Consider the following 144,179-nt stretch of genomic DNA (forward strand, 5'->3'; position numbering starts at 1 on the left):
GGCCTTTCTAATCGACCTGGCCCGGAAGGATATTGACCTAATCCCGTCAGTAGAGGATGCCTGGTTGCTCTTTAAAAGTGCTTTCCTCACCATCTTAAATAAGCATGCCCCATTCAAAAAATGTAGAACTAAGAACAGATATAGCCCTTGGTTCACCCCAGACCTGACTGCCCTTGACCAGCACAAAAAATCCTGTGGCGTACTGCATTAGCATCGAATAGCACCCCGATATGCAACTTTTCAGGGAAGTTAGGAACCAATATACACAGGCAGTTAGGAAAGAAATTTGCATCCTGTAGCACAAACTCCAAAAAGTTCTGGGACACTGTAAAGTCCATGGAGAATAAGAGCACCTCCTCCCAGCTGCCCACTGCACTGAGGCTAAGAAACACTGTCACCACCAATAAATCTGCGATAATTGAGAATTTCAATGAGCATTTTTCTACGGCTGGCCATGTTTCCACCAGGCTACCATTACCCAGGTCAACAGCCCTGCGTCCCCCCACAGCAACTTGCCCAAGCCTCCCCCATTTCTCCTTCACCCAAATCCAGATGTCTGATGTTCTGAAAGAGCTGCAAAATCTGGATCCCTACAAATCAGCCGGGCTAGACAATCTGGACCCTCTTTTTCTAAAATTATCTGCCGAAATTGTTGCAACCCCTATTACTAGCCTGTTCAACCTCTTTCGTATTGTCTGAGATCCCCAATGATTGGAAAGCTGCCGCAGTCACCCCCCTCTTCAAAGGGGGAGACACTCTGGACCCAAACTGCTACAGACCTATATCTATCCTACCTGGCCTTTCTAAGGTCTTCGAAAGCCAAGTTAACAAACAGATCACCGACCATTTCGAATCCCACCATACCTTCTCCGCTATGCAATCTGGTTTCCAAGCTGGTCATGGGTGCACCTCAGCCACGCTCAAGGTCCTAAACGATATCATAACCGCCATTGATAAGAGACAATACTGTGCAGCTGTATTCATCGACCTGGCCAAGGCTTTCAACTCTGTCAATCACCACATTCTTATCGGCAGACTCAACAGCCTTGGTTTCTCAAATGACTGCCTCGTCTGGTTCACCAACTACTTCTCAGACAGAGTTCAGTGTGTGAAATCGTAGGGCCTGTTGTCCGGACCTCTGGCAGTCTCTGTGGGGATTCCACAGGGTTCAAACCTCGGGCCGACACTTTTCTCTGTATACATCAATGATGTCGCTCTTGCTCTTGCTGCTGGTGATTCTCTGATCCACCTCTACGCAGATGACACCATTCTGTATACTTCTGGCCCTAACCTCCAGACAAGCTTCAATGCCGTACAACTCTCCTTCCGTGGCCTCCAACTGCTCTTAAATGCATGCTCTTCAACCAATCACTGCCCACACCTGCCTGCCCGTCCAGCATCACTACTCTGGACAGTTCTGACTTAGAATATGTGGACAACTACAAATACCTAGGTGTCTGGTTAGACTGTAAACTCTCCCTCCAGACTCACATTAAGAATCTCCAATCCAAAACTAAATCTAGAATCGGCTTCCTATTTCACAACAAAGCATTCTTCACTCATGCTGCCAAACATACCCTCGTAAAACTGACTATCCTACCGATCCTTGACTTCGGCGATGTCATTTTCAAAATAGCCTCCAACACTCTACTCAGCAAATTGGATGCAGTCTATCACAGCGCCATCCGTTTTGTTACCAAAGCCCCATAGACTACCCCCCACTGCGACCTGTATGCTCTCGTTGGCTGGCCCTCGCTTCATATTCGTCGCCAAACCCACTGGCTCCAGGTCATCTATACGTTTTTGCTAAGTAAAGCCCCACCTTATCTCAGCTCACTGGTCACCATAGCAGCACCCACCCGTAGCATGCGCTTCAGCAGGTTCACTGGTCATCCCCAAAGCCAATTCCTCCTTCGGCTGCCTTTCCTTCCAGTTCTCTGCTGCCAATGACTGGAACAAACTGCAAAAATCACTGAAGCTGGAGACTCATATCTCCCTCACTTGCTTTAAGCACAAGCTGTCAGAGCAGGTCACAGATCACTGTACCTGTACATAGCCCATCTATCTACCTCATACTGTTATTTATTTTGCTCCTTTGCACCCCAGTATCTCTACTTTCACACTCATCTTCTGCACATTTTTCACTCCAGTGTTTAATTGCTATTTTGTAATTATCTAGCAACTATGGCCTATTCATTGCCTTACCTCCCCTATCCTACCTCATTTGCACACACTGTATATAGACTTTTTCTATTGCATTATTGACTGTATTTTTGTTATTCCATGTGTAACTCTGTGTTGTTGTTGTTTGTCACACTGCTTTGCTTTATCTTGTTCAGGTCGCAGTTGTAATTGAGAACTTGTTCTCAACTAGCCTAACTGGTTATATAAAGGTGAACAAAAATAATAATAATTGATTTCAGATACGTGAGGGTAGCCTCACAATATTTCTCAATATTGGCCACTCTTAATTGGATATTTGAGTGATATAAAATAAAAGTGAACTATACCTGACAAGTATGAGTGGTTTAGGTTAATTTCCCATCCTTTGTGGGCTCTGCCTGTCAAGCAGCAGAAGGTCACATTTGCCCATGTACTTTCAGCTGATAATGTTTACTTTGCAAGCTACTGGTAGAAAGTCCTCCAGTTGGCTAAACATAGTGGTAAGTAGACCTAGTGTACTTTTTTCTCCAACAAATGTAGGCCTACCTCACGAAGTTACCTGACATCCCCTTTTCAACATTGTTTTTAAGAGTGCTTTATCACGACAGACATGATAGGCTACATTGATTGATAGACCACATCAAATTGGCTAGCTAGCTAATAACAGATCACGTCAATATGGCTAGTTAACAAGCTAACTTTCAGGGGATAAACTAGATGGCTATATCAAAATATTGTTTGATTTTCTTGCCATCTACAGTATAGTGGTGGTGTAACGTCTGCTTCCAACTCACACTCTCAAACATGTAGATCCCTTGAACGCAGCTCACTTTCCAGCTCACATTCTCAAACACATAGATCCCCTGAACGCAGCTCACTCTCCAGATCCTAATCACTTGAATTCTGATCAACTGTTCACACACCTGTATGTCATTATCACACACTATTTAGTTCAGTTCTTTGCACCCCATCATTGTGAGGTATTGTTTGTTTTGTGACACACTTCTATTCAGAGCTCAGTTTTTCCTGTAAATAATCCTCCTGTTTATGATAGTTTTGGCCTGCCTCACTAACGATGCCTTTTGCCTATCCCCTGCCTTTACTTTAGCCTATCGGATTTCCTGTTATCAACCTATTGCCTGATCTCCCGGATTACGTTACTAGCCTTTTCCCGGCCTGTACTGTTGCCTTTTTTGGACCCCTGTGTATGACCTTCTGCCTGCCCCTGGACCCAGCTACCTGCCTCCTCCTGTGGTCCTTTACAATAAACACCTGCTGTGCCCTGCACTTGAAACCAGCTCTCTGTCTCCCCTCGTGTTCATTACAGGTGGTGACAGTAGTCTGACTGACAATTTTATCAGGAAGAGAACTTGCCATGTCAAGCTCTTTCCAAAAGCCTAATTTCTGACGAAGCAAGCTAATAATACATTGTTTGTTTAGCTAGCTAGCTAGATACTACTGCACTGTTGGAGCTAGGAACACAAGCATTTCACTACACCCGCAATAACATCTGCTAAATATGTGTATGTGACCACATTATTTTCAATTTGATTTTATTTGAAGAGATGATGATATTAAAACCAAATAGTTATGACATTGATTTAATAATACCTTGAAAACGGCACGCCGTTGTCAATGGGGAGCTCCTTGCCCCCCAGCAGCCAAATTGAAGGCTCTGCACCTTATTGTCACGTTTTACTGATAATGACCTATATACTTCCATTATGTACATTAATTAAGAGAATGCATTAGTATTTCATAGTCATGAACAAGTCATGTTATTTTATGCTATGGACAACCTGCTTGTCAGTGGCTTTACGGATATGGGTGAAAGCATTGTAACCGAAAAATGCATTTAATATTCTAGGAAGTAATAAACAAACATGCATTGAGTGTGAGACTGTTTCTGTCTGCACATGGCTATGAAATATTGCAGTTTTCCTTTTGCATGCTGATATAGCATGCTATTACTTTAATTGAAAGACTTTTTACGCGGCAATGGGTACTAATAATTCAACATTTCAAAATGTACTGTATTAGTAGTTTTACGGAACGGAACAAGTCTAAAGGGAACCATGGAAAGATTACAACGCAAATTGAAATCTTTGGTCCTTTGTTATTACTGATATGTGAAAACATGATTGGGAATATATGACATTCGTCATCGTACACAATGCTCACACAACAGAGGACAAGGAGGGATGTTAGTTCAACCCTTATCTGGATGATGAACAGGTGATTGATGATGACGTCCTGTTGCATTAGCGGTTTCACCTCTGTTCAAAATGTCAGCGTCCTAAAACATCGACTACAAGGTACTAGCTTCACCATTCAGATGGCGTGTACCACAAAGCTCACAAAATACTATCTACCAGCTCCAATGGACAAAATACTGCATATATCACTGTTACTCCACTAGGTGCTGTATATTCCTACCATTCTATTGCATTGTTCCTGTCCAGTTAAGGTGCTGGCAGTTGTTGCCCTATGATGACAAATTATATAGAACAGTTTATGGTTCATTGAGAGTCTATTTCCATAATGTGGTGGAGGGAGCCAAGGCCACTGGATTTCTTATAGAAATAAAATGAGAGAGGGAATGACAGAGAGAGAGAGAGAAAGAGATATATATATATATATATATTGCCATTCGGAGCTTAAGTGTGGACCCAGCCTAACCCAGAGGTACTCTGGATGCTTCCCTTCGCAGTGAGGAGCTCATTCATAAATATTACACAGCGCATCCAGCCACTCACTCCTCTGCTCCACACCAGCCATAGGTCATCTGTCAGCAGGCCATCATGGACAGAACTTACTGGAAATGTATCAATTATGAGAGCAGTAATGAGCTGAATCAGGTATAATAAACGTGGCATGGACATGTAATTCTCCTCAGGATGTTGTACTGTAGTTGATGGTCTACTGTACACTATGCCTCACTCATGACCGTAAATGTAAACATGTGCATTGTTTGAGAAAAAAAACACATACAGTATGAACTAATCCCACTTACAAACAGAAACACACAGATTCAGACACCCACACACACACACGCACATGCACATACCGAAACACACACTCCTGTGTGTTACAAGTACAGGTAGTATGTCCAGTAGAGGAGGTTGATGAATACAAAGGAGAGGGGGAAGGTCATCCTGGAGTAGTTGTCTATTAAGTGGGGATTCTCCACATGGCAACAGTTTGCAGCTTTGCGCAGGAACTTGCGGAGGAGGACCAGGACAGTGAGGCAGCGATTGGAGGGCTCCTCAGGAGCCTCGGGCTTGGGCTCGCTGCCAGTGGGGCTGGAGGGCACCAGTTCCAGCTCTGCCATGGGCGCTGAGACTGCAGCAGCTTTCTCCTTACGCCTCTTGGCCCTATTGTTTTCAGCGGCGATGGTAGTGACCATGCCGTTCATCTCCTCGTCGAAGCCTCCCATCTGGTGACCGTACTGGAGGGGAGGGAGGGGGAGAGAGGGGCACAGTGAGATGTGTGAAGAGTACACATATTAAAGCACCAAACAACTAATGCTATTGACTGAAATGAAAAAAAAGGACGAGATACTTACATTAATAGTGTATGCGACATCGCAGCAGACAAGAAATTACAAAGTTGATGACGATTCTGATAATGATGAGGATGACGACAACGATGACGATGATAATAATGATGCTGATGATGATCAAGATCATAAAAAATGACGGCAATGACGATGCTAATGATGATTACAGCGACAATAACCATGATGACAAACGTGACAATGATAACCTCACCCCTGTTGATAACAACGCTGAAGGCCTCACCATGACAATGTTGGCGTTGGGGTGGTTGAGGGTGCAGAAGTGGGCCACGGCGTACTCGATCAGGGCTCCGAAGATGAAGCTGAAGCAGATGCCCAGGTACACATCGATGGCCTTGATGAAACAGTTGGCATTGGGCAGGGATGTCCTGGCACCCATCATCAATGTGGTCATGGTCAGAACCGTGGTCACTCCTGTCACAAACCACAGCACAATGGTTGGTCATTCAATATTTGAAAGCATCAAGATCGCCACTTTTCCTTTCAAATCACAAACAACAACAAAACTATAAAGTTTAATAACAAACTACCAATAGGATTCAGCTTGAGTTGAGTTACCTGGCCTTAATACACCAGGCTAGATGTGTACGTTATACTACAGTAATACAAAGGTAGGCTAACAGGAGTATGATATACTTGTGGAACATCCTGCTTTCTCTAACCGCCAGCATTCCACATGTTTTCAGACAGCCAAATAGCTTCTGATCAGCAGGTTTGCATGAAGGAGAGTGTGATAGGGTGGGAAAGGCATGGATTTGATCGGTGGGTGTGCTTCCTGGTTTAAGGAACAGTGGTTTACCGATGCAGACCCTTGCGGGGACGGAAGACTGGCTGATCCAGAAGGACACCCAGGACAGGACCACTAGCAGGCTAGAGGGAACATACGTCTCCAGGATGAAGTACAGGATGCTTCTCTTCAGCTCAAAGTGGAAGATCAGCTTGGGGTAGTGGCCTGTGAGAGAGAGAGAGACAGCAGAGAGACATTAGAATGACTGTGCTAATAGAACCCAAGGGTTCCTTTACTACCAACTATCAATTTAAAGGGATAATTCACCCAATTTACAAAATTACATATTGGTTTTCTTACCCTGTAAGAAGTCTATGGACAAGGTAGGTACAGATATTAGCATTTTTTGCGCCTCATGTTCAAATCATCTATGTGACTTTGTTGAACTTCACAATACATTTCTGATGATTTGGATGATGTGCAACAAATTGTAATATCGGTACCATGACTTGAATGGGATTTGTGCCACAAATGCTAAAACGTTTGCAAATGGAAATACTGTCAGGGAAATGAAACCAAAGCATGGATTACTGTCATACCTTGCCCATAGACTGCTTGCAGGGTGAGGACACCAAATGTATCATTTTGTAACGTGGGTGAACCTTCCCTTTAAAAGATGAACATGGCTAACAACTGTCACAAGAGACTAAATATAAACAGTAGCCCAAAACACTTGTGAAAGGATAATGAAAGGATAATGTTAGAGGTAGAGTAGGAGTTGAAAGTCGAACCTGTTTCATAGATGGCCTCAGACGCAGAGGTGTAGTGGTCCTCTACTGTGTACTGGGCCAGACGCAGCGTGTCCAAACCACTGACCGACTCGTTCCCTCTGGTCCAGTAGAACATCACATCATTGGTGTTGTAGCCCCCTGTAAATATATATATATTGAGAGAGAGATAGTTAATGGGGGTCTATTACACTAAGCGGCTACATGTTTTGCAGTAACACTTTATCACACATACCTGTGTACTACTTACTATACATCTAATAGAAACACAAACGGTCATCCATAAAACAATGAATAAAGGTTAGCTGGCTACTGAGCTGTAAGTGTGTGACAGCCACAGGCAAACTTTTAAACGTAAACGTTTTATTAAATAATAGTAGCAACAGCCCTCCGGTGCTCATTGTGAAGCACTGTGACATCCAGCAGGAGTGAATAGGAAATGCTAATGCAAATGCAAATGCAGCCTTACTTCAAGAGAGGGAGAGAAGGGAAAAAAGAGGGCAAGAAGGAAACAACGGCAATGAGGAGAGCACTGTTTTAACAGTTTCCTTCCTGCCTAATACAACAGCAGCTGATTCATACATATTTCAGGTCTTATTTTATGTCAGTACCTTACATAATCCTACAGACCAGTTTACATTTCATTTAGAAGACCTCACATTGACACTGTATAACAACGTATATTAAACTTATGAGCAAGCTGCTTACTGTATAAACTATAAAGTGAGCAAGCTGCTTACTGTATAAGCTAAAGTATTGACAGTTTTTCTTCCTGATAATCTGGGTACAGCTCCGAAACTGACCTGGGGTTCAAATAATATTTGAAATAATTTACAGTACTTAAAATGTGCTTGATTGAGCTTGCCTGTTGAAATGGAACCAAATGAAAAGTCCCAAAAATAAAGCAAACGCTCAAAGGATTTGAAAGATTTCAAATAGTATTTGAACCCAGGTCTGCTCCGAAACAGTTTTCTAACCTCAAGTAGATCATGCCTTTGGAGATTCATTATGAGACGTAGTTCAGTAATTGACCTGCAGAGGACGATGTAGCATAAGAAGCCCTACGAGGCGACTGACTGGAGGAGGAGAAATCTCCATTATACTGGGACACAGAAGATCCCCATTTCCTGTTGCTTCATTAGATCAAACACTCATTGACTGGCCTTTTATCAATTAGATTTGCTCACTTCCTGCATCTTCTCTCTTCAGTTCTCTCTCGCCTCCTCATGAAAAAGGTCAAAGTTAACCGTGGAGCGTCGGCGAAGAGAGAGAACACGGAAATGCGCTTGCTTGAAAAGCATCCTACACGTTTACAGCGGTGGATCCCAAAGTAAATGTGTAAAGTGCTCAAAACAAATGAAGTTAGTAGTGCAAGACATTTATTGCTAAAACAATAAGGACCATATTGTTTTTAAACGTGTGCATGATGTTCTCCTCTGGCAAAACAAAAGCTGATTGAAAGGGTGTGTGGCAGATTTCAAAACTCTTCCACGGTAGGATGGCTATCGGGACGGGGAGGACACTACTAACGAACTGACACAGTCCTCGACCCCTTATCGGTTCGCGAGTCGGGGGGAGAGAGGACTGAGGAGAGAGACAGAGGATGGTCTTTTGCCCAAATGAGAATGATCTCCCATGATCTCATGGCTCTTACACTGCCGTCTCACCATCTCCCCTGACATGTATGAAAATCCAGGAAGGCATACATTATTGAGGAAAGTGTGTTTAACGTAGTATGCAGAGCACCCTGACGAAAAGCAACAGAGACTTTGAAGCTGCTGAGGCTCAGGATCTCTTGTTGTAACTTCTTCAGTGCTGTTACGTTTGCCCCTTTTACCGACTGAACTCGTTATTTTCATGACTGCCGGGTCAGGGCAATGTGCAAATAAGGGTTTGAAGCATGCGCCGGCGCCGAAGTCCTGTGCAGCAGAGCGTGAACGGTTACATTAGGACATAAGGATCTTGAGGTGCTCTGAAGCCTGAAAAGTGCACTACCCTGCAGCCTGGTGAAGTGAAAGCTTTTGCCTCTTAAAATATCCTACTCACTGAGACAATGAGATGGGGGCATCTTTAAAATGGCTGCATAGAGACTTTTTAAAATCTTCAAAACCAAATCAATACAGCATCCTCCACTGTGGTGAGTGTGGTCTCATCATTAAGCAACAATCAAACATGGCTGGGAACATCTTCTGACTCCAGGCTTTTTCTGCTGTCAGTAGCCACTACAGTTGTCACCTTCATCTCTATCTAAACAGTGTCATCTTTTGTCTTTAAACTTCCCTGTTGGAAGTGAAGTGCAGCCTGGGGAATGAAGAGGAGCGGGGAGCGATGTTCCATTTTTGGCAGCACATTAAAAATAATGAAAGCTCACAGTCTGGCACTTTTCAGTGTGCTGTGGGAGTCTGGGATGCACAGAATATGTTTAGCCTGGCAGTAATGTAAAGAGGAAAACAATTTACTTGACTTGAGTTAACCTCTACATGTATTGAGTGGGATCAGTGGAACAGTAGCTCCCTCTGACTGAGTTCGTTGTTGGCATGTGATATAGCTATAGCTTAGCTTAGCTTAGCACGACTTGCACTGGCGTAACACAGTTATGTAACACAGAATGTGTTTGCCAGACAGCCACACACAAAACGATCGCTGTCCATGGTGCTGAAATTTAGTCACGTCTATGTGGCTGCATGCCTGATGAATCGATGAATCGTTCTTGACATAAACAGGTGCACTTGGCACCTACTACCATGCCCCGTTCCAAGGCAATTCTATATTTTATCTTGCTCTTTCACCCTCTGAATGGCACACACACAGTCCATGTCTCAATCGTCTCAAGGCTTAAAAATCTTTCTTTAATCTGTCTCCTCCTCTTCATCTACACTGATTGAAGTGACATTAATAAGGTATCATGGAAAGAGCAGTTCTTAATTTGTTTTCTCATGTGAAGCCTAACATTTCATAAAGCTATACATGGTGTTGCAATGCTGCCATTTTCAGACTGCTGGCATGTGGCAATAATGTAATTACCTTTTCAGTAATTCAAGTTGGAAATTCAAACATCGCAGATTGTAAAATAAATGTTTGATGCAATAGGATACTAATCAGCTAATAAACATCTGTCCTGTATAGGCTAGCTGAACCTGCATGACATGAGCCGTCCTCGTGCACTCTCCCAGCTTGGAAAGAAAGTTGCTGTGCATAAAACCAGTCTAAATAATAAAGTCAGTCCACCCTCAAAGCGCACGCAGTGTACTATCTATAGCTATATACCGTATTTAGCTGCTACTTAGCTGCTAGTTAGAAACTTTTTCAAAAAATTACACATCAAATAACCTAACAATGAGGAAAAAGTAGTCGGCTTGAGGATAAATTCTGACACTATTTTGTCTGGCTAAAAGCCTACACAAATGGGCTGCAATATTCAAGGTAAATTAAACTAAATCAAATTAAATCCAACTTGAGGAACTCCCCTGGTCTCCTGAAGTCCTCTTTTTTTTGTGTGCAAATGTTTTCACCACTGCCTGTAGTTTTAGGTATGCTGGCCCTACTGTTTTCTATAGGCTACTGAGTATTGCCAACCCAGACAGTCTTTCCTGAGACATTGTGCCGCACACAATTTAAACTTAGTCGTGAAGGATGCGTGCAAAGATATACCAGAGATAAGGGTCTGTTGATATTGCAACCACATAACTTGAACACCGGTTCTCCAGTATGAACGAAATCGCAAAACGTTTTTTTTGTTCAAGCCCTCAAGAACTGTTGTCCGCTAAATATGATAATCTGTTTGCATCTGCCAACAATTCCTTCCTGTATTCCCTGCATACCCACGACTGCTGGGTCTCACAGTTCCAACTCCATCATCAAGTTTGCCGACAACACAACAGTTGTGGGCCTGATTACCAACAACGACGAGACAGCCTACAGGGAGGAGGTAGGCACTCTGACGGCGTGGTGCCAGGTAAACAACCTCTCCCTCAACGTTAGCAAAACAAAGGAGCTGATTGTGGACTTCAGGAGGAACCAGGCTGGAGACGCCCCCATCCTCATCAACGGGGCCACCACTGAAATGGTCAATAACTTCAAATTCCTCAGCGAACCTCTCAGAGAACCTCTCAGAGAAGCTGAAATGGTCTAACCACACTGACACCGTGGTGAAGAAGGCACGACAGCGATTCTACAACCTCAGGATGCTGAAGAAATTGAGCCTGTCCCCAAGGGCCCTCACAGCGTTCTACATGAGCACCATCGAGAGTCCATGGCCAGGAAACTCCTCAGACCTTAATCCCATTGAGAACTTGTGGTCAATCCTCAAGAGGCGGGTGGACAAACAAAAACCCACAAATTCTGACAAACTCCAAGCATTGATTATGCAAGAATGGGCTGCCATCAGTCAAGATGTGGCCCAGAAGTTAATTGACAGCATGCCAGGGCGGATTGCAGAGGTCTTGATAAAGAAGGGTCAACACTGCAAATATTGACTCTTTGCATCAACTTCAAGTAACTGTCAATAAAAGCCTTTGACACGTATGAAATGCTTGTAATTGTCAAGCGGTGGGTGTAGCTGGTGCATGGAAGTCAGGTGCAGGAGAGCAGAGATGAGTGAACAAAGCACTTTACTGAGGCAATTATTTGAACAGAACGCAACTGTGTCACAAAAACAAATGCCCAAAGAACAAGTGAGGCAGCACAAAGTACACACAACCAAGTACAAAGTACCGGCTGCCACAAAGCACAGGTACAAAACAAAACCCGGCGCACACCAGCCGGTAGCGTGCCAACCTTGACAATAAACAATTTCACACACAGACATGGGGGGAACAGAGGGTTATATACACGACAAGTAATGAGGGAATGTAAACCAGGTGTGTGGGAAAAAGAGACAAAACAAATGGAAAATGAAAGGTGCATCGGCGATGGCTAGAAGACCGGTGACGTCGACCGCCGAACGCCGCCCAAACAAGGAGAGGAACCGACTTCAGTATTCCATAGTAACATCTGACAAAAATATCTAAAGACACTGAGGCAGCTGACTTTGTGAAAATGTATATTTGTGTCATTCTCAAAACTTTTGGCCACGACTGTAGTAACCAAAAAAATGTTAAACAAATCAAAATATATGTTATATTTGAGATTCTTCAAAGTAACCACCCTTTGCCTTGATGACAGCTTTGCACACTCTTGGCATTCTCTCAACCAGCTTCATGATGTAGTCATCTGGAATGCATTTAAATTAACAGGTGTGCCTTGTTAAAAGTTAAACTTAACTCTTACACACTTTCTCTCTTTCTCATTCTTGCTGTCTCTTTCTCTCAAAGATAAAGTGTATTCAAAAGGTATTCAGACCCCTTGATTTTTCCCCACATTTTGTTATGTTACAGCCTTATTCTAAAATGGATTAAATTAAATCTACACACAATTCTCCATAATGACGAAGCAAAAACAGGTTTTTAGAAATTTTAGCAATTGTATTTAAAACAAAACTGAAATATCACATCTACATAAGTATTCAGACCCTTTACTCACTACTTTGTTGAAGCACCTTTGGCAGTGATTACAGCCTCGAGTCTACTTGTGTATGATGCTACAAACTTGGCACACCTATATTTGGGGAGTTTCTCCCATTCTTCTCTGCAGATCCTCTCAAGCTGTCAGGTTGGATGGGGAGTGTTGCTGCATAGCTATTTCCAAACTCTGGCTGGACCACTCATGGACATTCAGAGACTTATCCCAAAGCCACTCCTGCATTGTCTTGGCTGTGTGCTTAGGGTCGTTGTCCTGTTGGAAGATGAACCTTCGCCCCCAGTCTGAGGTCCTGAGCTCTCTGTAGCAGGTTTTCATCAAGGATCTCTCTGTACTTTGCTCCGTTCATCATTGCCTCGATACTGACTAGTCTCCCAGCCCATGCCGCTGAAAAACATCCCATGCTGCCAACACCATGCTTCACCTTAGGGATAGTGCCAGGTTTCCTCCAGGCGTAACGCTTGACATTCAGACCAAAGAGTTCAATCTTGCTTTCACCAGACCAGAGAATCTTGTTTCTCATGGTCTGAGAGTCTTTAGGTGCCTTTTGGCAAACTCCAAAAGGGCTGTCACGTGCATTTTACTGAGGAGTGGATTCCGTCTGGCCACTCTACCATAAAGGCATGATTGGTGGAGTGCTGCAGAGATGGTTGTCCTTCTGGAAGGTTATCCTAACTCCACAGAGGAACTCCGGAACTCTGTCAGAGTGACCATCGGGTTCTTGGTCACCTCCCTGACCAAGGCCCCTTTCCCCAATTGCTCAGTTTGGCCAGGCGGCCAGCTCTTGGAAGAGACTTGGTGATTCCAAACTTCCTCCATTTAAGAATGATGGAGGCCACTGTGTTCTTGGGGACCTTCAATGCTTGGTTTTTGCTCTGACATGCGCCGTCAACTTTGGAACCTTATATAGACAGGTGTGTGCCTTTCCAAATCATGTCCAATCAATTGAATTTACCACAGGTGGAGTCCAATCAAGTTGTAGAAACATCTCAAGGATGCTTAATGGAAACAGGATGCACCTGAGCTCAATTTCGAGTATCATAACAAAGGGTCTGAATACTTATGGAAGTAAGATATTTCTGTTTTACATTTTACATACCGTAAATTCCGGACTATAAGCCGCAACTTTTTTCCCAGGCTTTGAACCTCGCGGCTTAAACAATGACGCGGCTAATATATGGATTTTTCCCGCTTTCAATTTAACATTTTTTTTTAAACACATTCTGTGACATGCTCAGTTTTTTGGCGGCATGAAGCTTTCATTAGATCAATGAAATTGCCGAACGGGTTAAGGTGAAACAACTTTTTTGTTTACTGTTTAGATTAAATCGAGCGCTCTCAAACTTCCCATCATTCTGATTACGGTAGTCATTTTGTCACCCTCATCATGGCAAAGACACGGAGAAATGCATATGATGCAGCTTTCAAGTTGAAGGCGATTGATCTGGCTGTTGGAAAAGGAAATAGAGCTGCTGCACGGGAGCTTGGTCTTAATGAGTCGATGATAAGACGTTGGAAACAGCAGCGTGAGGAATTGACTCAGTGCAAAAAGACAACTAAAGCTTACTGCAAATATTTATTTTTTGTTACAAGCCGTGTTTCGTTAAAGCCTATTTATTTTTGTTACAAGCCGTGTTTCGTTAAAGCCTATTTATTTTTGTTACAAGCTGTGTTCCATTAAAGCCTGTGTAAAGTTCATTTGTTTCAATGTTTCGGTAGGCACCTGCGGCTTATAGACATGTGCGGCTTATTTATGTTCAAAATAATATATTTTTTTAAATTCAGTGGGTGCGGCTTATATTCAGGTGCGCTTAATAGTCCGGAAATTACGGTATTTCTGTTTTACATACTTTCCTTAGTTCTACAGTTGCCATGGCACCCACGTATCAGCCTATGCAGAGAGCTATGTACATTTTGTACAAATGTAATCATTTAAAGTGTTTAAAAAAAAAAATCTTTTAACTTTATTTTTGGTTTTAAATAGCTAAATGTTTATATAATACATTTGTAATATGTATTATATATTATAATATGTATTATATTATATAATACATTTAACTTATTTGTTTCCTCCCCATGAATTCGTGGCAAATCAGCTTTCTCAAAATAGCTAGCTAGCGATGCAAGACTACAATGCAAGATGAGCTGGCAGTGACGATTTCAAGCTCAGGAGGGTTCCTCCGAAGTTATGAGCAGGCTGTCATTTTTATCTTAAGTGAATGGAGAGCTCAAAAATAAACATCTATTTTTACAAGACCAGACAGAGTCAACGACAACAGAGAAGTCGCAGTCAGACGGCGGGGGCGGAGACGGTGCCGGTGAGATGGCTTGAATAGAAGATGAACCGTGCTGCCTGCCTTGCTCATCTTTCCCTGTTGACTTCCTCACTCTGCTCAAGCCGTGTGGTTCCCTCTTGACTGTTGCTCCTTCTTTTGGAGGCTTGAAATAATCAAAATGTTCAACTCCAGCTGAAACTCACAGTCCAGGCCTACTCTATCATATAGCTGTTTTATTTGATTGTTAGATAGTTTTACTTTTCAAGCTCTTTGCGATTCTTTCTGTAGTGAAAAACACTATAGGAGTTGAATAAATTAGAATTATTATTAAACAGCCACGTTGCTGCCTAGATGTAGAAATTAATTGGAAATCTTACAGCTCTCCAGTTGCAGAGTGCAGGTTTGCTTGTCCATGGGATATTTGGTCAGATCCATGTTGCAGGCCACAGTGGTGGTGATCCTGGAGATATGAGAGAAAACGGTTAATAGAGGTTTGTTTACCCCTAGCAGAACCATCTCAGTGTTTTCCCATGTATTCCCTCTGGCGTACCTCTGAAGGCACTAATGCTGTTTGTGTCCCTCTCCTCAATCCTAAAATAAACCCTTTGCACTGTTCAATCACTGCTTTAGATAATCCAATTACTAATTCTAATTGAGCACACTGAGCAATATTTGATTTAGTGATCCTGCAGGGACTTATAGTATCTACACTGAATAAAAATATAAACACAGCATGTAACGTGTTGGTCCCATGTTTCATGAGCTGAAATAAACGATCCCAAAGTTTTCCATACGCACAAAAAGGCTTGTTATGCACAGATTTGTTTACATCCCTGTTAGTGAGCATTTCTCTTTTACCAATATAGTCCATCCACCTGACAGGTGTGGCATATGAAGAAGCTGATTAAACAGCATAATCATTACACAGGTGCACCTTGTGCTGGGGACAATAAAAACCCACTCTAAAATATGCAGTTTTGCACAACGCAACAGATGTCTCATGTTTTGAGGGAGCGTGCAATTGGCATGCTGACTGCAGGAATGTCCACCAGAGCTGTTGCCAGAGAATGTAATGTTAATTTATCTACCATAAGCAACCTCCAACATAATTTTAGAGAATTTGGTAGTACGTCCAACCGGCCTCACAACCTCTGACCACGTGTAACCACGCCGGCGGCCCAGGACCTCCACATCAGGCTTCTTCACCTGGGGGATCGTCTGCACAACTGAATAATTTCTGCACAAACTGTCAGAAACCATCTCAGGGAAGCTCATCTGTGTGCTCGTCGTCCTCACTAGAGTCTTGACCTGATTGCAAATCGACGTCATAACCGACTTCAGTGGGAAAATGCTCGCTATACCGGGCAGATGGCCATGTGGGGGAGCGTTTTTTTAATTTAACTAGGCAAGTTAGTTAAGAACAAATTCTCATTTACAATGACAGCCTAGGAACAGTGGGTTAACTGCCTTGTTCAGGGGCAGAACAACAGATTTTTACCTTGTCAGCTCAGGGATTCCTTCTAGCAACCTTTCGGTTACTGGTCCAAATGCTATAACCACTAGGCTACCTGCCTAGGCTACCTGCCGGTTTGCTGATGTCATTGTTGTGAACAGAGTGTCCCATGGTGCCGGTGGCCAGTGGTGTAAAGTACTTAAGTAAAAATACTTTAAAGTACTACTCAACTCTATTGCATTTTATTGATGGTAATTTGAATACACAAAGATACCGTGACGAGATCCTGAGACTGATTGTAGTGCCATCAATCTGCTGCCATCACCTCATGTTCCAGCATGATAATGCACGGCCCCATGTCGCAAGGATCTGTACACAATTCCTGGAAGCTGAAAATGTCCCAGTTCTTCCATGGCCTGCATACCCACCAGACATGTCACCATTGAGCATGTTTGGGATGCTCTGGACCGACGTGTACGACAGCGTGTTCCAGTTCCTGCCAATATCCAACTTTTCACATCCATTGAAGAGGAGTGGGACAACAATCCACAGGCCACAGGCGAAGTAGATGTGTTGCGCTGCATGAGGCAAACGGTGGTCACACCAGATACTGACTGGTTTTCTGATCCACACCTCCACCTTTTTTTTGAAGGTATATGTGACCAAGGGCATCATTTATTTATTTCAATTGACTGATTCCCGTATATGAACTGTAACTGTGTGTGTGGAGGGGGGGGGGATTGAGTGTGTCCATGTGTGTGCTTGCATGGATTTGTGCATTCGTGCATGCCTGTATGTGTGTGTTTCTCCAGATGACTCACCTCAGGGCGTAGAGCACTGTTCCATTGGGGAAGATCCTGATCAGCCTGTTCTCCACAGTGATGTCATGGAGGAAGGACTTCTTGGAGTCTACGATGAAGGTGTCTGGTACCCAGAGCAGCTCCACAAGCCTGCCGTCCAGACTCAGGCTTTTGTTCCCCTCAAACACCAGGCGCTCGTCTGTCCAGCGCTGACGCAGGAAGATGGTGGCCGTGTAGTCCTACAGAGCAATGTCAAAGGTCAGCATTGCGCGGTTGTACTGCAATTACAATGCATCTTCATGTCTAACCGCTGATTCAAGCCTAGAAGCTGATTACATAACATGATATACTGGATATACTGGAATGTAATATGTATTTTACTATCACAAATTCTGGCCTAATGAGAGTCGGCAAATGTCATTAGACTTGTTGGTGTTTTGTGTTAGAGATGTCTCTTTCCATTCACCACTGTTTGGAGGATGAAAATATGTCCTTTTGAAGTGACTATTTGACAATCAGATGACAGCATTATGACTGGTTATGCCACAACAAAAGGAAATACTTTTCAAAAGTTAAATTACAAATCCTATTGAATTAATAGAGATTATATGTAATTCTATGATTAGGCCCATAAAAACAATTCATAGTAAGTCCCGTGCCGGGAAGAAATTAAATCTACTTTCACCCCTTATCACAATGTATCATAAATGACACAGGAAGTTGTCCCACCATGTTGATCTCTGATATGGTGTCAATGCTGGCAACGTCCAAACTCATGCCCACAGTCACTGGCCCATCTACAGAGATGAGACAGACACACAGAGAAAGGGCAGGAGGGGAGAGAGAGAGGGAGAAGCAGACAGAAAAAGAGAGAGAGCAAAATATGTAAGAGCTGTACTTTCATGTCAATAAAGTAGAGAGAGAGATAGAGAGAGAGAGAGAGAGAGAGTGAGAGAGCGAGCGAGAGAGCAAGAGAGAATGTGTGCGAGAGACACTGCGCACGAGAGAGAGCGCGCGCGCAAGAGAGAGAGAGAGAGAGGATTCAGGGCACCATGAGGAATCATGAAGCAGTATAATGAAAGGAGTGTTATTCAAAACGCCTCAAAACAAAAAAAGAGCATGTTTGAGAAACTTAGTGCTGAATACTCAACTTCAGTGGCAACAGCAAGAGTGTTGCGTGCAGCCCCCTACATGTGGGAATTATCCTCTCTTCCCCTCTCTCTTGTATAACAATGTTCTAGTATTTCTGCATTTGCTTGCCAAGAACAAGGTCACCTAATCTTTGTGCATGTGTGTAACTCTGTATGTAGGCATGCGTGGGTACTCCTGGACCCCAGGAACAGAAGCTGGTGCGATTGTATCAGCTAATGGGAATCCAAATAAACAATTAAACGTGTGTGCATACCAAGCTCACCTACAATGGCAACTCTAGAGAGAGAGAGAGAGAGAGAGAGAGAGAGAGAGAGAGAGAGAGAGAGAGAGAGAGAGAGAGAGAGAGAGAGAGAGAGAGAGAGAGAGAGAGAGAGAGAGAGAGAGAGAGAGAGAGAGAGAGAGAGAGAGAGAGAGAGAGCATGCGTGCAGAGCTGCCCTCCTGTGTGGGGATCATGGGGATCAGCGGTGCACTGATCTCTGTGAATGACATTTTCTCTGATTCGGTTCAGTCTCATTGATTATTAATCAAACAGCAGGCAAACAAAACAATCACATTTAGAGGGATTCTCTGAGACGGAGACAATGACAAGGGATTTGTGAGAACTACAAACAGTGCAGAGGATCAAAGGCTACAATACGTCACGTCGCTGTCCTTACAAGGTTATGCTGTGTGGCACTCATATTAGGAAGTCGCACAGAGTGGGCCTACGCATGGAAATGTTGACCACCGTACAGCATCCATATTAGTTACACTGAGCATGCATGAGAATGGTGACTGCTAAGAAAAATGACATCATTTGTCAGCTGCTTACTCTTAATATTAACTGCCTTCCCCTATGACTAAAATCACCAGGTGTGTCCATGTGTTGGTAGCATGTACTTAGTTGTATTTAGAATTAGCAAATGTTCATCATGTACATACTGTGCTATTCATGTGGAATGAGATTGCTTCCATCTGGCAGGTAAAGGACATTTATGCATGGCCTTGTCAAAATATGGTTATCTTGAAATGAATATGGGAATATGGTAAGGCAACAATCACACAGACAGACAAACAAACACACACACACACACACACACACACACACACACACACACACACAGAGCTCCCTTGAGCAGTTTCCCTTACTGTCGAAGAAAGGCCTGAGGTACTTGTTGTATCCTTTCATCAGCTTCTGAATGGTGGGAGGCAGAATCTCTCCCTCCTTTACTTCAGCGCTGAGCAGAGAGTTCTCCAACATCCTGAGAAGAAAAAAATAACAGAGAAAGAAGAAATGAAATAATTTAGCGTCTCTCTCTCCTCAGAGGAGACCTAACGGTTCTTGCCTGATTATCCTGCCTCTGCGGTCTGCCAGATCATCAATACCTCCCGAGTAGCATAAGCTGTGGTAAGCAGAAGTGAAGCACCCGATTAAAAGGCCTCCAAACAACTTGGAATGAAAAGGGAGAAAAAAAACCCCGACATGTTCTTAGTTGGTTTACTTTGATCCCAACAGGGGTCAGAATACATGAAACGTTCCATCATCAGCATTCTTCAACTCCCTCCTCTCCCTCTACACGCTTGACTCTGCTCATCTGAGCTCAGATCAGTTTCCATATGCAGTTCCACTGATTGCTCTTGTTGGGCATTTAGCGGCATAGGGAGATTATTATTTCACCAGGGATTGAGGGTAGAAGAACACTGAAGAACACATTCACGCACCTTCCCCCATGGTAGTACTGCCATTTGTGCATAATAATCTGGAATCCAAATATGCTTCTGAATGGAAGAAGCCCTGGAGCTTTGTTAGTAATGTAAGAAACACTGAAGGAAGGCAGATCAGGGCAAGTGTGGAGATAGATTCATCTCCATACGCTAGTAGGCATGTACGTGTCCTTACGTATGCTCACAGTCAGCAGCTCATTCTCAGTCATTACAACAAAGAGTGGGCAGGATAAAGGGCAAATTATGAAAGAAACGTGTGCAGTGGTACATTTTTTCCTACTGTTTTGTGTCTTCATCTTCAGTTCAGAGCAGGGGGGAATAATTCCCTGTTCAAACCAGGTTAAAGTCTTTTACTAATGTCTCCAGAGAGCATTCCTCACTGTTTTGAAGTAGACATTTCAACACTGCCACAGTTCCAGAAGTTCACATAGAAACTTGATGAATGCATACAGACAGACAACGACTTGTAATGCCAGTAGCATTTGACACTATCTAAGAGACCTGGACTATTTATGAGTTGACAGAGATCTGTACTAGCTCTAAAAGACTCTAGTACATGACTTCTTTAAGGTCCTTTAGCTTATGGTATTCAAAATCCCTTTCCCATTTCTACCAATGGAAAGACATGCTGAATCCAGATGGATTCAACTTTATATGGGAAACCCTTTAAATAACAATGACTTTAGCGTGACTTAAAAAATAATTGGTCAAGAGAGGTGCAGATAATTCACATGAATTCCTAAAACCCAAGACTTGTTTTACCTGACCATGTCAAATTAGCTTACAGAATTAAGTGAGCAGCAAACTGTTGCTATTCTGAGTAGTCTCACATATTTGATTATTGCAAAACCCTTCCAGGAATGCGTATGACTGGCAGGCTTCTCTCCAGCCCTGGGATAGAAAAGCCATGTTCGTGACAGAGCTCTGCCACTGGAACGCTCCATTAGGAATCTGCGTGACCTCGAATGACCCACACGTACACAGGCGCCCACATGCACAGACATAAACACACATACACACACAAACACACACACACAGTTCCCTGTGTAGGTGAGGTTGGCATCTAGGAGCTCGCATCAAAACACTGCCACCACTGCTAATTTTGACAACCAATTTTAAATTAAATTAAACATATGACTTTTGTTTGGCATATTTTATAATTTCAGCCAATGTCATTTAGTAAAGTGATCATGTGGTTTTCATTATCGGACGCCTATATTTTTTGAACACATTCAAAGATGGCTGAAAACCAGGATGTGAACGTGTGCAAGCTGAACCACAAAAATCACACATTTTCAGTATAAATTGTGTATAAAATGGGAAACTACAAGGTTGTAACATGATGTTGACCTATAAAACACAATTGTATATTCATTTATTAAATTACTAAAATGTTGTGGTTGAAAAATATGCTCTACCAGGTGGTTGAGTTGCCAATTAAAGGAATACTATTAAGTCAATGCTAGGCTATTATGGACAATGGAAAGTATTGTTATGACATGTATTTTGTCTGTGCAAATACAAAAATCCTCATATCCATATTATTATTTACTGTCTGCCTGTTATCTTCAATATGTTTTACAATATTATTCAGTACATGTAATTTTACTGGTATTCTAAGCATATAAACTGTCAATGCATTTACATATTTGAATATTCATATTTCGACACACAAATGTATAATAATTGTATTCATATTTGCTATTAGTCTTCATTTAACTAGGCCTATCTTCCATTATAAGTAACTGAAGCAGACAAAATGTAAATTCTGGTATAATAATTTTTTTATCTAATTGGGAAACTCATCAGCCTGGTTGAGATGTTTGCACTGCATTATTTATAACATTTTAAGTCATACAAATAAAAAGTATTCATTTATAGCCTATACTGAGGCTAAATTAACATATTTTTCTGACATTTTTTTACTTGGTGTGCCAGTTAAAGGGTTAAAACCCTTTCAAATTGTTTAAAAGATTAGGTTTATTTTTGTATTGACTGTGGCTAGTGTGGCATTGACCACATTACATGCTTAAAAATGCATGCTAAAAAAATCCAAACTCACCAGAGAAATGACAAACTAGTCTTGGACCCTATCTGAATCAGAGGGCTTGATCTACAGTGGCAGAGATGGTGCTGGCAACATTATTTGAATGGACATATATGGACATAGACACCATGGATCCACACAACACTTCCTAATGTACTAATTGGCCCACTCATTGGCCTTGAGTGAGCAGTCACAACCTATTACTTGTCTTTCTCTGTGTTTAGTGAGGATGGAATGCCTCAGGGAAAGACAACACTGTTGCAAGGAATTGGGGAGATTGGTCGCTTACTCGCTCTCTCTGGCTTTTGGGATCTCTCTCTCTCTCTCTCTCTCTGAGGTGATGCATACAAAAAATGTATTCCCCTGTAAAATAGCACAGACTGGAATATGTTCTGGGATATTCATCCGATGGCATTGAAGAGTTTACCACATCAGCTTCATTAATAAGTGCATTGATAACATCGTCCCCACAGTAACAGTACATACATATCTCAACCAAAAGCAACGTCCGCACTAAACTAAAGGCTAGAGCTGCCGCTTTCAAAGAGTGGAACAATAATCCGAACGCTTAAGAAATCCCGCTATGCCCTCCGACAAACCATCAAACAGGCAAAGCGTCAACATAGAACTAAGATCGAATCCTACTACACCGGCTCTGACACTCGTCGGATGTGGCAGGGCTTTAGCTAAATGAAATCTTATTCAAATCTGTTCACATACACCCCCAGAGAGAATATGACACTTTCTTTTAAAAAATTCTGACAAGCGAGCACTTACAGTACATTATGGAAAGTATTCAGACCCCTTCACTTTTTTTACATTTCTTTTACGTTACAGCCTTATTCTAAAATTGATTCAATAATTGTTTCCATCATCAATTTACAAAATGTGGAAAAAGTGAAGGGGTCCAAATTTGAAGGGGTCCAAATGCACTAATCCATCTATTTTTATACATTTTTGCAAATATATAAAAATGTAAAACTGAAATATCACATTTACATAAGTATTCAGACCCTTTACTCAGTAATTTGTTGAAGCACCTTTGGCAGTGATTACAGACTTGAGTCTTCTTGGGTACAACACTACAAGCTTGGCTCACCTTTTTTGGGGGACATTCTTCTCTGCAGATCCTCTCAAAATCTGTCATGTTGGATGGGGAGCATCGTTGTACAACTATTTTCAGAGATGTTCGATCGGGCTCAATTCCGGGCTCTGGCTGGGCCACTCAAGGACATTCAGAGACTTGTCCCAAAGCAACTCTGGCGTTGTCTTGGCTGTGTGCTTAGGGTTGTTGTCCTGTTGGAAGGTGAACCTTCGCTCCAGTCTGAGGTCCTGAGTGCTCTAGAGCAGGCTTTCCTGAAGCATCTCTCTGTACTTGGCTCCGTTAATTTTTCCCTCGATCCTGACTAGTCTCCCAGTCCCTGCTGCTGAACAAAATACCCACAGCATGATACTGCCACCACCATGCTTCACCGTAGGGATGGTATTGGCCAGGTGATGAGCGGTGCCTGGTTACCACCAGACGTCACGTGACACTTGGCATTCAGGCCAAAGAGTTCAATCTTGGTTGCATCAGACCAGATAATCTTGTTTCTCATGGTCTGAGAGTCCTTTAGGTGCCTTTTGGCAAACTCCAAGCTTCCCTCTGGCTACTCTACCATAAAGGCCTGATTGGTGGAGTGCTGCAGAGATGGTTGTTCTTCTGGAAGGTTCTCCCATCGCCACAGAGGAACTCTAGAGCTCTGTCAGAGTGACCATCGGGCTCTTGGTCACCCTGACTAAAGGCCCTTCTCCCCCGATTGTTCAGTTTGGCCGGGCAGCCAGCTCTACGAAGAGTCTTGGTGGTTCCAAACTTCTTCCATTGAAGAATGATGGAGGCCACTGTGTTCTTGGGGATCTTTAATGTTGCTGACATTTTTTGGTACCCTTCCCCAGATCTGTGCCTCGACACAATCCTGTCTCTGAGCTTTATGGTCAATTCCTTCGACCTCATGGCTTGGTTTTTGCTCTGACATGCACTGTCAACTGTGAGACCTTAAATAGACAGGTGTGTGCCTTTCTGAAAAATGTCCAATCAATTTAATTTACCACAGGTGGACTCAAATCAAAATTTAGAAACATCTCAAGGATGATCAATGGAAACAGGATGCACCTTAGCTCAATTTCGAGTCTCTTAGCAAAGGGTCTGAATACTTATTTAATTAAGGAATTACATTTTTATGATTTTTTTTGCAAAAACATCTAAAAACCTTTGTTTTTAGATCGCTTTGTGATCATGGGGTATTGTGTGAAGATAGTTTAGTATTTTTCTTTAATCCAATTTAGAATAAGGCTGTAACTTGTGAAGGGGTCTGAATAGTTTCCCGAATGCACTGTAGATATGGTCAAATGCACTGATAAATGATGACATAAACAAATAGCCTGCTCATCCTTCTGCAGCTTGCCTACCAATGCATGCATGGTCCCAACCAAGATCCCAAGCGAATGTTAAAGTTGGGTAGCTTGCTACAGTAGCTAGCTAATTCCAGACACAATTTAGAGAACATCTCACTGACCATTTTACTCGCTCAAGCAGAGCTGGTTAGGCTGTTTCCATGTTATATAGAGGGTTCGTGACTAACTATAACTTTTTTTGCCTACGTTTACTGACTTCGGTCATATTCAGCAAGTCTTGCACATTCATAAATTCATCAGTTATTCTGCGCTCCTAGCAGCTAGCTTGCTAACTATCTAGCGAATGTTAGGCTGTGTTTTTTGTCTTTTTACATTACTAGATACGCTAGCATATTAGCCACGTTATGACTGACTTGTGATCATTGCCCTTGCTAGTTTGATTGTATTGACATTCCCAGTCTTATTCTTCCATTTCTGTCCAAAATATTGAATCATTGAAAACTGAAACAGTGTATCCCGAATGAAGGCAGCAAACAATGAACCAGGCCAGCTGCGATTTACAACCTGATAGCAATATTTTTTGGACTACCAAGAAATGTATTGGTGAACCTGTTTTTAAAATCTCTTATAAAATTGGTTTTGTAACATAAACTAGGAATTTGATATTTTTGACTGATATTATGATTGTCTGTTTTGTATCTGCAAAGTAGTTCAAATGCTGTCAATTCCACTTTAAACAGGTTAACATTCACAAGGCTGTAGGGCAAGATGGATTACCAGGACGCATACTCTGAGCATGCGCTGACCAGCTGGCAAGTGTCTTCACATACATTTTCAATCTCTCCCTGGCCGTGTCTGTAATACCGACATGTTTCAAGCAGACCACCATTGTCCCTGTGCCCAAGAACGCCAAGGTAACTTGTCTAAATGACTACTGCCCCATTGCACTCACATCTGCAGCCATGAAATGCTTTGAAAGGCTGCTCATTAATCACATCAACACCATCATTCAAGAAACCATGGATCCACTCCAATTTGCATACAGTCCAAACAGATCCAAAGATGACTCAATCTCTATTGCACTCCACACTGCCCTTTCTGACTTGAACAAAAGGAACACATACACCACCGTTCAAAAGTGTGGGGTTACATAGAAATGTCCTTCTAGAAAGAAAAGTACATTTTTTTGTCCATTAAAATAACATCAAATTGATCAGAAATACAGTGTAGACATTGTTAATGTTGTAAATGACTATTGTTTCTCAAACTAGACACTCTAATGTACTTGTTATCTTGCTCAGTTGTGCACCGGGGCCTCCCACTCCTCTTTCTATTCTGGTTAGAGCCAGTTTGCACTGCCCTGTGAAGTAGTACACAGCATGGTACAAGATCTTCAGTTTCTTGGCAATTTCTCACATGAAATAGCCTTCATTTCTCAGAACAAGAATAGACTGACAGGAGTGATGGTGATAGGAGTGATGGTTGCTGATAATGGGCTTCTGTACGCCTATGTAGATATTCCATTTAAAAAAACTGCCGTTTCCAGCTATAATAGTCATTTACAACATTAACAGTGTCTATACTCTATTTTGGATCAATTTGATGTTATTTTAATGGACCAAAAATGTGCTTTTCTTTCAAAAAGGACATTTCTAAGTGACCCCGACCTTTTGAACGGTAGTGTATGTGAGAATGGTGTTCAAAGACTACAGGTCAGCGTTCATCATCATAGTGCCCTCCAAGCTAATCACTAAGCTAAGGTCCCTGGGACTGAACACCTCCCTCAAAAACTGGATCCTGGACTTCCTGGTGGGCCACCCCTAGGTGGTGAGGGTAGGCAACAAAACATCTGCCATGTTGACCCTCAACACGGGGCCCCTCTTGTACTCCCTGTTCACCCACAACTGCGTGGCCGCGCATGACTCCAACACCATCCTCAAGTTTGCCGATGACACAACGGTGGAGGGCCTGACCACCAATGACGATGAGACAGCCTATAGGGAGGGGTCAGAGACCTGGCAGTGTGGTGCCAGGACAACAACCTCTCCCTCAACGTGGGAAAGACAAAGGAGCTTATCGTGGACTACAGGAAATGGAGGGCCGAACATGCCCCCATTCACATCGACATGGCTGTAGTGGAACGGGTCGAGAGCTTCAAGTTCCTCGATGTCCACATCGCTAAAGACCTATCATGGTCCAAACATATCAACACAGTCGTGAAGAGGGGATGACAGTGCCTCTCCCCCCTCAGGAGGCTAAAAAGATTTGGCATGGGCCCTCAGATCCTCAAAATGTTGTACAGCTGCACAATTGAGATCAACTTGACTGGCTGCATTACCGCTTGACATGGCAACTACTTGGCATCTGACCACAAGGTGTTACGGATGCACACACTCTAGACTCTACTCACACTGACACTCCAACACATACTGTACACACACACACACACACACACTTACAGTCGTGTAAAGTACTGAAGTAAACATATTTTAAAGTACTACTTAAGTCATTTTTCAGGGTATCTGTACTTTACTATTTATATGTTGGACAACTTCTAATTTTACTTCACCACATTCCTAAAGAAAATTATTTTGAATGCTTATCAGGACAGGAAAATGGTCCAATTCACATATTAAGAGAACATCCCTGGTCATCTCTACTGCCTCTGACCTGGTGGACTCACTAAACACAAATGCTTTGTTTGTAAATTGTGTATGAATTGTCAAAGGCCGGCTCATAGCCTGTGGCAAAAATGAGAGGACATCAACAACCGGTATAGGCCAATTCAAAAAGTTCTTTATTATAAAACAAAACTATTAATTCTAAACAAAGAAAAAAGGAATGAGGTGTGGAAATGTCATAATGTAAGGTGTATGTAGGGTGCATGGATGCGTGAATATGTGTGTGTAAACATGACTGAGTGGAAACTAAATAAACCAACAAAGGAACAAACGAAACAGGATCATACCTGGAGGAGCCGGGAGAGAGCGAGAGAGCAAGCCAAGCAAGAAGCCCCGACGAGGTTAGTGGTATTAGTATTAGTATTTATTGTTAAATACCCTGAGCCCAGGTGGCTCCAATCACACCAGCTCAAATCACTAACGACCCTCCTCTGCCTGCAGGAGGAACCGCCCCTGCACTGCAGAGGAGGAGCCGTGACAGAATGTTGTAGTGTGCCCCTGGCTATCCGTAAATAAAAAACAAATAATAAATGGTGCTGTCTGGTTTGCTTAATATAAGGAATTTGAAATGTATGCTTTTACTTTTACTTTTGATACTTCAGTATATTTAAAACCAAATGCTTTAGACTTTAACTTGAGTCATTTTCTGTCAAGGTATCTTTTCTTTGACAATTGGATACTTTTTCCAACACTGCGCACACACACACACACACACACACACACACACACACACACACACACACACACACACACACACACACACACACACACACACACACACACTTAAACACTCACCACATATGCTGTTGCTACTGTCTATTATCTATCCTTTACCCCTACCTACTGTATATGTACATATCTACCTCAATGTCCTCTTACTGGTACCTTACTGGTACCCCACGTATATCGGCAAGCTATCATTTCTCATTGTGTATTTATTCCTCATGTTAAATATTTTTTCATGATAATTTCTGCATTGTTGGGAATGGACTGAAAGTAAGCATTTCACTGTCAGTCTACACCTGTTGTTTACAGATAATTAAATTTTTATTTGAAATACCAAATCACACCTGAGGCCAGTGAAGTGGTTCTCAATGACTAGTGCCACAGTGGGACATATAGCCTTGTGGCTGGTGTAGCTAATGGTGGTTTGATGTTAGATGTGTGGGTGTAGAGAAGGGGTGGGGGTTACGTGGATGGTGATGCAGTGCAGTGGGGAATCTGCCTTTTCAGATCTTGTTTCTGTGCTTCCTGGTGTCCCATCCACCCCATCCCCTTTCCTCCCACCTCTGCTGTTCACACAGAGATGAGGCCTGCGTCAGCTGAGGCAGCGCTCACGCATTTCACAACAGATTAATTCAGCCCACCACAGCCCCTGCAGAGAACTGAGTAACGCTCTCCACGGCCCCTCTCCCTCTTCCCATCCTTCCCATTCCACAGCAGCACACACCCATAAAAAATGCTGTCTCCATCTTTTCAAGGCAATCCCACTCGCCCCTTCTTCCGTCTCCTCTGGTAGGAACAATCCCTGTGGCACATGGCACAACATCCCGATCCCACTCTGCAGCAAGAGGAGAATGGGATACATGTACTGTAGCTTGTACACATGGGGTGGGAGTGGGAATTAGATTTCCCATTCAAGACCATGTTCAAATCACCCGAGCGAAATAGGATTTGATGAGACAGGAGCTTAGTTTCACCACAGATAATTATTCATTTCGGTAACACTTGCCCACTTACTGTCACTGCAGTAAGCACAGTAAGCTTAATTTTTAAGAGTCTAATTAAAATAATACAAAAATCCCCATCAAAATTCGTCAGTTTAAACTAGAGATATCTGTTTTTTTGCTTGGGCTGTGTCTCAGTCCACCATATCCGCCTATGTCGGCCTTCATCTGTGCTGAAAAGTGGCAGAGGTACAGTGCTGTTTGTCAGACCAGGTGACATCCTGAAAATGTTTCTCCTCATGAAAACATCTGTAGCGTCCGAACAGTTTGGCCTACTTACTAATTTGACCACTCTACGGACCCCCGCAAGTGTCATGGGACTCATCTGAAGGTTACCCATACAAATGAATGGAAGTATGGAGGTAGTTTTGTGCCAACAAAAAAAGGGGTTATCTCAGATATAGGACAGACATTTCAAAACCTTATTCTTTATGATTTATTTTTGGACTGTCTTTTCTGCCCAAAGGCTTAGACTTTCTAGACGTTAAACATCATGCCCACGAGATCTATTGGGTATACACTGTTAAAATGTGCTTTGAAACACCAAAACCAGTGGCAACTGAGCTGCCACCAACCCGAAAGAAACAAAACCTTAACTTTGCTGGAGTATTGAAACACATCATCCCAAAATGTTTTGAACATGGTGGTGTAATACCACTTAATCAAGGGTTTTGAAACATTTTACATTTTAGTCATTTTGCAGACGCTCTTATCCAGAGCGACTTACAGTAGTGAATACATACATTTCATACATTTTTTTTTTCCTGTACTGGCCCCCCGTGGGAATCGAACCCACAACCCTGGCGTTGCAAACACCATGCTCTACCAACTGAGCTACAGGGAAGGCATCAGTTCAAAGGATTGAATGCTGAAGGTGCCTGACAAAGTAAGATACTTACACCTTGCCAAGGACCGGGAGCACTACTGGAAAAGGTTAAAAACAATATTTTGGTGTTTCAAACCCTGTCTAGTGCAGAACATTGATTTATGTACTTGAGTTTAACCCATTTTGGCAGGCATTTTTGAACACAGTGCTCAATCCACTTTACAGCAACCATTGCAGAAAAATGTATTTTCCTCTACCATTAAAAGTTAGACATTTGGGAATTGGTTGTTCTTATCATTGAACGTAATTTTGTCTGACGGTTTTGATATCACTTCATCATGATCCATTACACCTCATGGCAAGCTGCAACCTGTTGAACATCAATGTTAAGTGGATGGCCATATAAAACATATATTCATGAGAGGCCCATTAACAGTACCTAATAATACCTTATACTGTTAGAAAGCTCAGATATTCAGCTTTTTTGTAGTTATAATTTTCCTATGATTTGTATGTACCTTTTGCACTAGTATCCACTGCAATAGTAAATCGTATGATTTCGTAGATTTCATTTTCAAATGTAATATGCTATGAACAACCTATTTATGAAAAAATGGGGGAATAGGGCTTGACTTTTTGGTGGGATAATCTACATATACTCACAATCAACTTAAATATCTATTTTTTTTAAATATTAAAACATACAATCTAATAGTAGCAATACATGGATTTAACATCGATAGAAGAGACAGAAATAAATATGGGGGAGGTGTCGCTGTAAATGTTCAGAGACATATCCCTGTGAAACTCAGAGAGGATCTCATGCCAAAAGTTGTTGAAGTGTTGTAGCTACAGGTTCACCTGCCACATCTAAAGCCTATTATTTTGGTCTGCTGCTACAGTGGTTCCTCAATGAAAAGTTTAGAGCTTATGCCGCGACCATTTGTGGTAGATGGTGGCAGATTGTGGTAAATGTGTCATTCTGTCAATCAAGTTGTAGAAACATCTCACAGATGATCAATGGAAACAGGATGCACCTGAGCTCAATTTCAAGTCTCAAAGCAAAGGGTCTGAATAGTTATGTAAATAAGGTATCTGTTTTTATTTTTTATCAATTTGCAATAATTTCTAAAAGCCTGTTTTCGTACTGTCATTTTGGGGTATTGTGTGTAGATTGCTGAGGAATTTTTTTTTTTTTCAACAATTTTATAATAAGGCTGTAACGTAACTAAATGTGGAAAAAGTTCTGAATACTTTCCAAAGGCACTGCATATGTATTGAAGTAGTAAAAAGTATTGTCATGTTTCATGTTTTGTTTGGGCTCCAGGAAAGACAGCTGCTGCTTTCACAACAGCTAATGGGGATCCTAATAAAATAAGAGTATCCAGCAAAATAGAACAAAATAGCCAGCCAGGGCCGATTGAGCTCTGTTATGGTGGCCTCTAGTACATTCTAATGCCTTGATTCCATCTTAAATACAAAGCGAAAGCACTGAATAATATATCGAGTTTATTTCCCAGATTGGAAAAATGTGTTGTGGAATTGTGTACAAAGACGTGACTTAACAATTTAAGTCACTGAAAATGTATGAATTCAGTGCATTGTTAGTTGTTATGGATATTGTCTATGTCTAGGCCCACAGTGGTTCCTCAATTAAAAGTTTTGAGATTACTTAGAGGTCATTTGTGGTTTAGTACGTTACCCTGCGTCACTGTTTCATTGCTCCAGGCCACCGTAAGTGGGAGTTAGAGCACTGATTATGCTTTTGGGTCGCAAGGCCTAATGTGTCTCTACCTGACAATGAATGGGCGATATAAACCAAAAAGAAACTGATAATTGTGCACGACTTCAAAATTTAACTTCAAGGAACTGAATGATAAGGATGAAGAATGTGATTGAATTTAGAACAATAGTGTAAGAATTGCTATTCCTCTGTCCTGCACGCACACCTGAAAAAAGACACGTGTTTTTTGTTTCTACTTGGTCAGAAGAAGCTGTAACTGGACTGTAGCATATTTTTTACTAAAACTGTTGTTACACTAAGGTTTTTATTCTAAGAGAAACTAAAATGTTCAATTGTATTCCATGATATTCTTAAGATATGTGTTGACTGAATATGATCAAGGGATGTCTGCTAAATAATCATGTTGATGGCGCAGTCATATTGCCTCGGCACCTACATAAAGCTGAGTGACTCACTCATTCATGGCTTTGGATCAAAATAAATAAGTACCAACATTCTTTCTGATAGTCTTTAATAAAGAAATGTTTTAGTTATCCTGACCTGGATGCCATGTATTATAGTCTCTAAAAGGAAAAATATTATATCTTGCGCATGTCATTTTCCAGATTTGCCCTAATGAAAAATGCCCCTTAGATATTAATTTAGAATCCTCCAATCCTCTAAATGTAATTATTGGAGGAGGGCCAAATAGATTGCAAAATAGTTGAGAAGAGATTTTCGATGGCACATGGTTTATGAATTGACACGCAATTTTCCGTTCCTCCTGAAAGCGCTAACAGTCAAATGCATTCTTTCCGTCGCCCACACTTTAAACATTTGGATAATAAAGCATTTAAAGACTGACATTGGTTAATTTTATGCATTCATGAATTAAATCGCTTTAGGTTGCATGTTGCGGTTCATCTGATGAAGGTGCACATGAGCCTATTTATATAATGAATATAGATTCGGAGAGGGCAGAAATGATTAAATATTAGGGCATTAGACCTCTCACTAAAGGCGCTAGTCATAGAAATGTTATACTTAAATCCGAACTGGTTTTGCAGCACGCAGATTCCAGATTGCCTTTGCCGATCGCTCAACATCTTCAACCATCAGTGAGTCGATGGCTTGAATAGTCTTGCTGGAAATGGAATACCACAGTAGATGCTGTGTTTTTGGTTGATTGCCAGGCGGAATTGGCGGAGAGTCAGGCAGAGAGCGACCTGTTTAAATTAGACAGCAATTTTATTTGGAATGGCAAGCCAGAAAAAATTAAAAGGGCCTATTGTCTCACCCCATATTCAAGAATGGCCTTTTTCCCTTTATTCAGATTACAACTGCTCACTTTCGGTTATTTGAAAATAAAATAATCTCCAAAATATTGTTATTTTTTAAACAATGACTTGAAAATGAGATCGTGAACTCCGCAAACAACATTTCCAGTCCGAGAATGATAATCGTAAATTACTGTAATTAATTAATCCACCCGTTACGGCCTATTAGCAGGACAATGGACTCTTGCCAAGAAGGAGGGTAGGGGGAGAATTGTATCATTACAGATGAATGTTTTCAGTTGATGCCAAACAAGTTCGATCGGGTTTAAATCAGGAGACCTTCATGTAGAGATGAAAAAGATATTTGTAGGTATACTGTAGGCCTACCGTAGGTGTTGTAGGTCTTTTATTTATTTATTTTTATTTAACCTATATTTTACTACATAAAGGGTTACTTACTCTGCTGACGTCTTGACTCAGTTTATGCCCTCATTTGCAATGCAAACCCGGGCAGCAGTGTGTTAGGACTGTAACCACCAGAGGACTTGAAAATGAGCTGGAACTGAGATCACCAAAACTAAAGATATTTTGGTTTCAGTGCATTGTCTTAATTTTTTTATATATAGCTGTCACGCCCTGACCTGAGAGAGCCTTTTTATGTCTCTATTTAGGTTTGGTCAGGGTGTGATTTGGGTGGGCATTCTATGTCCGTGTTTCTATGTTTGGGATTTCTTTGTTTCGGCCGGGTATGACTCTCAATCAGGAACAGCTGTATATCGTTGTTGCTGATTGGGAGTCATACTTAGGCAACCTGTTTTTCCTTTGGGTTTTGTGGGTAGATGTTTTCCGTATAGCTACTTTGCCTTATGGAACTGTGTAGTCGTTGTTTTGTAAGTGTTCACTTTTCTCAATATTAAAAAAGATGAGCATTCATATTCCCGCTGCGTTTTGGTCCTGTGTTCACGACGACCGTTACAATAGCCTATCAATGTGTAGGCATACTGTGTAATAAAATCGATAATTGTGTACTAAAAACGTGAATCTGTTTTTGCAGAGCATACAACCATGCCGACAACCATCCGTGGAGATCAGTGGACAAAGCGCTGGACGAGGGTCGCACCGAAAAAAACGCATGGTTCCACAGAATACCAACTGGGATGGATCCCGAGGCAAATGTGGCTTCTTCATCAACATCTTTATGCTTTCATTAATAAAATAATGATAAAAATACTCTCGCCAGCTTTGATCCATACCTGGGCCTGCAGGACGCAAAGTTCTTTGTTTGGCAGACAAATCATTGGGTCGAAACTACAGAACAGTACAAAACAAGAGAACATGCATGGTTAATGTTCTGAAAAAAAAACATGTATATATATTGGTCATGGCTCCCGGGAGGCGCAGTGGTCTAAGGCACTGCATCTCAGTGCAAGAGGCATCATTACAGTCCCTGGTTCGAATCCAGGCTGTATCACATCCAGCCGTGATCGGGAGTGCCATAGGGCGGTGCACAATTGGCCCAGCGTCATCTGGGTTTTGCCGGGGTTGAACAGTATGACGCAACTTTTACAGGAAGAACCACTGTACATGATCAGGAATGTTTTCTAAGTAAGAGAACATTAAACCTTTCTAACATTAAAACTGTGTTCTCTTGAGATGAAAGTCTTATACAGTTTTACTGCAATGGTGTTTGTTCTTCAAATTATGTATTTTATTAAAACAGAAATATGAATTAAATAGCCCATATTATCTTTAAAAATAAAATAAAGTGCTTTTCCAGGTTTCAGTTTTTCCATGTTTTTTTGCAGTTTCGCTCTCTAAATCACACTTTTTTTTAATAGTCCACAACAATGCTTAAAGGGATACTTTGGGATTATGGCAATGAGTCAGATAAACTCATGGATACCATTTTTATGTCTCCAGTATGAAGGAAGTTAGTGGAAGTTTCATGAGCCAATGCTAATTAGCGTTAGCGCAATGACTGTAAGTCTATGGTATCTAGTAGCAAGCTAGCAGGTACCATAGACTTACAGTTATTGCACTACCGCTAGATAGCAATTGCGCTAAAGCTAGTTAGCAATTTCCTTCAAACTGCAAGCAGAGACATAAGAATGGTATCCATGAGTTCATCTGACTCTGGGGAAGTAGATAAATGGCTTCGTTAACAAAATCCTGAAGTTTCCCTTTAAACCACATCAAGAGACCACTTTTGAGGTCTGGGAAAAATCTGAGAAATTTAGATTTTAGGTGTAGTTAACCTTTAATTCAAGACCGCGTTTGCAAAACAAAGAGTTTGCAAAACAAATACCCACTGGATTGATGCAAATAATAATTTTATCATTCTGTCAGATAAGCATCGGCTACTTTGAAGTTAACATTTAATTGAGAAGGTTTTTGGGGAAAACTTCCATCTACAACAATACTTTTTTCATTAGCATCATTGCTAACAGCGGGCACACTGCACACACACAGACAGGGGCATTCTAGTTGTCTCTTCAGAAAGTTATAGGAAATATGAATCACTGATGCTTTCTGTTCACATCTTATAATGAACTTTGGCAAATTAATTCATTTTCAAGACATTTAGTTGATTACCTACTAAGGTCAATACATTTTTGAATATTGTTGAATTCTGTTTTAATGCCTGGATTCCGTTAGGAGCGTAATTATCATCTTTGGACTAGAATGAGGCTCTCCACTACCTATTTTTCCTGCAGTGATGATTCACCATCTTCACCAAATGTTTTCATAATTTATCTGCAGATAATCAGCAAAAAGCCTAGGTAGCCTATGCAAATTAGGGAGCCAAATGAACAGCTCTCTCACCGATGTGATTCGGTAGGCTACACTGACTGACGAGACAAGAGTCATTCACTTTTAGAATCACTGTCTGGCAAGCCCCGACGTCTCCGGCCTAACAATGAGAGATTGTTCCAAAGCAGGGAAGGCATGCGATAAGCTTAAATCCAAAATTAGCCTATAGAAACAAATTTACATATTTTGGTCGAGAGTGAAACCTCTCACTGGCCTCTTCCTCTCTGCTGCATTTCCCTGTCATTGCTCACTTTGTGACTGACAGGTGTCTATCCTATCAATAGATCGCTAGAAGATGCATATCGTTCATTCTAGTGGGAGAGAGCTCGACGGAGGAGCAAATTGAAACTATTAAATGAAAAGTAATCTAGATAATATGAAGTGGAAAATGTAGCCCTCTGTAAACAGCTGATTAGCCGACAGCCAGCGCTAAAGGAAAACACTGAGACATGCAACCAGAATTCTCTTCACAATCCCTAAAGCCAAAAACGAATTCAAGGCAACGCACAGCTATATGCTGTATAGAGCATGGAACTCCCTGCCATCTTAAATCACTCATGCAAGCAGCTAAATTTGCTTAAAAAAAACAAACTAATACAACAGCACATTACACAATGCCTCTGACCTAAATACACTACATCACCAAAAGTATGTGGACACCTGCTCATCAAATATCTCATTCCAAAATCATGGGCATTAATATGGAGTTGGTCCCCCCTTTGATGCTATAACAGCCACCACTCTTCTGGGAAGGCTTTCCACTAAATGTTGGAACATTGCGGCGGGGACTTGCCACAAGAGCATTAGTGAGGTTGTGCACTGATGTTGGGCGATTAGGCCTGGCTTGCAGTCGACGTTCCAATTTATCCCAAAGGTGTTCGATGGAGTTGAGGTCAGGGCTCGCAGGCCAGTGAAATTCTTCCCCACCGATCTCGACAAACCATTTCTGTATGGACCTTGCCTTGTGCCCCGGGGGGCATTGTCATGATGAAGCAGGAAAGGACCTTCCCCAAACTGTTGCCACAAAGTTGGAAGCACAGAATTGTCTAGAATGTCATTGTATTCTCTAGCATTATGATTTCCCTTCACTGGAACTAAGGAGCCAAGCCTGAACCATGAAAAACAACCGCAGACCATTATTCCTCCTCCACCAAACTTTACACTTGCCACTATGCATCCACCAAACCTAGATTCGTCCATCAGACTGACAGATGGTGAAGCATAATTCATCACTCAAGAGAACGTGTTTCCACTGCTCCAGAGTCCAATGGCGACAAGCTTTACACCACTCTAGCCGACGCTTGGCATTGTGCATAGTGATCTCAAGCTTGTGTGCGGCTGCTCGGCCATTGAAACCCATTTCATGAAGCTCCTGACGAACAGTTCTAGTGCTGACGTTGCTTCCAGGGGCAGTTTGGAACTCGGTAGTGAGTTTTGTAACCGAGGACAGACGATTTTTACGCAGTACCCACTTCAGCACTCTAGGTTAGCTTGTGCGGCCTACCACTTAGCGGCTGAGCTGTTGTTACTCCTAGATGTTTCCACTTCACAATAACAGCACTTACAGTTTACCGGGGCAGCTCTAGAAGGGCAGAAATCTGATGAACTGACTTGTTGGAAAGGTGGCATCCTATGGCGGTGCCACGTTGAGCCACTGAGCTCTTCAGTAAGACCATTCTACTGTCAATGGTTGGCTATGGAGATTGCATGGCTGTGTGCTCAATTTTATACATCTGTTAGCAATGGGCTGACAGGTGTAAAGTATATATACAGTATATAGTGTATATAGTTCTGTAGTTGAGTAGAGTATGTAGCAGTGGAGGCTGCTGAGGGGAGGACGTCTCATAATAATGTCTGAAACGGAGCGAATGGAATGGCATCAAACCATGTGTTTGATGTATTTGATACCATTTCACTAATTCCACTCCAGCCATTACCAGGAGCCTGTCCTCTCCAATTAAGATGCCACCAACCTCCTGTGGTATGTAGTGATAGGTGTGCATGTGTGTGACTGGTAGACGCTGCTGGGTGTGAATGTTGTGTAGGGGAATGAAGATGGAAATGCAAGAGAAGTTGTTAAGGTGGAAACCATTAAGTTGAAACTTTAGAGGGAGGAAACTCCACACAATTCAAGGTTGCAGCATTCATGTCTGTTAACTGATCATGGTGGCTGAGGTGAAAGACTCAAAGACTAGCACAATAACTCATATAACCCTTCATGGGTGGTAGAGGTATAGTGCAACCCATTAACTATACCTCAGCTAACCCTTCGTGGGTCTTAGATTGTAACACATGACACTATATCTCATCTAACCTGTTAAGGGTGATAGACTGTAACAAGGCTCAATATTCAAGGCCTGTTTTTTGAATGTGTATTCATGAATGTTGCATTTTACCTAGTGAAACGCTTAGCAGGTGGTAACTGTAACAAAAAGCCTACAAGTTTAAGAGATGACAAGTTTACCCAGCAAACCCATTGCGGGTTGTAACTCTAAAAAGTCTATACTTTACCCCAGGATACCCATTACAGGCGGTAACTATAGAAACAAGGTAGCTTTATTACAGTCAGGGGAATTTAGCGAAACAAGGTTGCTATATTCACGTCAGGGGAATTTAGCAAAGTGCCAGCCTATTTGCAATGCACCTCCTTGTTATGGCATTTCACTTTTTGTTTTTGTGTGTTGTACTTGCATTCAGTAGTGTAAGAATATTTGAAGATAAATACACAACGCAGAGGACTGAAGGTCAAGAGGGAATTAATGATCAATGGAAATAGTTGTTTTTCTGTAGTGGGGAACTGAAGAGTAATGGGTCAGGGACACAGGAGGAATTTCAGTCCAGGACTCATGTGGCAAATTCTCATTGGTCCGAATTGTCTATGCACTGAGCCTGAAACGGAATACTTGTAATTTGGCCATTGGCCCAGTTTTATTGCAAGGAATTCTAATTGGTCAACCACAGGCTAGGGTTGGGTTATAAACTACATCCTGTCTCCTTGTTCAGAGGAGAAAACATTGAGGACAGGGAAGAATGAACATCTGCCATCTACTTCCCAGCATAACAACTATGACTTCTTCACTTTGAATAAATATACTTTTCTCCCACTGATTTGCTTTGGGGTCTGTGTTATTGGAAAATAACATTAACTGCTAACACTTTGTACCGTGAACCGGCTGAATTGGTCTTGACCAACAACAAGAAAAAACTCAACCCACTTCAGGGGAGTCAGCTCTTAATCTCCGGACTGCTAACATATTGCTGCTTGAGTCTAAACCGATATCATCTAAAATAACAAATCAGGTTAAAATAAGTGCATTCAATGAGTGATAGGTATATGTAATGTATAACGTGTCCTTTTGTTGAAGGTTAGTCCTTTGTTCTGTTAAAGGTTTTACCTCTTTGTAAAAGCCCTATCAGTTAAAATAAGCCATAGTTGATTAAGGGTGTGAAACCTTCTTGTTGCATAGAGGTGAGTTGCTAGTTTAGGAGCAATTTAGGGTAATGTAAGCCTTGTACAAGCTTTTGAAGTGAACACAAGTTTTTATGGGTAACCAGGCCCTACAGAAACAATATGTATTCTATAAGATAAGAGGTTAGAGTCCTCAATGGGTTTTAAAAATATATATTAAATAAATATATAAACATATAGATATATATACTGCTCAAAAAAATAAAGGGAACACTTAAACAACACAATGTAACTCCAAGTCAATCACACTTCTGTGAAATCACTGTCCACTTAGGAAGCAAAACTGATTGACAATACATTTCACATGCTGTTGTGCAAATGGAATAGACAACAGGTGGAAATTATAGGCAATTAGCAAGACACCCCCAATAAAGGAGTGGTTCTGCAGGTGGAGACCACAGACCACTTCTCAGTTCCTATGCTCCTGGCTGATGTTTTGGTCACTTTTGAATGCTGGCGGTGCTTTCACTCTAGTGGTAGCATGAGACGGAGTCTACAACCCACACAAGTGGCTCAGGTAGTGCAGCTCATTCAGGATGGCACATCAATGCGAGCTGTGGCAAGAAGGTTTGCTGTGTCTGTCAGCGTAGTGTCCAGAGCATGGAGGCGCTACCAGGAGACAGGCCAGTACATCAGGAGACGTGGAGGAGGCCGTAGGAGGGTAACAACCCAGCAGCAGGACCGCTACCTCCGCCTTTGTGCAAGGAGGAGCAGGAGGAGCACTGCTAGAGCCCTGCAAAATGACCTCCAGCAGGCCACAAATGTGCATGTGTCTGTTCAAACGGTCAGAAACAGACTCCATGAGGGTGGTATGAGGGCCCGACGTCCACAGGTGGGGGTTGTGCTTACAACCCAACACCGTGCAGGACGTTTGGCATTTGCCAGAGAACACCAAGATTGGCAAATTTGCCACTGGCGCCCTGTGCTCTTCACAGATGAAAGCAGGTTCACACTGAGCACGTGACAGACGTGACAGAGTCTAGAGACGCCGTGGAGAACGTTCTGCTCTCTGCAACATCCTCCAGCATGACCGGTTTGGCGGTGGGTCAGTCATGGTGTGGGGTGGCATTTCTTTGGGGGGCCGCACAGCCCTCCATGTGCTCGCCAGAGGTAGCCTGACTGCCATTAGGTACCGAGATGAGATCCTCAGACCCCTTGTGAGACCATATGCTGGTGCGGTTGGCCCTGGGTTCCTCCTAATGCAAGACAATGCTAGACCTCATGTGGCTGGAGTGTGTCAGCAGTTCCTGCAGGAGGAAGGCATTGATGCTATGGACTGGCCCGCCCGTTCCCCAGACCTGAATCCAATTGAGCACATCTGGGACATCATGTCTCGCTCCATCCACCAACGCCACGTTGCACCACAGACTGTCCAGGAGTTGGCGGATGCTTTAGTCCAGGTCTGGGAGGAGATCCCTCAGGAGACCATCCGCCACCTCATCAGGAGCATGCCCAGGCGTTGTAGAGAGGTCATACAGGCACGTGGAGGCCACACACACTACTGAGCCTCATTTTGACTTGTTTTAAGGACATTACATCAAAGTTGGATCAGCCTGTAGTGTGGTTTTCCACTTTAATTTTGAGTGTGACTCCAAATCCAGACCTCCAAGGGTTGATAAATTGGATTTCCATTGATTATTTTTGTGTGATTTTGTTGTCAGCACATTCAACTATGTAAAGAAAAAAGTATTTAATAAGATTATTTCTTTCATTCAGATCTAGGATGTGTTGTTTAAGTGTTCCCTTTATTTTTTTGAGCAGTGTATAATACATATTTTGAAGTTAATGTAATGTCATTTTTAAGTGAGAACCACTCTGGAAAAGGATGGGACAGCTGCAGTTCTTCATATCACTATCTATTGATATGAAGAACCATTCCAAAATAGAGAAGTGTATGCAAGAGATAATAAAGAAATATTCTGTCATAGTTGACAAAGACAGAATATGGAATCAGTCTGATATACAAAAAGCTTAGGGAAAAATACAGAGAATGTCTAACTCATTAACAAAGACACGATGGTCTTTAACTGTATTAGCCGATGTATGAAAACGAGATGAGAAATTCTTTCTTGATAATCATGATAGGACACTGCAGAGAGATACAGAGAGTTTTAGGGTTCTTGGTGAACAGATAAAACCTTAAAAGGCGAAATTCAACAATTACAGGAGGCAAGGGCGGCACACTTGGCCCCCACCTTTGTTCCCTCAACCTACCCTCAGGCTGAGTTGCGCAAGGCAGATTGGGTTTCAACCATCTGGGCAGCACTGCCTGGCTTTGAGTCAACAGATACTGACAGCAGTGACGAACAATGTCTTAGACCAACAAGAACACAGGCTGTTAAAGGGAGTAAAGACAAATCCCTGGTGACAGTAATCACACATAAATCAGCATCTCCAAAACAGTTGGATGAATGGTCAAAGACTTTGAAGCATCCACGAGACGTGGTTATGAAGACGTGGGATCATTTAAAGCGATATAAGAAACTCTACAATCTACATCCATATGATGGGTTACAGTTGTTAGCCTTTGTTTTGAACATCAGTGAACATGGTGTACTTGAAGAAAAGGTTTATAGAGCTGTTGGTGGTGAAGAGCAAGATGTGGCTGATGGATGGAGAGCCATACAGGTTTTCCTTAAGGGTCTGACCAAGGCAACCACCAATTGGGGAGAGATAACCAAAAGTGTCCAAAAACTGAAAGAGTCGTTTGTTGAATTCGAAGAAAGGTTTAGAGCAGAGGTGGTTAGATACAGTGGGTTTAAAAAAAAATCAAAATATTTCACCTTTATTTAACCAGGTAGGCTAGTTGAGAACAAGTTCTCATTTGCAACTGCAACCTGGCCAAGATAAAGCAAAGCAGTTCGACACATACAACAACACAGAGTTACACATGGAATAAACAAACACACAATCAATAATACAGTAGGAAAATCTATATACAGCATGTGCAAATGACGTAGGATAAGAGAGGTAAGGCAATAAATAGGCCATGGTGGCAAAGTAATTACAACATAGCAATTAAACACTGGAATGGTAGGATGTGCAGAGGATGAATGTGCAAGTTGAGATACTGGGGTGCAAAGGAGCAAGCTAAATAAATAAATAAATAGAGTATGGGGATGAGGTAGATTGGATGGGCTATTTACAGATGAGCTATGTACAGGTGCAGTGATCTGTGAGCTGCTCTGACAGCTGGTGTTTAAAGCTAGTGAGGGAGGTAAGAGTCTCCAGCTTCAGAATTTTTTCCAGTTCGTTCCAGTCATTGGCAGCAGAGAACTGGAAGGAGAGGCGGCCAAAGGAAGAATTGGCTTTGGGAATGACCAGTGAGACATACCTGCTGGAGAGCGTGCTACCGGTGGGTGCTGCTATGGTGACCAGTGAGCTGAGATAAGGCAGGGCTTTACCTAGTAGAGACTTGTAGATGACCTGGAGCCAGTGGGTTTGGCGACGAGTATGAAGCGAGGGCCAGCCAACGGGAGCATACAGGTCGCAGTGGTGGGTAGTATATGGGGCTTTGGTGACAAAACGGATGGCACTGTGATAGACTGCATCCAATTTGTTGAGTAGAGTGTTGGAGGCTATTTTGTAAATGACATCGCCGAAGTCAAGTATCGGTAGGATGGTCAGTTTTACGAGGGTATGTTTGGCAGCATGAGTAAAGGATGCTTTGTTGCGAAATAGGAAGTTGATTCTAGGTTTAATTTTGGATTTGAGATGTTTAATGTGAGTCTGGAAGGAGAGTTTACAGTCTAACCTGACACCTAGGTATTTGCAGTTGTCCACATATTCTAAGTCAGAACCGTCCAAAGTAGTGATGCTGGACAGGCGGGCAGGTGCGGGCAGCGATCGGTTGAAGAGCATGCATTTAGTTTTACTTGCATTTAAGAGCAGTTGGAGGCCACGGAAGGAGAGTTGTATAGCATTGAAGCTCATCTGGAGGTTAGTTAACACAGTGTCCAATGAAAATCCAGAGGTATACAGAATGGTGTCATCTGCGTAGAGGTGGATCAAAGAATCACCAGCAGCGAGAGCAACGTCATTGATGTATACAGAGAAGAGAGTCGGCCCGAGAATTGAACCTTGTGGCACCACCATAGAGACTGCCAGAGGTCCGGACAACAGGCTCTCCGATTTGACACACTGAACTCTATCGGAGAAGTAGTTGGTGAACCAAGCGAGGCAGTCATTTGAGAAACCAAGGCTGTTGAGTCTGCCGATAAGAATGTTGTGATTGACAGAGTCGAAAGCCTTAGCCAGGTCGATGAATACGGCTGCACAGTAATGTCTCTTATCGATGGCCGTTATGATATCATTTAGGACCTTGAGCATGGCTGAGGTGCACCCATGACCAGCTCTGAAACCAGATTGCATAGCGGAGAAGGTACGGTGAGATTCGAAATGGTCGGTAATCTGTTTGTTAACTTGGTTTTCAAAGACCTTAGAAAGGCAGGGTAGGATAGATATAGGTCTGTAGCAGTTTGGGTCTAGAGTGTCTCCCCCTTTGAAGAGGGGGATGACTGCGGCAGCTTTCCAATCTATGGGAATCTCAGACGATACGAAAGAGAGGTTGAAGAGGCTAGTAATAGGGGTTGCAACAATTTTGGCAGATCATTTTAGAAAGAGAGGGTTCAGATTGTCTATCCCGGCTAATTTGTAGGGGTCCAGATTTTGCAGCTCTTTCAGAACATCAGCTATCTGGATTTGGGTGAAGGAGAAGTGGGGGAGGTTTGGGTTGCTGTGGGGAGCGCAGGGCTGTTGCCTGCAAACAGGCTGAAGGAAAAACAGCTAATATCTACACAGACACAGAAAAATATGGAAAAACAGAGGATTCATGACATCACTGGGAGCTCCTGTGAAGATTGGACCAGAGGTGATGGCAATACTGAATGCTCTCCAGTTACCTGGACAAGTTGCGATTTTGAGAATGAAAGCAAATGGAAAAATATTTACAGACAGAGCTGCCAAGGCGGCTGCCAAGAGAACACCTCTGTCACCTAAACTGATTAGGAAATACACCTTGGATGCATTGCATACGTCTTATGTAGTATGTAGTATACGGGCAACACATAACAAAACCACAGGGTTGAGTCTGTTTGAGGTCATCACAGGTCGACCAATGTCACTACCAGGCATGTTAGATTTGAGAAAAGCAGAAGTACACTTTATGAGTGACACAATGCTTAACTATTGCATACAACTTTCTAATGCAATAGGGGAAGCAGACAAGTAAAAACAAGTAAAAGAGGCATGGGGAATAACTCCCGAGGGGGGACATGACATAGTGCCACAGTGGGTGATGGTAAAAAAATATATGTAACAGACACATTAAGGCCAAAATGGGAAGGTTCTTATCAAGTTTTGCTCATAACTAGGTCAGCAGTCCAGGGAAGTCCAGGGAAAATCACGATGGATATATGTCACTCATTGCAAGGTTGTCCATTTTGATGACAAAGGGGAGCCTGGAGAATAAAGAACTGATTGATTAGCAGTCGGGGGGGCAATCTCGAGTGAAGAAGCATAGTAAGATGATCAGAACCTGATAAGCTTCTATGTTGTACACCGCAGTCATCATATTAGGCATATCTAGGTGAAATATCAACTTTTTCCTGAAAATCAGGACATGCTTACTTAGGGAAATCCATGTGAAATATCAATTTCTCTTGAAACCAGGACATGTTAGTTTTTGTTTCCTTCGTTACAGGTTATGAGAATCTACTGTCTGAAGCTGCATAATTGATCATTTTTGGGGGATTCCTTATATCTTACTCATTGGTAGGAAAAAGTTTGGATGACTGTCGAATGTTAGGGACTATGATTATTGAATGTTCTCAATTCTATACATTTAAATGGCCAATTTGGATACAATCAATTACTTTAATTTCTCAGAGATCAAAATATCTTTCAACAAAATAATGTTTCAGGGATGCTAATCGTATCTGTTAATAACTTCAAAAATGACTTCAGAAGAATCTAAGATGATGGGTGTTGAAATCCTTTTTCTGGTGCTTTTTGAGGTGGAACGACCCTGTACCATTCTGACCTCTTCCCCAGCCCAAGGCTCAGTCAGAAGAGGCATTCATCCCCCAGCGACAGGCAATAAGGGAGTGCAGGTGAAACCATGTGTCATCAGTCATGTCCTCAATGTGCAGTTGTGATAGCTGGCTGCACACTGGATGCTTCACCTGTCTGGTCGGATTAAAACTCATGTTTTTTGTTTCTCCTGGGAGTATTCAATTTCCTACTGTGAAATGGGATTTGAGGAATGTCGTTGTTGCTCTCTTCTCTTACACAGAGATTACTCTCCTCCACTCTGTTGGGACTTTAGCAACGCTCTACATAGTAGAATAATAGTGAAGACATTGAAACTATGAAATAACACATATGGAATCATGAAGTCACCAAAAAAGTGTTCAACAAGTATTTTGGATTCTTCAAAGTAGCCACCCTTGCCTTGATGACATATTTGCACATATGTGGGAACGCCTTCAAGACTGTTGGAAAAGCATTCCAGGTCAAGCTGGTTGAGAGAATGCCAAGAGTATTCAAAGCTGTCATCAAGGCAAATGGTGGCTACTTTGAACAATCTCAAATATAAAATATATTTTGATTTGTTTAACATTTGTTTGGTTACTACATGATTCTCTATGTGTTATTTCAAAGCTTTGATGTCTACACTATTATTCTAGAATGTCGAAAATAGTAAAAATAAAGAAAAACCCTTGAATGAGTAGGCGTGTCCAAACTTCTACCTGGTACTGTATATAAATACAGTGCCTTATGAAAGTATTCAGACCCCTGGACTTTTTCCACATTTTGTTAAGTTACAGCCTTTTTATGAAATGGATTAAATAAACAAAAATACTCAGCAATCTACACACAATACCCCATACTGACAGAGCAAAAACTGTTTTTGAAATATTAGCAAGTTTATAAAAAATGTAAAACAGAAATATCTTATTTCCATAAGTATTCAGACCCTTTGCTATGAGACTCAAAATAGAGATCAGGTGCATCCTGTTTCCATTGATCATCCTTGAGATGTTTCTACAACTTTTGGAAAGGCACACACCTGTCTATATAAGGTCTCACAGTTGACAGTGCATGTCAGAGCAAAAACCAAGCCATGAGGTCGAAGGAATTGTCCGTAGAGCCCAGAGACAGGATTGTGTCGAGGCACAGATCTGGGGAAGGGTACCAAAACATTTCTGCAGCATTGAAGGTCCCCAAGAACACATTGGCCTCCATTATTCTTAAATGGAAGAAGTTTGGAACCACCAAGACTCTTCCTAGAGCTGGCCGCCCGGCCAAACTGAGAAATCGGGGGAGAAGAGCCTTGGTCAGGGAGGTGACCAAGAACCCAATGGTCACTCTGACAGAGCTCTAAGGTTCCTCTGTAGAGATGGAAGAACCTTCCAGAAGGACAACCATCTCTGCAGCACTCCACAAATCAGGCCTTTATGGTAGAGTGGCCATATGGTAGAGTGGCAAGACGGGAGCCACTCCTCAGTAAAAGGCACATGACAGCCTGCTTGGAGTTTGCCAAAAGGCACCTAAATGACTCTCAGACCATGAGAAACAAGATTCTCTGGTCTGGTGAAACCAAGATTGAACTCTTTGGCCTGAATGCCTAGCGTCACGTCTGGAGGAAACCTGGCACCAGTACTACGATAAAGCATGGTGGTGGCAGAATCATGCTGTTTGGATGTTTTTCAGGGGCATGGACTGGGAGACTAGTCACGATCGAGGCAAAGATGAACCAAGCGAAGTACAGAGAAATCCTTGATGAAAACCTGCTCCAGAACGGTCAGGACCTAAGACTGGGGCGAAGGTTCACCTTCCAACTGGACAATGACCCTAAGCACACAGCCAAGACAATGCAGCGGTGGCTTCGGGACAAGTCTCATAATGCCCTTGAGTGGCCCAGCCAGAGCCCGGACTTGAACCCGATCGAACATCTCTGGAGAAACCTGAAAATAGCTGTGCAGCAACGCTCTCCATCCAACCTGACAGAGCTTGAGTGGATCTGCAGAGAAGAATGGGAGAAGCTTCCCAAATATAGGTGTGCCAAGTTTATAGCGTCATACCAAAGAAGACTCAAGGCTGTAATCGCTGCCAAAGGTTCTTCAACAAAGTACTGAGTAAAGGGTCTGAATACTTATGTAAATATCATGTCTCCATTTGACATTTTTTATAAATTAGCCAAAATTGTAAAAAAAACTGTTTTTGCTTCGTCATTATGGAGTATTGCGTGTAGATTGATGCAAATGTTATTTTCTGGTGGATTGAACTGAAAATTGCAACCAACTTTCTATGACTTGTTTTAAAAATAGTCATATTTTAGAGATTATTTCATTTTCAAATAACTGAAAGTGAGCGATTGTAATCTGAATCAACGGAAAAAAGTCCTTTCTTGAACATGGGAGAGATTCGTACTAATTTGCTAGAAAACTAGTTTGGATTTAAGTATAACTTTTGTATGACTGACGCCTTTAATGAGAGGTCTAATGCTTTAATATTTAATCATTTCTGCCCTCCGAATTCATTTTCGGATCTGATTTTAACAACCAACATTTTGATGGAAATAATAAATAGATATGCAGATAGTGGACATCCTTGTTTTACTCCTCTTAACAGTTTAAAACTTTTTCAGAAGTAGCCGTTATTTACTATTTTACACCTAGGTTTACAATATATAACTTTACCCTATTTTATAAGAGATTCTCCAAAATTGAAATATTCCAGGCATTTATATATAAACTGCAGTCATACTTATCAAAAACCTTTTCAATGTCAGCTATGAATACCATGCCTTGTTTCCCAGATTTTTCATAGGGTTCTCTTGTTTCCAGTACTTGTCTTATATTATCTCCAATGTATTGTCCATGTAAAGAACCTGTCTGATTAGGATGAATAATATCCGACAGCACCTTTTTAATTCTATGCGATATACATTTTGCTAAAATCTTTGCATCACAACACTGAAGTGTAAGCGGCCTCCAATTTTTTAAATGGACTGGATCTTTATATTTACCACTTGAATCCCATTTTAGTAATAATGAAATCAGACTTTCTTGTTGAGTGTGATAATCTATCATTTATATAGGAGTGATTAAAACATGCTAATAAAGATCCTCTGAGTATATAAAAAAAAGGTTTGAAATAATGTACCTCCACTGCTATGTCATCCAGCCCTGGAGTCTTTCTTGACTAAGTTCCTCCAAATCTTTTAGTTTTTCCTCTAACTGAGCCTCTATGGTTCAGTTTTTATTGCTACCTATCTGTACTGTTAGTCCTTCTATTTCCTTTGACTATTTTTACCTAAATTGCTTTGTTTTAGTGATGAGTACTGAATTGGATGGCCTCTTTAGGCACATATGAAAGTGTCCCGTACAATAATCAAGATATTAAGTAGGTTCCATAAAATAAAATAATGACTCCAAACATTTTCTTTACATTTGACTTTCACATTAACTGGTTACAATATTGTAACCAAATGGTGGCCATCTCATCAATGAAAACATTTCCAGGCTCTTTAGTATCACATTACTTATGCAGATATCATTTAAGAGTCAGTGCTAGCAGTAAACATACAATCATGAAAAAAAGAAAACATTACCTGGAATGACATTCACTCTCACGGGTGGCCAAAAATAACAACCGGAAAGCCACACCCCAATAGGCCACACCTCAAACTCTTCTGATAGGCTGCCGCGCATGAGGTGTTGAATGCATTCAATGAAAAAAAAATCACATTGATCTGTCAAATTCGTTATTTGATTACAGACAAATGTAATAGAATAAGTTGAATGAACTAAAGCGTAATTTGTTATCATACGAATCAGAAAAAGCTACAGTGCCGTCCCACATTTTACAGTGTACTGTATACCCTGAACTTATTCTCTAAATGTGCACCTTCAGCTGTTTAACCTAACTTAGCAAAAAGTTAAAGTTAATGAAAAGTGGAAGTTCTTGAATAAGATATTAGAAATAACTAACTTTTAATATATTCATATAAGTCAGCATAAAATCAGTACCAGATAATGCATGGGTATTCTTTGGCGGCCATGTATTTCATGTGCAGAGTGTGCAACCTTTACGTAATTGGCATTTATTGGATCAATCTCTGTCTACCTGCACATGAAATACATTGCCAACAAATAATACCATTGGAATCTCCAATGCCAAAACAATTTATAGTATACATATTTCTGATATACCGCCCAGCCAGCAAACACCATGGGGACTTTCTGACTTGATTTTCAGTAAAAGAGACATTCAAGCCTACTGTATGTGTGTGTGCTTGTGTGTGTGCGTGTGTGTGTGTGTGTGTGTGTGGTTGGCTTGTTGATTGTATGGGGAGAGATACAGGGAGTCTTGTCAATGGGATTTTCCAACCCATTAGCCATAGCTAATTAAGCTGAAGTAGTGCTAACTTGGCAGCCAGAACTGTCATAGCCGACAAACTCTACAATGACTTACAATGACACAAGGTACTTATTATTGGAGCCAAAGCACAGAGGGAGAATCTGGCCATTAATTCATGAGCAATAAAGATAAAACACCAGGTGTCAAACCTAGGTGTCATTTTAGTCATTTTATTTTTTTTTATCACACATTAGAAACGTGACAAAAATAGCTTGAGGAACATTGCCAAGGTGTGGCCGTTTCTATCTAAGGCTGAGAGAGAGACTCATCCATGCTTTCCTTACAAGCAGGCTTGACTACTGTAATGCTCTCCTGTCTGGTCTACCCAAGAAAGCTGTTGTTCAACTGCAAAACATACAGAATGCTGCAGCACGGGTACTGACCAAGATCAGACGGAGAGCACACATTACACCGGTTTTAAAGTTTCTGCACTGGATTAATTTTAAGATTATTTTATTGTTTTTTTTAAATCAATCTACGATTGTGCACACCAATACATATCAGACATGCTTTTGAGTTATGTATCCAGTAGGTCCCTCAGTTTGTCTGGCACTGGCCTTTTAACTATCCCAAAGCCTAGGACCAACAGGCATGGAGAGGCAGCCTTTAGTTACCATGCCCACTGCCTCAGGAATAGCCTGCCAGAGAACCTGACTGGGGCTGAAACTGTGGACATATTTAAAAGAGATCTTAAAACACACCTTTTTAGCTTTACTTTTCCTCAGAGTGCTTTTTTAATCTTTCTGTTTTTATTGTTATTAAATATGGTATAGTAAATATTTCCGGTTTTAAATTCATAGTTTTTTAAATGTTTTTTTTCTGTTAAGCACATTGCGTTACATTCATGTATGAAATGTGCTATATAAATAAAGCTTGATTTGATTTGATCCATGCATGAAAGCTGTTATGTTTGTAATGCAATATGTATACATTATAATAGTGCCTCTCCTGAGCAATTGTTCACTGGTCAAGTTAATAAACTACTACATACTGTAAGAGTGAAGTTGTGAAAAGTCAATAAATTGTCGATACTAGCCTTGTGTGCATAAACACAACAAGCTACTGTAGGAGAGACTGCGGTATGTTGAGCCATTTTTTACATTCAGCGTCAGTACTTCAAGGTAAATATAGTATTCCTTCTAACAAATAAATCTATATATATTTCAGGATGTTGTGTATCCCTGGAAATAATAAAAATTCATGTAAACATATGTCACGTTCGTCGTAAGGATGGGACCAAAACGCAGCGGAAATGTGTATGCTCATCTTCTTTATTACGAAGAAAACCAAAACAAACACTTAATACAAAACAATGACAAAAACAGTCCTGTGAGGCACACAGCTACACACGGAACAACTACCCACAAAAACCCATGGAAAAACACCCCAACTAAATAGGACCTTCAATTAGAGGCAATGAGGAACAGCTGCCTCCAATTGAAGGTCAACCCAATAAACTAAACATAGAAATAGAAAAACTAGAACGAACATAGAAATATACTAACATAGAACATTAACCAAAAAAACGAAACACCCCCTGCCACGTCCTGACCAAACTACAATAACAAATAACCCCTTTACCGGTCAGGACGTGACAACATAACAGTTTTGAAAACGTAGCTTGTTCCAAAAAAGCGGTCTCTTGGCACAACTTACGTATGGGGTAATTTGAGCATAGAGACAGGCTAATTTGAGTCGCCTTGAGTAAGTGGGTGATGGTGCTGGTAGGTCAAAGTTGAATTAATGAAATGGGGGGTGTGGTATTGTATGCCTACATTCACATATAGATCCCGTTGTTCAATATCACTTTTCCATTTCTTGACCAGTTGTCTGGGACAGGGATGTTGTTTCGATGTGCCAATTCGTAGGCAAGTTCTCTGTATTTGAGGCTACTAAGCCCATGAAACTGGTCCGTGAGATTCTTGATATGCACTGTACAGCAAGCTCAGACTCCATGTCATCAGATAATACCTTGTGTGCCTCTGCTGCTCTATCATAGCACAGCTACATATTCGTTTTCTTTTTGTCATCCCTTGCTGCTGCTCAAATGGACTTCTTCCCTTCTCTCATTTCTTTGGCTGCTCTCTCAAGAACTTCAAGGGAGGCTAGAACTGCTTGTTGTTACGTTTTACAGCATGATTATGTCGGCTCTGTAACAATAAAAATGTACTATCTTGAGTTCATATGCATGACACAAAAATACTATGAATATTATGCATAAAACTGACTAAATGTAATTATAATTTATAAGGGGTATCGTGGCCCTTAGTGGTGGCTACTGAGGGAAGGACGGCTCATAATAGTGCCTGGAATGGAGTGAATGGAAGCATATTAAACACATAAAAACCATGTGTTTGATACCATTCCATTTAATCCATTCCGGCCATTATTATGAGCCGTCCTCCCCTCAGCAGCCTCCACTGGTGGCTGTTGGCTCAACTTACCCCAAGGCAAACATTTTGAATATATTATCCCACACAGCTACAAGGATCAGCATACTTCCCAGTGGGCACAGACATCATTTCAATGTCTAGTTTTGATTTACATTTGGTTGAGCTGTCAACTAATGTGAATTCAACGTGAAATTGACCAAAAATGTTACCCTGTCATTCGATTTAGTTTTAAAAGTTGGGTGAAAAAAAAGACAAAATTCCCTTATGTTGATTACATTTTGCAAATATTATCAGTTTTGCACGTTGATTCCAACGTCATCACATAGAATTGTTTGGTTGAAATGACGAGGCAACAACGTTGATTCGACCAGTTGATTCCTCCTTCTGAGAATGCGTCATCTAATGCGCAATTACATTGATTCCCACCATTCGTTCATTTTGGTACAGCGCGTCCCCTCAGCTGATTATCAGCTGTTGTCTCAAAAGGACACATGAATCCATTGCTCACATTTATATGGGTGCTCATAGCCTAGCCACAGCTCGGAGATGTGTGCGAAGCCTCCTTAATGTGTTCAGCTGGGGATGACTAGATGCTGTGTAGGCAGGGAGAGAGTAGAGAGCCCCATGCTTCAATCCTCTCCTCTTCCAGACAATGACCAAAATAATGTTAGATGCAATAATGCAATTCCCACAGAGTGCAAACAGTGGTGCCAATTTTAATGCCTCTTGTTCCGAGGAAAGGAAGTAATTGACAGGAAGATTCTCGACACGTCATAGGCCATTCCAGAAGCCATTGAAGGCATGGCAGACACAACTCGACAACCTCAAGAAAAATCTCAAGACAGGACTCGTCCATTAAAGACACAGATATAGGATCTTAATTTGATCACTCTTTTGTTGCTGAGAAGGTTCCTGCATCGCAGGAAATGCAAATGAGCTTCGTGATATAGAAAGATAAAAAATAGGACAGTGCTCTGGTGAATAAACTTAAACTAACATATTTGTATTGTCGTACAAACGTTTTGGGTATGAGCCCTTCTTTAGCGTGCATAGGAGGCAATGGCAATCAATGTCACAACAACAATATAGGCCACACACAGGTGGGCATAATTATAGATTCTCAAAGTCAGTATTGGCCCAATCAAGAGATCCTAGCAGAGGGAGCAGTGGGGGAAATATTACTATTATATTTACATAAATTCACTGAAAATCCACAATAACAAACATATTAACATTATTGCACTTTTCATGTAACCTACTTTTGGCCAGCTAACAGCCTAACCACCGATTGAGTAACACTATGGATTAAACGTTCAAATCCTGTTATTATTTTGCTGTGACAATATAGGTCAAATAAAGATCCTACACCTGTATGCTTTTAATTGTTGTATTATGTCTGCTTTATTCACACAGTACTCCAATTATGCCTAGGAATCTTAGGGACACAAGATATGGAATTCACAGGAAGCCAAGCTTTTAAGTAGGAATGGCTCCTAAGCCACCCTTCGTGCACTGCTTCCTAAATCTGGTCTGGCCAAGTGTGTCTCTTCAAAAAGGTCTGGAATTTAGAATATTGGTTCAGCCACTGTAAGTAAATGGGAAGTGTGTGTTTGTTTTGTTCTTTTTTAGATGGATGCATTTCAGTCCAGATTGGTTCAGTAAATAAACATTTTGTGTTTCCTTGGGAGCAGCAGAGCCTGAGGAGGATATGAGGGGAAGCGAGATGGCCAGTGGCTTTGGCAATATGGGAGGTGGCTCAAGGAAGGAGCAGGATACAGAGGAGGGAAGTGCTTGTTAGAATCTGAGGTTAGAATCTGCATGCCCCTGGTTTTTCCAGGCTGGTCTAATTGCTGATGCATAATTGCTGATGCTTTTCTGAAAATGGGTTTTCTTCAGCAAAATAAACATATTAAAGGGACAATCATTTATTTTTGGATTGTGGCATAGAGCTGGATCTGCAAAATAGATAACCTGCGATGTGAACTTATCTCAACAGAAAACGACTTTAGTGATCTGAAAACATCTGATTTTGGAGTATTAAATGTACCTTAAAATATAAGCAAAAGATCTAAAACAGAATCATCAAATAGAGATTTTTCTGAACACAGCCTATAATTACTCTTTACAGACTTTCCATCCCATTAGTGCATTAATTTACTTGTTGAGGGGAAATGGTTAACCATCTAGATAAAGGCACTCAATATGATAACTACTTTGGTTTCTTCCACAATACTGGATGAGACAGAACTACAGGAATGTTAATGAAAGCCTGTACCAAAATTAAAGATAAACAAACAACGTTGTCTTCCTGGCAATATGGAAACAACTGTGACATGGTAGGCCTGCACACCTGAAATTGGACAAATTAGGGAAGTACCTTTCACTATGTCTAGCAGACAGGGTTATACATAGGTTTATTCGCAAATGGAAACCAAAGCAACACTTCTGAGGGCATTCAATTGGAGTACTTAGTAATGTGTATCAATGTTGTGCTCACAATAAAATAATGGCAGATATTTCTCCTTTTTTGTTATACTTTGCTGTTCAACTCCAGAAGTTAGGATATCTAGGATTGTAAAGGGTTCTATAGTGGGCTACAGTAGTAATAGTTGTATAGTACAATAGAGTGGGCATTTAACATTGTTCATCCTGCAATTGGAAAATAGTGTTTGCTGTTTGTAAAAAAAAAGAAGTACATCAGAGCACAGCCATTAACAATCCTATTTGCAAGTGTCTTAGCCTAGGACAAGTGTTGGGAAGGAGGATCAAGTATCAGTAACCAATGATCTGGGATTACCAATAGCTGTCTCACGGAGATAGGATATCTAAAAACACCCTAATTATGGGTGTAAAATAAGATTAAGATCACTTTATACCACAGCATTGTTGAATACTCATTTCTAATTGGCTTGAAGGGCATTCTAGAATTAAAACCAGATAACAGGACAGTTTTAAAAGATATCGGGACAAACGCAAATGCAGATACTTTGTAGCTAGTTAGCTAGCTAGCAAGCAAGGGACACAGAATATACAACTGGGATGCATTCTTAAAGTGAAACTAACAGCGTTTTAACTACTTTGCGGATATAAAACAAACAGACAATCATAATATCAGTAAAAAATATACAATTCCCAGTTTATGGTTCAAAGTCTTCATAAGAGGTTTTAAAAATAGGTTATATTTGACTCAAAATGACATAATGTACAGTAAGGCATTGTTGGCAGAATAGACGGATGCAGTTCAATGCATGATTCATTTAATTCACCAATAACTTTCTTGGTAGTCCAGAAAAATATTGCTATCAGGTTGTAAATCACAGCCAGCCTTCTACATTGTTTGCTGCCTCCATTCGGGATGCCCTGTTTCAGTTTCAATGACTAAATATTTTGGACAAAAACTGACTAATGTGACTAATTAACTGCTGCCAGGGCAGCAGCTACTCTTCCTGGGGTCCAGCAACATTAAGACAGTTATATATAATAAAAAATATTAAATGACATTACAATTCATAACACTATTCACAACATATTAAGTGTGAGCCCTCAGGCCACTAGCCTACTACCACATATCTACAATACAAAATCCATGTGTATGTGTATTTACGATGAAAAGAAAATCATTAAAGTAATTGGCAATATCTGTGGGTGTAACTAAGGATGGGAATGTTATTCCAATCAAACTAGCAAGGGCAATGATCACAAGTCAGTCATAACATGACTAATAAGCTAAGGTATCTATTTATGTAGCAAGAAATGTGAATCGCTTTGCTAGCTATGCTGAACTTGAACTTGAAGTTGTTATTCAGTTAGCATTTCTCTTGCGTTTGCACATTCACTCTTCCTATCTACTCCAATTTCAGAACACTCTCGTCTGAGTGTACCAGAGCACAGAATAACTGATGAATTTATGAACGCGCAACACCCACTGAATATGACCAGTGTCAGTAAGCGTAGGCAAAGAAAGTAATAGTTAGTCACGAATGCTCCAGATAACATTTAAACAGCCTAACCATCTCTGCTAGGGCGAGTAAAATGGTCATAGTGAGGTGTTCTCTCATTCAGTCTAGAAGCAGCTAACTAGTAAGCTAGACAACTTTAGCCAGTTAGCTTGGGTGCTTGGTTGGGACAAGCGTGCATTGGCAGGCAAGCTGCAGAAGGACGAGTAGGCTACTATTCCCCATCGTTCAGTGCAATTTTGATGGCCAACTAGTTGAAAAAGTTTAAGTGGGTTTATCTAATGTTCCCTCGTTAGATTTTAGCTCACCTCGCTCTGGCTAGCATTCATTTTTGATCTTGTTGTTGATGTGCATAACTGAGGGAGAGAGAGCCAACCTTTTCATGGTTGTTTGATCAATAGGACTGTAAAGTTCCCAAATGTAAGAGGACTCCCATGGTGTTTACATATTTGCAGATATCCATTCAGGTGTATTTTGCGTTCTAATGATCTAAAGTTGCGCTGTTGCTACTGGCTGTAAACACACAGTCCAGTTCAAAGTGAATGATGGCAGGCCCGTTTGGCAAATGGCTTATTTGCATAAAGGCCTACTGAATTGTCCAAATGCACTGCCGATTTCCCACTCTATATTGCTAAATCATTTCCACAAATGCCTTAGTATACGTCATCCCCAAACATTCTAAGAACTTATAAAAACGTAAGAAGGACCATATCTAAGTCCTTGCTTGACAGATAAAAAAAGTTTTATATTCTTCCGGCTGGTGTATATGAACAGATTACAATAAGATGTCATGTTGATAAAATGCCATTAGCTCCATTTTAAATATAGAATTAATCGATCGAATGACTGGGTCGCATCTCTAGCAACCAAAAGATGAGAAGGTATGAACTAGCTTATATTTCTACTGGTAAATCTCTGCTTTAGTATTGTTTTATTTGGTAACAACTCCGCCTCATTCAGCTGCGTTGTCCATTATTTCCAATCGAAATTTGACTTCCGCTTTTAACCCAACCCCTCCAAAAGACACACATACATATACAGGTTTTTGGATAGATGCGGGGTACTGCCACACTGGGCGCCCGGGGAGCAGTTTCTTGTGGAGGGTTGTGCAGGCAATGGCATCTAGAATTTGATGCCATCAACACTCCAGTTGCCAGCTCAGTTCCTGACAGATTTTTCCTGTCGGACCCGGAATTTCAACTGGCAACCCTCCGGTTACTAAGCGCTAGGCTACCTACTGCCCCATGTAGCACATATGCTTCTGTAATGTATCTTCTGAAAGACATTAGTGTTGAAGATTGCAGCTAATTCCAGTTTAGAATGACTTTGAGAGATCTAAAGCGCATTAAAGGAGGCTAAAGTCCCCAAATAAGATGAAAAGATTTGTTCTGGCGTGATATCCCTTAAACCTTTTACTGCAGTGGGCTAAATCAGGGTCACATTGAGTGTTTCTTGGTAGTCTTAAACAAATATACTTTGAAACAAAAGTATACACCTCACACACATGGTTATGGGCTTACAAAAAAGCAGACACCTGTACTATTTCAGATATGGAATTGAAATGTATTTACTTTTGAGTTTGCATCCCAATATTACACTTCATATACATCACAGAAGACTGAAATATACCAAAAACATTTGACATAGAAATAATGTTTATTATTATGAAATCATTACAAAACTTAATAACATTCCACCCATAAGGCCACTAGGTCATTTGACTGCAGGAAAGGGCAAGCATTATACTTCCCACACAATTAACATATTAATGCGAGCCAGATCCATGACTCCCACTGTGCAGAGGATTTGCTGTGGGACTTGGTATGACTTAGTATCACCGCCTCGTATGGCAACTGCTCGGCATCCGACCATAAGGGTAGTGGGTAGTGCATATAGCCCTGTACATCACTGGGGCCAAGCTTCCTGCCATCCAGGACCTATATACTAGACGATGTGAGAGGAAGGCCCAAAAAATGGTCAAAGACTTCAGTCACCCATGTCATAGACTGTTCTCTCTGCCACCGCACGGGGCACCAAGCCTAGGTCCAAAAGGCTCCTTAACAGCTTCTATCCCCAAGCCATAAGACTGATGAACAATTAATCAAATGGCCAACCTGGACTATTTGCATTGTCACCCCCCCCCCCCCCCATTTCATGGTAAGGCCTACACCTGTTGTATTCGGCGCATGTGACAAATACATTTGATTTTATTTTATTTGGTGGAACTCAAAAACTCTGGTACTGTAGTAGTAGAGACTAGGGTGTGCTCAGTGCATGGGCAACCTAACCTTAGCATGGGAATGCTCCAACAACTCAGCGGTGGTTCATTTGACTAATATTTCCATTTCTTACTGCCTCTGTTACATTCAGTCAGAATCAGACCGGGCTAAAGCATCACCAAATCTATTGGGATGTTTATCGCTGCACAACATACTCTGTTGTGGAAAACAAAGTGTTTAAAAATATGGTGAAAGTGCTTGAGCCACGCTACAAAATCTCCACTTCAGTGTGAAAATCATGCCAGATCTTTATAAACAGGAAAATTGTAAAATTGTTGACAAATTTTCCAAGGCATCCTCTGTTGCCCTCACCACAGACGGGTGGACCTCCAGGGCAATGGAAAGCTACGTGACTGTGACTGCTCACTACACTACAGAGGAGTGGACCTCCATAGTAATAGAAAGCTACGTGACTGTGACTGCTCACTACACCACAGAGGAGTGGACCTCCAGGGTAACAGAAAGCTACGTGACTGTGACGGTTCACTACACCACAGAGGAGTGGACCTCCAGGGTAACAGAAAGCTACGTGACTGCTCACTACACCACAGAGGAGTGGACCTCCAGGGTAACAGAAAGCTACGTGACTGCTCACTACACCACAGAGGAGTGGACCTCCAGGGTAACAGAAAGCTACGTGACTGTGACTGCTCACTACACCACAGAGGAGTGGACCTCCAGGGTAACAGAAAGCTACGTGACTGTGACTGTTCACTACACCACAGAGGAGTGGACCTCCAGGGTAACAGAAAGCTACGTGACTGTGACTGCTCACTACACCACAGAGGAGTGGACCTCCAGGGTAACAGAAAGCTACGTGACTGTGACTGCTCACTACACCACAGAGGAGTGGGAGATGTGAAGTCCGGTGCTACAGATGAGAGTCACACAGGCACAAATCTGGCGCAGAGTGGAAGCTACAGAGGCCCAATAGCAATATCCCAATCACCACAGATAATGCCAAGAACCAAGTAAATACAGTGATAGAAGCTGTACTGGGGCCACAGATAGCTTGCTTTGCACATGTGATCAATTTAGCATCCCAAAGGGGAATCTCAGTGAACCAGATAGACCGTCTCCTTAGATCAGGAAGGTGGATTACTTTTTCCACCAAAGCACAACAGCCTCTCATGTGCTTAAGACCAAGCAAGAAATGTTACAGCTACTGACCCACAAGCTCATACACCATGTCACAACAAGATGGAACTCCACTTATGTCATGTTGGAGCGCCATCTTGAGCAGCAGGCAGCTGTATACTCTACACTGACAGACAAGACCCTGGGAAAAAATAAAGACATCATCACCTTGTCTGATGATGATGTGAAAGTGGCAGAGAAGGTCCTCCAGGTGCTCAAACCCCTCAAAACGGTTACAACCCTATTGAGCACTGAAACTGCACTGTCTGTGTCCATGATCCTACCTCTGAAAACAAGGATTCTACAATCCATGACCCCAAGTGAGGAAGACAGCACCATCACTAGAGATGTCAAGGCTGCCATTAGAGAGGACCTGAACCCCAGATACCCCCCTAATGTACAGGACTACCTTCATAGATCTACTGCACTGGATCCAAGGTTCAAGTCCCTGTCTCACCTAGACCCTGCCCTACATCGGAGGACATACAGTAATCTCACCACTGAGATTGTGGCCACTGAAGAGGTAAACAAATAAATAAGAGTGAATTACTTAAACAATAAATATACTGCAGTCTAATCTTAGTCTATGCTATTTCTATTAGAATCATCAATTTTTGATTTGGAATAATAAAGGCTCTTATTAAGTGTTATTGCCACAATCATAGTTCTATGAAATATGAAAATAAATTATGAGTTAGTTTAACAGATCAAGTCATTTTTTCTGCAGGGTCAAGCCACAGAGCCGACAGGAGCAGACTCAGAGGCATCTCCTCCACAAAATAATTTGGAAATGAAGGAGAGACCTTTGGGGAGACCTTTGCGAGCAAGGACACAGGCAAGACGTTTGCCAACACCATCAAAGAAGAGGTGACATCCTACAAGGCAGCAAGCGGCATTCCAGTGGATGGTGGTCCACTGGCATGGTGGAAAAGCAATGAGTGTAAATGCCCTCACATTGCCACGGTGTCAAGATGCTACCTGGCTGTGCCTGGCACTTCAGCTCCTGGCGAGAGGGTGTTCTCCACAGCAGGGGACATAGTGACTGCAAAGAGGTCTACCCTCTCCCCAGACAATGTAGACATCCTCATCTTTTAGAAAAATAATTTGAAGTTATAAGCTCAGGTCTGCTTTGCTTTCTTTCTTTTTTTACTTTTCTTTGAGGATGTGGACACAGGTTATTTTTTCATTCACTATTGTTCAAAGGAAGAAGGTATCATACCTCATATTGCACTTTAATTTAACAATCGAGTATTGCATATATTATTTTAATATTTTATTTAAACATTGAAAAGTTCCTTGCTTTAAGTGTTCTTTAAGTAATAAATGGAAAGCAAAGTTATATTTGATCCGAAAAATGATCCGATCCATGACTCAAAACCGTGATCCTATCCGAACCGTGAGTTTTGTGATCCGTTGCGCCACTAGTTATTTATAATAAAAGTGACTCCAAAATGACCCAATACATTTTATTGGGCACAAAATAATCGGAAACACAACCAAAACTAACTGCATATGCATCCAACAAGTTTGTAGAGTCACAAGCTTGATGTAGTCATTGCATGCTAGGAATATAGGACCAAATACTAAACTTTAGACAATTTTATTTATAAGAATCTTTAGGGGTGTCAATGATTTTGGCCCCTACCTTGTTGAGAAAAAATATTTTGTCTGGTGCATTATTGTTTGAGCGATGGAGAGAGAAAGATAACTGCAGATTTAAGGTGAATTTATTTAAATCCCAGGGCTCATTTGAGTTTCAGGAAAATTCTCAGCGACAACAGAGTGGTCAAATTAAGATATCACATCTGTTAATGGACAAAGACTCCCATGTGGGATGGGACACTGTGGACCAAAGCATCTGTACCCAAAGCAGATAGCACTCGACACCAGGCCTTCCTGCTGTTAATCTCCGAAGGATGGTGGCCGGAGCTACTGTGCCATGGACTTTTTTATGGCAGAATAAGGTACCCGGGGGGTTGGACTTATCTAAGTTGTGCACGGAGAATATTATGCCTGCTAAAAAAATTACTGGCAAGAAGAGGATGAGTTCCTGTCACGGTAAGGGTCAAATATGCACCACAACATCCCATCAATCTCTCTGCGTGACTCCTGAAGGGCACAGTGCTTAGTGCATGTGGTGCTGATTGCTGCATCACTGGTGCCACACAGCAGCACTGTGGCACCAGTGGCAGTGTCCATTTGAATTTCAAAACTTCTGTAGAGAATTCCAATGCTTCTGAGTGATGCATGGGGAGTTGTTATTGAGTATTGATGTGCCTCAACAAAACAACCAATGGAGAATTGCTTTATCTCTCTCGCTCTCTCTCACACATGCAATTGGTCACACACACGCACACACACACAAACACACAGAAAATACGGTAACACTTTACTTGACACTCAGTGTCATAACACGTTATGGTCATAACCATGTCATAATATGTCATAAAAGCTGACATAACTTGTCATAACCTGTCATAATATGATCAGAACACAGTCATTACTCATATTTACACCTGTTGTGACATACAGTATATTGCATTATTTATGGCTGGTTATGACACCTACATAAGAGTGTCACAATCTTTTCAACAACAACAAAACAGGTGCACAGACACAAAACAGGAGACAACTACCCACAAATCCCATTACAAAAACACCCCTATACATAGGACCTTCAATCAGAAGCAACGAGGAGCAGCTGCTTCCAATTGAAGGTCAACCTCATAAACTAAACATAGAAATAGAAAGACTAGAACTAACATAGAAATACACTTACATAGAACATAGACCAAAAAACCCCGGCACACATAAAACAAACACCCCTCTTACATAAGCACATAGCCCAACAAACCCCGAACCACATAATACAAACACCCCCTGCCATGTCCTGACCAAACTACAATAACAAATAACCCCTTTACTGGTCAGGACGTGACAATTATGACCTTCCTGTGTCACTTTACTTGGACTAAGAGAATACACTTTATGACACTGTCCAGAAGCATTATGAGTCATAATTCATATCAAATCAAATTGTATTGTTCACTTACATGTGATTAGCAGATGTTATTGCGGGTGTAGCGAAATGCTTGTGCTTTTAGCTCCGACAGTGCAGTAATATCTAACAAGTAATATCTAACAAATTACACAACATATACCCAATACACACACATCTAAGTAGGAATGAATTAAGACTATATATATATGGACGAGCGATGTCAGAGCAGAACGGACTAAGATACTGTCACACCCTGATCTGTTTCACCTGTCTTTGTGAATGTCTCCACCCCCCTCCAGGTCTTGCCCATCTTCCCCATTATCCCCTGTGTATTTATACCTATGTTCTCTGTTTGTCTGTTGCCAGTTCGTCTTGTTTGTCAAGTTAACCAGTGTTTTTGTGTCTCAGCTCCTGCTTCTCCCAGACTCTCTTTTTCTCGCCCTCCTGGTTTTGACCCTTGCCTGTCCTAACTCTGAGCCCGCCTACCTGACCACTCTGCCTGCCCCTGACCCTGAGCCTGCCGACTGGTACCTTTGCCCCACCTCTGGATTTTTTACCTCTGCCTACCCCGACCTGTCTATTGCCTGCCCCTGTTGGATTATTAAACCATTGTTAATTCGACGTTATCTGCATCTGGGTCTTACCTTCATACCTGATAGATACAGTAGAATAGTATAGAAAAAACAGTGTATACATATGAGATAAGTAATGCAAGATATGTAAGCAATATTAAGTGAATGAGATAACGTAGAAAAGTATAGAAAACAGTATATACACATGAGATGAGTAATGCTAGATATGTAAACATTAAGTGACTAAGATACCGTAGAATAGTATAGAACACAGTATATACATATGAGATGAGTAATGCAAGATATTTAAACATTATTAAGTGACTAAGATACCATTGAATAGTATAGAATACAGTATATACAGTGGCAAGAAAAAGTATGTGAACCCTTTGGAATTACCTGGATTTCTGCATAAATTGGTCATAAAATTTGATCTGATCTTCATCTAAGTCACAACAATAGACAAACATAGTGTGCTTAAACTAATAACACACTAATTATTGTATTTTTATTGTTATTTTGAATACATCATTTAAACATTCAGTGTAGGTTGGAAAAAGTATGTGAACCACTAGGCTAATGACTTTTCCAAAAGCTAATTGGAGTCAGGAGTCAGCTAACCTGGAGTCCAATCAATGAGACGAGATTGGAGATGTTGGTTAGAGCTGCCTTGCCACATAAAAAACACCCACAAAATTTTTGTTTGCTATTCACAAGAATCATTGCCTGATGTGAACTATGCCACGAACAAAAGATATCTCAGAAGAACTAAGATTAAGAATTGTTGACTTGCATAAAGCTGGAAAGGGTTACAAAAGTATCTCTAAAAGCCTTGATGTTCATCAGTCCACGGTAAGACAAATTGTCTGTAAATGGAGAACAGTTCAGCACTGTTGCTACTCTCCCTAGAAGTGGCCGTCCTCCTACAAAGATGACTGCAAGAGCACAGCGCAGAATGCTCAATGAGGTTAAGAAGAATCCTAGTGTCAGCTAAAGACTTACAGAAATCATTGGAACATGCTAGCATCTCTGTCTACGATACGTAAAACACTAAACAAGAATGGTGTTCATGGGAGGACACCACCGAAAATGCCACTGCTCTCCAAAAAAAACACAACTGCACGTCTGAAGTTTGCAAAAGTGCACCTGGATGCTCCACAGCGCTACTGGTAAAATATTCTGTGGACAGATGAAACTACAGTTGAGTTGTTTGGAAGGAACAAACAGCACTATGTGTGGAGAAAAAAAGGCACAGTACACCAACATCAAAACCTCATCCCATCTGCAAAGTATGGTGGCGGGAGCATCGTGGTTTGGTGCTGCTTTGCGGCCTCAGGGCCTGGACAGCTTGCTATCATCGATGGAAAAATGAATTCCCAAGTTTATCAAGACATTTTGCAGGTGAATGTTAGGCTATCTGTCTGCCAACTGAAGCTCAACAGAAGTTGGGTGATACAATAGGTCAATGACCCAAAACACAGAAGTAAATCAACAACAGAATGGCTTCAACAGAAGAAAATACATCTTCTGTGGCCCAGTCAGAGTCCCGATTGACCTCAAGAGAACAGTTCACACCAGACATCCCAAGAATATTGCTGAACTGAAACAGTTTTGTAAGGAGGAATGGTCCAAAATTCCTCCTGACCGTTGTGCAGGTCTGATCCGCAACTACAGAAAACGTTTGGTTGAGGTTATTGCTGCCAAAGGAGGGTCAACCAGTTATTAAATCCAAGGGTTCACATACTTTTTTCATCCTGCACTGTGAATGTTTACACGGTGTGTTCAATAAAGACATGAAAACGTATGATTGTTTGTGTGTTATTAGTTTAGGCAGACTGTGCTTGCCTATTGTTATGACCTAGATGAAGATCAGATCAAATTTTATGACCAATTTATGGAGAAATCAGGTATTTCCAAAGGGTTCACATACTTTTTCTTGACACTGTACATATGAGATGAGTAATGCCAGATATGTAAACATTATTGAAGTGACTAGTGTTCCATTCCTTAAAGTGGCCAGTGATTCCTAGTCTATGTCTATAGGCAGCAGCCTCTAATGTGCTAGTGATGGCTGGTTAACAGTCTGATGGCCTTGAGATAGAAGCTGTTTTTCAGTCTCTGTCCCAGATTTGATGCACCTGTACTGACCTCGCCTTCTGGATGATAAAAGGGTGAACAGGCAATGGCTCGGGTGGTTGATGTCCTTGATGATCTTTTTGGCCTTCCTCTGATATCAGGTGCTGTAGGTGTCCTGGAGGGCCAGTAGTTTGCCCCCAGTAATGTGTTGGGCAGACCGCAACATCCTCTGGAGAGCCTTGCCGTACCAGGCGGTGATACAGCCCGACAGGATGCTTTCAATTGTGCATCTGTAAAAATTTGTGAGGATTTTAGGTGACAAGCCAAATTTCTTTAGCCTCCTGAGGTTTAAGAGGCTCTGTTGCGCCTTCTTCACCACACTGTCTGTGTGGGTGGTCCATTTCAGTTTGTCAGTGATGTGTACACCAAGGAACTTGAATCTTTCCACCTTTTCCACTGCGGTCCCGTTGATGTAGATATGGGGGTGCACCCTCTGCTGTTTCCTGAAGTCCACGATCATCATCATTTATGACCATCATAATTATATAAGCCACATAGGCCTATCACGTACATGCCCTTATATCAGTCATCAGTAAAAAAAAAGGTGTCTTGTCCTGCTCCGGAAATCTGCTCCTGCATTCATCCTAGTCATCAGCAACAGAGCATTGGGGTAGGTGCATGTCTGACATCAATGTGTACGCAATTACAATGATAATTTAATATGGTCAATTTAAAAAATATATATTTAACATAAACATACTGTTGACACGTAGGCTATGGTGTAATGGAATGTTTTGACTTGTGTGGTAGGTTTTGTGGGTTTTCACACTCTTATGTAGGTGTCATAACCAGCCATGAAATAACTACCGCAGTAGCTTTTGTGGGATTTTACACTCTTATGTAGGTGTCATAACCAGCCATACAATAACGCAATACATGTCAAAATAGGTCTAAATATATGTGTCATGACAGTGTAATGACCATATTATAACAGGTTATGACAAATCATGTCAGCTGTTATTGCATGGTTATGACGCTGTGTGTCAAGTAAAGTGTTACCAAAAATCCTTTACACTGGACCCAGCAACACCTCATTTTACCATTGTCTGAAAACAGTTTTAACAATGTCTCATACTGTCATCTGACTGTATATTCAGCATCTGTACATAGTAACCACAGGTCCTACACAGTCACTGTAACTATTCTACTGTAACTTATCTTAATTACCTGCTAATGAGGAGCATGATGAACACTCTTCCTCCAGAGCGGAGAACAGCCATCATTGCTGGAGGTGTGGAGGCGTCTGGTGAAGTCTATCTGAAAAAAGAGAAAACTCAACCCCTAAATATAGGTACACTCAGGCGTTTGTGCATGTTCAATGCCTGCAGTACTTCACATATGGTCATCGACTGAATAATATTTAGTTCAGATCTAGTGAAAAGGACTCTTTTCAGGTGCTTCTGTGCTGTTTTTGTACACTGTACAGTCAGGTTCCAAAATATTGGAACCCTTGATAAAGGAGAAAAAAAGCCTGTATAAAATAAATAACAAATACTGAGGTATATTGTATACTCCCAAAAAATTATATTATTTTATACTAATACAATTGCTCAGAGAAATAGATTTTGTTTAAAACCTCTTAAATGTAACTAAATGTAATCGAAGAAATAAATCATTCCAGAAATAAATCATTTATCATGAGAGGGCCATAAACAATAACTAGTAATGCTACATGCTGCAAAAAAGGCTAAAATCTTACCTTTCAAAAAATTTTACTTTCTGGTAAAATGAATTCTACATTACAGAGGTGAAATCACTTTTGAGGACACAAGCTCAAGTGCACATCCCAAATATGATAAAAAATATACAAATATATGATGCATTTCCTACTCAACAAAACTGAATGAATTAAGCTTGAAATGACTTTGATTTTTTCTAAATCAATTTATAAAACTACTTACTATAACATTTCACCTTCCTTATAACTGTAAAATACATATTTGTATATTTAGTGTTTGAGAAAGTGTCACGGTTGTCGAAAGGAGCGGACCAAAGTGCAGCGTGGTTGTAGTTCCACATTTTATTAAATCCGTGAAACTTTGCAATACACAAATAACTGAATAAACAAAACAACAAACCGTGACGCAGAGAGAAACAAACACTACTCAAAATATAATCACCCACAAAACTCAGGAAGAAAACCCCCTACTAAATATGATCTCCAATTAGAGACAACGAGGACCAGCTGCCTCCAATTGGAGATCACCCCAAACAAGCCAACATAGAAATACAAAAACTAGAACCTAAGAACACATAAATAGAAAACATAGAAAAACACCCCCTGTCACGCCCTGACCTACTCTACCATAGAAAATAACATCTTACTATGGTCAGGACGTGACAGAAAGCATGCATATGCTTCTGTTTTTCGACGCCAAACCCACCACTGGTGTGCGTGGCCAAAGAGCTCTATTTTCATGTAATTTGACCAAAACACTTGTTCCAATCCAAGTGCCATTTATCAAACTCCAGGACGTATTATTGTCAGATGACATGAAAATGAGCTCTTTGGCCATGCATACCTGTTGTGGATTTGGCATAGAAAAATGGAAGTATATGCAGAAAAGTACCTCATACCTACTATAAAATATGGTGGTGGATATTTGATGTTATAGGGCTATTCTGCTTCCACTGATCATGGGGCTGAGGTTAAGGTCAACGGCATCATGAACTTTGCCAAGTACGAGGACATTTTAGCCAAAAACCTGGTTGCCTCTGCAAGAAGGCTGACACTTGGCCACAAGTGGATCTTCCAGCAAGACAATTAACCAAATCCACAAAGAAATTGTTAAATGAGCACAAAATCAAGATTTGCAAAGGCCATCAAATCAAATTTTATTTGTCACATGTGCCGAATACAACAGGTGTAGAACTTACAGTGAAATGCTTACATACAAGCCCTAAACCAACAAAGTTAGAGATAAGAATAACAAATAATTAAAGAGCACCAGTAAATAACAATAGCGGGGCTATATACAGGGGGTACTGTTATAGAGTCAATGTGCGGGGGCACCGGTGTCGAGGTAATTGAGGTAATATGTACATGTAGGTAGAGTTTAAAGAGATTATGTATTGTAGCAGCAGTGTATTGGGGGGTGGGGGGGGGGATAGCCATTTCATTAGCTGTTCAGTAGTCTTATGGCTTGAGGTTAGAAGCTGTTTAGAAGCCTCTTGGAGCTAGACTTGGCACTCCAGTACCGCTTGCCGTGCGGTAGCAGAGAGAACAGTTTAAGTTTAAGGTGGCTGGATTCTTTGACAATTTTTAGGGCCTTCCTCTGACACCAACTGGTATAGAGGTCCTGGGTGGCAGGAAGCTTGGCCCCAGTGATGTACTGGGCTGTACGACTACCCTCTGTAGTGCCTTGTGGTCAGAGGCCGAGCAGTTGCCATACCAGGCAGTGATGCAACCTGTCAGGATGCTCTCGATGGTGCAGCTGTAAAACCTTTTAAGGATCTGAGGACACATGCCAAATCTTTTTAGTCTCCTGAGGGGGAACAGGTTTTGTCGTGCCCTCTTCACGACTGTCTTGGTGTGCTTGGAACATGTTCGTTTGTTGGTGATGTGGACGCTACGGAATTTGAAGTTCTCAACCAGCTCCATTACAGCCCCATCGATGAGAATGGGGGTGTGCTCAGGTCATCCTTTTCCTGTAGTCCACAATAATCTCCTTAGTCTTGATCACGTTGAGGGATAGGTTGTTGTCCTTGCACCACACTGTTAGGTCTCTGACCTCCTCCCTATAGGCTGTCTCATCATTGTCGATGATCAGGCCTACCGCTGTTGTGTCATCAGCAAACTTCATGATGGTGTTGGAGTCGTGCCTGTCCATGCAGTCATGAGTGAACAGGGAGTACAGGAGGGGACTGAGCACACACCCCTGAGGAGCCCCTGTGTTGAGGATCAGCGTGGCAGATGTGTTGTTACCTACCCTTACCACCTGGGGGCGGCCCGTCAGGAAGTCCAGGATCCAGTTGCAGAGGGAGGTGTTTAGTCCCAGGATCCTTAGCTTAATGATTAGTTTTGAGGGCACTATGGTGTTGAACACTGAGCTGTAGTCAATGAATAGCATTCTCACATATGTGTTAATTTTGTCCAGGTGGGAAAGGGCAGTGTGGAGTGCAATAGAGATTACATCATCTGTGGATCTGTTGGTGCGGTATGCAAATTAGAGTGGGTCTAGGATTTCTGGCATAATGATGTTGATGTGAGCCATGACCAGCCTTTCAAAGCACTTCATGGCTACAGACGTGAGTGCTACGAGTCTGTAGTCATTTAGGCAGGTTGCCTCCGTGTTCTTGGGCACAGGGACTATGGTGGTCTGCTTGAAACATGTTGGTATTACAGACTCAATCAGGGACATGTTGAAAATGTCAGTGAAGACACCTGCCAGTTGGTCAGCACATGCCCGGAGCACACGTCCTGGTAATCCGTCTGGCCCCGCAGCTTTGTGAATGTTGACCTGTTTAAAGGTCTTACTCACGTCGGCTACAGAGAGCATGATCACACAGTCATCCGGAACAGCTGATGCTCTCATGCATGCCTCAGTGTTGCTTGCCTCGAAGCGAGCAAGTGATTTAGCTCGTCTGGGATATTGTCCCTAGCGGAAGACGAGGAAAAATGTGACATTTCCAGCTACGTGATCAAGCTGATATCGGGAGAGCTTGTGTGGATGTATCACCGGAGGATCTGGAGTGATGCCATCAGATCGGTGTGAAACAGAAAAACGCTAAATACCCTCGCCAGGTCATCTTTAAGATCTGTGTGAACTATTATCTCAAAGTCAACATTCTGAAAACACAGCATATGGTTCTCGAACACTTAAAGAGATTGTTAGCAGATGTGGTTTTCTTGCAAGTTACATAAAAAAAATAGAAATTGAATATTTAAAGAGGAGCAGAGTTGGAGAGGCCTATGTTGCCACCTATTGTGTTGACAGCAGAGGCGTATGGATCCTGATCAATAAGAATACACAATTTTCCCTTCTATCCAAACAGAAGGCTATTTTCTAATGTTGAATTGTACCTTACATGGTGAGAAATACACATTGATTTCATTGTATATCCCACCAGGGGCAAATCTGGTGATTTTAGATAGAATTTGAGCTATATTGGATCAAATCCAGACTGGAATTATTATTTTCAGCAGGTGACCTAAATCATACATTGAGAGACATAGTAATAGAAAAGACACATTTAGGGACCCTCCAAAGAGGCTGAAAAATGTAATCTCAACAAATAATTTACAGGACACCTAGAGATTACTATTCCTATTACTATTCCTTTATTCTCAAAGTAAGAAAACCTATTCAAGAATTGACTACATCGGATCATTCTATCATGCTTAATCACACACTCTGAAAATAGACGTAGCGACAGAATTTAGAGAATGAACAGAGCACCTCTTCTGTGCCCAAAACGTATTAAATACCTAAACGAAAAAATAAAAACCTTTACCATTAAAAATATAGACATAGAGGTTAGAGAAAAGCCGACCCCAGACATAACTTGGGATACCTTTAAGGCGTACATTAGGGGAATGATAATCTCTTACTCTGCAAAAGTTCAATCTGAATTAGAAATTCAAATGAATAAATACAAATCACTATCTTAGAAAAAGCTAATTAAAAATGTTTACAAGGTGAAGAAGAAATGAATAGGAATACATTATTTTCCTTTTGAAGAGAGACAACTACAGGTTAAACTCAAATAAAGCATGCTACTTAATGGTGTTATGTTCTTATTTTTCAGTAAATAACCCACGGACACTAGAGAAGCTTTAACCAAGTTTAATTCTTCCCAAAGGTTCTGTACAGCTGTAATCAGACAGCAAAACATTTCTCTCCATCACAGTTATATACATCCTACTTAAGACACTCCCTCTCTCCAATCCTTACAGTTTATGCCCAACAGGAAGAAGGTAACCAGATACTAAACCCTGATTACTCCCTTAAGGGGAACTGACCTCACCCCTCACATCCTGACCTCAACCCCTCCTTCACCTAATCCGCAGATATCCATCTGTCTTCCCTATATCAACACGTCGCTCTCTTCTCCTCCGTCAAACGCATTCCAAAGCCTTCTGGCTTCCTACAGAGAACCCTTAACTTCTGACATAAAACCCATTCTCTTCCACTCTTTCTATTCAAGGCTTCTTCTCTTTCATTTATTTAATATCTCAATGTTCAAAGTTTATCAGATTCCAAAATGGCAAATAAACCTGGCAAATATCTCGCAACTCTCACAAAATGAACACATGTTAAACCAGTTTCTACAGTGCCTTCAGAAAGTATTCAGACCCGTTGACTTTTTCCTCATTTTGTTATGTTAAAGCCTTATACTAAAATTTATTAAATTGTTTTGTTTCCTCATCAATCTTCACACAATACCCAATAATGACAAAGCAAAAACAGGTTTTTAGAAATGTTTGCAAATTTTTATTTGAAAAACAACTGAAATATCACATTTAGAGTTGAAGTTGGAAGTTTACATACACTTAGGTTGGAGTCATGAAAACTCGTTTTTCAACCACCACAAATGTCTTGTTAACAAACTATAGTTTTGGCAAGTCGGTTAGGATATCTACTTTGTGCATGATACAAGTAATTTTTCCAACAATTGTTTATAGACAGATTATTTCACTGTATCACAATTCCAGTGGGTCAGTTGACTGTGCCTTGAAACTGTCATGGCTTTAGAAGCTCTGATAGGCCTTCAAACTCAGTTTCTCTTTGCTTGACATCATGGGAAAATCAAAAGAAATCAGCCAAGACCTCAGAAAATAAATTGTAGACCTCCACAAGTCTGGTTCATCCTTGGGAGCAATTTCCAAACGGCAGGAACCACGTTCATCTGTACAAACAATAGTACGCAACTATAAACACCATGGGACCACGCAGCCGTCATACCGCTCAGGAAGGAGACGTGTTCTGTCTCCTAGAGATGAACGTACTTTGGTGCAAAAAGTGCAAATCAATCCCAGAACAACAACAAAAGACCTTGTGAAGATGCTGGACGAAACAGGTACAAAAGTATCTATATCCACAGTAAAACAAGTCCTATATCGACATAACCTGAAAGGCCACTCAGTAAGGAAGAAGCCACTGCTCCAAAAGCGCCATAAAAATGCCGGACTACGGTTTGCAACTGCACATGGGGACAAAGATCGTACTTTTTGGAGAAATATCCTCTGGTCTGATGAAACAAAAATAGAACTGTTTGGTCATAATGACCATCGTTATGTGTGGAGAAAAAAGGGGGAGGCTTGCAAGCCGAAGAACACCATCCCAACCGTGAAGCACAGGGGTGGCAGCATCATGTTGTGGGGGTGCTTTGCTGCAGGAGGGACTGGTGCACTTCACAAAATAGATGGCATCATGAGGCGGGACAATTATGTGGATATATTGAAGCAACATCTCAAGACATCAGTCAGGAAGTTAAAGCCTGGTCGCAAATGGGTCTTCCAAATGGACAATGACCCCAAGCATACTTCCAAAGTTGTGGGAAAATGGCTTAAGGACAACAAAGTCAAGGTATTGGAGTGGCCATCACAAAGCCCTGACCTCAATTCTATAGAAAATTTGTGGGCAGAACTAAAAAGTGTGTGCGAGCAAGGAGGCCTACAAACCTGACTCAGTTACACCAGCTCTGTCAGGAGGAATGGGCCAAAATTCACCCAACTTATTGTGGGAAGCTTGTGGGAGTCTACCCAAAACGTTTGACCCAAGTTAAACAATTTAAAGGCAATGCAACCAAATACTAATTGAGTGTATGTAAACTTCTGACCCACTGGGAATGTGATGAAAGAAATAAAAGCTGAAATAAATCATTCTCTCTACTATTATTCTGACATTTCACATTCTTAAAATAAAGTGGTCATCCTAACTGACCTAAGACAGGGAATTTTTACTAGGATTAATGTCAGGAATTGTGAAAGACTGAGTTTAAATGTATTTGGCTAAGGTGTATGTAAACTTCCGACTTCAACAGTACATAAGTATTCTGAACCTTTACTCAGTACTTTGTTGAAGCACCTTTGGCAGCTTTTTTCAGGTCTCTCCAGAGATGTTCAATTGGATTCCAGTCCGTGCTCTGGCTGGGCCACTCAAGGACATTCAGAGGCTTGTCCCGAAGCCACTCCTGCGTTGTATTTGCTGTGTGCTTAAGGTCATTGTCCTGTTGAAAGGTGAACCTTCACCCCAGTCTGAGGTCCTGAGTGCTCTGGGGGAGGTTTTCATCAAGGATCTCTCTGTACTTTGCTCCATTCATCTTTGCCTCAATCCTGACTAGTCTCCCAGTACCTGCCATTGAAAAAATCCTCACAGCATGATGCTGCCACCACCATGCTTCACCGTAGGGATGGTGCCAGGTTTCCTCCAGATGTGACACTTGGAATTCAGGCCAAGAGTTCAATCTTGGTTTTATCAGACCAGAGAATCTTGTTTCTCATGAGTCTTTAGGTGACTTTTGACAAACTCCAATATGCCTTTTACTTAGGAGTGGCTTTCGTCTGGCCACTCTACCATAGAGGCCTGATTGGTGGAGTGCTGCAGAGATGGTTGCCCTTCTGGAATGTTCTCCCATTTCCACAGAGGAACTTTAGAGCTCGTTCAGAGTGGCCATCGGGTTCTTGGTCACCTCCCTGACAAAGGTCCTTCTTCCCCGATTGGTCAGTTTGGCCGGGTGGTCAGCTCTAGGAAGAGTCTTGGTGGTTCCAAACTTCTTCCATTTAAGAATGATGGAGGCCACTGTGTTCTTGGGGACCTTCAATGCTGCAGAAATGACCGGAAAATAAATAGTAGATACTGTTAAAATATTTGCACAGAGAAAAGCACCAGGAATGGATGGCTTTCCCAAAGAATTCTATTCAACATTTTGGGACAAAGTAGCGCCCCTATTCACACAAAGGACAACACAAGTCACTCAATTCAGTACTTCCTAATTCCATGCATCAAACAGTTACTTCAGTTATAAAATCATAAAAATCTGTAGAGCACTACTGATTATAGACCCATAAGTTTAATAAATTGTGACAATAAAAGAATAACAAAGCTTATAAGAAATAGAATGGAAGAAATCTTACCAGACTTCATACATATCAATCAAACAGGGTTAATTAAATAATGCAATAAAATGCAAATTAATTACTTAAAAATCATACAATGTGATTTTCTGGATTTATTAAATAATGCAATAAAATGCAAATGAATTACTTAAAAATCATACAATGTGATTTTCTGGATTTTTGTTTTAGATTCCGTCTCTCACAGTTGAAGTGTACCTATGATAAAAATTACATAGGTACACCTCTTCATGCTTTGTAAGTAGGAAAACCCGCAAAATCGGCAGTGTATCAAACACTTGTTCTCCCCACTGTAACTCACCGGCTTTACTAGCATTACGACCAGGAATACGACTTTCCCCGAATCGGAACCTTTGTTCTTACCCCACACGGCAATTGAACTGATTCCAGAGGCTGTTCCAAAACACCGCCGGCGGAAAATAAGTACTCGGAGTGGACATTTAGTCTCGCTAATGTTCAGTCTCGGGATATTAAAGTTGAAGAGCTCAGGGCGAGGATTTCCTTCCAGAGAGGTATCAGGGATTGTAGCATACTCTGTTTCACGGAAACATGGCTCTCTCAGGATATACTGAGAGAGCCAAAATAATTGTATTCATATAAAATGATTGTAATTTCTTTTTTTAAATGGACCATACAATATAGCATTGTATTTCTCTTATTTATTTTATACTGTCTTTTTTGCTAATCTTTATCAAGGGAGCCAATAATTTTGGAACATACTGTACATCATCCAGATTTACCCATTTGGCTTGTTCTGTTCAGTTATCTTAACTTTTTCGCATACAGTGAAGTCTAGCATATCTTTGGCTGGAAGTCCTCCCCCCAACAACCAACTCACTAGGCTACTAACATGACCCCAGGGCATCCTTTCAACTGCATATTCACCTCACAATAATTACTTTGATGAAACTTCTACTCCAGCAGAAAGCATTCGGCTTAGATAAACCTTCCCCCTTTTTATATGTCTGTATTGCCTCCCTTGCCTTATCCAAGTACACTCCCTTAAAATGAAAGCAGACAGAAAATCTGTGCAGAGTCCCAAATGGCTTAATCACCAAGTTCCATGTGCTGCAGGCAGCAGGCTAAGCAGACATGCCATTTGAGGTAATACTGAGGGTTAACGACTGCCATCCCCGGCAGGCAGATTTGGAGATGGACACATCCTCCCCTTAGTTTGTTAATTTGGAGTTAAAAGAGTGATTCTAATTTAGGATTTTGAAATTACTTTACATTTATAGCTGTTAGGTGAAAAGGAATGTAGCTGCAATATGACCTGATACCATTGACTGCAGTGTTACCTAGCAATGCTTAGTGACAGGAATTAGCTCTCTCTTTACTGGATGTCATTAATAATCAAATGCATTGTGTTATTATAATCACTGTACAGAAACTGGATTGGATAAACCAACAAGATTACCTAACTGATTTTAATCCCTATTGTTGAAAACCTAATGGGGCGTTGCACGAAATGGGTGCCTTTTGTTTTCCTTTGATATCTTAAGTAGAAATTATGCACCAATATTGCATTTTATATTAAATGAAGTGCACTTTAATATATTACCCCTTTTTCTCTCCAATTTCGTGATATACAATTGGTAGTTACAGTCTTGCTCCATCGCTGCAACTCCCGTATGGACTCGGGAGAAGCGAAGGTTGAGAGCCATGCGTCCTGCGAAACACGACCCTGCCAAGCTGCACTGCTTCTTGCGTCCTTAACCTGTTGGGGACCCTTTTGAGATAGGATCCCGTTAACGGGATTGCTTGACAAGATAGCATGGCGCGAAATTCAAAACAGCAAAAATCGAATAATTTCAATTTCTCAAACATACGACTATTTTACACCATTTTAAAGATACACTTCTCCTTGATGTAACCACATTGTCCGATTTCAAAAAGGCTTTACAGCGAAAGCAAAACATTAGATTATGTTAGGAGAGTACATAGACAAAAATAATCACACAGCCATTTTCCAAGCAAGCATATATGTCAATAAAACCCAAAACACAGCTAAATGAAGCACTAACCTTTGACAATCTTCATCAGATGACACTCCTAGGACATTATGTTACACAATACATGTATGTTTTGTTCGATAAAGTTCATATTTATATCCAAAAACAGCATTTTACATTTGCGCGTGACGCTCAGAAAATGTCAGAAAATGTTTAGCCTCCAGAACTACCGGTGAATGAGCACACATATTACAGAGATACTCATCATAAACGTTGACAAAATACATAACAATTTTTTTTTAAATTATAGATAGACTACTCCTGGATGCAAACGCTGTGTCAGATTTTAAAATAGCTTTTCGGCGAAAGCACATTTTTCTATATTCTGAGTACATAGCTCAGCCATCACGGCTAGCTATTCAGACACCCGCCAAGTTCGGGGCAACATAAACTCAGAATTAGTATTAGAAATATTGTATTACCTTTGCTGATCTTCGTCAGAATGCACTCCCAGGACTGCTACTTCCACAAGAAATGTTGTTTTTGTTCCAAATAATCCGTATTTATGTCCAAATACCTCCGTTTTGTTCGTGCGTTCAGAGCACTATCCAAAGGGTAACGCGCGAGCGCGGAACCAGAGACGAAAAGTCAAAATGTTCCATTACCGTACTTAGAAGCATGTCAAACGCTGTTTAAAACCAATCTTTATGGTATTTTTCTCGTAGAAAAGCAATAATACTCCAACCGGACAATAGCGTATTCATTTCAGAAGTAAAATAAGGAAAGGCGCGCTCACGTGACCACGCATTTCCAATCCCTTTTGTCCACCAGCAGTCCACTCAGTAACTGAGCTCCTATATTCTGCCCGGTTACTGGATACGTATGAAACAACTTTCGGAGGGCTTTTGACAGCCAATGGAAGCCTTAGGAAGTGCAACGTGACCCCTAAGTAGTTGTAGTTTCTCTAGGGATTCAAAAGTAGAACTACAGTTCTCAGACCTTACACTTCCTGGTTGAAATTTTCTCAGGTTTTTGCCTGCTATATGAGTTCTGTTATACTCACAGACACCATTCAAACAGTTTTAGAAACTTCAGAGTGTTTTATATCCACATCTACTAATAATATGCATATTCTATTTCCTGGGCAAGAGTAGTAAACAGTTTAAATTGGGTACGTTTTTCATCCGGCCGTGAAAATACTGTCCCCTAGCCCCAAGAGGGTATTAACCCAGTGTCAGCTGTCAGCGTGCATGCGCCCTGTCCGCCACAGGAGTCGCTAGAGCGAGATGGGACAAGGACATCCCAGTCGGCTAAACCCTCACCCGGATGACACTGGGTCAATTGTAATAAATCAAATTTTTAAGGTTTGCTAAATTGTCAAAAGATTTCAACCCACTTAATGCCCCTCAAAATACATATATTCATGTGATTATTGATGCATTTACATCTGACAGTCTTTTCAAGGCCAACCCTGTTATGCAAACAATTTACCCTGTTAAAATAATATTTAAACGATTCAGAGCATGTGACGTCGTTTGGGTCTTCTCTCTCTTTTTGGTCCATTTACAATTTTTTCATAATTGACTGAGGTGGTCGAGTTCAACACGTCAGCCTGGTTCGCTCAACTCATTTTAGGAAAATATGAATTTGATTGTGTGGAACAGGGTTTCCGTTAGCTGGTAATAGCCGGCTTTCGGACGATTCTTTTCTTTGAAAAGCTGATGAAAAAATTGCCACCGGCCAATTGTCCAGCAGAAGAAAAAAAATGCTTTTCATCCTATTAATTGATGGAAATACCAGTCTATGTAAATACATTTGACTGGTCATGCTTATCGGTTTATAGGTTAATTTGAATAATTTTGTGGAATTAAACTGGTGTGTGTACAGTATTCTTTATGTATCTTATTTATCACACACGTACAGCATACAGATACAGTGCCTTTGAGTGGAAAATCTGTCAGACAGCATCTCAAACAACAAATGTATAGCAACGGAAGTCAACATTCAGTATTATGAGGCATGTCTTACCTTACTTCAAAGTAACCTCTGTGGAGGCAATTATTTTATATCAACTTTCTTTCATTGTCCAGTAGTCAAAGGCACAATCCTAGTCACATTAGCAACCCATAGTAGTTGTTGCATATTACAGTAGATCTACCCTATTTCTAAATGTCTAATGGATATTTTCATCTCTGTCACATGGAACGACTTGCATGTGCGCTGCGCTTTTGACAACAGCGTTTTCCAGCTAATTGCATTATGGAACGAACATTCGCACGTAGCCTACTGCCTCGTGCACATTGCTGCGCTTACAATGTGAAGAAATAATAGTTGATAATTTTAAAATTTTAAGCTAAACATTCTAATCTGTTACATCAGACTCATTGCTTTAAAAAAAATTATGTAGCCTAGGCTTACTGGTTGGATGAAATTGGCATCTATCATCCCACAACTGGCCCAGAGTTTGTTTGGAATAGGCTATTTCTTTCTCGCCAAGCTGACCAATAGAATAGGTCAACTTTTCTGCTATGGGGATAGTAGATTGACAGAGGCTAGTGATTTTGCTGTTTGCTACTCGTCTTGTTGGCTGAGGAAAAGTGAAAGTGGACAGTTATTCTAACATCTTCAAAGTGCATCATAATTCAGTATGAGGTTAATTCAGTATGAGGTTTCAAAGAAAGGAACTTTGACTATACAACTTTGACTATACAACAAAGAATATATCACATATGGAAAGTGAAAAATAAACAGCATTTGTAGTTGGTCCCTTTAATTTAACAATTTCTCCACAGAGGGTTAGTTTTCAGGTTGTCTTGCGCCAAAAATTAAATGCTTTAATTTAACTTTACAATTTACATACATTTAACAACATTAACCTTTTACTGCAATGGGCTGAATCTTGGTGGTCTTAAACAAATCTAATTTGAAACAAAAGTATAACATGTCCCATGTGGCTCAGTTGGTAGAGCATGGTGTTTGCAACGCCAGAGTTGTGGGTTCGATTCCCACGGGGGACCAGTGCGGAAACATAGATGCACACTTACACAAGCACACTACATGGTATCCCTTTCTTGCAGTCAAATGACCTAGCGGCCTCATGGGTGGTAAACCCCAACCCCACATGAACATTGGTACAAAAATGAAAGCATAGGGAAAAAAAGATCAGAACCGTAGAATATATTTTATTTTATTTTATGAGCTATCCATTAGCTGAGGCCAGTGGCGACAGCTAATCTTACTGGGGTCTGACACAACGAAAAATACATAACAGACAAAATACTTTACAATTTACATACATTTAACAACATTAAGCTTTTACTGCAATGGGCTGAATCTTGGTGGTCTTAAACAAATCTAATTTGAAACAAAAGTATAACATGTCCCGTGTGGCTCAGTTGGTAGAGCATGGTGTTTGCAACGCCAGAGTTGTGGGTTAGATTCCCACGGGGGACCAGTACGGAAACATTTTTTATGAAATGTATGCATTCACTACTGTAAGTCGCTCTGGATAAGAGCGTCTGCTAAATGACTAAAATGTAAATGATAATATACACCACACATGATTATGGTCTTTAAAAAGATAATACACCTGTAGCATGTCAGATACAGAGTTAAAATGTATTACATGTTGAGTTTGCATTCCAATATTACATCACAGAAGACTTCCGCTGGCTTTTTCCACCCTAGAAGGGGGGCGAACTAAATCGGTTACAATACATTTTGGAGTGACAGTTCAATGAACCACCCATAGAACGCATCATCAACGCTGTCACTCCAGTACCTAGCTACTTCCTTCACAGTACTGAAGGACAGCAGTGCCCGGCAAGCTGGAGCGAAGGACACTGTGCCTCAGTGTGGTGTTGCCGGCTTGTAGAGCATAATCTCCCCATTGAGCAGTAGACTGTATCACGGTGACATCCAGATGGTTAAGGGCCATCCACACCAAGGACGATAACTATAACAATAAAGAAATACAAGTTGTTTTAACTCAAGCGAACAGCAGCATCCACACTATAACGATAACATCAAAAACAGTGGAGAATGATAACGATAGCTATTGTTGGGATCACTTTCAGATTGATGTTTGCCCTTTCCCTCTGACGATAAAACATTGACAACCAATCAAAAATGGGTTCCTTTGAAGCATTCTAGGTTCTTGGTGTGAGAGTCTGCTCGGACTGATGGGGCATGTTCACTAGCAAGCGGTAAATTGCCGCGTGCCGCTTAGGCCGCCCATTGTGACTCGCTTGTGGGCGTGCTGGCAGCATATGGCAGCACGTTATATTGTGAGTCAAGAATTCAGCATAGTAAGTTTGTATGAAGGTCTGGTTATTAAATGGGTAAATAGTTCAATAGTAATATGCTCTAAAACGCTCTGGTGACAAACAAACGTTGCTGCCCTGTTTCCAATTGTCCACATGGCTGGGAGAATCTATTCAAGTAAGTAAATACATTTTGAAAATGTAAAAAAATGGTGTATTATTAGCTAACTAGCTACAGTGCAGGCTAACTCAAATGAGCTGCTAAATAAGCTAGCTAGTTGGCTAGCTAGCTAGCTATCTAGCCAACTTTACAGCTGGCTAAGTGAATTAAATATCACCAGCTGCCTAACTTCATATTAGCTAGCTATCTTGATGTATTTATCACTGTAAAAAAAAGCTAGCTAACAGCCATGGAGGAGGGTGAAAGGATAATGTTAGCAGCCCCAACTGTCAAAGTGAGAGAGTAGGCTATTCTGGATAGGGCAGGTACCTTTGTGTAGTTCCAGTCCCTAGAAGTGAGGACAGAGATAATAGTAACATAATATATAGTGTAATTTGAGTATAATGAAGTCTGTTTCGTGGGAGGTTTTCTGTCCTCAGATAAAGAGAGCTATAAAAGCTTGTCTACAGATGAAGAGATCCCAATGAAGAGCAGTGGCTCTCAGTCCTGGTCCTGGGGACTCAAAGGGGTGCACTTTTTTTGCCTTAGCACTGCACAGCTGATTCAAATGATCAACTCATCATCAAGCTTCAAGTGGTATTTATGTATTAATTTGTCATGCTATCCTTGATATGATCCTGTTATTGTCACATGCTACACATGCACGTGTGTGCACATGCATCTATCAATCCAATGTTATCATTATTAGTTATAAGGGACATTATACTTTAGTAATCCACAATTATCTGGTGATGTAAGTCTAATAAGTCTAATAATGACATTATCTTCCATATTCCTACAGTTAGCGTGTAGGTCACTGCAAGGTTGGGTGACCAGGGCCATCTGGGACTGCCTCAGGGAGGAATTCAGGCGTGTGAAGGATACCTATGTCCTGCATAACTTCATAAGGATGGACACGAGGACCAGGAGGGGATCTGCAGCTCGCCGCTGTGTGCCAGAGGAGAAGTATGCTGCTCTGCAGAATGTTTCAAGGATGGGGTCCTACAACGCAGCAAGAGAGGCAATCCGTGTGGGAGATCTTCACCTCCTACTTCTTCGAAGAGGGTGCTGTTCCCTGGCAACACCATAGACTACACTATGCACAACCAAAGGCTCTTTTAAGAGCCATACACATTGCAAAAGTATTCTTCCATTTACTTAGCTATGTCAACAGCAGTTATTCAATTCCCATTTTCTCTCCCTTTGATTTCTACTTCTCATTTGAGGGTGCCGTTTAGGTAAGGGTGTGATGTCTGTACAAAAACAAAACAGGCTATTTTAAGTCACCCATATTGAAACATTTTAGAACAATTAGACACCCTATAACCAACACTTACAAACTCATGTATCAATCTGATTGATGGATTGTGTTGTGCAGTAAGCAGGCTCAGGTGTGGCTCCTTCCACCTTCAAAGAATAGGCAAGAGGGCCAGCCATGGAGAATAGTAAGACACTTCATTATTTCTATAACTATGCTATATTGTTTGTCCTCGTGTGTCTGTGCATGTTTTTCAATATAAAGTACTTTGCAGCCACTTAGTGTGGTGAGGTGAGGCACACAGATTCCTAATGAACACTGTCACTATAACTGCCTTATTTTCTCAATAACAGTCTCTCTCCTTCACTTCATCGCTCTCTCCCCTTTTCCCTAAATCCTATAGGTTATATCAGCCTATATCAGTGTCGGTGAACCCCTCCCACATCTGAACTGGCTACATAGAGGGCACAGCATGATCAGAGGTGAGTGGTCACTTGGTCAGGTCAACAAAAAATATTATTAAAGAGATGCTTTACATTGAAATACAGATAGATGTAGTTGTCCCAGAGTTAATGATCCAAGGTCAGTTTTGCATTTCACATCCTGATGATTATGATGACTGACAGTGTTAAAATAAAATAAAAATACAAGGCTTAAACATGCTCTCTCTCTCTCTCCATCTGTCTCTTGTCTGCAGGTACGTTTTGATGTGAGAGAGGATGCCAACCCCCAGTCCCGTCATCGCCACCTCACCCGCGCTTAAGATAACATTCTGTCTGACTGGGAGCTCAAGGCTGGTTAGGAGACACCACTAGAGACACTATTATATACAGTGAGGGAAAAAAGTATTTGATCCCCTGCTGATTTTGTACGTTTGCCCACTGACAAAGAAATGATCAGTCTATAATTTGAATGGTAGGTTGATTTGAACAGTGAGAGACAGAATAACAAACAAATCCAGAAAAACGCATGTCAAAAATGTTATAAATTGATTTGCATTTTAATGAGGGAAATAAGTATTTGACATCTTATATATTTCCCAATCAGAAAGATTTCTGGCTCCCAGGTGTCTTTTATACAGGTAATGAGCTGAGATTAGGAGCACACTCTTAAAGGGAGTTCTCCTAATCACAGCTTGTTACCTGTATAAAAGACACCTGTCCACAGAAGCAATCAATCAGATTCCAAACTCTCCACCATGGCCAAGACCAAAGAGCTCTCCAAGGATGTCAGGGACAAGACTGTAGACCTACACAAGGCTGGAATGGGCTACAATACCATCGCCAAGCAGCTTGGTGAGAAGGTGACAACAGTTGGTGTGATTGTTCACAAATGGAAGAAACACAAAAGAACTGTCAATCTCCCTCGGCCTGGGGCTCCATGCAAGATCTTACCTCGTGGAGTTGCAATGATCATGAGAACGGTGAGGAATCAGCCCAGAACTACACGGAAGGATGTTGTCAATGATCTCAAGGCAGCTGGGACCATAGTCACCAAGAAAACAATTGGTAACACACTATGGAATGAAATCCTGTCCCCCTGCTCAAGAAAGCACATATAGATGCCCGTCTGAAGTTTGCCAATGAACAGCTGAATGATTCAGAGGACAACTGGGTGAAAGTGTTGTGGTCAGATGAGACCAAAATGGAGCTTTGGCATCAACTCAACTCGCCGTGTTAAGAGCAAGAGGAATGCTGCCTATGACCCCAAGAATACCATCCCCACCGTCAAACATGGAGGTGGAAACATTATGCTTGGGGGGTGTTTTTCTGCTAAGGGGACAGGACAACTTCACCGCATCAAAGGGACGATGGACGGGGCCATGTACTGTCAAATCTTGGGTGAGAACCTCCTTCCCTCAGCCAGGGCATTGAAAATGAGTCGTGGATGGGTATTCCAGCATGACAATGACCCAAAACACATGGCCAACGCAACAAAGGAGTGGCTCAAGAAGAAGCACATTAAGGTCCTGGAGTGGGCTAGCCAGTCTCCAGACCTTAATCCCATAGAAAATCTGTGGAGGGAGCTGAAGGTTCGAGTTGCCAAACGTCAGCCTTGAAACCTTAATGACTTGAAGAAGATCTGCAAAGAAGAGTGGGACAAAATCCCTCCTGAGATGTGTGCAAAGCCGGTGGCCAACTACAAGAAACGTCTGACCTCTGTGATTGCCAACAAGGGTTTTGCCACCAAGTACTAAGTCATGTTTTGCAGAGGGGTCAAATACTTATTTCCCTCATTAAAATGCAAATCAATTTATAACAATTTTGACATTTCTGGATTTGTTTGTGGTTATTCTGTCTCTCACTGTTCAAATAAACCTACCATTAAAATTATAGACTGATAATTTCTTTGTCAGTGGGCAAACGTACAAAATCAGCAGGGGATCAAATACTTTTTTCCCTCACTGTAATTGTGATGAACTGAGAGAATATTAGGGTAGCACTGTGATTCATTAATCATATGCTGTCTTCCCTGCTCCTCTGTTCTTACCTCTTTCCCTTCCTATCTTTTACACCCCCCTCACCACATCCTTTCTTCCTCTGTTTTTCTAATGCACACCAGATGTGCATTGAAGTACACATTGAACTTTTATTTATAATATAATATTACAATTATAATATTTATAAGGCATGTATTATGTATTTATAACACTTGGATAATGAACTTCTTTCAATAAAGCGTTTCACATTCTCTACTGGTTGAAATTAAGTCTCTCATTTGATGAAATACTACACCTATCCTGAAATTGTTAGGTTAGATTACTTTTGTGATATTACTGCATGGTCGGAACTAGAAGCACAAGCATTTCGCTACACTCACTTTAACATGTAGGCTTATTGGTGGCCACCTTAATTATATGACAACTTGGGCGAATGATTAGCAATGACAAACAGCGCATTTCAGTAGGAGAAGGCCATATTTTCCATTCGTATCTGTTAACGCAGATACATCCTGACAAAATACACCCATTACTGGCCTGCTAATGTGCCTTTCTGGATGTTGGAAACGGTCGAGAAAAGATCCATAACTGATCCAATAGGTTGCCAAATCAGGCCTAACCAGGGCTTTTTAGCGGTTATTCCAATTACATATTCACTGTAGTTTACAGCAATTCTGCACTCACTAGAAAACAATAATACAATTAATTATGGTACCGTATTGTTATAGCCTAGGTATGATCATGTTCTTGTCCCTACAAAGATTAGCCAATTGGGGAGCCTGAGGAGCACACACAGTGTAGCCTAGGCTACCTGTCATTTCATAATCTGATAAAAAAAAACATTATTTCACTCTGTGCATTTATTCGGTATATTCGCTGCAGTATTAGGGCTAATATTTAGCAAATGAATGATGGGGTAATATTCATATGCTTTTAACTTAGGATACACATCTCTAGTATGTCTGTCTTTATTGTTCTCTTTGCGCGATTCCGTACCTGGCCTCTCCCCTACAAACATCTCAGCTACAGCAATTCCTCTACGATCTTGGAGTCCCTGGAAAAGCTAGACCACAATAGCTTGTTGGACACTTTTTTACAAGCATTTTCTTAACTAATAGCCTATTTGAGGAGAGATTCCCCCTTGCTCTTGCTTGCTGAATATAAAATACAGCAGCCAAAAGAACTGGTGGGGAGTTTGAAAGGAGAGAGAGAGCGTGCGATGGTCTGATCAAATTGGCTAGTGATGATATTGATAGGATCCAAAGGAATTGACAACCATAATGTCAATAACTAAGTTAGGAATTCACTGTATGACTGTCTACAGTGTTTTCTAATTCTGGAATTGGAATATGACATCGTGTCATAGGCCTACTTGTAGCACACACAATATTATAATTGCTCAGTGGATTTGATTCAGTATTTAGGCTATTATTGTATGCAGCTAGTAGAAAAGTACAGATGTAGGATCTTAATTTGACCAGTTTCTCACATCAGGAAAATAATCCTGCAGCAACAGGAAATGTGAATTATTGTGTTGATTATAAGTAATGGACACTTTTTTAGGGGTAGATACATTTTTTGTTAGGGCAAATGAAGTCTGACATTTGAAAGTGGAAATTACAAACTTTAGAAGGCTTTTTAAACCTTTTTAAACCAAGTTTGCATTTCCTGCCGTGCAGGACATTTTCTGCAACAACAGGTGATCAAATTAAGATCCTATATCTGTATAGGCTAAGATATACAGTGGGGGGGAAAGTATTTGATCCCCTGCTGATTTTGTACGTTTGCCCACTGACAAAGAAAGGATCAGTCTATAATTTTAATGGTAGGTTTATTAGAACAGTGAGAGACAGAATAAGAACCAAAAAATCCAGAAAAACGCATGTCAAAAATGTTATAAATTGATTTGCATTTTAATGAGGGAAATAAGTATTTGACCCTCTCTCAATCAGAAAGATTTCTGGCTCCCAGGTGTCTTTTATACAGGTAACGAGCTGAGATTAGGAGCACACTCTTAAAGGGAGTGCTCCTAATCTCAGCTTGTTACCTGTATAAAAGACACCTGTACACAGAAGCAATCAATCAGATTCCAAACTTTCCACCATGGCCAAGACCAAAGAGCTCTCCAAGGATGTCAGGGACAAGACTGTAGACCTACACAAGGCTGGAATGGGCTACAAGACCATCGCCAAGCAGCTTGGTGAGAAGGTGACAACATTTGGTGCGATTATTCGCAAATGGAAGAAACACAAAAGAACTGTCAATATCCCTCGGTCTGGGGCTCCATGCAAGATCTCACCTCGTGGAGTTGCAATGATCATGAGAACGGTGAGGAATCAGCCCAGAACTACACGGGAGGATCTTGTCAATGATCTCAAGGCAGCTGGGACCATAGTCAACAAGAAAACAATTGGTAACACACTACACCGTGAAGGACTGAAATCCTGCAGCGCCCGCAAGGTCCCCCTGCTCAAGAATACATATACATGCCCGTCTGAAGTTTGCCATTGAACATCTGAATGACTCAGAGGACAACTGGTGAAAGTGTTGTGGTCAGATGAGACCAAAATGGAGCTCTTTGACATCAACTCAACTCGCTGTGTTTGGAGGAGGTGGAATGCTGCCTATGACCCCAAGAACACCATCTCCACCGTCAAACATGGAGGTGGAAACATTATGCTTTGGGGGTGTTTTTCTGCTAAGGGGACAGGACAACTTGACCGCATCATTTGACGGGGCCATGTACTGTCAAATCTTGGGTGAGAACCTCCTTCCCTCAGCCAGGGCATTGAAAATGGGTCATGGATGGGTATTCCAGTATGACAATGACCCAAAACACACGGTCAAGGCAACAAAGGAGTGGCTCTAGAAGAAGCACATTAAGGTCCTGGAGTGGCCTAGCCAGTCTCCAGACCTTAATCCCATAGAAAATCTGTGGAGGGAGCTGAAGGTTCCAGTTGCCAAACATCAGCCTCGAAACCTTAATGACTTGGAAAAGATCTGCTAAGAGGAGTGGGACAAAATCCCTCCTGAGATGTGTGCAAACCTGGTGGCCAACTACAAGAAACGTCTGACCTCTGTGATTGCCAACAAGGGTTTTGCCACCAAGTACTAAGTCATGTTTTGCAGAGGGGTCAAATACTTATTTCCCTCATTAAAATGCAAATCATTTTATAACATTTTTGACATGCGTTTTTCTGGATTTTTTTGTTGTTATTCTGTCTCTCACTGTTCAAATGAACTTACTATTAAAATTATAGACTGATCATTTCTTTGTAAGTGGGCAAACGTACAAAATCAGCAGGGGATCAAATACTTTTTCCCCCACTGTAGTTGATAGGCTACTATGCAGGCTGGATGATATCTGGATTATTATATGACCACTGTAATATAACCGTTGGTGTTACGAATGTTTGTGATAGCCTACACTCATGCTATAGCCACAATCTCCAGCACTCATCCAATGAGCCAGCCACCCTCCAGGCCTGTTCGGAACACACTCTGATGATATATCATCATTTCATGCTTCTGCTCAGAGAGTAGGCTATCCACTGGGGAATACTAGTAACAATGAGAAAAGTCAAACTTATGAAAAATGTACTCACTTGTTAACAATAATACATTCTTCATTGCACTGTGTGTTGTAGCCTCGGTAGAACATCTTTCTTGTCTAAGATCCAAACTATTGACAATCATTAGAAAATGGAAATCTCTCGCAAACCACTTGAGCAACAAGGCAAGCAATTGCAAAAGATGTGAAGGTTTAACAGAGTTCGTTGTTGAACTGCTACATTTAAATACGAGTTTCTATATTATTTTTCATTACATGCACATTGAAGTATTATTGCAGTTGTCACTATGACAGTGAACACATCCTGAAAGCACTGAATGGTCTGTGTTACCAGTTACCACCTTATAAATAGGCCTACACAGCAGCTACTCTTCCTGGGGTCCAGCACAATTAAGGCAGTTATATACAATTTAAAAAACATTACAACACATTTCACAACACATTATGTGTGTGCCCTCAGGCCACTGCTCTACTACCACATATCTACAACACAAAATCCATGTGTACGTGTGTGTATGGTGCATATGTTATCATGTGTGTGTGTATGTGTGTGTCTGTGCCTGTGTGTGTGTCCCTTCACAGTCCATGTTGTTCCATAAGTATTTTTGATCCGTTATTCAAATCTGATTTTACTGCTTGCATGAGTTACTTAATGTAGAATAGACTTCCACGTAGTCATGGGGTTCCTTGAGTGGTGCAGTGGTCTAAGGCACTGCATAGCAGTGCTAGAGGCGTCACTACAGACCTGGGTTCGATCCAGGGCTGTATCCCAACTGGCCGTGATTGGGAGTCCCATAGGGCGCCGCACAGATGGTAGTACTGTGCGCCTCCCATAGTTTGTTCTGGACTTGGGGACTGTGAAAAGAGCTCTGGTGGCATGTCTTGTGGGTTATGAATGGGAGTCTGAGCTGTGTGCTAGTAGTTTAAACAGACAGCTCAGTACATTAAACAAGTCAATACTTCTCACAAATACTAGTAGTGATCTATCCTATACTTTGAGCCAGGAGAGATTTACATGCATGTTGGTCAGTTGATTGACAGGTGAAGCTCCTGTAGAACGATAAACTTCCCTCTAGTGTGGATGCTCGCCAAAGTTTTATAGTTATGTAGCCTATAGTTCATCATTATAGTTATCGTTGTAGTTATCGTCCTTGGTGTGGATGGCCCTACCAATATTACAAGTTATTTATTGTGTAGGCTGCTATCCTACTAAAATAAAGTAGGGTGGATGGAACAAATTGGCCATGTTACCGATGCAGAATCTTAATCTGATCACCCTGTTGCAGGATTACGTTCCTGCAGTGCAGGACATTTAAAACTTGTAGTGTTTTTGAGGTTTAAAAGGGCTTCTGAAGTTTGTCATTTCCACTTAGAAATGTCAGACTTGATTTTCCCTTACGGAAAATGTATCAACCCCTGAAAAATGTATCCACATAATAATCTACATTTCCTGTTGCTGCAGGATTATTTTTCTGCTGTAGCAAACTAGCTCAAATTAAGATCCTACATCTGTAGCTACCGCCGTCATGTGATAGGCCTACAGCTACCCAGTGGCAAGCAACTCAAGTCTGGAAGCACCTTGATTCAACATCGGTCTACCGGTCATTCGCACCGGCTTTGGCTTGCCATGCTGACGTTTAGCTAATAATTGGCATGTCAAGGCCACATCCAGATGGTGACCAATTTTACAATCACAGATGGAATTTTATTGGGACGAATCTTGTCCTAGAGGCAGAGCTGAGCAATTTCCACTAGGTGGGCCAGTGCCAAGTAAAAATTGTCTATATATCATCAAAATTCATAAATTTAGGGTTAGGTTTAGGCAGTGTGGTTACGGTTAGGGTTAGGTTTTAAATACGATTTTATGACTTTGTAGCTGTGCTCACTAGTGACTACCCTGCAGAGCTGCCTCCAGTAGGCCTACATGAGTCATCCCAATAAATGCCAAACTGCATGACAATCCCTCGCCCATCAAAACATTCTTGCAGTCAGCATGCCAATTGCACGCTCCCTCAAAACATGAGACATATGTGGCATTGTGCTGTGTGACAAAACTGCACATTTTAGAGTGGCCTTTTATTGTCCCCAGCACAAGATGCAGCTGTGCACAATATTTGAGAGAAATACTTTTTTTGTGCATATGGAACGTTTCAGGGATCTTTTATTTCAGCTCATGTAACATGGGACAAACACTTTACATGTTGTGTTTATATTTTTGTTCAGTTTAGTATCCACTACCTCCCGCACTCAGAGCTGAGCTGATGTAGTCAGTTTAGAAATACGTTCCACCAGCCCAGCCCGCCACTCTTACAGGCACAGCGGGCCCTGAGGTCTTCGTCTGAGCAGTCGGCTAGCCACAGCGGATCCCTCGCCTATGCAACACTGTTTCATCTGAGAGTTCAGACGCTTTGATTTGGTCTCTAATTGACTTATCTTCCTCATCATTCCAGACGAGTGTCTGGCTCCCGTCTCCCTGCATCAGCGTAAGGCTGCTTGTTGTCTTGCTCTCGCCTCCTAAAACATATGGGAAATCTGCAGGCTTTGAGTGGGATTTGAATATGGTTGGGAAGAAACTTGCTTTTTGAAATGGTGGTGGTGCTGGTGGTGGTGCTGGTGGCGGCAGGTTTGAAGAAGAGGAAGAAGAAGATGATGATGATGACGGTAATAATAATGATCAAAGAAGAAGAAAATTAGAAGGCAATCAAATACTTTTTGTTTAATAAAATATCACTATAAAAAAACTCTCACCCTTCCCATGTAACAATCTGACAAGTCAAGCCAGAGGGGAACCAGTTGATCTGAATGTGCATCTGGACACTGTGACAGCTTGAGGGAGTGGTTGACAACAGTGAGGACTTATGGCGTCAGATCTCATCACAGATGAGAGATGACAGTGCCACTGCACCGTCCCAAGTCAGACAGGGCTCAGAGGGCCACGCAGACAGGACAGCCAGGTCAGCTCAAACCCAAATGTTTCTGATCCTCACTCCCATGATGCACCCGAACCAGAGAGTGGGCGGCTGGGAGATGAGACCCATCAATCTGAATAAGGCCACCTGGTGCCATGTGCCACCCTCCAGGTTCCAGCTGCACCCCTACCTCATCATCTCATAGCACTGCCCAACCACCTATTCTGCAGAGTAATGTCTGCACAGGTCATAGTCTCTACCCACACCTCAGACAGAATATAACAAGCTTAGCAGGGAGGGAAAGGGGGAGATATACAGATAGAATGAAAGTGAAAAATAAGTCCCTAACCAGAAAGTTAAAAAAGAAAGAATCCACCACTACATCATCCAAGACATGTTCGTCCCCTTTGCTTTACTTTTTAAAATTCTCTTACATCTGCTATGTTGTCACTCTGGGTGGGAAGGGAAATGACACTGAGTTCTGGAGTTTTGAAGATAAGGAGAGGGCCTTTCCATCATCTTTCTGTACAATGCAGTTCATGTTAATCTCCTTCATTTCGGTTCCCTTCTCTCACTTTCAATGTTGTGCTGACTGAGAGCTAAGTCTGTGCTACAACTGGTTATGCATCCGTCGTGGAGATTTGTTGAAACAAAAAAATATTGAAAAATAAATAAGGAACATTGCGTTTTTCCCAGAGCTGTAGTGGAACAGAGGCAGTTGTCTTGGCTGTTACTCAAATCACACACATATACATACAGTATATTTGGGAGAGAGGGACGTTTCAAGTGTTTCTATTTTCATTCTGGATAAAATCAGATCTCTTGTGCCTTCTTCACACACAATCTGTGTGGTTGGACCAATTCAGTTTGTCCGTGATGTGTACGCAGAGGAACTTAAACCTTTCCACCTTCTCCACTGCTGTCCCGTCAATGTGGATAGCGGGGTGCTCCCTCTGCTGCTTCCTGAAGTCCACGATCATCTCCTTTGTTTTGTTGACGTTGATTGAGAGCTTGTTTTCCTGACACCACATTCTGAGTGCCCTCACCTCCTCAAAATAGGCTGTCTCGTCATTGTTGGTGATCAAGCCTACTACTGTTGTGTCGTCTGCAAACTTGATGATTGAGTTGGAGGCCGTGCATGACCACGTAGTCATGGGGGAACAGGGAGTACAGGAGGGGGCTGAGCATGCACCTTTGTGGGGCCCCAGTGTTAAGGATCAGTGAAGTGGAGATGTTTCCTACCTTCACCACCTGGGGGCGGTCCATCAGGAAGTCCAGGACCCAATTGCACAGGGCGGGGTTGAGGCCCAGGGCCTCAAGCTTAATGATGAGCTTGGAGGGTACTATGGTGTTGAATGCTGAGTTGTAGTCACTGAACAGCATTCTTACATAGGTATTCCTCTTGTCCAGATGGGATAGGGCAGTGTGCAGTGTGATGGCGATTGCATTGTCTGTGGACCTATTGGGGCGGTATGCAAATTGAAGTGTGTCTTGGGTGACAGGTAAGGTGGAGGTGATATGATCCTTGACTAGTCTCTCAAAGCACTTCATGATGACAGAACTGAGTGCTACGGAACGATAGTCATTTAGTTCAGTTACCTTTGCCTTCTTGGGTACAGGAACAATGGTGGCCATCTTGAAGCATGTGGGGACAGCAGACTGGGATAGGGAGAGATTGAATATGTCCGTAAACACACCAGCCAGCTGGTCTGAGTACGCGTCTAGGGATGCCGTACCAGACTTGTGGAGGTCTACAACTTTTTTTTCTGAGGTCTTGGCTGATTTCTTATGATTTTCCATGATGCCAAGCAAAGAGGCACTGAGCTTGAAGGTAGACCTTGAAATACATCCACAGGTACACCTACAATTGACTCAAATTATGTCAATTAGCCTATCAGAAGCTTCTATAGCCATGACATCATTTTCTGGAATTTTCCAAGCTGTTTAAAGGCACAGTCAACTTACTGTATGTAAACTTCTGACCCACTCGAACTGTGATACAGTGAATTATAAGTGAAATAATCTGTCTGTAAACAATTGTTGGAAAAATGACCTGTGTCATGCACAAAGTAGATGTCCTAACCCACTTGCCAAAACTATAGTTTGTTTACAAGAAATTTGTGGAGTGGTTGAAAAACGAGTTTTAATGACTCTAACCTAAGTGTATGTAAACTTCTGACTTCAACTGTAGGTAAAACAAAAGCAGACACTGAATATCCCTTTGAACATGGATGGTCAAATACACCATCACTTTGGATGGTGTATTAATACACTTCAAAGATACAGCAGTCCTTCCTAACTCAGTTGCCGGAGAGGAAGGAAACCGCTCAGGGATTTCACCATGAGGCCAATGGTGACTTTAAAACAGTCATAGAGTTTAATGGCTGTAATAGGAGAAAACTGAGGATGGATCAACAACATTATTTCTAACCTAATTGGCAGAATGAAAAGAAGGAAGCGTGTACTTTATAAAAATATTCCAAAACATGCATCCTGTTGGCAACAAGGCACTAAAGTAATACTGCAAAAATATTGCAAAGCAATTAACTTTTCATTGTGAATACAAAGTGTTATGTTTGGAGAAAATCCAATACGACATTCATTTTCAAGCATAGTGGTGGCTGCATCATGTTATGTGTATGCTTGTAATCGTTAACAACTGGGGACTTTTTGAAGATAAAAATGAAACTGAATGGAGCTAAGCACATGCAAAATCCTAGATGAAAACCTGGTTCAGTCTGCTTTCCACCAGCCACTGTGACATGAATTCACCTTTTAGCAGGACAATAACCTAAAACACAAGGCCAAATCTACACTGTGTACCAAGAACACAGTGACTGTTCCTGAGTTGCAGAGTTCCAATTTTGACTTAAATCTGCTTAGAAATCTATGGCAAGAGTTGAAAATGGTTGTCTAGCAATGATCAACAACCAATTTGACAGAGCTTGACACATTTTGAAAAGAATAACGGGCAAATATTGTACAATCCAGGTGCGCAAAGCTCTTAGAGGCTTACCCAGGAAGACTCACTGCCTTAAACGCTGCCAAAGGTGATTTTGACATGTATTGAGATATTTCTTTTTTTATAAATTTGCTACAATTTCTACAAACATGTTTTCACTGTCATTATGGGGTGTTGTGTATAGATTACAAAAAAATTATACAAAAATGTATTCCATTTCCAATTCAGTCTGTAACAGAACAAAATGGGGAATAAGTCAAGGGGTATGAATACTTTCTGAAGGCACTGTACATATGAGGGCAATGCACGCCAGCACTTTCCCGATTGCAATTTGGCTGTTGAATGGCCTCATATATGACAAAGTGTACGGCAACTCCAGATCAGACTGGGAGATTCAGGATGGCATTTACATTGGATAGGCATCGGGTAGGTACAATTCCTATGACATCATTGAAGGTCCACTAAGTGGATGGCATCTCTTGTCAATGAGTGTCAGGTTGTGTTGGTTTATTGTAGTAAACACCTGCCTTATGCACGTCATCATATGTGGTTGCATCCACCCTATACACCATAATTTCACCAAGTCAATATATACGGCAACTCTGGGACAGCCAGCCAGGATGGTGGACATGATTTTCTGGAAAAACTAAATGTGCCAGCTCAACCCAAACATCTTAATAGTGCACCGGAACATCACTATGCACATCACAAATGCAGTGAGCCAGCGGAAGGTCATGTTGGATTCAGGCAGACATATTGGACTAGCAATGAATCAAAGCTCACTTCTAAATAACAAGCAGATGACTGAAGAGCCCAATCCTGGAGACAAAAGGTCTACCACAGTTGGTATACCAAGTTGTAGAGCTAGGGAGAGGGTGTCCAGTGTTCTCTTTCCTTTCGTTGGAGCCTCCGAATTTCCTCATTGTTCCTCAAAGAGACCCGCGACTTGGAATACTTGGCGTTTCCATTCCAAGCAGTCTGCTGCTTTCTTTTTATATCCAGACAATGGTGCTTGAGTATAATTAGGGCAGGCCTAATGGATTCCCAATTTCAGAGCATGCAATATTGGGTTACATGAGTTTATGTGGCCCACCCCCCTCTAGCCAGGGATTATTCTGCACGTTTTAAGTTTAGGGAGTGTGTCATGATATTTATCAATCACTTATGCAGTAAAATATTTTTTCACAGACATCCATTTCATAGAATGGAGACATTAGATATGTGAAAAAATATGGTTGTGTTTTGTTCTACCGCTGGAAGGGGTATCTCAAAAGCTAAAGCCCTTTTTGAAGATTGCCCACTAGCCTATCTAGTTAAACACACACGCACACGCACACGCACACACACAGCAGCCCTTTGCGCCTGCACAATAAAATGACAATACTGGATGAAAATGAAATGTTCACTCAATCCGTATAAAGCTGTTCTCACGCTATAAAGGAGATGCATTTATAATTCCATTATGATGGGATAGGCTATTGTTCAGTGCTTCACTTTTCTACAACTAATGTTCATTTACGCTTGTTTAGTATTTTTCATATTCCAAAAATAGTTAGCAAACCATTCAAAATGCTTTCTGCAGAACAACTAAGCAATTGATAGATAGTCTACGAAGCTTTAGCAAAGTGCAATGACTTGGCTGGGAAAAAAACGATACGCTCAATTTCATTTGATTGAAGATAGGTTTACTAAACAATATTAAATAAATGTAAACCAGCGCCTAGAAGCTTTCATTGTACATGCCACACTTCAAGGGTCGGTTGTATCATATTGCAACTGTCGAAATAAATCCTTACCTGTAGCGATTGGTGGCGGAGAACATGCCATACAGTTCAGTTTATACTGGCGATAAAAGTCCGTGTCACCGAATTGTCCTTAGCATTCACATCAACGTTGTAACTGGTAGCGCACTTCAGTCCAGTTTTCTATAGGCGGCATATGTTGATGTGCGTGCATCTGCACCGCGAAAATAATTGGTGACAGCAAATTCCCGTCAACTAGGAGAGGAGTCGCGCCACTGCCGCTTCGTGCGCAATGATGAGCAACAGTCCTCCAACCCTACAGCTGCTTCATGAGATTAACGTCACCAAAAATCACTTGTAGTCCTCAGAACTAATTAATTTATGTCCACCATTCATAATACCCTTGATAAAATAAAAATAAAACATTTATTCCACCATTGGATAGTGTTATTCGTAAGCATATCCTATAGTTTATGTGCGGGTGTGCGCACATGAATCAATTTGCTTCATTTGGAAGCTACTTTCACAATGGCAAAATCCTATCACGTTGCACATTCAGCACAGGGACAATGTATTTGTAGAACAAAGCATATGTCCACTATAAATTATTGAAGCCCAAAGGAACCGAGGGCACAATAAATGAATGTAACATTTAGTTATAGTTGTTTTCTGTGATTGCAATATCAGAGCATATTGAAGCCATCCTATTCTTAAATTAGCCAACACTTTACATAACAGTCTATAAATGTATTTATTCCATTACATGTAGGCCTAACTAAATTCTTAAAGACAAATACTAAACCTGAGACACACTCAGACACACTGAACTGTGCTAAACTGTTCATACTGTATGTTTTGTATGTACTTTTACCATATAACATTCTTGTTGAATACCCAGTTCTCTTTTTGAGTTAGCATTAAATAGTGTACACCATTGGAGGAAGTTGAGGACCATCCTTCTCAGTGAATTTCATTTTTTTTAAGTAGTCAAACATAAAAAAGTGATCCTTTTTATGAAAAACTATACTACAGTGAACAAAAATATAAACACATCATGCAACCATTTCAAGGATTTTACTGACTTACAGTTCATATAAGGGAATCAGTCAATTGGAGAAAAGAACGAGGCCCTAATCTACGGTTTAGAATGGTCTTGTCCTGTCTGGAGTGTATGGCCAGTTGGATATGACTCATCCGGAAGTGGTGTAGGTCTCGTAGACCTTAACCACCAAATGTTTAGATCTATTGCAGAAGATTTGCTGGTACTGCATGTCTCCAGCAAAGACATGGTTGTGGTGTTACCATTGTACACTTTTTGTGGAAGGGACATAGGGAAACACACCTTTCTTGGTAAAGGTGTAAAGCAATTGGGACCTAAGTGTTTAGAGACAAACTAGTGTATTGTTTAGGGACAATGAGGGACATTGGGAGCTACTTTTGAGAGGAAAGATCATTCAACAAAGTGAAATTGCTGGGGTTGCAGAAGGTGTGGAAAGTCTTAATAGAGCAGTTCTTACACAGCATGTATTGTTGTGTATGGGAGATTGAGGAGAAATGGCACCTTTCAATCGTTCTCATACACGACAATACCTTTACTGTCGCTAAGCACAACCATGCACAACCAAAACTCCTTCCTCATCTCAAAGACCTATCTGTAAACTTTCCCCAGCCCATTGACTTTGACAGATCGTTCTTGTCAATAGTAGCTATTGGCAGGTTTTTTTGTAGACATGTCTTTTAATTGTGTTTTGGGAATCTGCAGAGAGAATAATTAGGTGGTCGTGTCATTACTGTTGTAGTCTTTATTTTATACCTTTCAGTGTCCCTTGCTCGTTTTTGTCCCATAATGTTGTTGTGCTCCATGCCCCTCCCTCATGCTCGTAGACCCAAAATGCAGCCGCTTTGGGGTATTCTTCAGCAGGGCACTGTGGAAAGGTTTCAGATAACCTCAGTTTTACAAAGAGGAAAGGTAAAAAGAGAAACTAGATAGACTAAATTGATTACATGGTCTGGAAGGTGCTCTGGGGTCCTCAGGCTCTAACCACCTGTAACCCCAAAACATTAACACAAACTTTTACAAACACTACCCAATTCATGTTTATACCATGCTTACTGTAAATTGATCTAGCTTAGCTGTCAGCTTGTAAATATTTTTGCTAACTTACCTTCACCTTGTGCAGAGCTAGACGTTGGAAGCACATGCTGGTGAAATCAGATTCCGTACCACCTACAACAAAACACACACAAATACACAACAACCCTACTAATTTTATTGATCTCTATTAGACTAGCTAGCTTAGCACACCTAACATGGACATTTCAATATTGTCAACTTGCTGTTAGCTTGAGTAAACTAACAAACCATAGATGATTTATACAACTTCAACATTTGCTAAAAACACAGAAACAGAGAATGAATTAGCTAAAGTGCATTCAGAAAGTATTCAGACCCCTTGACCTTTTCCACATTTTGGTATGTTACAGCCTTGTTAAAAAATGTATTAATATTTTTTTCCCTCATCAATATACACACAGTACTCCATAATGACAAAGTAAAAACAGTTTCTTAGACATTTTTGCAAATGTATTAAAAATAAAAAATTGAAATATTACATGTATATAAGTATTCAGAACCTTTACTCAGTACTTTGTTGAAGCACCTTTGGCAGCGATTACAGCCTTGAGTCTTCTTGGGTATGACGCTACAAGCTTGGCGCACCTGTATTTGTGGAGTTTTTCCCATTCTTCACTGCAGATCCTCTCAAGCTCTGTCAGGTTGGATGGGAAGCTTCGCTACACAGCTATTTTCAGGTCTCTCCAGAGATGTTCGATAGGCTCTGGCTGGGTCACTCAAGGACATTCAGAGAATTGTCCCGAAGCCACTCCTACATTGTCTTGGCTGTGTGCTTAGGGTCATTGTCCTGTTGGAAGGTAAACCTTCGCCCCAGGCTGAGGTCCTGAGCGCTCTGGAGCAGATTTCCATCAAGGATCTCTCTGTACTTTGCTCCGCCCTTCTTTCCTTCGATCCTGACTAGTCTTCCAGTCCCTGCAGCTGAAAAACATCCCCACAGAATGATGCAGCCACCACCATGCTTCACAGTAAGGATGGTGCCAGGTTTCCTCCAGACGTGACACTTGGCATTTAGGCCAAAGAGTTCAACCTTGGTTTCATCAGACCAGAGAATCTTGTTTCTCATGGTCTGAGAGTCCTTCAGGTGCCTTTTGCAAAACTCCATGCAGGCTGTTATGTGCCTTTTACTGAAGAGTGGCTTCCGTCTGGCCACTCTACCATAAAGGCCTGATTGGTGGAGTGCTGCAGAGATGGTTGTCCTTCTGGAAGTTTCTCCCATCTCCACAGAGGAACTTCGGAACTCTGTCAGAGTGACCATCTGGTGCTTGGTCACGTCTCTGACCAAGGCCCTTCTCCCTCGATTGCTCAGTTTGGCCGGGCGGCCAGCTCTAGGAATAGTCTTGGTAGTTCTAAACTTCTTCCATTTAAGAATGATTGAGGCCACTGTATTCTTGTGAACCTTCAATGCTGCAGAAAGGTTTTAGTACCCTTCCCCAGATCTGTTCCGCGACATAATCCTGTCTCGGAGCTCTACTGACAAATCCTTCGACCTCATAGCTTGGTATTTGATTTGACATGCAATGTCAAATGTGGGACCTTATATAGACAGGTGTGTGCCTTTCTGAATAATGTCCAATCAATTTACCACAGGTGGACTCCAATCAAGTTGTAGAAAGATCTCAAGGATGATTAATGGAAACAAGATGCTCCTGAGCTCAATTTCGAGTCTCATAGCAAAGGGTCTGAATACTTGTTTAAATAAGGTATTTCTGTGTTTTAATAAGTGTGCAATTTAAAAAAAAGTGTTTTCACTTTGTTGTTATGGGTTATTGTGTGTAGATTGAGGAGGAACATATTTTACTTCCATTTTAGAGTAAGGCTGTATCTTAACAAAATGTAGGAAAAGGGAAGGGGTCTGAATACTTCCTGAATGGACTGTATATTGACAATTCTATCTTTAGTAATGGACTGTTTTCCAGACAAGGGTGGAATGGATGGCTACCAGATTGAGCTACTCTTATTTGCTAACGTTAGCTAGCTTACGTAAGCTAACATTAGTCAAAGATAGAACAAACTAACATGTTTACTCTGCTGAAGGTACCTGTCCAGCAGTGACTGCCATGGAATAGGCAAAATTGATTGACAGTGTGTATCCAAAAGATAGCTAGCTAGTGTCATGACGTTGGCCTCTTTGAGTACAGGGAGGACAGTTGACCCCCTCCCCCCCTTTGCACCATCCCCCAACCTACCTTCCCCCACCCAGTCCCTGTGTGAAGGAGTGGTAAAATTCCAGGAGAGTCTCTGGCCACATGGCCCATAGAGAGACAAAAGAAATTCTTCTAACTCACAGAATTGGGGAGCCAAGCGACATTTGTGTTCTGGAGAAGGTATGGAAGATTGGTGAAGAATCCAGCTACGAACTGGTCCGCTTGGTACAATTTTGTGATACTCAGAAGAGACAATATAGCCATATTACCATAAAACGGTTTATATAATAGCCTCAGCCTTGAGACTTGCATCCACATGGTTGTATAGAATGTATTAATAAGGATAAAGCTATTTGTAATACATTGAGATGCTATGTGCTGATGTTAATGTGATAGAATTGTATTTCTGTACCAAGCTTAACCCAGTCATCGGCACGCCCCCAGGGACACAGACAGGACCAGGCGTCATGTGACAAGCTGTTCTATGTCACTATAAAACCCACCCTGATTTACATTTCTCCAGACCAGGCCTCCACTCCATTGCGAGTTGGCCAATAGGTTTGACCATCCAAGTACTCTACTGAAAGTGAACCATACCACGTGGTTAACTTTTAGACTATTGATACCGACAGAATAAGAACAAGTCTTTGATATTAATTAATAGTCTGCAGCTAGAAATTATATCATTGAACGCGAAGACCAACGAAACATCCATTCTATAACGACATTAATGAATGTCGCTTTGAAAGATCCATTCTAACCGAGAGAGAGAGAGAGAGAGAGCGAGAGAGAGAGAGAGAGAGAGAGAGAGAGAGAGAGAAAACTCTCCAACAGAACGACTCTTCAACAAGGATCCCGACGACACACTGAGCGTAAATATATATTGATTGCAATTGTTCCCAAATGAGTGAGCTTTCATGTGCAAAGGATTAGCATATCAATTGTTACTATTAATGAACTCTGTGTGCATCCTCAGCTGAACATTTTATGACCCATTGTTCTACAAGACACCAGCCACGCCTGTTTAGACCACTAGGGCACATTACTCTACCAATTCTTTGTGACGATAATTACTGTTTGTATACTTTCTGTGAATTACTTAGTTTTGTAAATAAATTATTTACAGACAATTGATGTATGGATGACTCTTAGTAAAGACTGGGTTCGTGCAGATACAACAATTTACGACGTTTGGAATGAGACTGGACGCGAGGTAAAATACACCATTTAAACCAGAAGATAATCGGCCTATACTATAATAGAATATAATGTATAATGTTATAATATAGGAAAGTTATATTAGGAAAATTATAACTTTGTAATCTGAATATTTTCCTTGGTGCCCCGATCTCCTAGTTAATTACAATTAAACGATTAATCAGTTTAATCGCGTGATAATAATTACAGGGAGTTAATTGATAAACATGTCTTCCGTTTAATGGTACCCCAAAGACACGACATTTATGGTGCCCCCGTGTGAGGACTCTAAAACTAAAACGCACGTTGGGCCATTTTGATAATACATTTATGGAGCTCCCGTGCGAGGAATCTAAGATAGAATTGGACTTTGCTGTGAAATTCTATATATCAATGGTGCGAACAGAATTGTACAAACAGCCTGCTATCTAAACAAAGTGATTGTGTATTTTCCATTGGGAGAAGCTATTTAGAGTGGCTGCGGTTGTACATCGATAGCAGTGAGGGATAAATTCCAGATTTTGTCCATTAGGCCAAACGGTACTATTTCTGTCGGTCAATATTAACTTCTAGAGTAAGGTTAGAAATTAGAAGATAACTGTCCGGTGGACCGAGCCGAATAATTTGCCTACCGCACTAAGACAGTGTGGGCAGACCGTATGCGTATCTGTATTTAAGTACCGTGTCGCTCCGGTCAGCATAAACGCTAGCAGAATATGCTGAATGGGGTTAAGGTGAGACGTCACTAGAAAACCCACCCTTTCCATAGTGAAAGGACCCTATTTTGGTGCTTGGAAGTGATACTCCTGAACAAAGTTAGGAAGAGCTTAGCATTACTGCAAGCTAACAGAGAGGGAACAGTTTACCCTCCCCGTACCACGTTTAAAATTCCCCCGCTAGCGCGACGGAAGTCCCGACTTTTGTACTTGCGTTTAATTTCAGCATTCTATACCCTTGTGGTGAAGAATTGCCAGTACATCTCTAGGGGAAATCCAAACGTGGATCACGGTAAGATATCCAGACAATCGCAATTGACTGGATATGACGTCTCATTTAATTTAACTAACAAGTGAAATTGCCAGATTTACCTTTTCAAATGGATCTTTTAAATAATATCCAAAATTGATTGGGCGTCTACAATGAGACATGATTAACTTTTTCCAAACTTAACGTAGATGAAGCAAAGCTCTCAGGTTAATAGAAAGTTAATTCCCAGATAGCCTATACGGGTTTGATTTATCATAAATAGATGAATCAGTAAAATCTGCTTTAGCAAAGCACATTCAGTAAAACCCATTACTGACGGGAGTGAATCCCATGTGGCTTCGGCCTTAAGGGAAAGTATAGTGGTGAATGTACCCTAAACATTTAAACTACATTACTGTTATGATAACCCTGCAATCTGAATTGCTTGGGTATCATTCTCATTCAATTTAATAAGTTAAATTATCGAACATACCTTTCTAGGTTCTTCCAACTAAATGAGAGAACTTAAACTTTGCATATTAACCTTGATGAAGCAACCTCTCAGTTAATTCAAAGTTAATTCCCAGATAGCCTATACAGGATTGATATATCATAAATAGATTAATCAGTAAAATCTGCTTTAGCAAAGCACATTCGGTAAAACCCATTACTGACGGGAGTGAATCCCATGTGGCTTCAGCCCCAGGGAGGAGCATACCCTAGTGGTGAAGGGTCCCAACATTTGACCTACGGTTTACACTTATGATATCCAATCAATGGAGATTGTATGGATTATCGTCTCATTCAATTTAATAAGTTAAATTGTCGAACATACCTTTCTAGGTTCTTCCAATTAAATGAGACAACTTAAACTTTGCATATTAACCTGGATGAAGCAACCTCTCAGGTAATTCAAGTTTAATACCCAGATAGCCTACCCAGGTAGGACTAATCGTTGGCATTGATTAATTCAATTTGCTTTTCCAAATTCATTCACGTCCAACTTCCACAGTACTGTACCGTACTGATGGTTCATTAACGTCTATAAATAGATTAAAATCGTCTTTGCAGCTCCCCACATTCCAAAACCAAATTTTGGAAAATTAGGAAAAACATTTTTTCCTTTCAAATGTTCTAATAATGGTCAAGCTATCAGAGGGGGTGGTCCCCACTCGCCCGCTAATTAGTGAACCTCCACCCGTAAATGGATTGATCTCTGACCTCAGCAGCGATAACAACCCTAATTATGCCATTAGTGGAAAAGCAGACAACAATGTTTTCCAAAATCAACCATCGGGCGCAGGCCTCGTAAAGGTTCTCTCCAGTCTAGCTCTGATGTCTTGCCATCCGAGATTGCCATCTGTCCAATACCGCAGTGCACAGCTGAAGCACGAGCAGGTAACGGTAGACATAAAGGGACAGGTAGAGAGAACCGGGAAAACAATGACAAATGCAGAAAAGGGAAAAATTCTGCTAGCTATGGAACTGCGTTCGAAAACTGAACAATTAAATGTAATTGCAAAAACGTACGACGATGAACAAGCACAAGCTCTTCAACAAAATCGTTTTCTACAGGAACAAAATCATATGCTACAGGAACAACTAGATTTAGCCAAAACTAAATACGATGACGTCCACGCCAAACTAGATAAATCTGAAGAGGCATCTACAAACAGGAGCGCTCAACTTGACAACATGCATGCTCTTTTGTTGAATGTTACTCAAAATAACACGGTTCTCCTCAAAGCGCTGCAGACCAAAGACGATCAGTTAATGAACACAATGACAAAGTTGGATGACAAATCAGCAGAACTTATTGAAGTCGCTGACCAAATGAATGATGAGAGAACTCAGGTGATGAGGTTGGAAATATTGATTTCTAAGCAAGCAGAGGAAATCTCATCACTGAATCTCTCGCTCCGTACTCAGGACCTCTATCTGCAAACCATGACAGATAAGTTTGAGATCGAAAGGAGCAGGTGTAACACTCACGTGTCCAAAATCGGTACTCTAAGCGCTCAAGTGGACTCTGCAATGCAGCAGAATTCCACCCTTAGGTACCATCTGGAGGAAATCCAGAATGGTCACGCTCTACAGCGTGACTACCCATCCAAGCAACCGGAGCCCTGTACTCACAGGAGTGAAGACAATAGGTTTCAGACCTTGCCTCCCTCATGTGTCCCTCAGTCTTCTCCTCTTGGCCCTTCGGCACTGAGTAATATGGCGCCTCTTGGCCAACAACAACAAGGCTTGGCTTCTTCTCTTGGCCTTTCGGCCCCAATCTCTCCACAGGATGAAGCCGACCCTCTCCGCCCGCTTGGCGCGGAATACCTTGACAAACTCGTCAAGAATTTCCCCACCTTTGACCCCGTTCCAGGTCAGCCAAACGATACTGAGACGTTCCTAGCTGACATAGAGGACGCGTTGGATGGCTACCCGAACGCTACGGGTTCTGACAGGGTTTACCTGTTGAAGCGAACGTCGAATAGACACGTGACGAGGTTCATTCGCCTACAACAGCAACACGTGCTAAATGACTACGCTAAACTTGCCACAGCTTTGAAATTAGAATTCAGTGGTTCTGCGACTCGCAAACACGATAGCTCACTGGCTAACACCGTCAAACAAGCTCGGAACGAACACCCACAAGCTTACTATCATAGGCTTCGTTCAGCTTACTTTGGCCTACTCACTGAAACAGGAATGGAAGAGCTGTTACCATTCAAACAAATGTTTCTGTCAAACATGTATCCCACCTTCATTACCTACTTGGGCCCTGCAGCCCACGTTGGCTTGCCTATCTTACAACTCAGAGAGCTTGCAAGCACAGCTTTTGAGGCATCAAAAGTTCACAACGCTAAGAGCCCTGACCACTCAGTTTTGAAGTTTAACCAGGAGCACTCACTCCAGTTAGAGGGTGCATTATCAGGTATTGGAGCGTCGAGAGATGATGCACAACAACAGTTTCTACCACGAAACCATGATTCCAATAACCTCCGCGGTTGAAATAACTGTAAAGTACGTAGCCATCAACATGACTACCGCTACAATCGACCCGTTCGCTACGTTCCTGCACCCAACCCACAAAAAGTGTCAGAGCACAAGGGTAACAAAGGGTTGAAGGACGATCAAAACGTAGACCAATGTTCTCCAGAAGTCCCACTACGGGAAGAACTTAACCTCTTATGGCTAGGGGGCAGTATTTTCACGGCTGGATAAAAAACATACCCGATTTAATCTGATTATTAGTCCTGCCCAGAAACTAGAATATGCATATAATTATTAGCTTTGGAGAGAAAACACTCCACAGTTTCTGAAACTGTTTGAATGGTGTCTGTGAGTATAACAGAACTCCTATGGCAGGCAAAAACCTGAGATGCTTCTGTTCAGGAAGTACCCTGTCAGACCTTTTATTTTCTTTCTTTGACATCTCTTCCAAAAACTAAGGATCTCTGCTGTTACGTGACACTTCCCACGTCTCCAATGGAGTCTCAGAGCCCGGGGAAAACAGGAATGACGTAATTCAAAGCCCTGGTTGAAACAAAGGAGAGCAAAAGCTAAGTGGTCACTCAGTGGACTAAGCCTTACACTCGCGACCCGCCCCGCCCCCGGCTTTCGGTTTTTCCCTCAGTATACAGACAGGCAGATTCCCGGTCGGAATATTATCGCTTTTCTACGAGATAAATTGCATAAAAATTGGTTTTAAACAGCAGTTGACATGCTTCGAAGTACGGTAATGGAATATTTAGAAATTTTTTGTCACATTCTGTGCCATGCTCGTGGCCGAGATTTAGCGTTGGGATAGTGTCTAGAACGCACGAACAAAACGTCTTGATGGAACATAACGATGGATTATTTGGGACCAAACCTACATTTGTTATTGAAGTAGAAGTCCTGGGAGTGCATTCTGACGAAGAACAAGCAAGGTAAGAACATTTTTCTTTTAGGAAATGTGATTTTGGTGAAGGCTAAACTGGTTGGGTGTCTAAATAGCTAGCCCGTGATGGCTGGGCTATGTACTTAGATTATTGCAAAATGTGCTTCATCCGAAAAGCTATTTTAAAATCGGACATATCGAGTGCATAGAGGAGTTCTGTATCTATAATTCTTAAAATAATTGTTATGCTTTTTGTGAACGTTTATCGTGAGTAATTTAGTAAAATCACCGGAAGTGTTCGGTGGGAATGCTAGTTCTGAACGTCACATGCTAATGTAAAAAGCTGGTTTTTGATATAAATATGAACTTGATTGAACAGACATGCATGTATTGTATAACATAATGTCCTAGGTGTGTCATCTGATGAAGATCATAAAAGGTTAGTGCTGCATTTAGCTGTGGTTTGGGTTTATGTGACATGATATGCTAGCTTGAAAAATGGGTGTCTGATTATTTCTGGCTGGGTACTCTGCTGACATAATCTAATGTTTTGCTTTCGCTGTAAAGCCTTTTTGAAATTGGGCAGTGTGGTTAGATAAAGGAGAGTCTTGTCTTTAAATAGCTGTAAAATAGTCATATGTTTGAAAAATGGAAGTTTTCGGATTTTAGAGGAGTTTGTATTTCGTGCCCCGCCCATCATTGGATATTGGAGCAGACGTTCCGCTAGCGGAACGTGCAGATGTAAGAGGTTATTAAGCGAGAACAATTTGAGAAAAGGGTAAAAGATAAGTCACAAGGACTAGACAGGGAATTACCGGACACCAGGTCCGCAGGAATTAACACCCATAGCAAGGACGTTAAAGTTCAAATTTCTCCCGCTCTCATTCAAGACCCTATCCAGGGCCCGCTTGATCAAGAAACAAGCCCCGGGCTTTGTCTATAGACTCTGATACAAAAGTTGCGAAGAAAAAGGTCAAACGCTTCGTTAAAGCCAAGCCCACTCAAAATCGGAAAAGTCAATCTGCTTCCATCTTGAACAGACATGGCACATCACGTCGTTGCGAACGACCACTCCACTTTGTGGGGAATATGTCCACTAACCACGAATCTAAACGGCCATACCTGGAAACAGTGCCGGAGGACTGCTTAGCTTGTCATGCGCTAATTGATTCGGGTGCGACAATATCACTCATCTCTCAAACATTGTTTGATGATCTAAAAAGGGCTTTGAAGCCAACTAAACGTTGGTTAAAAGTGGAACGATGCGACACTAAACTTCGAGGGGTCACTCAGACTACCTCGCCTCTCACATTGAGAGTCATGCTGAAACTACACTTCCAGGACGTATCGCTCGTTCACCCTGTGTATGTTACCAGCCTCGAAACTGTACCCCTGCTACTTGGAGCAGACTTGATGGATCGGTTACTCCCATTGATGGATTGGAAAACCAACCAGGTATGGTCACAGGCCACAGTGCCTTCTCCACTGACCACACTGTCTCCCCCTAACGCTAGCTGCAACGCAGTCCTTCACGAGGGGTATCTGTCGAAAGCACCCCTTGGGAAAAAGACGTTTAGAAACCTCTTGGTACAGAATCCGATCCACGGAGATAGTACGGTATCTCGACACATTCCATCAGCCAACCTGATTGACCATTCTTTTCATGATTTCGAGCCAGCTGCCTCTGTGAATAAGCAACTTCCCTCCTCCTTGCAGTCGTGCAATACAATAGTTGAGATGAACTTCTCTTGCCCTTTGGACACTTCCGCAAGCACTGCGGCCGTCTCAGCAAGAAAAACATTGATGCGCAGAGTATACTCTGTTTCCGATAATACACCTTCCGCTTTGTTGGGGACTGTCACCCCTTACAATGACACTAATGGCGTCAGTCCAGCAACTGACCCGATGACTCCCACTGGTGAAACACTTTGCGATATCACAGACCGATATCCTCGTCTCAGTTTGCAGGTAACAAAGAGGTTGCCACACGCGGACGCAGTGGTGACTGACATGCCTCGACAGCCACTGAGCGTTTTGAAGCACAAACACCAGGAGATTTGGTTGAAAGGTTACAGCCATTCTCATAAAAACGCGGCCGCTGACAACTCGTACATAGGGTCCGATATTTTTGTTTGCGCATCGGACACCAACACCACCCGCTGGTGGGGGGGGGGGGGTCCCGAGGCACAAAGGGGGGGAATAGTAGCCCAGACCCATGATGAGCCTCATCGAGGCCGGTGGGGGGGGGGTCAAGACTACGGACAACACCGTACGAGGCCGCCAGAGCATAAATCAAATCTAGTTGTAAACTTTCCTATGAGAACAGTGAGGAGCAGACAGGCCCCTAGACGGGGATTTTCTTAGAAGACATCTAAGATAGTACTGAGGTGTACCACACTGGTCGTAAAGGAAGTCCAGTGGACTTGTCCACCTCCAAAACAAATGGCACCAATAGTAATTCCTTGCCATGTGTAGGTTCAACTACAATACAACTAGTAAAATGCTCCAATCATGTGTTCCGGTAGATAATATTTCAGAATAAATCGGTAGGACAACTGGACCCCTTGAGTACCAGTACCAATACTAGCAACAGTCAGTCCAGCTACAATCAGTAAGAAGGTTAGAGATCTAACCAATCAAATTACCATTGACAACAGCGACATAGGAGTCACTCAGAGTGCAACACGTGGAGGGGAATCTCCAGTGTACTCTTCCAATGGTTGACACACATGTCACTAATAAATAGGACCCTCCATTCAGGAGGAAAATTATTAGAAGTCATGAACCATGATCACACCACGTATGACTGGTCCAATACTTAAAGAGTACTTCCGTCGTGAAGTTAGCTCCTCCGTGGGTAACATAGCTATGAAATAGACTTCATACCTATCGCCACTACAATAGTGGAAGACACAGTGACTTGTAGAAAAACAAAAGACTCCCTTGACACCAATTCTGACTGACCTCCAGGCATTGACCTGAAAATTACCTGACTACGTCAGACTCATTCTGAACAAGTTGTAATCTGCCCGGACACTTGGTTTTCTTCCCTTGACATGCACGCTTGTGTAAGCATAAGCGCACATGCACAACGGAACATCCAATTAGGATTTATGCTGGGACCACTTAAGGACCCAAGCAAAATACCAGCCTTAGTAAAGTTGAACATTTACTTCTAGGCCTTTGACTCTACAGCACTCATCAGTTTTCTTCCCAGAAGTCCATCGGTCATCCCTGTAGACTGCCCAAAACTGGTGCATTACAGCTGTAGACTTATCATATAGTTAAACTTAGGATAGCGCCTAAGCAACACACCAAGTAGGAAAACCCTAGATATGGCATTAGAGACAATGCGATGATAGTCATTTTGCCAGAACATTGGACGTAAATAGAATACAGTCCAATTAGATGATTTTTTTTGTGTGAGAACTATATTTTGTATATTTTTTTGTTTATGCTTTCATTCCTTTTCGGTTCAGTTCCTTTGACACTTAGGAAGTGATAGAGCCATAAACAAAGTCCCCATACAACCATCACTTAGTGCCACAACGCCGCTCATTGGAGAATGAATGTAATTATATATATTTCATGAGTGTGTGTGCGTGCGTGCGTGCGTTGTTAACATCTGCCTAGATACTGCCCAGATCTTCCAGTCTGGACGACGGGTCCGGAACGGCGACCCCAAATCCGGACACCCATGGCCTATCCTTGTGGCGGCATGCCCGCTGTCAGAGAGCCTACCAAGGTAAACCACCAGAGGGAGGGACCGCAACGGCGATCACCAACCAGGACATCCCCTGGCCCTTCCTGGGGTACTTTGCAGCTTCCAGGGAACCTACCAAGGTACACCACTAGAGGAGACCGCAACGGCGATGACCAACCGGACATCAACTGCCCATCCTTGTGGTGGACTGCTCCGCTTCCAGAGAGCCTATAACAGTTCAACCACCAGAGGGGACTGCAACGATGATCTACCAACGGGACATCACGTGGTCATGATTTTATGTTGATTTGTAACTTGCAGGATAAACAAGATCCAAACCACCAGGGGGGGTATGTCATGACGTTGGCCTCTTTGAGTACAGGGAGGACAGTTGACCCCCTCCCCCCCTTTGCACCATCCCCCAACCTACCTTCCCACACCCAGTCCCTGTGTGAAGGAGTGGTAAAATTCCAGGAGAGTCTCTGGCCACATGGCCCATAGAGAGACACAGGAAATTCTTCCAACTAACAGAATTGGGGAGCCAAGCGACATTTGTGTTCTGGAGAAGGTATGGAAGATTGGTGAAGAATCCAGCTACGAACTGGTCCGCTTGGTACAATTTTGTGATACTCAGAAGAGACAATATAGCCATATTACCATAAAATGGTTTATATAATAGCCTCAGCCTTGAGACTTGCATCCACATGGTTGTATAGAATGTATTAATAAGGATAAAGCTATTTGTAATACATTGAGATGCTATGTACTGATGTTAATGTGATAGAATTGTATTTCTGTACCAAGCTTAACCCAGTCATCGGCACGCCCCCAGGGACACAGACAGGACCAGGCGTCATGTGACAAGCTGTTCTATGTCACTATAAAACCCACCCTGATTTACATTTCTCCAGACCAGGCCTCCACTCCATTGCGAGTTGGCCAATAGGTTTGACCATCCAAGTACTCTACTGAAAGTGAACCATACCACGTGGTTAACTTTTAGACTATTGATACCGACAGAATAAGAACAAGTCTTTGATATTAATTAATAGTCTGCAGCTAGAAATTATATCATTGAACGCGAAGACCAACGAAACATCCATTCTATAACGACATTAATGAATGTCGCTTTGAAAGATCCATTCTAACCGTGAGAGAGAGAGAGAGAGAGAGAAAACTCTCCAACAGAACGACTCTTCAACAAGGATCCCGACGACACACTGAGCGTAAATATATATTGATTGCAATTGTTCCCAAATGAGTGAGCTTTCATGTGCAAAGGATTAGCATATCAATTGTTAATATTAATGAACTCTGTGTGCATCCTCAGCTGAACATTTTATGACCCATTGTTCTACAAGACACCAGCCACGCCTGTTTAGACCACTAGGGCACATTACTCTACCAATTCTTTGTGACGATAATTACTGTTTGTATACTTTCTGTGAATTACTTATTTTAGTTAATAAATGATTTACAGACAATTGATGTCTGGATGACTCTTAGTAAAGACTGGGTTCGTGCAGATACAACAATTTACGACGTTTAGAATGAGACTGGACGCGAGGTAAAATACACCATTTAAACCAGAAGATAATCGGCCTATACTATAATAGAATATGATATATAATGTTATAATATAGGAAAGTTATATTAGGAAAATTATAACTTTGTAATCTGAATATTTTCCTTGGTGCCCCGATCTCCTAGTTAATTACAATTAAACGATTAATCAGTTTAATCACGTGATAATAATTACAGGGAGTTAATTGATAAACATGTCTTCAGTTTAATGGTACCCCAAAGACACGACACTAGCTATATAATTTAGCTGATGGCATTCTGAGTTCAATACAGGACTATAACGTTAGCTAACTAGGTAACTTACCTAGTCCAGCTAGGCTAGCATGCAGGCTAACGGTACGTTACCTCTAATGGAGATTCTTCAATTTTGTTGTGAAGGGAAAAAAACGATAGTATTGCATCACTTCTCAGCTGTTGTCGAAATGGATTCAGTTCAGCATGAAAATCCCTCTGATAATCTTTGGTCACAGTAAGCATCATTATTTTTTTTTTTTCATTATTATTTTTTCACCCCCTTTTTCATCCAAATTTCGATTTTGTCTCATCGCTGCATCTCCCCAACAGGCTCGGGAGGCAAAAGTTGAGTCAGCGTCCTCCGAAACATGACCCACCAAACCGCGCTTCTTTAACACCCACCCGCTTAACCCGGAAGCCAGCCGCACCAATGTGTCGGAGGAAACACGTTCCCCTGACAACCGAGGTCAGCTTGCAGGTGCCCGGCCTGCCAGAAGGAGCCGCTAGTGCGCGACGACTCTAGTAAAGCCCCCCCCGGCCAACCCTTATATCCGGCCTCTAGCACTGCTAGTGCCTTAGTGCCTTAGACTGCTGCTCAACTCAGGAGGCCCAGTAAGCATCATTCTTGATAGCATCAAGCCACTGGCAGCATCAGGGTAAATCTCTGATAAGTAGAACGGTGAAAGATAACTCATTTTTGCGCTTGTTTGTAATTAGTACAGCCAGACATTGAACAACACCACATGGGCATGATGACAGATGTTTAAAAAATAATATTGCTAGAGAAGTTCTGAGATGACTGTGTTGGGCATGCCCATCTACCTAGCGAGGCGGTATCTGCATTCACCATTCATGTTGGACTTTGTGGGTTCACTATGAGCAGCCTGTAAGGTTATGGGTGTAGTGGGTGAGAAGTCAGGCGCAGGAAGCAGAGAGTACAGGGTAAAGCTTTATTGCACAAACGGTGAACATAAGCCACCCCACTAAGATACAGGGCGCACACAAAACAAAATGCTCCAAACACTGGGGACTGAAACAGTCCGGAGAAAACCCACGACCGAAACACCTGAGACACGAGCGTGCACAGATGCAACACACAAACAATCCCGCACACAGAGCAGGTGGAGGGATCTATCGGCACTAGTGGAATTCCCAGCTTTATGGCGAGTGCGCGATCCATAAATATCCCAGCTGCGCCTGAATCGACTAGCGCCTTATGCTGGGAAGAGGGAGAAAAGTCACGAAAACAAATAAATACAAACATGTGACCAACAGGGGGTTCTGGGTGAGTTTGGTGCTGACTCACCTGGGGTGACCGATAAGTGTTCTGCCTGCCCTCTCAACTCCCAGACTGGCTCCTCCAGTACCGGTCGGCCGTGTGTCCTCTCCGACCACAGCTGGTGCAGGAGGAACCTCCTCCTCCGGTACCCCTCGGCATAGCCCCCCCTAACTCCCTAGGAATAGGGGCGGAGTGCTAGGAGTTGGAACAGAAAGGACCCTTTCGGAACGCCCACGGGCAGCCAGCAGATTGTCCAGCCGGATAGACATGTCTATCAGTTCGTCGAAGGAGAGAGCGGTGTCCCGACACGCTAGCTCCCTGCGGTCTATCAGGGCCCTGTCGTTCCACCCAACCCCAGCGGCCAAGGTCCGGAATTCCAACGCGAAGTCCTGCGCGCCCCTCGTCTCGTGCCTAAGATGGAATAGTCGCTCACCCGCCGCTCGGCCCTCCGGAGGGTGGTCGAATACGGCCCGAAAGTGGCGGGTGAACTCTGGATAATGATCCCTCGCCGAGTCTGGGCCATTCCAGACCACGTTGGCCCACTCCAGAGCTCGACCCGTCAGGCAGGAGACGAGGACACTCACACTCTCAGGGTCTCATTGTAGCCAGGTACAGCTCGAGCTGAAGCAGAAACCCCTGGCACCCAGCCGCCACTCCATCGTACTCCCTCGGGAGCGCAAGACGAAGCGCGCCGGAGCTGGACGCAGGGGGAGGAGGAGATGGACTCGTCGGAGGAACCGGAGGTGGAGAGAGGAGACCACTCCTCTCCCATCGGTCCATTCTCTCCATCATCTGATCCATCACCGATCCTATCCGATGGAGAACGGTGGTGTGATGGAGGACGCGTTCCTCCATCGAGGGAAGAGGGGTGGCAGCTGCTCCTGCTGACTCCATTCAGAAGGTGCGGGATTCTGTAAGGTTATGGGTGTAGTGGGTGCGAAGTCAGGCGCAGGAAGCAGAGAGTACAGGGTAGTGCTTTATTGCACAAACGGCGAACATAAGCCACCCCACTAAGATACAGGGTGCACACAAAGCAAAATGCCCCAAACACTGGGGACTGAAACAGTCCGGAGAAAACCCACGACCGAAACACCTGAGACATGAGCGTGCACAGATGCAACACACAAACAATCCCGCACACAGAGCAGGCGGGCCTACTGGCTAAAATAACCTGACTAATCAGCCTAACACAAAACAGGTGAAACCAATAAACAGAAAGGGGAAAAAAGGGAGTCAGTGGCAGCTAGTAGGCTGGTGACGACGACCGCCGAGCACCACCCGAGCAGGAAGGGGAGCTACCTTCGGTAGGAGTCATGACACAGCCGAATATACAGGAAGTTGAAACTTACCGATTCTACCAGTGAAATTAAAATGCGCTCATTTTAGCTTGTGGTTTGGATCATTTTTATGTTTATGACAAAAACATAATGTTGTTAATATAGTAATGACTATATGCCCTGGCAGAGCCAGGGTAAAATTTCCCTTTAAGCAATACAGGTGACCAGGAAAGGCATGCCCCATGAAGGCCATTCACCTCACACAATCTCCCCATCTGTCATGGCTTGCTATATCCTCTCTGCACTCCCCCTTGTCTCATTTGAATCCAATCATGGACATTTCCAACCCACACTCAGCTCGACCCCATCCATCTACTGTAGCTAGTGTGTCTAATTGTTACATCTGCTGCTGCTACGCCCTCTGGTGTTCATCCGGTGTCTTCCTGACCTGCAGTTACTCCCGCTGTACACTCTCCCTCTCCCTCTCCCTCTTCCTCTGCCTCTCCCTCTGCCTCTCCCTCTTCCTCTGCCTCTGCCTCTCCCTCTGCCTCTCCCTCTGCCTCTCCCTCTCCCTCTCCCTCTCCCTCTCCCTCTCTGTGTGATTGTGTGGTTGGAGACAGGTGTGCTGGATTCAGAGCAGATCCCTACCAGCTGCAACTCATTCCATAATCAAGACCTCTACAAATACTCAGTCCTGCCACTTCCACTCTGCCAGATTGTAATCTCTGCTCAGTCAGTTCATGATTTTAGCCATTTATAATTATTCAAGTTCCTGGTGCTCTGCTGTGCTTGTTTCCCTGCCTGACACAGTTTATCCTATCATTGCAGTTACCGCAATGTCTCCTGTTCCACATCTCACCACCCAACTACCTTGCTCTAGATTTTACTCACCACCACCACCACCACCTTGGATTCCCCTCAGGACCTGTTTACCCTGTTCTACTCAGCTAACTCCAACCTCAGTCTCCACATCTGTTTTTTCTGCAACTCATCTGATCTTCCCTGGATCTGCACTCCATACATATTTTGGTTCATTCATCCCTGTTTCTTCATCTGAGTCTGCTCTTGGGTTCAAATTGATTTTCATTTTAATGAGGGAAATAAGTATTTGACCCCCTCTCAATCAGAAATATTTCTGGCTCCCAGGTGTCTTTTATACAGGTAACGAGCTGAGATTAGGAGCACACTCTTAAAAGGGAGTGCTCCTAATCTCAGTTTGTTACCTGTGTAAAAGATACCTGTCCACAGAAGCAATCAATCAATCAGATTCCAAACTCTCCACCATGGCCAAGACCAAAGAGCTCTCCAAGGATGTCAGGGACAAGATTGTAGACCTACACAAGGCTGGAATGGGCTACAAGACCATCGCCAAGCAGCTTGGTGAGAAGGTAACAACATTTGATGCGATTATTCGCAAATGGAAGAAACACAAAATAACTGTCAATCTCCCTTGGCCTGGGGCTCCATGCAAGATCTCACCTCGTGGAGTTGCAATGATCATGAGAACGGTGAGGAATCAGCCCAGAACTACACGGGAGGATGTTGTCAATGATCTCAAGGCAGCTGGGACCATAGTCACCAAGAAAACAATTGGTAACACACTACGCCGTGAAGGACTGAAATCCTGCAGCGCCCGCAAGGTCCCCCTGCTCAAGAAAGCACATATACATGCCCGTCTGAAGTTTGCCAATAAACATCTGAATGGTTCAGAGGACAACTAGGGTGAAAGCGTTGTGGTCAGATGAGACCAAAATGGAGCTCTTTGACATCAACTCAACTCGCCGTGTTTGGAGGAGGAGGAATGCTGCCTATGACCCCAAGGACACCATCCCCACCGTCAAACATGGAGGTAGAAACATTATGCTTTGGGGGTGTTTTTCTGCTAAGGGGACAGGACAACTTCACCGCATCAAAGGGACGATGGACGGGGCCATGTACCGTCAAATCTTGGGTGAGAACCTCCTTCCCTCAGCCAGGGCATTGAAAATGGGTCGTGGATGGGTATTCCAGCATGACAATGACCCAAAACACACAGCCAAAGCAACAAAAGAGTGGCTCAAGAAGAAGGACGTTGAGGTCCTGGAGTGGCCTAGCCAGTCTCCAGACCTTAATCCCATAGAAAATCTGTGGAGGGAGCTGAAGGTTCGAGTTGCCAAACGTCAGCCTCGAAACCTTAATGAATTGGAAAAGATCTGCAAAGAGGAGTGGGACAAAATCCCTCCTGAGATGTGTGCAAACCTGGTGGCCAAATACAAGAAACATCTGACCTCTGTGATTGCCAACAAGGGTTTTGCCACCAAGTACTAAGTCATGTTTTGCAGAGGGGTCAAATACTTATTTCCCTCGTTAAAATGCAAATCATTTTATACAATTTTTGACATGCGTTTTTCTGGATTTCACTGTCTCTCACTGTATTCTGTCTCTCACTGTTCAAATAAACCTACCATTAAAATGATAGACGGATCATTTCTTTGTCAGTTGGCAAACTTACAAAATCAGCAGGGGATCAAATACTTTTTCCCCTCACTGTACATCTGAGATACCATTTTCAACAATTGCATGTGTAGGCCTATACAAACTGTGAACAGGTTGTAAAGAGCTAATTGACCTTTAGGCATTTTGCTTTGTGTTTTCAGAAAGTAGAAAGCTCTTAACTACATAACTGGTAGCGCTGTATCCAATTCGCATCATTTCTCAAAACCCACATTTTCTCTATGTAAATCATGAGTACAGTATCTTCATCTATTAATCTTAATATGTTTTGGGGAAGCATACATATGTGTGCAAATCCTACATTCCCTAAAATATCATACACATAGCCTCGATCCAGTCCAATGAGGTATCAACTTCGGAGCCTGCTCTATTGTATCAACGATCACCTGCTCTACTCAGAATCAATTCAGCACCATGCACAGCTCAGGATGCCCCTTTAAGAAATTCATCACCATGGGCAGGGCAATGATCACTCCTCTCTATTCAAGATCAATTCAGCACCAAGGACAGCTCAAGATGCCCTTTTAAGAAATTCAGCTCTCAGTCACAATTGAGAGTAATATCATTCCATTCTCTCAATAGCCTATCCTCAGGCAATGGCAGTTCAGTATTGATTTTGTTCATGACCACCATTTCCCTCATTTAGATTTACGTCATTTAGCAGACGCTCTCTCTATGTCACCCCCCCCCCCCCACCCCCACACACACACTATATATCACTACAAATGATGTGTCCAGTATTATGACAGTATGACAGTATTACAGTATTAATTGACAGTATTACAGTATGACAATATTACAGTACTAGTTGACAGAATTACAGTATGACAGTATTACAGTATTAGTTGACAGTATTACAGTATTAGTTGACAGTATTCCAGTATGACAGTATTACACTATTAGTTGACAGTATTACACTATTAGTTGACAGTATTACAGTATCACAGTATTACAGTATGACAGTATTACAATATTTGTGCTTCTACACCTGTATTGCTTGCTGTTTGGGGTTTTAGGCTGGGTTTCTGTACAGCACTTTGAGATATCAGCTGATGTAAGAAGGGCTATATAAATACATTTGATTTGATTTGATATTAGTTGACAGTATTACAGTATGACAGTATTACAGTATTAGTTGACAATATTACAGTATGACAGTATTACAGTGTGGCGACCATAAACAGGACAGTGTGTTGAGCAAAGTAGCTTTGTTAGGTTGTAGGCTGCTTCTGTACCTACTCGAGCATCACTGCAAACCTCATGATATCACCATTGGATCATCATGTCCCCTGTATGAGTGCTGCTATAAACACTCATTAGACAGATGTTGTTGCCAAAGGGGACTTTGGTATCTGGGGTAAATTGTTTGGAGTTTTGTTACTTTTATTTCACCAGAGCAGCTGTGTGGTTGAGCGATGAGACTGAAAACTGTACAGTCATTCCACCTGAGGTTTTAAACTTTGCAGTTTATTTTTCCGGTGTGTTTAATTTGAACATCAAACTCTCCCAATTTGGAGTTTTTGTGTTAAATGTACCAAGGCAATGGGCTGGGCAGTGATGTGGAAACTAACTGTGGGAAACTGTCAGGGAAACCGTAGACTGGTAGCATAATTTTTTTATGAGTAAATTAATACAAAGATTTTAGAAATAGTGTATTTATAGCTTGATGATAAATCTGCTCATACAAAAATAATTACGGAACCTAGGGCTTGTTTCACAGACTCTTTAGGATTTTTGGCCTAATTCTGGTATGGTTAATTAAATCAATAAATTAAATTAAGAATGTAATTTCATGAAGCGTTGCCATAATCCAAGATTTACATAAGCCATGTCTATGAAATCAAATCATCAGCTTGATATGAAGTGCAACTCGGTCCAAGTGCAGGCTTAATCCGGATCTGTGGACCTGACCCTTTATTGGCACCCCTCACATCTGATGAGTCAAAAGTACTGGAACATTTGACCTAAGGCTCTAGTCTAATTTGCTACTATCAGTGTCTCTTCACACTGTGAGCCTACTACAGTGAGTCATTCTTCCCCTTGTTTATTGCACATCTAGACCTTCAATGAGCCCTGCCTAGGCACTTCACGTGGCTTTACCTAAATTTTGTGTATTTTTTTTACATCAAAGAACAATTGAGGGAGAAAGGTGCTTATTCGTTTCTCATAAGTTGCTTAGACAGCTGGTTTGCCTGCGAACATCATTCATTTGGAGCTGTGATCGGTATAGTTGGTTCCCAAACCACTAGCTCCCAATTTTTCTCCCTTTTTTCTTTCTCACTTCCACATATTTTATCTTTCCACTTTGTGTGCTTTGCCCACAACATTTTCCTCTTGTTTGTCCTCTGTCACTCTCTCATTCCTACATTTCTACTACAAACAAGACTTAGGCGTTTAGCTAAGTGTAGCTGATCCTTTTCCCCCTCACATCAACATGCACCCTGGCATCGCCTGGCACTGCCAGAGGCATAAGAACAGTCAAACTGGCATGCGTCAGGCATGGTGCTTCATCGCCATCACTTGGCTAAGACACCCTTTGAGAACACTTCACTGACAAACACCGTTGAACACGGAAAGGAAGAGCCACACTACAAAACCATCTAAATAAATCAAAAATCACCTGCCCTACAGACCAACATGAAACCACTTTATTCACCTTGAATGTGTAACACAAACCAACCTTTTCCATTAGACCATGGTATAATAAAGTAATACATATGTCACGCCCTGATCTGTTTCACCTGTCCTTGTGATTGTCTCCACCCCCTTCAGGTGTCGCTTATTTTTCCCGGTGTATTTATCCCTGTGTTTCCTGTCTCTCTGTGCCACTTCGTCTTGTATGTTTAGTCAAGTCAACCAGCGTGTTCTTCCCGTACTCCTTTTGCTATTCTCTTTTTGATAGTCCTCCCTGTTTTGACCCCTGCCTGACTCTGGACTACTTTCCCGCCTGCCTGATCATCCTGCCTGCCCTGACCCTGATTCTGCCTGCCCTTCGGTAGCTTTTAGACTCTGAACTGGTTTTGACCCTTTTGCCTGTCCATGATCATTCTCTTGCCTTCCCCTATTGGATTAATAAATATTGTAAGACTCCAACCATCTGCCTCCTGTGTCTGCATCTGGGTCTCGCCTTGTGTCATAATAACATACACATTTGAGAGGAGACATATCACAAACTGTTTGCTTTATACAGGATAACATAGGTCATTCTATGGAGATGCATGTGTAACACTTGCCGACTAGGGTTACCTAAAATGTCTCAAATACTAGACTACGCCAGTTCCTGTTTAATGAGGGGATACACCTCAACCAGTACATGAGACACAGGTTCGTGGCAGGTCACCTTAGATTTGTGTCATGAACAATGCAATGGACTTACAATAAACGTCTTACAGTTACAGGTTTGAAACCAACTGGCAATCTTTTTTCAAGCCATTTTCACATCAATCAATACATACCCAGATGGGTTAACTACTCAGACTATAGGAAATACCTAGGACTTCAAATCATGTACTGTCACTTTAAGAGCATTCAATTATGTTGCATATCCTAATCATGACAAATCTACTTGGGAAAGCCATCATCACAACGAGCACGGGGAGTGGCACTTGGAGCAAGAACTACAGAAGGGGGGATGCCAGTATGAGCTAGCTCCAACCAGAGCTCCGCAGTTCAGACCTTTGAAGTTTGGACTAAGAACTTGCATCTTGTACTCCAGCTCCCTGCACTGCCCTAACAGATGGTGCTTGACCTAAAACACAGGTGCACCACAGGGGGCATGAGGGCATGATCTGCAATGAAAGAGACCGTTTAGGGCACGTGTCAAACTCATTCCACGGAGGGCCTAGTGTCTGTGGGTTTTCGTTGTTCCCTTGGACTTGATTGAAATAAGGTCCCTGATTAGTAAGGAACTCCCCTCACCTGGCTGTCTAGGTTTGAATTGAAATAAAAAACCAAAAACCAGCAGACACTAGGCCCTCCATGAAATGAGTTTTACACTCCTGGTTTCGGGATGCTTCAATCATAGGAAAAGTAATGAAATACCAATTTTGTTGTTTTGACAAGTTCCTGAGAATGCTGAGAATGTTCCAAAGCCAACTGGGGACATTTTGTTAGTCCCCACAAGGTCAAATGCTACTTATAGTGGATTTACGGTTAAGGTAGAATTAGTGTTAGGGTTAGAATTAGGTTTAGTGTTAGGTTTTGGGGTTAAGGTTAGGGAAAATATGATTTTGAATGGTTATAAATTGTGTCCCCACAAGGTTAGTTAAACAAGACTGTGTGTGTGTACATCCAATCAATCAGAATAAACCACAAATTACAACACAGTCAAAACAAAACTACATTGCTTATTGGAAACACAGGCACAAACACAAAGCAAAATGCAGTGCTATCTGGCCTTAAATCGACAGTACACTGTGGCTTACTATTTGACCATGGTTACTGATCAAAACCTTAGAAAAACCTTGACAAAGTACAGGCTCAGTGAGCACAGCCTTGCCATTGAGAAGGGTAGACACAGGAAAACCTGGCTCCCTGTAGAGGAAAGGCTGTGCAACCACTGCACAACAGCAGAACCAGAGACGAAGCTGCATTTCCTGAAAAAATGTGAAAAATATAAAACAATTAGAGAGTGTCATTTCCCCAAATTTGAAACCCTTATTCAAGGTTTCTGATGAGAGTAGGCTACCCGTCCTGTTGGGGGAGGAAGCAGAGAGCTGTGGGTTGGCAGCGCACTACATTGCTGCCTGCCATAAGATGAGGGACAGTGTCTGACAGACCAATCAACCTGCACATGTACTCTACTGTATGCTTATTGTTATTGTTCAATGTATGGTTATTTTGACCCTTGGTTATTGTTGTTACTGTTGTTCCATTTACATTTTTTTTTTTTTCATATTGTAAATATCCAAAATAAGTTTTGGCAATATGTCATGCCAATAAAACAAATTGAATTGAAAATTGAGAGCGAGAGAGAGAGAGAGAGAGAGAGAGAGAGAGAGAGACTGACTGATTGACTGACTGACTGACTGACTGACTGGAGGCTGAGACAGTGGGGAGGTCGGGGGACACTGTGGCCCTGTCTGACGATACCCCCGGACAGGGCCAACCAGGCAGGATGTAACACCACCCACTTTGCCAAAGCAGAGCCCCCCAACTTACTACCCTGATACAAGGCTGAGTATAGACCATGAAGCCCGAGTAGGGGCGCAAAACCAGACAGGAAGATCACGTCAGTGACTCAACTCACTCAAGTCGAGTATACCGAGAAAAAAAGCCTGGCACGACGTGACGCACCCCTCCTAGGGATGGCATGGAAGAGCCCTAGTAAGCCAGTGACTCAGCCCCCATAATAGGTTCAGAGGCAGAGAATCCCAGTGGAGAAACAGCAAAGGCGGTTAGTCACTCCAGTGCCTTGCCATTCACCTTCGCACCCCTGTGCCAGACTACACTCAATCATAGCATCAACTGAAGAGATGAGTCTTCAGTAAAGACTTAAAGGTCGAGACCCAGTCTGTGTCTCTCACATGGATAGGCAGACCATTCCGTAAAAATGGAGTCTATAGGAGAAAGCCCTTCCTCCAGCTGTTTGCTTAGAAATTCTAGGGACATTGTGACCGTAGCGTACGTGTCGTGTTGGTATGTACGGCAGGACCAAATTGGAGAAATAGAGTAGAGCATTGCAGTAGTCTAATCTGGAAGTGACAAAAGCATGGATGAGTTTTTTTGCATCATTTTCGGACAAAAGGTTTCAGATTTTTTGCAATGTTACAAAGATGGAAAAAAGCTGCCTTTGAAATATTCTTGATATGTTCGTCAAAAGAGAAATCAGGGTCCAGAGTAACGCTGAGGTCCTTCACAGTTTTATTTGAGACAGCTGTACAACCATAAAGCTTAATTGTCAGATGAAACAGGTGATCTCTTTGTTTCTTGGAACCTAGAACTAGTTATAAAAGTAAAACATTCACTTCTTCATGTCTGAAACACAGGATTCCAGGTTAGGCAATAGTAATGTTTTATCAGAACCATTTCTATTGCTCTCACATTTTGTTGCGGCAATATGTTCTAAGACATTACAAGTACATTGTGTTATTAGATTACCTGGGCCATTCCTACAATGCGATGCCTTTTGGACATCATACCTTTTGGGGAAAAAAGTACATATATAAAGTACCAGTCAAAAGTTTGGACACCCTGTTAGATTTATGCAGCAAACAGTTTGGATAATCCACCTAAAAAATATGAAGTGCCTGAGCTTGACCAATATGTTTTTCTGAAAGTCATACTATTTATATATATATAGTACCAGTAAAAAGTTTGGACACCACCCAAAGGACATCCAGCTAACTTGACACAACTGTGGGAAGCATTGGAGTCAACATCAGCCAGCATTCCTGTGAAACACTTTCAACACCTTGTAGAGTCCATACCCCGACAAATTGAGGCTGTTCTGAGGGAAAAGGGGGGAGGTGCAACTCAACATTAGGAAGGTTTTCTAATATTTTGTACACTCAGTGTATATACAAATATATACAGCTCTGGAAAACATTAAGAGGCCACTGCAAAATTATCAGTTTCTCTGGTTTTACTATTTATAGGTATGTGTTTGGGTAAAATTAACATTTTTTTATACTATAAACTACTGACAACATTTCTACCAAATTCCAAATAAAAATATTATCATATAGAGCATTTATTTGCAGAAAATGACAACTGGTCCAAATAGCAAAAAATATGCAGTGCTGTCAGACCTCGAATAATGCAAAGAAAATAAGTTAATGTTAATTTTTAAACAACACAATACTAATGTTTTAACTTAGGAAGAGTTCAGAAATCAATATATGGTGGAATATCTCTGATTTTCAATCACAGCTTTTCATACTAATTAAAAGTTTGGACACACCTACTCATTCAAAGGTTTTTCTTTATTTTTACTATTTTCTGCAATGTAGAATAATAGTGAAGACATCAAAATTATGAAATAATAACTATGTTGTAACCAAAAAAGTGTTGAAACAAATCAAAATATATTTTATATTTGAGATTGTTCAAAGTAGCCACCCTTTGCCTTGATGACAGCTTTGCACACTCCTGGCATTCTCTCAACCAGCTTAATGAGGTAGTCACCTGGAATGCATTTCAATTAACAGGTGTGCCTTGTTAAAAGTGAATTTGTGGAATTCCTTTCCTTCTAAATGTGTTTGAGCCAATCAGTTGTGTTGAGACAAGGTAGGGGTGGTATACAGAAGATTTGGTAAAAGATCAAGTCCAAATTATGGAAAGAACAGCTCAAATAAGGAAAGAGAAACAACAGTCCATCATTACTTTAAGATATGAAGGTCAGTCAATCTGGAAAATGTAAAGAACTTTGAAAGTTTCTTCAAGTGCAGATGCAAAAATCATCAAATCAAATCAAAGTTCATTTGTCACGTGCGCCGAATACAACAGGTGTAGACCTTACAGTGAAATGCTTTCTTACAGGCTCTAACCAATAGTGCAAAAAAGGTATTAGGTGAACAATAGGTAAGTAAAGCAATATTAACAACAGTAAAAAGACAGTGAAAAATCACAGTAGCGAGGCTATATACAGTAGCGAGGCTATAAAAGTGCGAGGCTACATACAGACACCGGTTAGTCGGGCTGATTGAGGTAGTATGTACATGTAGATATGGTTAAAGTGACTATGCATATATGATGAACAGAGAGTAGCAGTAGCGTAAAAGAGGGGTTGGCGGGTGGTGGGTGGCGGGACAAAATGCAGATAGCCCGGTTAGTCAATGTGCGGGGGCACTGGTTGGTCGGGCCAATTGAGGTAGTATGTACATGAATGTATAGTTAAAGTGACTATGCATATATGATAAACAGAGAGTAGCAGCAGTGTAAAAGAGTGGTTGGGGGGGCACACAATGAAAATAGTCCAGGTAGCCATTTGATTACCTGTTCAGGAGTCTTATGGCTTGGGGGTAAAAACTGTTGGTCCTAGACTTGGCACTCCGGTAACGCTTGCCATTCGGTAGTAGAGAGAACAGTCTATGACTGGGGTGGCTGGGGTCTTTGACAATTTTTAGGGCCTTCCTCTGACCCCACCTGGTGTAGAGGTCCTGGATGGCAGGCAGCTTAGCCCCAGTGATGTACTGGGCAGTACGCACTACCCTCTGTAGTGCCTTGCGGTCGGAGGCCGAGCAATTGCCGTACCAGGCAGGGATGCAACCAGTCAGGATGCTCTCGATATGCCTCAATGTTCAATGGAGAACATGTGAAGGGGGCCTTTTTTATGTTAACATTTTAATTAAGTATGTGGCTAATGAGGCCATGGAAATATGAAATATTTGTGTGTGTGTGGACCTGTTTAACTATACTTGTAGGGACCAGAAGTTGTTATTCTGGCACCACCCGGCCAGGCCTCTGAAAGCGCTATGATAAAACTGTCTCTCATGAGGACTGCAACAGGAAAGGTAGACCCATACTTACCTCTGCTGCAGAGGATACGTTCATTAGAGTTACCAACCTCAGAAATTGCAGTGTGGAGTGCAATAAAGATTGCATCATCTGTGGATCTGTTGGGGCAGTATGCAAATTGGAGTGGGTCTAGGGTTTCTGGGATAATGGTGTTGATGTGAGCCATTACCAGCCTTTCAAAGCACTTCATGGCTACAGACGTGAGTGCTACGGGTTGGTAGTCATTTAGGCAGGTTACCTTGGTGTTCTTGGGCACAGGGACAATGGTGGTCTGCTTGAAACATGTTGGTATTACAGACTCGGTCAGGGACAGGTTGAAAATGTCAATGAAGACCCTCGCCAGTTGGTCAGCACATGCTCGGAGAACACATCCTGGTAATCCGTCTGGCCCTGCGGCCTTGTGAATGTTGACCTGTTTAAAGGTCTTCCTCACATTGGCTACAGAAAGCGTGATCACACAGTCATCCGTCTGGTAGGCTCATGTCACTGGGCAGCTCTCGGCTGTGCTTCCCTTTGTAGTCCGTAATGATTTGCAAGCTCTGCCACATCCAACGAGCATCAGAGCCGGTGTAGTACGATTTAATCTTAGTCCTGTATTGACGCTTTGCCTGTTGGACGGTTCGTCGGAGGGCATAGCGGGATTTCTTATAAGCTTCCGGGTTAGAGTCCCGCTCCTTGAAAATGGCAGCTCTAACCTTTAGTTCAGTGCAGATGTTGCATGTAATCCATGGCTTCTGGTTGAGGTATGTACGTACGGTCACTGTGGGGACGACATCCTCGATGCACTGATTGATGAAGCCAGTGACAGATGTGGTGTACTCCTCAATGCCATCAGAAGAATCCCCCTTTGGCCAGAGTGCATAAACAGCCTTGGTGACGAAATCAACCTTTAGACCAGGAAACGTGAGGCGAGAGCTACATGTTTTTAAATGGTTGAAACTCTGAACCTTAACACAAGGTGAAGAAATAAACTCACCTTCCTTTAGACCAGAGAGACGAAGAGCTGCAGCTCATGTCCATCGTGGTCCGTATCCTGAATGCCAACACGAGGAGGAAGAGGAGAAGAAAACCTCCCTCTCAGACAATCACAGGTACAGCTAAGTAGCTGTTTTGAGGAAACATAACCTATTCCTTCACACATCAATAATCTGTGAAAATAATCCAAACACACATTGTCACACAAGGTCAAGCATACAGAAAAATCACCCTATTCTCAGCAAACAGGGGTCTCTAGTTCTCTCACATTCTTAGAAGACTGCAGGGGGATGTGGATTAGGTTGTATAAGGCCTTGTGTTATTGATGCAGAAAAAATATTGGTCCCAAATAGTGTCTCTGCGGACAACATTAACAAACAAACAAAAAATGAATTCAACTGACACAAAGTATAGCTGTATCACCATTGTTAAAGGTCCATTGCAGCCTTTTTAATCTCAACATCTAATAATTTCTGGTTAACAATTAGGTACCTAACTGTGATTGCTTTCAATTAAAATTGTCAAAAATAAACTGAAATTGCTTCTTAGCAAAGAGTAATTTCTCAGGCAAGAATTTAGCAAGGACTGTCTGGAAGTAGTCTATGTGTGGAGGAGAAAGCTGAAAATTACCTGTTATTGGCAGAGAGGTTTGGAACTCTTATCGGTCTATTAACTAATTTATTGCATGGTGATGTCACCATGGAAGGCCAGAACTCCATCCCACCAAAACAGGCTGAAATTTCAGGAGGTATTTTTTTAACAGCTCCCACCAAAACAGGCCTAAACTAAAAGGGCATTATCATCATTTTTACAGTATTATTCCAACCTTATAGAGTGGAAATATACTGTATATAAAACACAGGAAAATCTCGTTTTTGACTGCACTGGGCCTCAGCAGAGAAATAGCAACTGATACGCATATTGTATGTGTACTGTATTCCCCATGCACTCACACATAGAGTATATACAACTGTACTGTATTTATCCCTCTTGGGTAATATGTATAGTACATCTGCGTGAATATTAGACAAATATACAGTAAACATCAGAGTCCATTTGAGATCAGTCATACAGTTGCCACATACTGCACAGCATGAACAATTCCCATTTACTAAAATCTCTAACTCAAGAAAAGTAAACTCTCTCTGCACAGCATGTGTTTTTGCACAGCATCCTCCCTGGATCTCTGCCCTAAACACAGTAGCTACAGTGTTGTTTCCAGTGTCCACCACTCCTTTCTCTTGGGTGCTGTCGTTTGGGTTTCAGGATCATGCTAATAGATTAGGTAACAGGGATGTACACCATGTCTGAAGCAGGTCTGTCAGATCACTCAGTAATGTGAATGACTACAAAACCCTGTCAAGCGAGTGAGCCCCATTGAGTTATCTCTCAGAACAAACTCTGCCTCAGGGCACATTAGCTGTTTTTCTGCTGTGCTACCGAGAGTAAACTTGCCCTTTCGTCCTTTTAAAGGATATCACTAATGCAAGTGAAATCCTCCCCTCCCTGGTTTCGGGTTTGAGTAACGGCTTATATCTGAAGATGGTGACAGTTTGTGAATAATCTCCCTTCACATGCAGAGATAAACTACATGACGAACATCTCATTCCAAAAATCATGGGCATTAATATGGAGTTGGTCCCCACTTTGCTGCTACAACAGCCTCCACTCTTTTGGTGATCAATAAGACATTTCTAAAACTGACAAAGTGTAGGAAGATTGATGGTGGGCAGTGGAGTGTTCCTCTGCCCCTATTACAAGTATAGATGGTACAAGAAAAATTGAATCTGTGGAAACCTAGACGTTTGCCCAGTTCAATGTCTAGTTTAGATTTTTGGTTGACTTGTTTAACTAACGTCAATTCAATGAAAAATCTGCAAAAAATGTCACAGTGTTATTGGGTGAAAAAAACTAACAATTATTTTACATTGATGAATATCTTCTACTCCATGTTGATTCAACGTCATCACATTGAATTTTGTTGTTGAAATGACATGGAAACAACGTTGATTCAACCAGTTTTTGCTTAGTGAGAGTTGAAGTTCAGACAATGCGACACTGCATAATTTCTCTCTGTGCATCCCAATTGTTCAGGCTTCTGTGATGTTATATGTTGATCATGGAATATGCCCAGCTTTTTAGTGAGCCTTTAATTACAGTTTATTTCTGTTGCTCAAAGTGAAGGTTAAACAGTATCAGTCTAATTTGGAGGCCATTTTGGGAGATAGTCGGTGTGATGTTCAGGTGGCGCTACTACCAGTGCTGAACATATTCATATAGCTTCAGAGCCCGGCCTAATTAAAGGGAAAGGGAAAGGGGGATACCTAGTCAGTTGTACAACTGAATGCATTCAACTGAAATGTGTCTTTCGCATTTAACCCAACCCCTCTGAATCGGAGAGGTGCGGGTCTGCTTTAATCGACATCCACGTCTTCGGCGCCCAGGGAACAGTGAGTTAACTGCCTTGTTCAGGCGCAGAAATCCACAAAGGCGACTTTGAGCAAGTCGCTTGAAGGGAAACTTAAGTTCATGGTGAAGAGACTCGACTTTTTGGCTCCAAAACACCACAAATTGACACTTCAAAAGTTCAAAGAGCAACCAACAGTACTTTTACACCCAATTACATGATTCTCCTCACTTTCATTTCTTAAGTGGATCAAGGAGGCAGGAAATGAGAAATGAACAAAATATCAAATTAAGTTTCACTGAAAACAGTCCTGGCATTGTTCTTCCCTCTGATGATTAATGGATGTCCTGAGTCGACAGGGGAAATTAGCAATACATCACCCAGATAGACAGCTGTCAGCACCAACAGCGAGATGAGACAGATTGAGAGGAAAGATAAAAGACTCAGCGAGTCTTTTGATAACGCAACATGAGCAAGTGTGGTATTGAGTTCAACAACGTCATGCCTCTCCGTAAAAGCAATCTACTGTGTGCGGTGTCTAATTGTAAAAACCATGGCACTGAGCTGACTTACGCCCTATTCGTTGCGTTCATATTTATCTGACCGAATACAGTGTGATAGAATCAATCAGAAAGTCTCATCGTCTGACAACTGTGCAATACGGGTTCCACAGGGATTGGTTTTACATCTTTTACTCTTTAGTTTACGTATAAATTGCCTTCCACATGTGTGTCATGATGTTGATATCAAAATGCATGCAGATGATTCTGTTACAAGTCAAATGCAGAATAAGAACTTGCATCTCTATTCTCAGTCCTGGTACAGATATCAGATCTTAATGTGACCAGTTTCTCAAACAGGAAAATAATCCTGCAGTAAAAGGAAATCTAAATTATTGTGTGGATTATAATTAATGGACATTTTTGTTAGGGTTGCTACATTTTTAGTTAGGGTAAATCAAGTCTGATCAAATTAAGATCCTACATCTGTATGTGTAGGCCTGCTATGCATCTTAATGTCCGTAAGTGGGAACCTGTATGGCTCAACTCTGTATGAGAAACCAAAATACATGACATGGCATACACGACAAATGTATGTGGACACCTGCTCATCAAACATCTCATTCCAAAATCATAGGCATTATTATGGAGTTGGTCCCCCTTTGCTGCTATAACAGCCTCCACTCTTCTGGAAAGGCTTTCCACTAGATGTTGGAACATTGCTGTGGGGACTTGCTTCCATTCAGCCACGAGCATTAGTGAGGTTGGGAACTGATGTTGGGCAGTTAGGCCTGGCTCGCAGTCGGCGTTCCAATTCATCCGGAAGGTGTATGATGGGGTTGAGGTCAGAGCTCTGTGCAGGCCAGTTAAGTTCTTCCACACCGATCTCGACAAACCATTTCTGTATGGACCTCGCGTCTAGAATGTCATTGTATACTGTAGCGTTAAGATTTCCCTTCACTGGAACTAAGGGGCCTAGTCCGAACCATGAAAAACAACCCCAGACTATTATTAATCCTGCACCACACTTTACAGTTTGCACTATGCATTGGAGCAGGTAGCGATCTGCCAAACCCAGATTCGTCCGTCAGACTGCCAGATGGTGAAGCGTGCTTCATTACTCCAGAGAACGCGTTTCCACTGCTCCAGAGTCCAATGACGGTGAGCTTTACACAACTCCAGCCTACGCTTGGCATTGCGCACGACGATCTTAGGCTGCTCAGATGATTGTGCGGCTGCTCAGCCATGGAAACCCATTTCATGAAGCTCCCAATGAACAGTTTTTGTGCTGACGTTGCTTCCAGAGGTAATTTGAAGCTCAGTAGTGAGTGTTGCAAACAATCTTTACGCACTACGCACTTCAGCAGTCCTGTTATGTGACTTGTGTGGCCTACCACTTCACGGCTTAGCCGCTGTTGCTCCTAGACATTTCCACTTCACAATAAAAGCACTTACAGTTGACAGGGGCAGCTCTAGCAGGGCAGAAATTTGAAGAACTGACTTGCTGGAAAAGTGGCATCCCATGACGGTGCAATGTTGAAAGTCACTGAGCTCTTCCCTAAGGACATTCCACTGACAATGTTTGTCTATGGACATTACATTGCTGTGTGCTCAATTTTATACACCTGTCAGCAACGGGTGTGGCTGAAATAGCAGAATCCACTAATTTGAATGGGTGTCCACATACTTTTGTATATATAGTATATATTCAAGTCTTCACCTTTCTAATCATTGCATTTACCAGATGCACTTATTCAGAGCAATTAGGGTTAAGTGTCTTGCTTAAGGACACACCTAGCCGATTCAGGTATTAGAACCATTAACCTTTCAGTTACTGGCCCAACGCACTTAAAAGTGGTGGGTTTACGGACATATTCAATCTCTCCCTATCCCAGTCTGCTGTCCCCAATTGCTTCAAGATGGCCACCATTTTTCCTGTATCCAAGAAGGCAAAGGTAACTGAACTGAATGACTACCGCCCTGCAGCCCTCACTTATGTCATCATGAAGTGCTTTGAGAGTCTAGTCAAGGATCATATCACCTCCACCTTACCTGTCACCCTAGACCCACTGCATACCACCCCAATAGGTCCACAGATGATGCAATCGCCAACACACTGCACACTGCCCTGTCCCATCTGGACAAGAGGAATACCTATGTAAGAATACTGTTCATTGACTACAGCTCAGAATTCAACACCATAGTACCCTCCAGGCTCATCATTAAGCTTGAGGTCCTGGGTCTCAACAACTCCCTGTGCAATTGGGTCCTGGACTTCCTGACGGACCACCCCCAGGTGGTGAAGGTAGGGAACAACATCTCCACTTCACTGATCCTCAACACTGGGGCCCCACAAAGGTGCATGCTCAGCCCCCTCCTGTACTCCCTGTTCCCCCATGACTGCATGGCCATGCACACCTCCAACTCAATCATCAAGTTTGCAGACGACACAACATTAGTAGGCTTGATCCCTATAGGGAGGAGGTGAAGGCACTTGGAGTGTGGTGTCAGGAAAACAACCACTCACTCAATGTCAACAAAACAAAAGAGATGATCGTGGACTTCAAGAGCACCCCCCTATCCACATCGACGGGACAGCAGTGGAAAAGGTGTAAAGTTTTAAGTTCCTCAGTGTACACATCACGAATAAACTGAAATGATCCACCCACAATGTGGTGAAGAAGGTGCAACAGAGGAAGTGTGGTGAAGAAGGCGCAGCATTACTCATCCCATATGTATATACTGTATTTTATACCATCTATTGCATCTTGCCTATGCCGCTTGGTCATTGCTCATCCATATATTTATATGTATATATTCTTATTCCACCCCTTTACTTAGATTTGTGTATTAGCTAGTTGTTGTGGAATTGTTAGATTACTTGTTGAAATTGCTGCACTGTCGGAACTAGAAGCACAAGCATTTCGCTACACTCGCAATAACATCTGCTAACCATGTATATGTGACCAATAAAATTTGATTTGATTTGATATAGCAACTATGGCAATATTTGTGTTGACAAATGGCTGTCATATTTTTTGTTTTGGTTGAGAAAAGTATGTTGATATTGTACTTAGTCCCCTTGGACTTGTTTACAGTTTCAGTTGTAAACCAATTAATGGACCAGACAGTGAGTACTTTTAAATCTGCTCTGACTAACCACAGACCTGATAAATAGGTAAAACAATCTCACTAATGGTTAGAACAAATCCAGGCCAACACACAGACAAAGTTTTAGGAAGTTTTATCTGTTTCTTCTTCAAAATCTCGGTAGTACACAATCACAAACCAAAAATACAAAAAACAATCAGAAAACCAAACTCGGTCCCAGAGATAATGTCAATGCTGCTGGAGGATTGTCCAAGATGGCAGCCGCCACCACCTGTCGGACACTCATCTGCTGTTGATTCATTAGCTAGTTCGTCTGTAGGCAGTTTGGCAGTTGCTCCTCGACGTCCGTTGTCATTAAGCGTCTGTGGCACCCAGCCCATGATACGGTCCAGTGCAGGCCACAGTGGGGGGAGAGGAAAACATGCATAAGTAGGATGACATTCGGAACAGACGTATTCGACCACACTCAGACATGTTTGGTTCTCCTTTGGCTGCAAGATCATCGGCGGCTGGGTGTGAGAGAAGTGGTCCCAGTGATGGTTACCGTAGCAGTGGCGGCAGCGGAGGCAGCAGTTCGACGGTAGTCTAACTCCTCCAGCAGCAGCGCACCCTCATGAAAAAGTTATACCAAATTATTACTAATCACTACTACCCAAGATCTACAGTAGTTGTACTACGTCATTGCTGTTAAGATGTGTAGTAAACCAGTAGTGATTTATGGAGTAGTCTATGAGTGAGAAATTGGTACATTTCCCAGCTTTCCTACTCACATCACTACATAACTATCCCTTAATATCTATGGAGATTTTTGGTATCTACTACTTAAAACTTACACATACAGTTGAAGTCGGATGTTTACATACACTTAGTTTGTAGTCATTAAAACTCGTTTTTCAACCACTCCACAAATTTCTTGTTAACAAACTATAGTTTTGTCAAGTTGGTTAGGACATCTACTTTGTGCATGACACAATAATTTTTCGTACAATTGTTCACAGACAGATTATTTAACTTATAATTCACTGTATCACAATACCAGTGGTTCAGAAGACATACAATTATGGCATGGCTTTAGAAGCTTCTGATAGGCTAATTGACATCATTTGAGTCAATTGGAGGTGTACCTGTGGATGTATTTCAAGGCCTACCTTCCAACTCACTGCCTTTTTGCTTGACATCATGGGAAAATCATAAGAAATCAGCCAAGACCTCAGAAAAGATATTGTAGACCTCCACAAGTCTGGTTCATCCTTGGGAGTAATTTCCAAACGCCTGAAGATACCACGTTCATCTGTACAAACAATAGTATGCAAGTATATACACCATGGGACCATGCAGCCGTCATACCGCTCAGGAAGGAGACACGTTCTGTCTCCTAAAGATGAATGTACTTTGGTGTGAAAAGTGCAAATCAATCCCAGAACAACAGCAAAGGACCTGGTGAAGATGCTGGAGAAAACAGGTACAAAAGTATCAAATCATATCAAATCAAATAAAAATGTATTGGTCACATACACATGGTTACCAGATGTTAATGCGAGTGTAGCGAAATGCTTGTGCTTCTAGTTCCGACTGTGCAATAATATCTAACAAGTAATCTAACAATTTCACAACTACCTTATACACACAAGTGTAAAGGAATGATTAAGAATATGTACATATAAATATATGGATGAGCGATGGCCGAACGGCATAGGCAAGATGCAGTAGATGGTATAGAGTGCAGTATATACATATGAGATGAGTAATGTAGGGTATGTAAACATTATATAAAGTGGCATTGTTTAAGTGACTAGTGATACATTTATTAAATCCAATTCTTAATTATTAAAGTGGCTAGAGATTGAGTCTGTATGTTGGCAGCAGCCACTCAATGTTAGTGATGGCTGTTTAACAGTCTGATGGCCTTGAGATAGAATCTGTTTTTCAGTCTCTCGGTCCCCGCTTTGATGCACCTGTATTGACCTCGCCTTCTGGATGATAACGGGGTGAACAGGTAGTGGGTCGGGTGGTTGTTGTCCTTGAGGATCTTTTTGGCCTTCCTGTGACATCGGGTGGTGTAGGTGTCCTGGAGGGCAGGTAGTTTGCCCCCGGTGATGAGTTGTGCAGACCTCACTACCCTCTGGAGAGCCTTACGGTTGTGGGCGGAGTAGTTGCCGTACCAGGCGGTGATACAGCCCGACAGGATGCTCTCGATTGTGCATCTGTATAAATTTGTGAGTGTTTTTGGTGACAAGCCAAATTTCTTCAGCCTCCTGAGGTTGAAGAGGCGCTGTTGCGCCTTTTTCACCACGCTGTCTGTGTGGGTGGACCATTTCTGTTTGTCTGTGATGTGTACGCCGAGGAACTTAAAACTTTCCACCTTCTCCACTACTGTCCCGTCAATGTGGATAGGGGGGTGCTCCCTCTGCTGTTCCCTGAAGTCCACGATCATCTCCTTTGTTTTGTTGACGTTGAGTGTGAGGTTATTTTCCTGGCACCACACTCCGAGGGCCCTCACCTCCTCCCTGTAGGCCGTCTCATCGTTGTTGGTGATCAAGCCTACCACTGTAGTGTTGTCTGCAAACTTGATGATTGAGTTGGAGGCCATGGGTGAACAGGGAGTACAGGAGAGGGCTGAGAACGCACCCTTGTGGGGCCCCAGTGTTGAGGATCAGCGGTGTGAAGATGTTGTTTCCTACCCTCACCACCTGGGGGTGGCCCGTCAGAAAGTCCAGGACCCAGTTGCACAGGGCGGGGTCGAGACCCAGGGTCTCGAGCTTAGTGACGAGTTTGGAGGGTACTATGGTGTTGAATGCTGAGCTGTAATCGATGAACAGCATTCTTACATAGGTATTCCTCTTGTCCAGATGGGATAGGGCAGTGTGCAGTGTGATTGCGATTGCGTCGTCTGTGGACCTATTGGGGCGGTAAGCAAATTAGAGTGGGTCTTGGGTGTCAGGTAAGGTAGAGGTGATATGATCCTTGACTAGTCTCTAAACGCACTTCATGATGACGGAAGTGAGGGCTACAGGGCGATAGTCGTTTAGCTCAGTTACCTTAGCTTTCTTGGGAACAGGAACAATGGTGGCCCTCTTGAAGCATGTGGGAACAGCAGACTGGGATAGGGATTGATTGAATATGTCCGTAAACACACCAGCCAGCTGGTCTGCGTATGCTCTGAGTAAGCGGCTAGGGATGCCGTCTGGGCCAGCAGCCTTGTGAGGGTTAACACATTTAAATGTTTTACTCACGTTGGCTGCGGTGAAGGAGCAGGTTTTGGTAGCGGGCCGTGTCGGTGGCACTGTATTGTCCTCAAAGCGAGCAAAGAGGACATTTCATATATCCACTGTAAAATGAGTCCTATATCGACATAACCTGAAAGGCCGCTCAGCAAGGAAGAAGCCACTGCTCCAAAACTGCCATAAAAAAAGCCAGACTACGGTTTGCAACAGCACATGTGGACAAAGATTGTACATTTTGGAGAAATGTCCTCTGGTCTGATGAAACAAAAATAGAACTGTTTGGCCATAGGGGGAGGCTTGCAAGCCAAAGAACACCATCCCAACCGTGAAGCACGGGGGTGGCAGCATCATGTTTTCGGGGTACTTTGCTACAGGAGGGACTGGTGCACTTCACAAAATAGATGGCATCATGAGGGTGGAAATTTATTTGGATGTATTGAAGCAAAATCTCAAGACATCAGTCAGGAAGTTAAAGCTTGGTTGCAAATGAGTCTTCCAAATGGACAATGACCCCAAGCATACTTCCAAAGTTGTGGAAAAATGGCTTAAGGACAACAAAGTCAAGGTAGAGTGGCCATCACAAAGCCCTGACCTCAATCCTATATAAAATGTGTGGGCAGAACTGAAAAAGCGTGTGCACGCAAGGAGGCCTACAAACCTGACTCAGTTACACCAGCTTTGTCAGGAGGAATGGGCCAAAATTCACCCAACTTATTGTGGGACGCTTGTGGAAGGCTACCCGAAACGTTTGACCCAAGTTAAACAATTTAAAGGCAATGCTACCAAATACTAATTGAGTGTATGTAAACTTCTGACCCACTGGGAATGTGATGAAAGAAATAAAATCTGAAATAAATCATTCTGTCTATTATTATTCTAGACATTTCACGTTCTTAAAATAAAGTGGGGATCCTAACTGACCTAAGACAGGGAATTTTTACTAGGATTGTGAGGAATTGTGAAAAACTGAGTTTAAATGTATTTGGCTATGGTGTATGTAAACGTCCGACTTCATCTGTACCTACACTATTCCTACCTGTTCACTATTGAATTACGACACAATGCCAACACATTACTGCTGTACAGATGTAGGATCTTAATTTGATTTCTCTTTTGTTGCTGAGAATTTTTCTGCACAGCAGGAAATGCATACTTATAGTGTATTTTAGTTTTTAAAAGGCTTCTATAAAGTTTGTGTATCCACTTAGAAATTTCTGACTTGATTTGCCCAAAATAAAAAATTATCAACCCCTACAAAAATATCCATTAGTTATCCTGTTGCTCCAGGATTATTTTCTTTTCAAATTAAGATCCTACATCTGTATATCTACTCAATCCCTGTTGAATTACTACTGCCAGTGGCATCTGTGTGTGTAGTGTTGTGTCACTATTGATTTGCTCCTGATCCTTTTTCATTTCCTACATAAATCCTTTTGAATTACTATTGAAAAGATTTACTACTGTTTGCCTATTCAAAATCACAATTGACATATTCTTGTTTCACAACTCTATCACTACTGTAACGTAGACACTGGGAGTTGAAAAGCAGGTGTAGGTGGTGAGTTTAATAATATAATGAACATGGAATGATACAAGACAAGAGTAGCGTCTAGACATGTAAAACACATAGTCAATACTGCCTGGGGAATGAACCAAAGGGAGTGACATATATAGGGGAGGTAATCAGTGAAGTGATGGAGTCCAGGGGAGTCTCATAATGAGGTGCAGGTGCGCGTAACGATGCTTATAAGTGCCGGTGATTAGTAAACCGTCGAGCACCGACGTCGAGCACCGAAAAGGGGGAGCGGGAGTAGACGTGACAACGGGGGGTATATGGCCAATATACCACGGCAAAGTGCTGTACTTATGTACAACACATCGCGGAGTGCCTGGACACAGCCCTTAGCCATGGTATATTGGCCATATACCACAAACCTCCGAGATGCCTTATTGCTATTATAAACTGGTTATCAACGTAATTAGAGCAGTAAAAATAAATGTTTTGTCATACCTGTGGTATATAGTCTGATATACCATGGCTGTCAGCCAATCAGAATTTAGGGCTCAAACCACCCAGTTTATAACTGTAGATATATCATAAAAAAAATATATATTACACTTATACAAACTTTTTTGCAAACTGTATTTTATTTTATTATATTAATGACATATTAAATAACATATTTAAACTTTTTTGTTAATCACTTTGAGGCCTTGTCTTCATTCAGCTTTGACTTAACTATCTTACGATCCTCTTTTTTGTTGCATATAAACTTTAGAAAATAAAGACAAGCACATCTGCTAAAAGAGGTCAAATCAGACAAAACAGAAAAACATTTGATAAACAATTTTAATTTGACCAACAATGGCATCCAGATAGCAGATAATAAGAAAAGAAGAAAAATATTTACCTAGCTCAAAGAGATGGAATATGATATCTATTGTTTACTCATTCAGCAATTTTAGATGAATGAGAGTGAAAAATGGACTGGGGGGGGGGGGAATATACTTCTCCCATGGGCAAAGAAACTCAAAAGGGGTGATGATATTAATTAACAGTCATTTTGATCCGAATGTGCTAATGGTCCAAACAAGATCCGCAAGGTAGATGGATGATTTAAAATATGTTATTGGACCATAAACAGATATGGCTCATTAACCTTTACAGACCAAGTAATGATGATCCACACTTCTTTGGAAATATAATATATTACAGTATCAACCCTGCAAGCAATACAAGACTCTATTATTATGGTGGGAGATTATAATACTGTTTTAAATACCTCAATGGACCGTAAAGGAAATCACACTACAAACTATCACCCTCATGCTCTTAAGGAAATCATGAATGTCATGGATGTATTAGAACTAATGGATAAATGGAGGCTTAAATATCCGGACCTAGTGAGATATACGTGGTGGAGGCTCAATCAAGCTAGTCGTCTTGACTTCTATCTTATGTCATTCTCGTTAGCACCAAAAGTGAAAAAAGTGTTGATAACTTGTTTTTAACTAGGACAGAGGAATTTCTAACAGAATTTTTCCGACATAACATAGGTACAGCAAATCCGCTTCTTGTATGGGACACTTTTAAATCTGCTTTTTAGAGGTCATGCAATTCAGTACACATCTCTAAAACAAAAGCAATTTAGGTCATAGGGAAATAGAAGGACTAACAGAACAGATAGATAGCAATAAAAACCGTACCACAGAATAAGTTAGAGGAAAAACAAAAAGAAATGGAGGAACTTACTCATCAAAGATCAAGTGTAATATATTATAATATTGAAGCAAACTGGATGGAAAATGGGGGAAAATGCACCATATTATGTTTTAATCTTCAACAAAGAAATGCTACCAAAAATAATTTACTGAAACTTGTTACAAATGACAGAGTCACCTATGATTCACCAAATTATATTTTGAAAGAGGAATCAAATTACTTAAGCACATGTTTTCGTTTCAGTCTCCTCCATCTCCTCTAACCGAAACTAATTGTATTGATTTTTTTTCAATTAATAATGTAAAATTAGCAGCCATACAGAAATACTCATGTGAAGGTGAAATTACAGAAGAGGAACCACTTGATCCAAGTAAAGTCTTTAAAGTCCTAGGAAAACTCAAGGGCTGGATGGCATACCAGTTGAGATATACCAAACCTTTTTTGATATATTCAGAGGACCGTTATTAGCTTGTTTAACCACTCCTATGTAAATGGTAGATTATCAGACACTCAACAAGAAGGTCTGATTTCATTATTACTGAAACAGGATGCAAGTGGGAAATATAAAGATCCAGTCCATACACATCAGTGTTGTGATGCAAACATTCTAGCAAAATGTATAGCGCATAGAATTAAAAAGGTATTGTCGGACATTATTCATTCTTAGACTGTTTTTTTTTTACATGGACGATACATTGGAGATAATATAAGGCAAGTACTGGAAACGATAGAACACTATGAAAAATCTGGGAAACCAGGCCTGGTATTCATAGCCAACATTTAAATGGCTTTTGATAATGTACGACTGAAGTTTATATATAAATGCCTAGAACATTTTAACTTTGGAGAATCTCTTATAAAATGGGTTAAAATCATGGATAGTTACCCTAGGTGTAAAATAGTAAATAATGGCTACTTCTTAGAATGTTTTAAACTGTCAAGAGGAGTAAAACAAGGTTTTCCACTATCGGCATATCTATTTATTATGGCCATCAAAATGTCTAACAATAATATCAAGGGATTAGAAATACAAGGCTTAAAAACAAAGGTGTCATTGTATGCTGATGATTCATGTTTTCTTTTAAATCCACAACTTGGATCCCTCCACAGCCTCATAGAGGATCTAGATCATTGTTCTAACCTCTCTGGAATACAACCAAATTACGATATTACGATACGTATTGGATCACTAAAAAATACTACTTTTATTTTACCATGTAGTTTACCAATTAAATGGTCTGATGGTGATGTGGATATACTCGGTATACATATCCCAAAATAAATAAAGGATCTCACTCAAATACATTTCAATAGAAAGTTAGCAAAAATAGATAAGATCTTGCTACCATGGAAAGTTAAATACCTTCTATTTGTGGAAAATCATACACACTGATTAAATCTTTAGTCATATCCCAGTTTACCTATTTGCTTATGGTCTTGCCAACACCTAGCGAACAGTTTTTGAAATTATATGAGAAAAAAAATATTACATTTTATTTGGAATGGCAAGCCAGACAAAATTAAACATGCCTATTTATATAATGAATATGAATTCGGAGGGCAGAAATGATTAAATATTAAAGCATTAGACCTCTTACTAAAGGCATCAGTCATACAAAAGTTATACTTAAATACGAACTGGTTCTCTAGCAAATTAGTAAGAATGTCTCACCCTATGTTCAAGAATGGTGTCATGTCCTGACCCTTGTAAGAGGTCATTTTCTATAGTAGATGGGTCAGGGCGTGACAGGGGGTGTTTGGTTGGTTTTCTTGTTTTCTATTTCTAGGTTTTGTGTTGTAGGTTTTCTATTTCTATGTTGTTGTTTTTTGGGGTTGATCTCCAATTGGAGGCAGCTGGTCCTCGTTGCCTCTGATTGGAGATCATATTTAAGTAGGGTTTTTTTCCTTTTGGGTTTGTGGGTTGTTAATTTTGAGTAGTGTGTTTTCCTCTGCGTCACGGTTTGTTGTTTTTTTGTATTTCTAGTATTTGGTGTATTGCAACGTTTCACTATAAATAAAAAGATGTGGAACTACAACCATGCTGCGCATTGGTCCGATCATTCTGACAGCCGTGACAAAATGCCTTTTCCCCTTTATTGAGACTACAACCTCTCACTTTCAGTTATTTTAAAAGGAAATCATCTCCCAAATATTGCTATTTTTAAAACAAGCCATAGAAAGTTGGTTGCAATTTCAATTTAATCCACCAGAAAAGACAGGACAAATAATACAGCAAATATTGTGGTGAAACTCAAATATAATAATTGATTAAAAAAAAACAATTATTTTAATAAAAAAAGGCATAATCTTCGTAAATTGTATCATAAATATGACTGGTGGAGTTATGTCATACATGCAGCTAACTAAAATATATGGAAAGTCTGCTCTACCCAAAATTACAACCAACTAATTGCGGTATTACTGCAAAAATGGAAGGGGAAAGTGGAAGGGGGAAAAAGTAAGGAACTTGTCTGACAGCCCTGCATTAAAGACCATAATTAGTTAAAGAAAATTGTGATAAATAAAAAAGTATACCAGTTTCATTTAAGGTCCAAAAAATTGACAGCCGTGCCATATAGATTGCATAATAGTTGGGAATTGATTTTTTGATGCAGCGATTCCATTGCACATGGTTTATGAACTGATATGCAAAACAACACCGGATTCAAAACTTAGAATTTTTCAATTTCAATTATTATACAGAATTCTTGAAAATAAGAGAATGTTATTTATATGTGGGATACAACCATTCCAGCTCTGCAGATTTTGCTGCAAAGAGGCAGAATCATTCGATCATTTGTTTTGGTACTGTCCATATGTAGCTTATTTTTGGTCACAGGTCCAGGAATGGCTGAAGAATTGCAATATTTACCTGGAGCTAACCCTGCAGATAGCACTACTGGGTGAACTGAAAAGTCATAGTCAATCGATCAATAATATATTAATACTTTTGGCAAAAATGTTTATGTTCAGTTTACTGTCGAAACAATGAGAATCTAAAGGTTCAGAGCCTTTGTGAAACATTACAGAACAGTTGAAAAATATATGGCAAATAGAAATCCAATATGGATGTGTTAAATATGAGATAGATGGGAGGGGTTGAATGGAGCTGAAGGTTGGGACTAATAACAACTAATAACAACAAGATAACAAATGTAAAACATACTGTGCCCGTAAAACGAATATTGGTTAGGAACTTTTTGGAAAGTGTACAGTTTGAAAGAGATGGCAAATGGAAATCAAACCGGATGGACTGGATGGAGGTTGAGGGAAGAGGAAGGACGAGTTAAAAACAAACAAAATAAAACTGTTGTAAAATAGACTGTGTCCATAAAATGTATATAATATGTGTAAGCTGGAAATACAGGCATAAGCGTTGTTGTTCACTAGTTTGCTCCAATTGGGGAGAGGTGGTAGGGTTGGAGGGTAATAAAGGAAATGTATTAAAACAAAAAGGTATGTGTATATATACGTATATGTATGTATTATATACACTGCTCAAAAAAATTAAGGGAACACTTAAACAACACATCCTAGATCTGAATGAAAGAAATAATCTTATTAAATACTTTTTTCTTTACATAGTTGAATGTGCTGACAACAAAATCAAACAAAAATAATCAATGGAAATCCAATTTATCAACCCATGGAGGTCTGGATTTGGAGTCACACTCAAAATTAAAGTGGAAAACCACACTACAGGCTGATCCAACTTTGATGTAATGTCCTTAAAACAAGTCAAAATGAGGCTCAGTAGTGTGTGTGGCCTCCACGTGCCTGTATGACCTCCCTACAACGCCTGGGCATGCTCCTGATGAGGTGGCGGATGGTCTCCTGAGGGATCTCCTCCCAGACCTGGACTAAAGCATCCGCCAACTCCTGGACAGTCTGTGGTGCAACGTGGCGTTGGTGGATGGAGCGAGACATGATGTCCCAGATGTGCTCAATTGGATTCAGGTCTGGGGAACGGGCGGGCCAGTCCATAGCATCAATGCCTTCCTCTTGCAGGAACTGCTGACACACACCAGCCACATGAGGTCTAGCATTGTCTTGCATTAGGAGGAACCCAGGGCCAACCGCACCAGCATATGGTCTCACGAGTGGTCTGAGGATCTCATCTCGGTACCTAATGGCAGTCAGGCTACCTCTGGCGAGCACATGGAGGGCTGTGTGGCCCCCCAAAGAAATGCCACCCCACACCATGACTGACCCACCGCCAAACCGGTCATGCTGGAGGATGTTGCAGGCAGCAGAACGTTCTCCACGGCGTCTCCAGACTCTGTCACGTCTGTCACGTGCCCCTTGTGAACCTGCTTTCATCTGTGAAGAGCACAGGGTGACAGTGGTGAATTTGCCAATCTTGGTGTTCTCTGGCAAATGGCAAACGTTCTGCACGGTGTTGGGCTGTAAGCACAACCCCCACCTGTGGACGTCGGGCCCTCATACTACCCTCATGGAGTCTGTTTCTGACCGTTTGAGCAGACACATGAACATTTGTGGCCTGCTGGAGGTCATTTTGCAGGGCTCTGGCAGTGCTCCTCCTGCTCCTCCTTGCACAAAGGCGGAGGTAGCGGTCCTGCTGCTGGGTTGTTGCCCTCCTACGGCCTCCTCTACATCTCCTGATGTACTGGACTGTCTCCTGGTAGCGCCTCCATGCTCTGGACACTACGCTGACAGACACAGCAAACCTTCTTGCCACAGCTCGCATTGATGTGTCATCCTGGATGAGCTGCACTACCTGAGCCACTTGTGTGGGTTGTAGACTCCGTCTCATGCTACCACTAGAGTGAAAGCACCGCCAGCATTCAAAAGTGACCAAAACATCAGCCAGAAAGCATAGGAACTAAGAAGTGGTCTGTGGTCACCACCTGCAGAACTACTCCTTTATTGGGGGTGTCTTGCTTATTCCCTATAATTTCCACCTGTTGTCTATTCCATTTGCACAACAGCATGTGACATTTATTGTCAATCAGTGTTGCTTCCTAAGTGGACAGTTTGATTTCACAGAAGTGTGATTGACTTGGAGTTACATTGTGTTGTTTAAGTGTTCCCTTTATTTTTTTGAGCAGTATATTTATATGTATATTTGCAAAAACAATATATGGGGGATTGGAAGTGATGCAGACAATTACATTGATGGAAGCTACAATCTATCTGTAATATTAAAGCTGATACCCCCCCCCCAAAAAAAAAACAAAAAAAAAACAATGGGCATCCAGTCTTCTTATGTTGAGGGCCAACGTGGCAACAGCTCAAAAAAAAGGTAAGTAGAATGGTTCAGTATACCAATATGAGCATACTGCACATTTGCATACAAACACACATACTTATTAGCTAGCATGATGAAAACAGAAGCTACATAGCTACATTTTAATGGGGCTAGCTAACAGTCTCTATGACAACGGCTAACGGCTAAGATCGTTTTGGCTAGCAATCTTTTTTGGTGTGGTAAAAAGTTATATAAAACGGCTAAACAATGACATGAAAGTATTCATAAAACATAAAGGAAAGTTCATCTTACAGATAGTGCCAGCATACTGGCTATGAAAGACAAGATGACGAAGGCTGGAAGATGATTAAATTCAGGATTGTCAAAAACAGTTTCTAGTGAACAACAACCAACAATGTCCTGTTTAGTGTTCTGCGGTCCTGAAAAGCCTGTGTAGTAAAGCTGTAGTGTTTTAGCTACTTATTTACTACCATTGTCAAGTAAAAATCTCTACCTAATTACTACTGGAAACCCAACTGTTTTCCAACTAAACACTACAAAACTCTACTTGTGTATCTTGAGTAGTGCATAAACTACACAATCCCTAAAAGTCTCTACATAGTTACTACTACACAAATAGGTTTTGTGTAGTAATTCAGTAGTACTTTTTCATGTGGGCAGAGGTGAGTTTGGCTCAGAAATAATCACCACGGTCTGTGATCCGTCAGCGTTTATTGCCACCCAGTCCCTCTGTCCTAGCTTCCTCACAAACACTGTACACACAGTGTACAGCCAAACTGTTCCAAAGTTTTTCAACCAGGTCTTGGAAAAACAAGCC

General features: G+C 41.7%; 1 protein-coding gene across 3 annotated transcripts; it reads right to left on the reverse strand.

Annotated features, from left to right (window-relative positions):
- Positions 1–3,700: 3,700 nt before the first annotated feature.
- LOC115153052 (gamma-aminobutyric acid receptor subunit pi-like) lies at positions 3,701–95,683 on the reverse strand. Of its 3 annotated transcripts, none has more exons than XM_029698087.1 (10): positions 95,402–95,683; positions 66,180–66,269; positions 19,583–19,695; positions 18,031–18,098; positions 17,323–17,540; positions 15,426–15,508; positions 7,259–7,396; positions 6,540–6,692; positions 5,964–6,154; positions 3,701–5,599 (listed from the first exon to the last, which is right to left on the reverse strand). In XM_029698087.1, the coding sequence occupies exons 2-10, from the start codon at positions 66,233–66,235 to the stop codon at positions 5,252–5,254; spliced, it is 1,368 nt and encodes a 455-aa protein (XP_029553947.1). In that variant the 5' UTR covers positions 66,236–66,269; positions 95,402–95,683; the 3' UTR covers positions 3,701–5,251. The 3 variants fall into 3 exon arrangements, with proteins under 3 accessions (XP_029553947.1, XP_029553946.1, XP_029553948.1); XM_029698086.1 differs by having other exon boundaries at positions 3,701–5,611; XM_029698088.1 differs by lacking the exon at positions 66,180–66,269 and having other exon boundaries at positions 3,701–5,611.
- Between the last annotated feature and the right edge of the window lie 48,496 nt (positions 95,684–144,179).

Source organism: Salmo trutta, chromosome 18 (genome assembly GCF_901001165.1).
Source record: "Salmo trutta chromosome 18, fSalTru1.1, whole genome shotgun sequence".
NCBI classification, from domain to species: Eukaryota; Metazoa; Chordata; class Actinopteri; order Salmoniformes; family Salmonidae; genus Salmo; species Salmo trutta.

Excerpts from the sequence above, each read along its gene's own strand:
- LOC115153052 (XM_029698086.1), bottom strand. The coding sequence starts at position 66,235 with ATGATGGCTGTTCTCCGCTCTGGAGGAAGAGTGTTCATCATGCTCCTC. Across the intron at positions 18,099-19,582 it reads CCTCAGGCCTTTCTTCGACA|ATGGGCCAGTGACTGTGGGC; the intron begins GTAAGGGAAACT and ends TCATCTCTGTAG. Across the intron at positions 5,612-5,963 it reads CCAACGCCAACATTGTCATG|TACGGTCACCAGATGGGAGG; the intron begins GTGAGGCCTTCA and ends CCTCCCCTCCAG.